Source organism: Haliotis rufescens, unplaced genomic scaffold (assembly GCF_023055435.1).
Source record: "Haliotis rufescens isolate VD_foot unplaced genomic scaffold, xgHalRufe1.0.p SCAF_1, whole genome shotgun sequence".
Classification (NCBI taxonomy): domain Eukaryota; kingdom Metazoa; phylum Mollusca; class Gastropoda; order Lepetellida; family Haliotidae; genus Haliotis; species Haliotis rufescens.
Genome location: NW_025963779.1, coordinates 80193755 through 80337933, shown reverse-complemented (window position 1 = coordinate 80337933; position 144179 = coordinate 80193755). Strand labels below are relative to the sequence as shown.

The following is a 144179-nucleotide window of genomic DNA, read 5'->3' as shown; positions in this document are numbered from 1 at the left end:
GCCGCTCGCTGGAACATGACAAGTCGGTGAGTTAGGTTGACGCCGCTTTGAACAATATTTCAGTTATACCACGGTGTGCAAGCTTTGTTGTTTAACGCCGCACTTAGCAATATTCCAGCTATATGACGGCGGTCTGTAAATAATCGAGTCTGGATAGATCAATCCAGTGATTGGTATCATGAGCATCGATCCACACGCAATTAGGATCGATGACATGCATCAACCACGTCAGCGAGCCTGACCAGCCGATCCCGTTAGTCGCCTCTTACAACAAGCATAGTCGCCTTTCACGGCAAGCATGGGTTGCTGAAGACCTATTCTACCCCGGATCTTCACGGGTCCTTGATGTGCAGGTTTAAGACGTTTACCACTTTGGTGAAAAGCACGGTATGGTTTTGACAAACCTGGAAACATTATCAACTCAAGGCGAATATGGGATTCGAACCCACGAGGTTTCTAAGGAATGCAACTCTGCACAGCGAATTGCGGCGCTTTAAAGGACAGGGAGACCCGTTCCCCTGCTGGGAATACTAGGCAATAGCAGGCAATTGTTATTGGGGCGGTCAGTTTCCCACAAAGTTTCTAAACAATCTGACCTTACACGTAGACCTTTACGTCGCCCTCTTTCATATGTTATACATAAAGCATATTTAAATACTTTAGCTCTGTTGAAACATATAATTTTTTTATCATGTTCGTAAGTTCCCCCCGAACTTTATTGTTACAAATTTATTTGCTTTCCTACAGATGTTTAAGCATTGCGCTCACCTTTCTCGCCCCATGTCTTCAGAAGTTTCCCTTCCTTGGAATATTTCATGATTCTGCTGTTGCAGTAACTGAAATAAAGCGAATTAGTGCGTGTCACCATACATAAAGCTACAACAACGTAAATGTTTCCCTGAAACCATTGAATGACTTTACATGATCTCAGGAACTGTATTTCAGATATGGCTATGTGCTTTTGCATGTTTGTGGAAATATAATACCATGGGTGTAAAGGTGCAGACAAGGTCATTAAACTTATCATGACTTAAAGACGCAGACCGATTGCGTTATCTCCCAGTACAAAATAATAGGAGAATATTTTTACTGATATATTTTATCATATTACCTTATTCATATATTGCTTTCAAAACGTAACAAGTCATGGTCTATGCATATCGTGCTATGGGGAAGGGGTCTAAGCATATCGTGTTACGGAATGGGGCAAATGGTCTGAGCATATTGTGTTACGGAATGGGGCAAATGGTCTGAGCATATTGTGTTACAGAGTAGGGCAAATGGCCTAAGCATATCGTGTTATGGAATGGGGCAAATGGTCTGAGCATATTGTGTTACGGAATGGGACAAATTGGTTTAGCATATTGTGTTACAGAATGGGGCAAATGGTCTGAGCTTATTGTGTTACAGAGCAGGGCAAATGGGAAGAGGGTATTTACACGCGAGGCCATCGGCCATGATAGACAAACCACCCTACCCGTCTGAGACGAAGAAGTCTCCATTACTGGCCACAGCGACATCTGTCGGCTTACAGAAGTGTTCGTTGTCACTTCCGGGTTCGAACTTAACCCCGAGTACCATATCCGGTTCCTTGGCACCCTTTGGGAATCTCATCACCTGGAATATACACAAGGAATGCGTCACACGAGTTTATCCGCTTACACTGACTGAATACCTTCTTAATAATAGCATAGTTAGAGGTTTTAACGTATTGTCTCGTGAAAAACAACAACTTTCCTTCCATCTAAGCTGCGATGAAAACATCTTCAGATTGTAGGGTCTGTTGTGCTTTAGGTTTTTGATATCATAAGTTGTTATGCATGTTTGTAACAGATTGGTAAGAATGTTAAATATCTCCGAGACTGATGTTATGATCGAGGAGAGTTGTTCAGTGAGTGGCAGATTGACAATCTGTATATGGCGGTTTTCACAATATCAGTTTGCTTCAAGGTATGAGAGTATCACAAGCCTCAGGGAATTTTTTCTGTGTGTGTATTTTGTACGTTCAGTTTGGACAAATATGGTTATCGTGACAGATGTGTGTATGCATGTGTGTGTATGACTGTGTGTCTCTGTATCTATGTGTGTTTATGATTGTGTGTAAGTGGGACTGTATGTGTTTTTATCAGTCCAAAGCATTAAGACACACATTCGATTGGTACTCGTTATCATTCAGTCTTTATATCTAAAGGGCATATTTCCATTTTATATTCACTACTAACTCACTCTTCTGTATGATGCGATTACATGGTCGACTTCAGGGACTCGGGACACGTATTGTACATGGATTTGTTTTAGAATCTACCGATTCGGCCAGGGTGGAAATTGGACTTTTAGAGTCAGTTAACTCTCTTGCCTCGGGAAGCTGTAAGAGCACTTGTATTAAAAGAAATATCTGTCTATTTCTATATTATGTAAATTAAAAAAAAAATCAACCAATTTTAATCGGATATAAAATGCACATGCATGGTCATTTTTTACTGTATTTTGGGCCGGAAGCCTTTCCCGGAAGAAGACAGCAAGTCTTAATACATGAGTATATTTCTGACAAAAATAATAACCCTAATCAATACCAAACACATACATAGTAGTGTTAGTCTGGTGTTGTGGTCGTCTGGTGTTGTGTACTTTGTGGACCTGATCTCAACAACATATGTTTGGGATGTTTCTGAGAACAGGCGGGGAGCTTGGTCGATATCACGTGACCTACCTGGTGAAGCGCGACGTCAGTCACCCACAGGTTGCCATGGTTATCAAGTGTCAGACCGTGTGGCATGTAGAACCTGTCGAATAGAATCACGTCCGTGTCAGAAGTAGGTTAGTTAATATGCAAACAAAGAGTGAGGTTGTTTTAATGAGCAGATGTTCACAATTCAGTGGTTTTTTGAAGTGCACTCACTTAACTACTCATTAATTATACTGAACCGCAAAAGAAACGTCACCCCAAGTAACATTGCATGAAAAGTTGTCATTTAGATATCAGCGTAAATTTTGTAAAAGTTTCTAAAATTTAACATTACCTTATCCGGAAAAATGAAATTTGATGATAAAAACAAAGCAGATGACAATAAAACCGATCGCCGAAACGCATCACGGGAACGGCCATGGTAACCCGATGCAGGTGAGTTCCGTTCAAATTGAAATGCACATCCGTTCCCCCATTTCTTGCCCTATAAAAATCCATCCAGATCGGATAACATTCATTCGTTATTGAATTGCTACCACATGCCAAGATTGACAAGAAATCAGCGACACCGAGCCCTTGGACGATTCCCCCGCCGTGATATACTGCGGGAATATTGCTAAAAGCGGCGTAAAACCAAATCCACTCACATGTGTCCGTTTGAATATCATAGTTATAAAAACTGAGTGGAGATATGAATTGAAATAGACTTGGTCGAGGCTAGGTAGCAAAGTGAAAGATTATATTCGTAAATTTTTCAGAGACTATAGTTAAACGTTCTATTATAGCAGGCATTTGGTATACATGTCAATGACTACATCTGTCGCTCCTGTATTAATTTGTTACGCTGATAATAAAGGTGGGAAAAAAATCTGTCGACAGATGCCAGGTGCGTTACATACTGTGTCCGTCTGTTTGATGGTGTATGCCACAACATGTCGCTCTGACATGGCGCACGAGTTCACACACAGAGCAATACATAGAGCAATACAGAAGGGAATTGCTAGACCAACAAATATATGAAGAGATGCATATATACCACCCCACTTTTGATAGGGATAATTATTTTATTTCCTTGAAAATTGATTTTTCATAATAATTCCTGGCAGATTTCTCACAACTCGAATTGTAACGAGGATGCATCGGACTTCGTTAACCCGAACTCCCATATTTCGAAATTTCGTTGTCTCAAACTACGGATAACTCAATACATTTCTACAGCCACCAGTACTTAGAGTTAACGACATTTCCTTGTAAGTAATGAATATCTATGCTAAATAACGACTGAGCCCACCAGAGTAACAAACACGACATTTAAATAAGGGACCGGCTGGGAATTTTGTTTGAGGCAGAATATTTGTGTTAGTCTGTGTTTAAAGACACAAATTTCTTTCATTGAAAGGAGGGTCGAAACAATATTTTTTCAGAACATCTAGCTTGTCCAAAAACGATTTTATTTTTGTTTGTTTTTATAAAAACCGAGGCCCAAACTATTATTTTGTAGTATTTTCGACTTCAGATTCATTATTTTAAAAACCCTACCAACCCCCACATAAGAATATCACGTCAGTCCCATCTATGACTGGAGGCGGTGAGGGTAAGCAGTACACAAGGTGCTACTGGGGTGAGGGTGGGGAGTACACAAGTGCTACTGACGTGTTGGCCCCCCGGGCTGCCACCTGCTTGCCGGTCCTGCCGTTCACGATGACGATGGTGTCCTCGGGGATGGGGCCCTGGTCCTTCTGAGCGTAGGTGTTGTTGGGCAGGAAAGACCTGTGAAAGACACAGGGAAACAGTGTCAATACTTAGTTACTAACACCTGTGCAGTAAATCTCCTTGGATGTTTAGTAAATAAAAGCGACAAAAACCGTTTTCATTATCATAAGAAATATCTACTCAAAGTTCTACGATTAACGCAGCAAAATCCCTCAATATAAAACAAAAAGCAACCCTCTCTCCCTCTTTCTCCCTTTCTTCCAACAAATAAAAAAGACGAAGAGACCCCCCCCCCCCCCCCCCCCCCTCTGCGCATCAGTTGGACCCCGCACTTACTCCACGGTCCAGCGCCTGCTGCCTCTGTGGAACAGGTAGACATCACCCCCGGGGCCTGCCTCCACCCCCGTCACCTGACCCAGCTTGATAGAGGAAGAGGGCCATTTGGGGTTGACCACCGGGCCCTGGGACTGCAGCTGGGCCTACAGAGCAAATAGGAGAAAGAAGATGTAGCTGTGTATGCATCTATAAATTACACAAGTCGTATTATAATGACACACTTTAATAGTTGTGCTTGCATAGGTCAACGGTTTTTAAATTATATGACAAGTTGTAAATATTTATTACAAAACGGATACTATTTGTGTCTTCAGCGGTCTACATAAATAAATTACATGAATAGCCGTATTGTAATCATGCATACACTGGATAATATTTGCTTCTGCCTTGGTCAACATGCACTAATTATCAGCTGTATTTTATCATTCCCTTCATATAACTATGGAATATATCTGTGTGCGAAACACTGCATGCAAGTTCCAAAACACAGCTATGAAGCCCGTATCAAACACATCACTATGGAATAACCATTTCTTGTTTAATTGTAGCCGCCATCAAACATGGGTGTATTCTTTCTTCTGCTAGGCAGTTTATATCCTTCACATGACAAGCCGTTAAAATAATTCATTGGGTGTACAAGTTTCATCGGTCACTGCATAGGTCAGCTTCCGGCTACACCTTTCTGTCCGCATGATGGATAACAGTTTGCATGTAACAATGACAGAAAAGCTTTAAATGACAGTCATTTTCTCTATGACAGATTGTTTACACGTCTATGCTCCCTGTGGATGTATGACACATGCTGATCCACAGAAGATAGGACACAGCACGTTACTCAGTCATCTACAAGGAAAGAATCTAAAATAACACAATCGTTGCGTTTCGCTGTTTTTAATCCGTTTTGTTTTTCGTTTTACTTATTACGCATCGAATTCACATATGTACCGATATATATGAATACATACATAATAAACGGAATACCAGAATAAATTTATGGGTGTGGTAAATATATTACGTGTATAATACGTCCTACACACTACCATATACACATACTACCAGCCCTGTGAAGATGGAGTACACTGGTGTGTGAAATATTGACATGCCTCGCGGTGTTTGAATTCTTCCTATTTGCCTGTATTACAGTCCTGTCATTGTGTGACGATAACATATGTTGTTCAATGTGCTCGTATCACAATATGTTCATAGAAAGAATAACACTTACTTGAGGTGCGTCTCTGTAGGCCAAGTATTCGTCAATTAGTTCCTCGGGCAAGTCGCGGTAGTAGGGATAAGCAGCCGAAGTGACAAATATGGCACACACACACGCTGCTAGGAACGGCGACATGGCTCGCCAAAGTCGACTGAGAGACCACACTTTCACCAAGAGAATATTCAGGCCGGACGTTGATTGTAGATAAGGACTTTGTAATCTTCTACCATACGACAACACACCGAGTCACAACACACCGACCACCGTCCAAAATGGAGCCACTACGATTATCATAATATTAGTAATTGTCAATGACGCACTGACAGTTTCCGTCGCTTAGCAACCCAAGTAATCGATTGGTTGGGAGAATCTGTGGGCGTTAAGATAATTGATCTCCAAGGGAGACAACACTGCGGCATTTTCATTCAAGACGAACAATGATGACTGATGTTTTCTGCGTCACGTGATTTATTCTAATTTGGGTTGGACGGCGGGAGATGAACGTACACATTGCGACGGTGGTCGATCGACAATTCAGCAAACTTATTTTTAACGGTTAAGGAACATCCACAAAAATGGATTGTGTGAGAAGTAAATATTATGAATTTATATATTTCAATGCATGGAGCATATGTTTTTCCTCACTCGTCTATTTCTTTTTCTCGTTGTTTCTGATTCGAGCCACGCCGTCCGAGAAACATGACGACCAGGTACGGATCCATTAATCTGGTGGGGTGGTCAAAAGTCCATCCAAAAGGTCAAAGTGCAAAGGGCCAGGCCATTCAATTTCTCCAGAAATAGCGTCATGTCCATATCACTGACAATGACTGCCTGCCTCCGTGGTCTAGTAGTAGAGCACCTGGTCGTGGGTTCGATCCCCTGCCGCGTCGTACCAAAAGACGTTAAAAGATGGTCCTTTGTGTTACCCTGCCTGCCGCTCGGCATTAAAGGGATTAAACAAGGACTGGTCGGCTCGGAGTCAGCATACTGTGTCTGAGTAGGGTATTCATGTGAAAAAATTGGGCATGGTTCCTCAATATTGTCTCACACACACACAGTTCACTTTACTATGTATGTGCGCATTAGGCTTGTTGGTAAATAAGTGTTTGTTTGCTCGTTTGTTATTTTTGCACCGCATATGCCCCCCGCTGTATGCCGCCGGCCTGTAAATGACCGAGTCGGTGATTGACATGATGAGTTACGATCAACTACGCATTCACACGCAATCAACCATGTCACCTCCAGAACCATTTGTCGCCTAGAACGACAAGCATGTGAAAAAACAAATGTAGTATGTTGTAGGCAGTAAAATAGACTGAAAGAGGATCTTGTTATTAAGAACCCCTCCTTTTTAAAAATCCTTGATCGGCCCTTGAGGTTTAATAAGTAAAACATGTAGCGAAATGTAATACCTAGCTACCTATAGAAGTTTCATCCGAATAATCCGAATATGTCAAGTGTCTTACTTAGGCCAGGGCTCAATGATCACGATATACATTTGCTAAAGCACTAACCGTTGTAAATAGTCGACATGATCTTTGAGTGCATGTGTAATTGTATGAAGCGGCCGTAAAATACGAGTAGGGCTGTTAGTTATATTCGAATCCACGATGTTTTGCAAATACGAGTTCTACACAACGATGTTCGAGTGTACTTAATATAGTGTTTACTGTAATATCACCATGGCAAAATGTCTTGTTGTTTGTGCGTACTGTGTATGAACGAATACAGTAACTAGAAATAAAACACGCGAGGCAAATTTTGTGAACCAGTGGAGATGACACAAAAACTGATTGAGTGAGTGAGTTAGTAGAGTTTTACATACCGTTCAGCAATACGTGTACGGCTAGGAGGTGATCAGCATTGGTGGCCTAAACATATACCTAATCGCATCCTCGTCCCGATGTTATAAAACTGAGTACCACTATATGCTCATATTCGGTTTGTGCTCAAATTAAAACTCAATAAACGACGGTTATAAATAAGAGTACGTTTCGTGCTCCACTTAGCATGAAATGCGTAAGATCTCAAGTATACTGAGGCGTGCGCAACGCTGAATTCGATGTCAACAATGGCAGGTCACCTGCGTTAGCCTCAGCAATCTAGGCGGAAAACCCGTGCTCCGCGGGTGTTTCGGGATCGAACAAACCTGTTTAGACTTTGATGCTCACGGAGTCTTTGAACGGTATCGTTTTAGACCAAGAACGATAATTTGTTTACTTGGTTTTCTTGATTTAATGGCGAACACAGCTCGTAATTGTGCGCTGCCACCTCTCGGTCTGCCCGTTCTGGAGACTGGATCGGTGCGTGACAGCCGCATCTTGCGGAGGTCAGCACTATGCAGTCTATTTGAAAATGGTACGATATTTTTAAGAACAATTATTTAAGAGTATTTTGCTAGTGAAATAAGTATTTATTTTATCCTATTACAAATAATGCCCAAAGAGTATCATTCCTAATCATTGGTTAAGATGCCAAATTAAAAAAAAAAAAAGTCAATGTAAATCAATACACAATTATGTTTGTATGACCTCTCATTGATTTCAAGTGACCTACACAGGGCAATTACTTTGGAATCCGAGATAAATCACTGCTTAAAATATCAGAATCCCCATTATCATGTTAAGTCATTAGCTTAGCTCAGTATACTACTTTTAATCTTTTTTCTCTTACTGGTCTCATTTTGAAATACACAATGTCATTTAGGATGAATGTATTAGTTCCAGCAGAAAGTGTTATTTCATGTGTTTTCAAGTGAGATATTGAAATTTGTTTTTTCAGATATTTCATGAATACCTCTTTATAATGATTATACTTTATGGCCCATTAAACTCATGACTAGATATCATACATTCTGAGATATATTTTTACCAGTATTCATATAAAAAGTTTTATTCTTGCAATAATAATAAATGACCTGATGTTATTATGTTCAAGGGCCGTACACTGCCCATCTTCATTTCATGTCGACGGTTCCTCTTGACGCATTTACTGAACTCCACGTATATATCATTATAACTTTGTACGTCACATTTAATCCCTAAGAGGCGTTAGTGATATGTCAAATGTTTAGAAATTTCATTTTTTAGTTAAAGTGATAAGCAGATACAGACGTCTTTCATTTTCTTGATTTAATTTCAAATTAATTTCTCTCCTCCTGGCCCCCTTCTTTCTATCTTTTCAAGTTCCTACTTTAAGCAAATTACACAGGACAAATGGTTTCATTGATAATTATGTTTGTCGAGAAGTTTCAGCATTTAGTCGTGTCACAACTTTTGACATTTTCATTACCAGTATTTTTATTTAACTTGACAACGGCTGTACCGGTCTGTGGCACAAAGCTATTTATGTAGTCAGCTCAAGCATACCTACACCGGGTTCTTATAAGCGGTGGCTGATCGTGTGGTAATGATATATTCAAAGCGGTTTTGCCTTCAGGAAACTGTTTTCTACGCAAAATAAATAATCAAGACGGCTTCCCTGCGACCAACAAGACATCCGTGACGCAGGGTTTACACCAAGTCTATTGTGTGGGATCTACTAGCATCATTACCATTAATGTATTAAGTTAAGAAATACTGTATCAATCTTAAAATTATAAAAGTTCTCTCCCTTCATTATTCTTTTTTTCTAGAACATACACAATCACTGAATATAGAATTAAGTATCAACAGTTTAATTCCCACCAACCTAAATGATAATTGATCTTGACATTTTTTGATATTTACACTGTTTGTATTCATATGCAATAACTCAAATCTCCAGTACGTACAAGAAGTAGAGATTACCAGCTAATAATGTCTGCGAGTGAGTGAGTTAAAGCCACTTTAAACAGTATTTCAGTTATGCTGGGCGTGTCAGCTTGATGTGAGAGGAAAGCCCAAATTCATGAAGGTATTCTCGGGCATGTGTATGTACTGACAAACAGTGATAATCATGGCGAACCGGGATTCGAACTCACGACTCAGAAGAAGAGGCAAGGTGAAATGAGGTTTAACGTCGCGTCCAAGATTATTGCACTTATATAGCGACGTGCATGCACGTGTGTGTTTGTGTGTGTGGCTGCTTGTACTAGTCCGGACTGATGCCGATTTATAGTGCTAGCCCACTGAGATACCATGCCGCAGTTTAACATGAATACCCCACTCAGACACAGTATACTGACTCCGAGCCCACCAGTCCTTGTTTTAGCCCCTTAATGCCGAGCGCCAGACAGGGTAACAACAAGTACCATCTTTTAACGTCTTTAGGTATGACGCGGTCGGGGAACGAACCCTGGACCTTCCGCTCTCCGGGCGGACGCTCTACCACTAGACCACGGAGGCGGTCCACTCAGAAGAAGACCCGGGTTCGATTCCCGACATGGGCACAATGTGTGAAGCCCATTTCTGGTGTCCCCCAGCCATGATATTGCTGGAGTATTGCGAAACGCGGCACAAAAACCATACTCACACACTCCACGCACACTTCCTTTCCTGGTGAGGGAGTACGTGAGTACGGCGTTTTTAGCAATAGTCCAGCAATATCGCAGCTTGGAACACCCGAAATGGGCTTCATACCTTGTTCTCGTGTGTGGGATTGATTGTTCTCAGCGTGACGAGCGAACGCTTTAGCCACTTGGCTACCCCACCTTCGATTTCTAGCACACGAAACATAACTGAGTTGAACACAAAAAAGCTGAAACATAAACAAGATACCTTTATAGCCAGTTTACTTGAAGAAAAGTCACAGATTATTCTCAAACCATGATGAAGCCAACCTCCAGAGTAGACGCTCCTTCAACCCAAAATTGTCCCAGAGGGACCTCGAAAAAGCATCACACATAATTAAAACGTCCGCAACTCACCGCCTTAGGTCGCACTTGAACAGTTCAGGTTTTACCAGTCAAATTACCCTTAATGAGATGGAGCTCGAGTACAGTAGAGCATATAACACCCAATATCATGAACAGCTCCTGTAATACCACCATCAGCACATCCAAAACGGAAATTGGTGTAGGTCAGAGAGAGGTGTGGGTTGTTGTAGCCAGTCCAACATCTTGTCAACTGACGTTATGTACACATCATTCAACTGTAAGATCTCATCCAGGAACTCTGTAAGTCCTTGTAAGCTGTCGGCAAAGTGGGTATGGAACCAGAACTGATGGATGCGGATGCCAAATGGGGCTTTGTTGCTGTTGTAATATCGCTTGAAGTTGTCCCAAAGGTAATCCTTGGTCTCAAGAACGGTCATCTGCTGAAGCGTGCAACTATCAGCGTATTTGCAGGTGGCGTTGGTCTGGTCTAGTCTGAGTGGAATGATCGGGACCTCCCACATGCCATGGTGAGGCTGTTTAGGGCAGGTTTCAATAAGGCACGGTTCACCCCAGCTATAATCGAGGGTGAAGGGCCAGAGGAGTTTCTGGTCGGAGTCAACAGTTAGAAGAGTCGAGTCATAGAATCTCTTTCTGTTCAGGATACGGAATTGTTCATCACCTTTCGGGTTCAGACCAGGACTACTCCAGCCAGAGACTTCCCCTGGATCAACTCCATACTGAGCCAGGTTGTGCAACTGGTTATCAATGTCCTGCTTTAAGAGGGAAACATTCTCGTTGTTTATTGGTTGCATCCCTGCAAGGGCAATCTCCACTCCGATACTGCTCAATGACTTGACAATGGTGTAGTTGGAATACTTATGAGACAGGAACAGTGTTCCTGATATATGACATCCATTAGGATTCCTCCTAGTTCCGTCAAATATGGACTTGATTTTAGGTTCCATATACGTGTTCACATTTCCATCCATGACGATGTATACAATTTGAGGCGTTTTTGGTCCATAAAGACCGCCTGGAATTTCGACAGATTTGCACAGGCAGTCAGGGAGGAAACAGTTGATATCCTGCTGACAGACACCATATGGAGGCTCGGTTGTGTATGAGTCGGGGGATACAGTAGGACTAGTGACTGGAGGGTTGTAGGGAACAGGAGGAAGAAGTCCGTGGTTTTGATTGGCAGTAAGAGCGTCTACTGGAGGCATTTGCTCATTCCCTGATGTGTTGATGAAAGTTAGAGAATCTACAAAGGGATCGGGACTTAGTGGTTCAGTGTGTGGTTGGCGTCCTCCAATTGGTTTTTCGACACTGACAATTTCTTGACGTTGTGGATCAGGGCTGATTGGTGCAACTGGACGCTTCTCAGTCAAATGTTGAGAGGAGAAGAATGCTGACAGTTTTTTGCTAAAGTCTCCCGATTGGTTTGGTGTTGTGTCTGTATCTAATCTACTAGGTTCTCCATGGGTACTAGGTTTGCCAAAGTTTATATTTGATAAAGATCCAATCTTCATGAATCTGTCCAACGGTGAAGCAGCTGCTGACGGCGGTTGGGTTGGTGGTGGCTGTGGTGGATTGGTCTCGCGGAAATGCAGGATGGGATCAAATGGATCTGGAGGTTGGGTTGCAAAATTGTCAGGTGGTAACTCCGGTTGATGGTTGGGAGATGGTTTTGAAGCTTTTATTTTAGACAGCATTTCTAATATTCCTCCCTGTTCACTAACTGCACCACTAACAGATGTAGTTGCTGTATCTACCAAACGAACGCCCTGTGCTGGTTCTGCTGCTTGCTGTTTCTGTTTCAACCAAGATTCCATCTTTTCCCGTTGTCTTGCTTCTTCTTCAAGATTTCTTGATGGAATATTTGCAGGGGCGGGTTTGTGATCATTTGGATTCCCAAATCTAAATACTATTTGTGGAACAGCTGGAGCAGCAGGTTGTTTGCGTTGTGATACGGGGGCCTGTACTCTCGTATCAGGTGGTGGAGGGTTATCAGTTAAATGGTCAGGAAGGAATGGAAGTTTAGATTGCGCTGGTGGCGGAGGGTAATCAGAAGGAGATGCTTGCTTCATTTCAGGCTCTAACGGCCCGAATCTAAAGGTCATCTTGTCAGCACTGAGAGAACTGTGTGTTTGAGAGGGTTCCTGTACCCTAGTGTCAGGTGGTGGAGGGTAATCAGTTAAATGGTCAGGAAGGAATGGAAGTTTAGATTGCGCTGGTGGCGGAGGGTAATCGGGAGGAGATGCTTGCTTCATTTCAGGCTCTAACGGCCCAAATCTAAAGGTCATCTTGTCAGCACTGAGAGAACTGTGTGTTTGAGAGGGTTCCTGTACTCTAGTGTCAGGTGGTGGAGGGTAATCAGTTAAATGGTCAGGAAGGAATGGAAGTTTAGAATGCGCTGGTGGCGGAGGGTAATCGGGAGGAGATGCTTGCTTCATTTCAGGCTCTAACGGCCCAAATCTAAAGGTCATCTTGTCAGCACTGAGAGAACTGTGTGTTTGAGAGGGTTCCTGCACTCTAGTGTTAGGTGGCTGTGCTGGTTGAGGAACACCAGAAACAGGAGCAAAGTTGTTTTCAGGTTCCATTGGTCCGAACCTAAAGGTCATCTTGTTAGTGTTATGGGAACTGGATGTTTGAGGAGGGTCCTGTGTCGCTGTAACACCTGGTCGTGGATGATCAACTAAATGATCAGGAAGGAATGGAAGTTCCTCCACCGGCCTTTCTGGGGGCAAGGTTGATTTGGGACTGTCATTGAATGCAGCATTAAAGTCCCTAGGCTGACCGAACCTGCTTGGATTTGACCATGGATCAACAGTCTGGCGAGCTATAGTTGTTTGTATGTTTGTATCAGAGCCTGGCACTGGGACATCTGGTCTATTGTTTTGAGATCTATCCATCACTGACATGTCATGGCTGCTTGATTTAGGAATCCGTCTTTCAGGTGTAGATTTCTTTTTCTTCATGGGTTCAAATATGAATTCTGGAATATCGGAAGGCTTTTTATGCGATGGTCGGTTGCTTTGACTTCTTTGAGGCTCGATAAAATCAAGGATATTATAGTCTTTATCCAGGCGTGCTTGATCATTGATAGAAGAGTCACGTCCCTGCCAGTCTCTTCCTGTTTCTGATGTTCGGGGCCGAGACTGATCACGACGTTTCTCACCTGGTGATGGAATGTGTCGCTTAGGTTCAACTTGTGTCTGTGGAGATGATGGTGGAATTGTTTTTGCAGGTAGAGAGCTTTGAGCATGTGAGTCATCAATATATTTAGAATGCAAACCATCCAGCTGTTCCTTAAGCCTTGCCAATTTCTCTTTCTGGGTCAGGTATTGAGCCTCTATGCTCTGTTTGAAGCTGGCAGAGCCTGGTGGCTCTTGGGATGGTCCTAGTTTGATCCCCTGCTTGTTTTGTTCTATTTGCTGAGGCACTTCCTGTGTTGATGCTGAATTAATCTTAATATTTTCAGGTACAATAGAAAGAGGTGTCTCCGGAGGAAAACCAGATGGCATACGTTCATTAATGGAAAAAAGTTTTGTATCTGATCGGATGTTCGATCTAGGGAAAGTTCTTGTTAAAGCTTGTTCTGGTGTAGGGAATCTTGACTTTGTTTTGGGTACATGAGGCTTTGGTGTAGTTGTCGGATGTTGTGGCATTTGCCTATGTTGCAAATCAGGTTCAAAAAGAACTTTCATTGCCCTCCCCTCATTGCTGACACTGGGTACACTGCCTCTTGTATCAGGCACCTTCGATCCTATTGTCCATAAAATAGACGAGTGGCTATCCATCTCAGCCTGTAAAGGTTTTGCTCGCTCTGTTCGAGGTTTAGGTGTAGGTGCATCTGCTTGTGTAGTATCACTTCTTGGCTCCACCTGTGGCTTCCTTTTGATAGTATACACAATATTACGATGTGGTTCTACAGAAGGTTTGGCTTTTGGAGCATTATCAGTATTCTGATCCACTACATTTCCTGGTTGACCTTTACGTTCAAACAACCAGCTATGACTCTGCCACCACGATGAAGAATGTGCGTTCGATCGCGTGTCTTGAGGTTTGGTATCAATTTCTTTGTTTGCTACCTGTTGCTGCTCTTGAACAGTATCACGATGCTGTTGTAACCATGGTTGAGATACTCTCCGATGAAGGTGGGGATGATGATGCACATCCTTCCGTACTGGTATGCCTTCTTGAAACATTGTTTTTCTACTGCGGGCACAACCCCAAGGGTCAAAGTACTTAATAGCATCAAGCGGAGTTGGGTTCTTAAGCCATTCAATAACTTGGCTGACAGTAAGAATGTAGACATCATCTTTCTGCGACAAAGCTTTGATAAACTGGTCCATCGCTTTCAGTCTGGTTGAATCATAAAACCAGCCAGCATGCATATTGAATCCAAGTGGGGCACGGTTACCTTCATAGTAGCGGTTGAAATTATGCCACAGCAGCTCTGAAGCAGCTGATTGGTTGCCCCATGGTATGGGACATGCATCGACATAGACACATGGTCGATCGTGAGTCATGCGCAGTTCTACAACCGGAACCTCCCAGAATCCTTTGTGAGGCTTGGTTGGGCAATCATTAATCCTACAACTGAAAGGCCAACCATAATCCAGTGTAAACGGTATAGGAAATGATTTCCCATGGCCATCCGTTTGTGCTGTAGAAAGCGTTGCATCATATTTAAATCCTAGATCAGTTAGATTCTGAAACTGGGTATTACCTTCAACTTCTAGATATGGGCTCCTCCAACCTGTGATGGACTTTTCAGGTATTCCTGCATCTACTAGTTTATCTTTTTGGCCTTGAGCTTCCTGAGCAAACGTTTCTGGTGTAAGATGATCGTGGGTTACGCTGTGAACTCCAATCTCCATTCCGTGGTCGTAAAAGTCTTTTACTTGGGAATATATTGTATCTTTATCTGACACAAACAATGTCATGGCTATAGGACAACCGTTTGGATTGTACCTATCTGGTGGAAATAATTTCTTGTAATAAGGAATAATTTGACTGGCAACAGCGTCGTCGAAGGTAAAATAGACCATTTGGGGCGTCTTCTTCCTAGGAAAGGGCATTCTATCCCCGCAACACATGCAGTCTGGAGGTTTACACATACCCCTTTTTTGACAGATTCGGCAGGATCCAGGCAGAGGGCTCCCTATAGCGTTGATCACGAGGACCAATACAAGGCACATCCAAGCTACTAAGACCTTCATGTTTCACAGAGAATGGTCAGTATGTATTCCAGATGTCTTCAAATTTGCATGTCCACGTATGTAAATCACTCCGTGTCCACCACCGATGAACGAAAATATTAACCTTTAACACAAATCCGTTGCACGAAAAGAGTATTCGAAAGCCTTTAGTGTCAAGGTCAGTCGAAAATGTTAAAGGTCACTTGAAGACTTGTAAGACCTTTGTATTAAACACGCTAGAGCTCCAAAGACCTGCCTGGTGGATGGTGGGTAGCCTCACAGTGCCAGACGCACTCATGCCATCATAACGGATCATGTGACGTTGCGTGCATGATTAACACAACCTCTGACCCGAACATGCCGTCTGTCTTAGAGATAGGCATATTCAACAGTGTCACGTTTTGGTGTCACGTTTACGAGTGTCTTTAACCATCCGAGGAGACTTTAAATGAAAAATCGTGACCCCTGCTTTGCGCTAACAGCAGGTAACTGCATCCATATACAATATTCCGTTGATGGGATTGACATCTGTGTATTTAATGGACAACATGGTAATAAATATGTAGTTTCACTGTACATTTGGTTTGAGTAATATGTCCCCTTGAAGCAGTCAGACTGTAGACAGCTTGGTTGACAGGGCATAACTGTACGTGTCACTGGGCTGGAACAACCTCTCGCTATGCTGAATAAGAGGTTGTTTTTTAAAGCTCACAGGACAATGGGTCTTAAGTCTGACAGCAATTAATTATTGCTACCGTGTGTGAAAATTATGTTTTTATTTGTATTATACAGTGGTTATCTTATTTCCTTTTAATGATAAACTGTGCGGTTAAATGTGAATTTACACACTTTTGAGAGTTCGTTCGTATAAGTGGGGTGTTTGAACAGTGTTTTAGTTACAGCACGGCATGTCAGCTTAACATGGGAGGAAAGCCCAACGATGACACGTCTTAGAAAGGTCAGTGGGTTAAGGAAAAGGTAAAAGGCGAGATAATAATTGTATTAATATTACTACTGACACGGTCTTATTGGCACTATCTTTGAAAGGTACCACTTAGTGATGCAGGTGACAGATGAGACCTATGACAAAAACATAAACTGTTGCTCAGGTCATGATGAGTTGTTGTAAAGGTACTATTATTTGAATGCACAATATTGACTGAAGATTGTTTGTTTGTTATTTAACGCGCACACAGCAATACTCCAGCTATAAGACGGCGGTCTGTAAATAATCGAGTCTGGACCAGACAATCCAGTGATTGACATCATGAGTATCGATCCACGCAATTGGCATACACTGACATGCATCAACCAAGTCAGCGAGTCTGACCAATCGATCACGTGAGTCGCCTCTTACGACAAGTATAGTCGCCTTTCATATGGGTTGCTGACGAACAATTCTACCCAGGATATTCACGTGTCATTTACAGAAGTATGAACCTTGTTCACAGAAAGTGTACATTTTAGTGTACCACTCTCTCTGGCAATAACAAATATAAATTATTTACTTCAAAATATATTTGCCAATTCAAGCGTGAAGATGAATAAACACAGATATGTAAGGAAGTCGTAAGAACTAAAAACAATTTCCCCAGGACCCAACCATAACACACGTCTAGTCGAATATTACCGCCGGTTACATTACATTGGTAGTGTTTCAAATGTAAACTATCCATACGACCGTTCAACTGCAGAATGAATCACTCTGTATGTATGAATGACCTGATAAGCATAATGAGCGACATAATGACGTAATAAGCGCTGAGGGCGCTCTCAAAATTAGAAATAGGGGGAACTTATTAGAATATTATTTAGGTAAAAAAAAAAACAGAATTGAAAAATCGTAAATTTCGTGGTTTGGCGAACACAGAAAAAGATCTTTCTCCTTATTTTACGCCTTTAGATATGTATCTCTCTTACAAATAATACTACGCACATGCTTGCACGTATTAACTAACATATCTACGTGTTAGTAAAAACAGATCGTCGATGTTATGATCCAAACGTGAAGTACCGGTAATCAGCAGGTAAAGTTGTAAAACAAAAATACAAACATGCGTGTTTGTGATTTTCAAATATTACCTTATATCACTTACCTTTATTTTTCTGAGATAATGATGCTATATTTAATGTTTATTTCCACTTTTTTGTTTCAGCTACTCACTTGTAAAATTAACTTGTGTTTTCTTAAAACGTGTTTGTTGTTGTGATGTCAGCTATGCTACTGGTCATAACAGGTCACCAGTTGAACAATTGACATATCCAGCTTTTGAATAACATAACGTCACATGACATCACTGCCACAGGCTAATTTGCATATCACGTGACCGGACTTTTCCATCGTTTAAAAATATTTTCTCACTGAAAGCTAACCGTGAGATATGTTTATCTAGGTGTGTAGACTGGTCAAAAATGAAACAGAAGAAAATATCATTGTTGTTGATGTGAATAATATAAGTTGGCGCTGTCGGGGTAGGGGGTAAAACGAGGTTAACGGAAGTATCGGAGTGCCACACAATTTCGTCAAAACATTCATGGAAGCACTATTGAATGAAATTTTGAATAAAGTTAATAAGATGGATTACAAACATAAGTCCAGACATACTATTGTACACTTAAATAGTATTACAACAGTTTAACTGCTTAATTCAATACGGATTTATTGATATTCTATATCCGATGACGGATCATGGCAGTCATATATGGACAGCCTGAAATAATACTAAAAAAGGTATGTGTGTATATACATCAGAGATATATTTTTCCAGAACTGCCTATAATTAAGGGTGCATATTATACAGTAAATACATTTTGTGTACATTGATCAATCGGAAGGGGCGCTTATTGGGATTGTTCACAGCAATATGTTAGCTTTAGCAAATATCGCCGTAGACACTTATTAGAGCGGGACGCTTATAAAGGCAGTCTTGACCAACCAACCCAGTGACTGACGTCATGAGCTGGGATATGATGACATGCCACCCGATTCCGTTAGTCGCCTCTTAAGACAAGCATGAATTGCTGAAGACCTATTCTACCCCGGATTTTCAAGGGGTAGCAGTAGTAAAGTTTAGGGACGAACGTGAGCCAACTCTTCGACAGATTTTAACAGTTTGCTCTCGAAACATTCATAAGCGGCAAATAAATTTGTAAAGAAAATATAGCATGTAAGAATATGATATTTGTCTAAGGGGAAAGCTATATGTATGGTAAAACACCCACTCAAGGGTAAAAAACACACACTGGAAGACCCCCCATTGATGGGTTTAATTCACATTCAGTAAAAGAGCAGATGATCTTCAAACTAATCAAATGAAAAGGTGATAACAACACATCTATTTTTCCACATTTTGGACACAAAATTCAAAGTTCACCTTTTCGCGAACACATGATGTCATAGTGATTCCTAAACACGTGCTTATGATATAGTCAAAATCGTACAATAGTTGAGATTTCTTATGATTATTGAAATATATTTGTCGCTCTTCTTTTGAGAATCAAAGTAAATAGTGTGTAGATTGTCTTAAGTTCTGTCTCTTTGTTAATGTGTTTACGTTTCAAACACTTCTGTTCCGGCTGTGCCTGGGCTGGAATAATGGGGCTTTACTGTAAATGCCTACAAAGGCTTCTTGTGTTCAGATATGGAAGATTTCTTCTCACAATTTGTCGTCCTCACTGTCGTATATAATCCTCCTATCGTCCCGACGCCAGAGATAGAAACTTCTGATATTTCTCCGCATCCATCTGAAGTGTTTCACGAACGTGCCAATATCCATGAGACATATGATAACCAACATGGCGGCCAGTATGAAAATCCCGAGAGCTCCGATCCCCACAGCGCTAGGTCGGTTGTCCGGGACACTCTCCGTGTCGGACTTCTTCCGGATCCACACCAGGTTGTCCACGATGTTGGATGTTGTGCCTGTGGAGAGAAGGTGCATTCTTAGTGTTGAATCTGTGATCTACTACCATAAACATCTTTAAATGTTGTTTTCATTTTCCGCCTGCAGACGTTTGTACATTTAGGAATTGCGGTGACGATTTATCAAATTAACGTTTTCTTACCTTTAAACGTCGTCCTTGAAGTAAAGGGGGCGGTTGTAGTTGTGATGGGTGTTGCAGTAGTCGGTGGCGTTTGAGTAGTTGTTGAGGTTGTGGTAGTTGTAGTGGGAGTTGTAGTAGTAGTTGTAGTGGTAGTAGTGGTTGTAGTAGTGGTAGGTGTTGTTGTGGTAGGTGTTGTCGTTGTAGTAGGAGTTGTGGTTGTAGTAGTAGTTGTGGTTGTGGTAGGTGTTGTCGTTGTAGTAGAAGTTGTGGTTGTAGTAATAGTTGTGGTTGTGGTAGGTGTTGTCGTAGTAGGAGTTGTAGTCGGGGTTGTAGTTGTAGTGGGTGTTGTAGTTGTAGTAGTTGTTGTTGTAGTTGTAGTTGCTGGAACATAAACATAAACATTTCTGTCTAATTTTCATCATCATCATCATCATCATCATCATCATCATCATCATCATCATCCGTACATCAAATTCCTATTTAAAGGCGAATGTATTTTAATCATGTACGGAACCTCTTCCATACGCCATCCTTCCTGGCCCTGCCTTTTCCCCGACCTTAGCCCTGCCTTTACCCCAACCCTGTTCTGCCTCTACCGTCATCCTGCCCCTACCCAATCATGCCCCTGCCCCATCCTCACACTGGCCATACACCTATTCTGCCTCAAACCTCACCCTGCCCTGCCCCTGCCCCTAGCCAACTCTGTCCCTACCCCCACCATGATCCTACAACTCCCGTCTTACCTGGCAGTTTCTTGCAGATGTAGTTGTGGAAGTAGTCACAGGGCTGTGTAACGAGCCTGTCTGCAGACACCGCCCCACAGTTAAAGCCGTGCTTCACCGGCATGCCAGCCCACGTGATGAGAGGCGACCCGTCTGTCCACTTGTACACCCCGTCGACCTTCTCAAGGCCCACCCAAAAATTGTTGTCCTCTTCCCTGAATAGAAGTATGTCTTAGCTCAATGTTCCTCCATCGTCTACAATGTCATCATACGTTAACTCTAGAGATTGATGGTGACCTATACATCCTATCTGCCTAACTCTATTCTGAAATCGAGATGAACAGTTGATGTCCTGTCCTATTTGCCTTACTCCCCTCTGATCGCTATGAATCATTATCTAATCTCCTGACGCCACACAGCGTAAGACACATATCTGGATTGATGCAGCGCTGGTGCCATCCATTACTTCTTTTCCTTCTCACAAAGTGGCTATCGATGGTGCATGGGCATGAGCATGGACAGGACACATAAAGTTCCGAAAGATGCGTCAGTTGAAACATTTGATTTTAACTACAAGTAAGACTTCAACCAATATAGTAGCTCTACTCAGGCCCCGCTGTGAAATGGAATAAATCCCCTTCGCTCGATTCTATGGTTTAATTTCTACACGACTGCATCAACAACGTTAGCGATCCTGACCATACGACCCCGTTAGTCGGCTCTTTCGACAAGCATGGGTTGCTGAAGACCTATTCTAACCCGGATCTTCACGGGTCTTTTAGTAGAAGTAGTAGTAGTAGTAGTAGTAGTAGTAGTAGTAGTAGTAGTCGTCGTCGTACCCACTGGCAGAAAGCGATCATTGTGCTACAGCTGTTATAAGTCTGTTTTAAGATATAGGATATAGGTTTGTTCATGGTGTATGGTTTGTGCAAGCGGGCGCTTGGACCCTGTTGCTATAAAACAATATAAGCGTTACGATAGTCGCAAGTCTATGACAGTAAGGGCGTTATGTCTTTACTGTGTGGTGGTAGCGTATTGTCGTAAGTGCGATACACAAACTAACCATAGTCGTAGAGCTACGATCACTTTGTGAAACAAGGTCCTGGTCATTTAACAACTATTTGCTTTACTATGTCACTGACGCGTTTTATAGGACACCTATTTAAAGTTTCATTTTATCAAAACACCTATTTGAAGTTTCACTTTAGCAGAACACCTATTTGAAGTGTCATTTTAACAAAACATCTATTTGAAGTTTCACTGTAGCAAAACACCTATTTGAAGTTTACGTTTAGCTGAACATCTATTTGAAGTATCATTTTATCAAAACACATATTTGAAGTTCCATATTAGCAGAACACCTTTTTGAAGTATCATTTTTTCAAAACACATATTTGAAGTTCCATATTAGCAGAACACCTTTTTGAAGTATCGTTTTATCAAAACACCTATTTAAAGTTCCATGTTTGCAGAACACCTATTTGAAGTTTCATTTTAGCAGGGCGCCCATTTGAAGTATTTCCAATGTGTTTCGCAGGACGCTGTGATGAGATTGAGGTTTACCCCGAGGCCAGTGCGATGATGAGGGTCAGCTCCTGTCTGGAGTGGACACTGGTCAGGTGGGCTCCCTCACTATTGCAACTCTGCTGGGCGTCGTAGAAGGTCTTGTAAGTGTAGTTGGTGGCGTAGCAGTAACCTCCCCTTTCAGACCACGAGCTCGAGGGGCAGGCGGCATCATTCACCCCTGATTAATGAAATGAATGGTAATTAGTAGACAATTATGTTTTAATGTCGTATTTGTTGTACGATGACTACAAACATTGCTCAATGTATAGTCACATTTGATTGGATGATTGTGGTCTGTACTGAAATGTTCGAAAATATATTACGTAAATCTTTGTCATTCTGGAAAGCTAAGTGTTCGAAATTGTTAAATATAACACATAAACGCCAGAGAATACACATTCTCGAATTTCTGCCAAAAAGGATTCCACTGAATGTAAAGGCAAGACAGTAGTGAAAATAATATGAATGGATCACTGAAAATCGGAACTCTCAAATTGATCTATGTCGACATTACTTTTACTATAAAATACTCCATTGTTGAATTCTGCAAAATTATTAATTTGATTATAGACATGTCTCTTCAAGCATTTCCTCTAAAACGTACATAGATGTATAGCCTGTACAGTGTATATATAAACTTACCTATTACAGACAGTATCAACACCAATATGAGCAGTGCCTCCATGAAATCCGATAAAGTAGGATTGTAGTGAATAAACCTACCCACCAGACTGATGTAACAGTAGACAGCGACTCAAACCTTCGCGATTTAATTGCCATGATTAATAACTTCGGGGTCTTAACGATCGATTTTGTACTTTGTCATTTATCAGTCGTGGAGCTCTGTAAACAAGATGAGACACAGAATCTGTAAATGTCAACAAATTGTGCGGCTATTTGTACGAATGTTCGCATGGTCGATCGCCAACTATCACATAAGGGACAATTACGAAGACAGAGGCTCTAATGTATGAAGCCTGTAATAGAACCATTTATTATTATTACTTATTAATAATGACCTCGAAACATAATCAGGACGAACCCGGATTCGAACCCTCGATCATAGGTTTCTAGCGTGCTCAAGGAACGCATATCTGCACTTCGAATTGCGGCGCCTTATACGACTTATACGACAACGTCAACTACATATAAAAGTTTAAACACAATATATGTAAAATATCTATCGATTTATCTCAATATTAAGCAAAACATAAACAAACTGTCTTAGTCGCTATGCGAGCCATTTATTGGAGAAGCCATCTTCTTGTGATATAGTTCATTGGGACACTGTGCTAAGGCGCAGCTTTTCGTTTCATAGAACGGCGTCCAATGTCCGTGCCAGGATCCTATGTTTTAGCCATATTATGTTCCTTATATGTTCGTTATCACCATACTCGTGCTAGTGTGTTTCACCAAAGAGTTAAACGTCAAGGATCTGCATCAGTTCGTGATTTGCTCCCACATTAATCCGTATCTCAAATACTCACTCACATCTATTTCCTTTTCAGACGTTTATAAATAATGAGTTCATTCCCGATGTCGAGATATATAGAGAGTGAGTGAGTGAGTGAGTGAATATGGTTTACTAACAGCGGCCAGTACCCGGGTCAGTGTCTTGTTTTGAGACAAGGAGGCGATTGTGAGCGTTACCTATATATTCGCTCTGTAACGTTGCTAATGTTATTCTTTCATTACTGACCTGAGCATGTACTCAATGAAGAGGGCGTAAGTGAGTATGGTTTTAAGCTGCTTTTTAGCAATATTCCAGCAATATCACGGCGGGAGACACCAGGAATGGGCTCCACACACTGTACCGTCGAGATAATAGGAAGATTCACAACATGTATTGTATCATCTCTATCCTGTGTGACAAGTGAGTGGTCATGTATGTATGGGCCGGATGGGTGGCCTTGTGGTTAAAACGTTCAGTCACGTCAAAGAATCGGGTTCGATTCTGCACAGGGGTACACTGTGTGAAGCCAATTACATGGTGTCCCACGCCGTGATAGTGCTGGAATACTGCTAAAAACGGCGTAAAACAATACTCACTCACTCAATCACGCATGGATGTATGTACAGGGACCTCGTTCTTATCGTTCCGGCGACCACCAATCTCCTGCCATCTGAATAAAATCCAATTAAAACAACTTTCCCCGCGCTAACTGACGTCATACCAATTCAGTTCAATTCAATTCAATTCAATTCAATTCAATTCAAAGTGGTTTATTTTTGTCTCACCATTTGTACATAAAGAAGATAAAGCGCAACGGAGGATAATACATAATACACAAGTGCAAACGCCACCCAAACGGGTTATGAGAGACCGTAAATTAAGAATAATTCTTGAAAAAACCCATTAAAATTACACACACATAACGTATACAATTTTTGAGTATATATACATGACTTAACGTAATATACACCACAAAGAAGGAACAAGTAATATGAATAAAATACATACAATAAATTGATGCATGAAAGAAAAAGAAAATAAATAAAAACGAAATATACAAAATAAATCATGTATGAAAGAATGTTTATTTACGTGTGAACATTTTAAAGCACATTGTATCTAATGAAGGGACTACGCCAGTTAGGTTAGGAGGAACTATACACTTGTCACACATCGACAGGACACTAGTAAACACTTCATGACATTTATTGGCAACACTCGAAACGAGCGCGAAACCCAAGCGAGCCTCCCTAGACAGGCGAACCCTTCAAGGGGAGCTAACTCTGCATTAATACATGCCAAGCAAACCTGCGTTGGCGCTAGGGTATTATCGTTAAGCAAATTGTCCAAGTTAGTGGAACAGCAATCACAGAATAAGGTCGGGAGCTCACTACGGCGGATATCATTATAAAAAGAACATTGAAGTAGGAAATGTTTTTCATCTTCAACAGCATCTGAACAGAAATTGCAAAAATCGTTGGTTTGCTGGGACTTGTGTGGTATTGTATCGGCCCGTTTCAATCTCCAACTTGAGGGAGCCACATCTCAAGGAAGGAAGGACGGATCTCTTATGGCGTGGTAGGTGAGTGTAGGGTTCAGTGTATAATTCTTACGTTAACTCTTCATAAGTTCTGAACCTACTCAACCTTGGAAAAAGCCACCGGTTAGATCTACGTCTCTTTGAAATGGTTTTGGCTGCTCCCTGGTCATTAAATGGCCATGCACACATGTAAAAGTGAAATTTATTAATTTTTATTTGTGAGTGAGTGAGTTAGTTGGGTTTAACGCCGATTTTAACAGTATTCCAGTTATACTTGGCTTGGCTTAACATGTTGAAGGTTAGGCCTTGGTACCATCATTCGGTTGGGCGTTTCTCTTCCAACGTGTTTTGAATCGTTCTACATTCCGCTTGGCCCGTCCAACATCAACTACCAAATTCGGGACGTCAATCACCACAATAAACACAACTACGGCCACCAGTACTGCAATACCAACAGAACCAAGAAATATAGCCGTTGGCCGACAGTCCATCACCGAGCCTTGTTGCCTCTCATGCAGCACAAGATTGTCTTGTCCCAAATCTGTACCAGATAGAAAAACAACAACAGCATGAACACCATAGAAAAACACCAACATGAAACAACACCTTGCCATTTCAAGCCTCCTTTTCTGTGCAACAATATGAGAGGACTGTCGTACATATGGATAGTCCAATCAGAGAAAGTTTCAAAAAATCACCATCCGTTTTCCGAAAACGTGGTCGCTGTTATGGCCACAGCAATCGCATGTCGTATTTGTGCTAATATTTTCCAAACATTAAGCGAAGACACATATTTTCGAAGAGGTTCAAAGTATTCAATCAACTCGCCAAAGTTCTTTTATATATTTCAGTTCATTTAAAAAAAAATCGAACAACTTAGCGCCTATCGCAGTGACTGAGATGCAATACTATTTATAGACGTCCCTTGTTGGGCGTCTCATGTTACCGCGATGTATAACGTTAATTGATACTGTGTAGTCTGTATTCCTGTATTATTTTAAGAGCGAAATGTGGCAGTAATAAATATTTTTTCTGTGGTAATCTGTCATTGTGTTTGTCTGTCAGGGATGAAATCTCAAATCTTTTGTTACCTGATCGACCAGGTCGTCTGCTATAGATGTACTCATATTTATTAAGCCTTTCGAAAAAACAACGCTATCTGATTGGATATCGCGTATTCGTCACAAGGGACACAACTCGTGTTCTACACGGGGAGAGCCACGAAAAGAGGGCCAGAAATGGCAAGGTCGAAAACTAGGCTTTGATATAGGCCAATGGACACGCTTGCCTTGGAAAAGTGTAAGGCTACATGCAGAAACATGCTGATCAATATATAGTTCATTAGAATTCTTCTTTATTGGATTAGATTTTATCTGCACTTAAAGTGACAGCAATGGCAGCCAGAACTACTCGTATATATAGGTCAATCATCTGAAGTACTTTCATAACCCTCATCAATATCTATTCCGAGTGTCATTTTCCTCTGTTCCTTTTCAATTAGCTGGACATTTTGGTTATGCTATAAGCAACACGGAGCAGTCATGGTTCAGTGTGGTTCAGTCATCTAAGGCGCCTCAATTCGCCGTGCAGAGTTGCGTCCATTAGGTGAACTTGGAACGTATGACCCTTGGGTTCTAAGCCAGATTCGCACTGATTATGTTTCTAGGTTTGTCAGTACTGTACACGTGAGTTTCAATTAAGTGGTAAACCTCTAAGGTCTGCATCACTTCGGGCTTTCGTCCCACATCATGCTGTCAGGTTGTGACATCACTGAAACCAGGCATTATGTACTCACCCTGTCAGCTGGACATTGAATATACTAAACCACAAATGTATTGTGTAGATGTGGGAAGAAAAGGTAGGTGGGCGTTGTCCACTTCCACTACAACAGTATCACATGGGTTTCATTACTGAACAGACAAGAGGACGTACCTGTCACAGTTTTGCAGACAAACATGTGAGAATCGTGACAGTTATGGCCCATGCTGACCGTGACCTTTCTTTGAGTGATATTAGCAATGATTGATTGATCAAAGACGACTTTGACGCAATTCCCGGTCTGCATAATTCCACCAATCCAAATTGACCAACTTCCGTTTCTGAAAGACATATATAGTCCCGTCAACAATCATTTTGGCACCTGGTTTTACCCATCATTTTCGATTAAACGCACAATAATCACGCGACAAAAATAGGTATGTACAACACACATTATGTCATGCTGTGAGACGTTAAATCGTCTGTTTTTAGTCAAGTGATCGATGGAACAGAAAATCAAGTGACACGATAGCGTCTTTAATGATTTTGTACGAACTAAAAACGATATGTTAATTTTGATTTACGTCTGACGTGTACACGTGCTTAGATTTTGCGTACAATGTAGAGGTAAGGCTAAAATATGTCGAAATGAGTTAAGAGGTTTATATTGAGCGCTTTTCTAAATTGTAACAAGAGCTGGCCAATGACCTAAGCTGATATGCAAAAAGTCAATTTAAAATTTATTAGACAATTCTTTTTCTGTGACGATTTTGTCTAGAAGTCACGAAATAAGCCTTTGTCAGCCTTTTCTTTTTGATTCTAACTACGTTTTTCATGATGTCAAAAGTCAACCACTTGCAAGTGTAAGGAAGAGGCTATTTTCCGGTCATATGATCATGTCAGATCATTTTCATAACAATGTTTCAAAGATACTTTAAAATGTGACATTTCCGACGGGGAAAGTGGGTCCTTATCATACACGCGTCTTTTCTAGTCGCTGAATGTGTTGCTGACAACACCTTTGCTGTTGAGTTCACCTTTGGCCGCCGAAATGATCCGCCAGGTACTGAAGCTCACCCGACGACACCAGCACGGCCAGGGACGAGTTGAAGGCAGAACATTGGGCGATGGCCGCGGAGAGCGGTTGTTCGCACGTACCAAATATAAGGTACTGGTTCACACCCTGCTTAGTCTGCAGGGGCTCTTCACATGCTGTAAGGTAATACATATTTTTTTCAATGATCATGCAAAACTACGTCAATTCGGAAATATATCAATCTTTACGGGTTCACATTCAAAGTTGCCGTCGGGATTATCGAGGTATCGCTCTACATTTATCGAGCTTAGCTGTTAAAATATTTTCTATATTTTGTATGATATTGCAAATTCGTTTTGTTCTAGAACGAAAGTTTTTAATAAAGGATAAAAACATAATTCCCGACTATATATATGGACTGAGGGCCCAAAGAAACTTTATCATAGTTTTAAATCACTCTTGTTTAAAAATCTCAAAATCTCAAAGAAATCAACAGTTTAAAGGATCATCATACAGCATCCGAAATATTGGCATGACAGTTGCCCAAATGGAGGTGGTGCAGCAAAAACAAGCTTTCAACGTAATGGACAAAGGTCTCTCACGTCTAAAATCGCTCAAGATCAATGACATGTCACATTAATAACATGCAGGACCACATCCTGCAAACAGACACGCAAAGACTCTCCGTCTGATGACGTCACGTGTGATCCGTCTCAATTCTTCTTGGAGGGCCTTGATCAGTTCTTGTCGGTTGGCTGGAGGATGTGGTCGTTATCGAAAACGATGTTCCCAGAGGTGTTCTATGGGGACATTCTTGGAGCGTACAGGCCACTGCAACACGTTCGCTGCAAGGAAGTTATGTACGATTCAGCCTGCATGGTGTCTGATAAAGGACACCACGTGGCAGCTATTGTAGAAATTGTTGGACATTCGGACGAACAATGTCATCCATATAACGCTGAGCTGTCACATTGTCGTTAAAGATGACCAGTGGTGTTCTCCTGCCCACAAATTCCTCCCCACACCATAACATCCCTTTCACCATACGGCACGACCTCATGAACGCAACATGCCGGTATTCGTTCTCCCCTTCGGCGGTAAAGACGCTGTCTTCCATCAGCTCTGAACAGTCAGAACCGGCTTTCATCGGTGAAGACGACCCTCCGCCAGTCACGTCGCTGCCAACGACGTACGGTCCGGGCCCATCTCAATATCTGCCGACGATATTGTGCTGTCAATAACTGTCCCCTGTATGTAAGCCCTAATTCCTTGAGTCCTGAGTCGCCTGGCCACTATCTGTCGACTAACCGTATGCAGCAAGGCATTCGTCACTAATGACGTCACTGTCGTGAATCGATTCCGGGGCATAAGTACCGGTCTTCATTGGGCGTAGTTACCATGGGTCTGCCTGCTTTTAGCCTTCCTGAAGTCTGCCCGGTCTGTTGCAGCAGGTTAGTTACAACCAAAAGTTCTAGCAATGTGGGCAGGAGTGACTCTCATCTGTATCATGCCCAGGGCCCGCTCCCGTTGTTCTGTGATGTTGTTTTTTTATCAGTGTGAGTGTCTGACATGCCGTCCCTATCATTTATACAACCTATTGCACGTGAAGTTTCGGCTGCCTAAGGGGCACATTTTTTCACTTTTTCGCATTTGCAGGAAAATAAAGACGTGCTTCACTTTCTGCATAGGACATTGTTGTGTTTGGACGATGTGTTTTGCATTGATTTAGTTTAAATGTTTGCAATTTCATATTAAAAGTGGTAAAGTTTCTTTTGGCCGTCAGTTTATTTGTATTTATCTTATAATAATCATTAGGAAACATTTGTATAATATTACCAGAAGACGTATTCGTTAATTTGCATTACTAAGTCATTTTTCAACTATATGACGCCTATTCGTGGGTAATTACCACGCGACGTGGGTAATGCAACACTGAAACTGTATTCGGGAGGTAGTATAGTTCCTTTAAAAACGTGTGATAAAACTAATAAGATCTTTTTCTTTATGGAATTTCTCAAACCTTTTTCTGACACCCGAAGACGCTTTGTCATACTTAATGCACAGTTCGTGCAGATTACGGAGAAGCGTTAAATGTAATCCTTGACACTTTTACAGCCGTAGGTGAAACGTTGTCAAACAAGACACAAAGCAACAAGCAAGGCCTGATTTTGAGCTCAACACTCTCACGGGTGCTTCGGAGGTAAGGCACAGCAACATTTTCACAACTGGTCCAGACTCATCACACCAACATTCTCACAACTGGGCCAGACGCAGCATACACCAACATTCTCACAACTGGACCAGACGCATCACACACCAACATTCTCACAACTGGGCCACTCGCATTTAACACCAACATTCTCACAACTGGGCCAGACGCATCACACACCAACATTCTCTCAACTCGGCCAGACGCATCACACACCAACATGCTCACAACTCGGCCACTCGCATTTAACACCAACATTCTCACAACTGGGCCAGACGCATCACACACCAACATTTTCACAACTGGTCCAGACTCATCACACCAACATTCTCACAACTCGGCCAGACGCATCACACACCAACATTCTCACAACTGGGCCAGACGCATCACACACCAACATTCTCACAACTCGGCCAGACGCATCACACACCAACATTCTCACAACTGGGCCAGACGCATCACACACCAACATTCTCACAACTGGGCCACTCGCATTTAACACCAACATTCTCACAACTCGGCCAGACGCATCACACACCAACATTGTCACAACTGGGCCAGACGCATCACACACCAACATTCTCACAACTGGACCAGACGCATCACAAACCAACATTCTCACAACTCGGCCAGACGCATCACAAACCAACATTCTCACAAATCGGCCAGACGCATCACACACCAACGTTCTCACAACTGGGCCAGACGCATCACACACCAACATTCTCACAACTCGGCCAGACGCATCACACACCAACATTCTCACAACTCGGCCACTCGCATTTAACACCAACATTCTCACAACTCGGCCAGACGCATCACACACCAACATTTTCACAACTGGTCCAGACTCATCACACCAACATTCTCACAACTCGGCCAGACGCATCACACACCAACATTCTCACAACTGGGCCAGACGCATCACACACCAACATTCTCACAACTCGGCCAGACGCATCACACACCAACATTCTCACAACTGGGCCAGACGCATCACACACCAACATTCTCACAACTGGGCCAGACGCATCACACACCAACATTCTCACAACTGGGCCACTTGCATTTAACACCAACATTCTCACAACTCGGCCAGACGCATCACACACCAACATTCTCACAACTGGGCCAGACGCATCACACACCAACATTCTCACAACTGGGCCAGACGCATCACACACCAACATTCTCACAACTGGGCCAGACGCATCACAAACCAACATTCTCACAACTCGGCCAGACGCATCACAAACCAACATTCTCACAAATCGGCCAGACGCATCACACACCAACGTTCTCACAACTCGGCCAGACGCATCACAAACCAACATTCTCACAACTGGGCCAGACGCATCACACACCAACATTCTCACAACTGGGCCAGACGCATCACACACCAACATTCTCACAACTCGGCCAGACGCATCACACACCAACATTCTCACAACTGGGCCAGACGCATCACACACCAACATTCTCACAACTGGGCCACTCGCATTTAACACCAACATTCTCACAACTCGGCCAGACGCATCACACACCAACATTGTCACAACTGGGCCAGACGCATCACACACCAACATTCTCACAACTGGACCAGACGCATCACAAACCAACATTCTCACAACTCGGCCAGACGCATCACAAACCAACATTCTCACAAATCGGCCAGACGCATCACACACCAACGTTCTCACAACTGGGCCAGACGCATCACACACCAACATTCTCACAACTCGGCCAGACGCATCACACACCAACATTCTCACAACTCGGCCACTCGCATTTAACACCAACATTCTCACAACTGGGCCAGACGCATCACACACCAACATTTTCACAACTGGGCCAGACGCATCACACACCAACATTCTCACAACTCGGCCAGACGCATCACACACCAACATTCTCACAACTGGGCCAGACGCATCACACACCAACATTCTCACAACTGGGCCAGACGCATCACACACCAACATTCTCACAACTGGGCCACTTGCATTTAACACCAACATTCTCACAACTCGGCCAGACGCATCACACACCAACATTCTCACAACTGGGCCAGACGCATCACACACCAACATTCTCACAACTCGGCCAGACGCATCACACACCAACATTCTCACAACTGGGCCAGACGCATCACAAACCAACATTCTCACAACTCGGCCAGACGCATCACAAACCAACATTCTCACAAATCGGCCAGACGCATCACACACCAACGTTCTCACAACTCGGCCAGACGCATCACAAACCAACATTCTCACAACTGGGCCAGACGCATCACACACCAACATTCTCACAACTGGGCCAGACGCATCACACACCAACATTCTCACAACTGGACCAGACGCATCACACACCAACATTCTCACAACTGGACCAGACGCATCACAAACCAACATTCTCACAACTCGGCCAGACGCATCACAAACCAACATTCTCACAACTCGGCCAGACGCATCACACACCAACGTTCTCACAACTGGGCCAGATGCATCACACACCAATATTCCCACAACTGGGCCAGACGCATCACACACCAATATTCCCACAACTGGGCCAGAAGCATTATCACATTGCAACACGTACACAGGTCTTGGGACAAGCTGTAGAATGCTACGGTTTCTCTCACTGCATACGATATTAGATCATTTTATTAATTCAATAAATCGTTATTAGGATGTCATTAAAAGCTAAAAGTTTCTGTGATACATTTGTATCATATTAAGTAGAAATGAAACATTTCGACGAACTTCAAAGTAGCTTTTTACTCGTTTATTTATCTTTGCGTGTGTTACCTGGATGGGATGAGGTCAATGTATCCAACGTTGTTCCTGACGGTGTCGATGGTGACGGACATGGGTGGACATCTGGAAACACAGAGTACAACAATCACGACTTATAGGGCTAACTGTTTCAGGGAACAGGTTTGAAGGTTTGGGTCGACGGTTTATTAACATGAATGACATATCATGAACTCATACTAAACAAGAGAATATTACCTGTTTTGTTGGCTTACAAGTCGTCATGCTTTACGACTTTTTCCCGTTTTGTCGTTATATATAATAACAGAAACTTTCTCAGGGAAGATATTAATACCTCATGAACCGATCGACCATACAATATCTTTAGATATTTCGGCAGCTGAACAGATTAACTTCTGCAAAATAACAAATATTGACATATAAAAGTTTCACATTTTAATACCAACGCAAATTTGAAAACATTTACAGGCTTTTAAAAAACCGTTTTTTAACTGTTTTGGTTCAAAAATAGTAAATCTGGTATTCGTTCTTGATCGCTGTTCCTGATCGTTACGTCATACCTAGCAAAGACACATTCCAACCCAAATGAACAGAAACAATTTACTGGGGATAAGACATTTCGGCAGTTGCGAACCTATCAGTCCGTGCAACGTTTCTGTCCAGGATGACATTAGCGGCGTGTCAATGAAAGGACACAGACTGGATCAGATCTCGATAGGAAATCTATTTTCCCGCACCCAGAACTGTCCTGTAATAGTAATAAGGCAAGGATCACTGCCGACGTGCCAGGCAACATGCAAACAGGAATAACGATGTGGTCTAGTGGATAATACACCAAATGGGATTTCAGAACCTCTAAAGACTACAAATATGCTCAGATTAGAGGAAAAATCAATAGATCGTATCGAAACTGATTGAACTCTCTCGGCTTCTGATTGTGTTGGGTTTTATCGACATGTAAACCACACTCCTGCTATTATCGATTTCAATTATGCGTCATCTGACACAGCGTGGCATGGTGCACCGATGGCATGAATAGGTGCTCATGCTGTCAACAACTGGTTTACCTGAGGAACACTCGAACTGTGGTGAAATGGGGTTAAACGTCAAAGATGATTGCACATATATACGTGCATGCACGTGTGTGTGCGCGGCTGCTTGTACTATTCCTGACTAATGCCGATTTATAGTGCTGGTCAACTGAGACCCCATGTCGCAGTTTAACATGAATACCCCACTCAGACACAGTATACTGATATCGAGCCGACCAGTCCTTGTTTTAGCCCCTTAATTCCGAGCGCCAGGCAGGGTAACAACAAGTACCATCTTTTATCGTCTTTTTGTTTGACGCGGCGGGGTTTGAACCCCAGACCTTCCACTCTCCAGTCAGACGCTCTACCACACTCGAACATTTACAGGTTGCCGTGACAGCTGCCACATTGCTGTTCCCGATCTCTCCTTACTCATATTATGTATTGATATACCTCGTGGGGGTACCGGGTAAGAATAGGTCCCCAGCAACCTGTGCTGGTCGTAGGAGGAGACCAAATGGATCGGGCTGGGGTACCCGGATCGTTGTTCACAATATCGATCACTGGATTGTCTTGTCCAGACTCGATTATTTACAAGCCGCGCCGTCCTATAGCTTGAATATTGCTGAATGTGCGTTAAACAATAAACTACAGAGGTGACTAAACAAACTAATAGTATGCAAAAATCAAATACAAACCAACAAAATGTAAAATATGATGTAATTTGGTACCTGTTTTATCCTCACATATCCAGCCGTGGCTGTCCTGACAGTTGGATGTAAAGTGTACGTAGCCCCTGGTTTCCTTGTCGGTGATGTTTGCAGAGTACATGGCGCATAAGTTGTCCACGTTGGGAGGCGTTGCAATGTCAGGACAGATTCCCGATACCCATACCTCCTTGTTGTTGTATCTTATACACAATGTGATTTACATTCCAACATGGCAACAATACTGATGTGTTCACGTCTTGATCTCAATATTCGCTCTCAACTCCCTAATTCATCTGGGCCAGCACTGGAAGGAAACCATGTTGGACAATCACACACACAGCTGTAGTGTGCGTTCGTCTAAAACATATTCGCCTTGTTTTGAGGCACTAAAACTGTTCAAAGTTAATCGTCATGATTACAAAATACATGCGGAGTTATCTGTCATCAAACAGATTACAGTGAACTATTGTTCTATCACTGAAATATAGAGCCTAGTACATTCTACTATCTTAACTGGTAACAGCGGAGAGTAACCTGGTCAGTTTCTTGTTTTGAGACAAGGAGGCGATTGTGAGCGTTAGCTATATATTCGCTTTGTAACGTTGCTAATGTTATTCACACATTGTACCTATGTGAGGGAATCGAACTCGGGTCTTCGGCGTGACGAGCGTACACTTTAACCACTTGGCTACCCCGCCGTCCCTACTCAATGAAGAAGGGAGGTAAGTTGAGTTTGCGAGTGTAAAACAAGATATGTTTATTTGATTTACCTGTCAATTCCTGTAAGTATTGTGTAAATAAACTTAAAATGCCACTGAAAATCATTACATGTTGTATTCAGCAGTTGTCAACAGGGATTGCAAAATGACCATGAAACGAGCCTTTATTAAAGTGTAGTAAAAGTTACTGCAAGATTGGTAAATTTCAATGATTAAAATAGTATAATGCACTCTTTAAACCAGTAGTTCTTTGAAAGATGGGTAGTAATCTCAACAAACTGATTAGTAATTTTTACAAATCAACGATAGGCCACCTGCTAGTCTAATTAGTAAAACATTACTAACTGATTCGTATAGTCTACTGACATGTTAGTTTCTGAGTGGATAGAGAAATTCACTAAGTTAGTAAGTTTTACTAACTATTTCTGTCAGAGATCACTACTCTCGTGTTGTCGGAATTATTCTAAAGTTGCGGAAGAAGCCGAGTTGATCCGAGTGAATTATAGTCGTAACAATTATCTGGTACCTCATGGGTACAAGTAACTTTAGAATGTGACAAAGCGACTTTCGTATGTGCAGGAACATCCGTATGGAGTACCATCGTATATATGTCGGGTGAAGGGAGAAGGTAAGTTCTACTGTTCTACTTACCCTAGTTTCACAACTGTTGCAGAAAAGTAGTTCATCTCTTTTGTCGTCTTAAGTCGAAGAATTTGCATCCCTGTGTTGTTACACTCATCCACGGCATCGCTGTAGGCCAGGGAGCAGTCGAAGAACATACTGTAGCTGACGTTGTCCCAGGTGAATTTGTCAGTGACGTCACACTCACTGGCGCCTAGATTCAGACAAGTGTCATGATTATGTCTCTGCTGGTTCAAGATACATGCGTGCGGACCATTTGATTTCTAACGAGGGTGGCGGTCCGTTTTGTGTTTTTAAAATAAGAAGAAGCCACAGCTCATAAATTTGTGTAAATACAAAAATCGGTCTCCATCTGTTTGAAGTTTCTTTTTTCAGCCTCTATAAAATGTATCGACCTTAATATGGCCTTCCTCATCAATACAGAGTATTTCATGAGCAAAGCCATAAATGAATCTTTGACATGATATGCACATGAGACAGTATGTCTGTAGCACCTGTTTATTAAAACTCATTTCAGTTTTTCCATTTCAAGAGACCATATCAATTAAGCCACTCTGTTGTATTAGTGGACAAAAGTATTGACTCCACTTGTCCCGCTGTGATGTGACTGAAATGTTGTTGACTGTGATTTGAAATGCCCATTGAACATCAATTACCCTTACTTGGAACGAAAATACAACCAATACGTTATATATAAATAAAAATTGTTCATTGCAAAAACCTAAATTGACGAGCCAAAAAAACGCTACTAGCCAACACTGTTTGTTCTTACAGACAGAACAGGAACAATGTTGTGTTAGATAGGTTTCTTGTCAAAAGACATGAATTAACAACATCAGCTGTGAATGAGAACAATAATGAATTTATTGTGTCCACAGTTTGAAGGATGGGGTCAATTGTTCAGTAATCGATCAGCCATCAAGACTGAAATCATTACACGAAACTACTTTTAATCCTCCAAAATGTCACAATTGTCAGTCAGTGTCGTGTCTGCTCACCACAGGCATCAATGCACGCCCATTGATGTGAAGTGTCTGATCACAAGAAATGGAATTCGACGCCATTCTTCCCGGAAGGCCAGTGCGAACTAATTCTTGTTATAAGGGCGACCTGGCCGTGCTCTAATTTGTCGGTTCTGGCGGAGCGTCTCTATGTATAGTCTCCCTGATCAAGGTGATCCCACAAGTGTTCTGTAGGTGATGTCTGGTGTTTGTGCTTGCCAAGGCAAGAAGACGTTGTATGGTGCCTTGTGTTATATTGCTGAAACTGGGCCTGCGGATTCTGTTGCAAGAACGGTAGGAAAACAGGGCATAGCGATTGGTCATTGGAAAGCTGTCCAGTGATGTTACCTTCCACAAACATCAAATATGTCCTGACGTGGCTACAGATGTCGCCCTAAACCAAATGGTTCCAAACGGTTCATTAACACAACGTGACGTTCGTTCTCCTCGACGGCGGTAGACACAACCTCTTCCATCAGCTGTAATCTACTCACTCCCGTGAACGTGACTCTTTGCGGTTCTGCTGTGCATCGATGTTCTGGTGTCAGCGTCACGTCTTCTAGTGGTCTGCATGCTCTGATATTGTACGAACACAGTCTTCTGGACACTGTCCAGCGACTGACAGGATGACTGTCTCAGCTTATGGCATCACCGTGATAATACGATTCCTCAGATGGAGGATACGTATGTAGCGTTTTCCTGGGTGATGGTGACAGGAGGTCTGCAAAGCCTGGGCCTGTCACTCGTCCACCCAGTCTGCTTATAACACACCATACGCCTGGGGACTCTCATTCGGCCACAGTCGAGACTGACATTGCGAGCTCAACAGCATTGAACTTATCTGGGCTAACTTTAAAGGGTTCGTGGCAAGACATAACACACCATTCAAACTCACACATGTCAGAGAGTTGATCAAGACAGCCTTTGCTAGAGGTATGACAAAAGGCCGAAGATCACGTTCTTGAAATATAATGTCAGTACCGCCAACGTGACGGCGTAGATATCAGCCTTGATGCATCAGTTATCATACCTTTGGGTGATAGTACACATTCAGATACGTCATCAGCTGAGTCAGATGCTAGCTTAAGATATCATCTGTAGAACAACAGATACTTCTTGATTAAAACACCCATCCTTCCAATACACACCCCATTTCATAACTTTTGAATGTTCCATCATTTTTCCAAGCAAATATAATGCAGTACATATCTTAATTGCTACCCCCGTCAATGCATATCTCAATAAAGTGCAATAACAGTAATATATATGTTGAGAACACCCCCAACTCGAGACATTTGCACCTGTGAGAATGCACGGGCCGGATGTCATCACCTTGGGACAAGAATTACGTAATTACCTCAGGCTATAGGCCGTTTTATACTTGCACACGAATATGTTCTAAGTTTATTATCATTTTACCTGTAAAAGTACCTTTTTAGGTTACTCACGGTGTCAGTAAGGATAGGCTAGATTAGGTAGATTAGCGGTATTTTTTTTCTTTTTGCGTAGACCTGGTCTCATCACTATGTGATCATGATTCATAAACACAGGCGCATGATTGGTCGGAATCGTACATCGACGCTGTTTTGGGCAGAGATTTCTTATGAATATGGAAAGGTTTTTGTTACTTTTATTTATTTGAGATATGCTATTGCTAGGGCTACGCACGGTGTTGTAAAAATGGCCTTTTACTATACAAATATCCTTTCTTATCCACCTACGTCTGTACAGTTATAATGTTTCTGTGAACAATGAGCAGATATAACACTTTTTGCAACACTGTGTTTACTTATAAGCAGAAGAATCTCGACACAGCAGACGTAATTCAAAATTATCATATCATTTTCATTAGTTTCAACAAAATCAGTAAATGCAGTATCTAGTCACTGGACTTTTTGGTTCGTTGATAACTTGATTGTCTGGTTTGTTTACTCGCCGCCGTCGCATGGTAGAAGTACTGCTGTGGGGCGTCATGTGAATGGCGGGTGCTACCGGTAGGGCAGGACATGCTTACCAGTTTCGCGAACACCTGGTGATTTTCAGCTGTCCTTTCATATAATAGTTTTCATAGCTATTTTGCCTTGACATCAAATGGAATCTATTTCGGCAGATAATCTAGACTGGTTATTCTCTTGTATTGACAATTCATGTTCCATAGGTTGCATTTGAAATGCGACGTAAAACAAATCCCAGCTCTCTTTTATGAAGAAGACAAATCCCCTAAATATGGAGAAAAAACAAACATGAAAACCGCCCACCGTCCCTAAATATCAAATGATTCGACCCTTTATATGAGCTACAATGTGTCATAATATACGGTAACCTATATTGACTGAAGATTGGCTCTAGATTCAGGCATGCAGTTAATATAACATATATAACATAACACAATTCAGTGTATACCTTTGGTAGCTCCTGAATCAGCTGTACAGTTAATATAAGATAACAAGAGTCAGTATATATCGATCGTAGTTACAGAATCAGGTGAACAGTTAATATAACATAACATAATTCAGTGTATACCTTTGGTAGTTCCTGAATCAGCTGTACAGTTAATATAAGATAACAAGAGTCAGTATATATCGATCGTAGTTACAGAATCAGCTGTACAGTTAATATAACATAACATAATTCAGTGTATACCTACGTTGTTTCCAGAATCAGTTGTACAGTTAACCATTATAAGATAACACGATTCAGGATATACTCTTATTGTTGTAACCATATAAGACCACTAATACACTCTTCACTGGTCTTTAATTAAGTTCCGAAATGTACGATTTATTATGATTTTGGTAGTTATCAAAAACTTTTATTTTTCAGATTATATTGTTAATCTCTTGAATAATTGATACGACATATCCTGCTGTAATATCACTTTGTGAATATATATCAGATTCAAGAAATATTTTCACATTTCTTTAAGCCATGACTTACCAACTATATTAAATAATTATTGTTAATCTTACCTGAATAACCAAACATTAGAAGGCAAATCAACAGCATGGTAAACACGCTGCGTCAACACTCCCGGCATAAAGGAAAATCCAGCAGCTCATTTCAGTAAAGGTGGGGCCACAGAAAACACAAGGTATAAATGACACCAGAAAACAGATGATCAGATCAGACACAAAGACATTATCTCTTCTCCCCTTGGCTGATAAATCGCAAGATTTGGGAGTCGAAAATGTATCAGATCGATTTAATTGGCGTTGTGGCTCGTCCGTCATGTCGCTAGTTCTTACCTGGAACAATTAGGAACGTTATACAGTAGTTTCTGAGAACAGATCGAAGGTTCTCGTAGCATCCAGGTATTAAGTCCAAGGAACATGCATTCAGCTTGGCATTGAAAAGGGATTAAACACTGAAGAATGTCATTTGAAGATTATGGTTCTTTCAGATGAATGTGTTGGTCGCTGTCATTAAATAAAGGTATGGGTGATAAAGAATGGTGATTATGCTACCTGTTTACCGTTTCTTAGCATATCTATTGGCAGTCTTTCTTTGTAATGCTAAATGTCGAGAATGTTGATCAGCAGCAGTTTGATTTTTATTTCTGTGTCGTGTTGAAACTATAATTTATGCCCATTCTCACGCAAAGCTAAATATCCAAGAAAAATTGAAAAAGCACGTTTGCTTAACTCAATCTTCTTATTATACGTACTATAGGTTTGTAAATTATATATGTCCTTTGACATTATCCACAAAGAGATAATGACACCCGTTACACACGTTACACAATAATACAGCAGCAATAACAGGTCATATCTTATGGTTATAAACTATTAGAAACCTGCTGTGACGTCATCTTTTGTTTTCTGGGGTTTCTTAATATTCACATAATGACGCTTTTTGGGGTTCAACTCTGCCCGCATAGTTTCATAACATGTGTCATAGCTTGTTGCTTCGTGGATAAAATCGAAAACCTTACCCGATGCCCGATACCCCCAGTTTTATACCCAACCAAAACCGAGGAAGTGTATTTCATCTTTTACCTAAACCAAATCACTGTTCCCCCGGCGATGTGTCAGTCACGGGTGTAGACAATATCTGTAAATAAAAGCGACAAAACACATTCCAATAACCATATGAAATATCTGCTAAAAGCAGTGTCTATATTACGATTCCGACTATGTCAAAAGCATGTGTTTATGAATCACTATCAAACAGTGTACCACGTATTCACGAAAAGGTGAGCGTAACCTGTCCCAGAGGCGGCACCCATCACAAACACATGCAAAGGCAAGACAATTGTTCTGAAAAAAAAACCACCGACAACATAGTATTGTACAAGTCAAACATAGGGAATTGCATCGGACATCATTTTTGTCAAATGCGTCAAATTTGGAAATATCCTCAACATGTCTACCATCAAACATTTGGAAGTTGTTACTGAGGCCCTAAATGTTGTAATCCAGATCAAACACGTTTTGAGCAAGAGTCGTAATGATGTCGCTCTTTGAAATTTCGTAGAAAGAGCATGATCGATTGTACCTCAAAAGTTGTGAAATGTAGGCACCAAAGGCTGGAGCTGCTGGAATATTGCTCGACATAAGCGTAAATTTGACTATTGGAAGGTTGAAGTTAACCCCCTTGTCGTGTACCTTCTGGTAATCGCTAACAAGTGCGACATCTCATCTACCGGAAGCGCTCGTACAAGACATGAAGAAGGTAAGCGGTTAGGGGGTTGAAAGGAACCCATCCGTAACTGATCAAAGTCAAAGGCAGTTTAGGTGGTTCCAGAGAAGGCTAAACATTTTTTACGTCTTTCGTATGTATTGTGTTCTGAATGACAGCTTCGTCGGTGGTGAGCTTTCTCCGAACATATTCCACATCCCTGTTGCAGTGACTAATTGGTCTTCCGCAACCCATGCTTGTCGTGAGAGGCGACAAACGGGATCGGGGGTCTAGCTGGCTAACTTGGTTAATGAATGTCATCGTATCCCAGTTGCGTAAATCGATGCTCATGATGCCTGGTCCAGACTCAATTATTTACAGACTGCCGTCATATAGCTGAAATATTGCTGATTGCGGCGTTCAACAACAAAGAAACAAAACCTGGACCAACATGTGATTACATTTCCCTTGGTCTTTTTACCAAACCGCCTTTGAAAAGACGTCAGATAGATACCATTAGTGTTTCATATTTCATCCAATCATCGGAAATCTCTAAACTTCTTTACTCTGTAATAGTTGCGGTAACACGTGATCTCATAATCAGTCTCAGGCAGGCCTGTAATTAAACAGGTCTGGACAAGACAAGCCGGTTTCTCATTCTAATAATGCTCCCAAGTTATTTCTAAAAGCACGTACAACACTACAGGATATCTTTGGCCACCACATAGAGTCATTTTCACAAACTTAATATGAAAATGAACGCGTTGGTCACTGCGGGCTGAATGGTTAGACGCAGGGGGTACCTCTCCCTCCTTCCTGCAGCACTGATAATCATCCCCCTGTGGGATTCCGGGGAGAGAGTACATCCCAGCTCCTTTGTTTACAGACCACAATGACACAGCTGTCGTCTAAAACATTATTCACTAAGTCATTGTTAATCGATATTTGAATGTTCTGACATAACAACTTCATAAATAGAACAGAAATTATAAAGGGCAATGCAATAGTTGTTAACACATTATTCAATAGATTAAGTTTTAGTTTTTATACCATGTACATCAAATGGAGGAGGGAAATTGTAAAGATATTATGTACATGTACGATGTTTGCTTGTGTTTACGCCTCACACAAGTATGTTCCAGCTGTATGGCGGCGTTCTGTAAATAATCGAGTCTGGACCAGTGATTGATATTATGAGCAACGTCGATAATAAATGACGTGAAGATAGTCACGTGTGTACTTCTCTGATCCGTTTGCATCGTGACATTTCAGGCATAAATACGGAGTGTGGTTTATATTATTAAGCATAGATTCCCTTTGTTCTGATTGTTCTTGTTTTGATGCAGTCAAAGTAATCCTGATATATCAGGCAGGACTGTAAGTAAACGAGTTTGGGCCAGACAAGCCGGTGATTGATAACATGGTTGGTTGGTTGGGTTGTTACTGCTTGTTATGGATGCCACTTAAAGAAGTAAACAAATGTTTGTTTATGATATATATCATATTTATATTTTGTTTGTTTGATGTTTAACGCCGCACACAGCAATATTCCGGCTATATGACGGCGGTCTGTAAATAATCGAGTCTTGACCAGACAATCCAGTGATTAATATCATGAGCATCGATTCACGCAATTGGGATTGATGACATGCATCAACCAAGTCAGCGAGCCTGACCACCCGATCCTGTTACTCGCCTCTTACGACAAGCAAAGTCGCCTTTTACGGCAAGCATGGGTTGCAGAAGACCTATTCTACCCCGGATCTTCACGGGTCTTAATATGAGAAAACGCCTTCAGGTTATGATGACACGCAGTCACCAAAGTAACCGCCCCTTACCACTAGGGTACACGGGAATAACGCGACATACACGTTAAGCTGGAATCTCAACGGGGTTCTTTATCAAACACTTAATAACAAAATTACTCCAGTAGCTGTCTATATATAGAAATTGTAAATATAAAATGTCAATGCAAGAGAATAACCAGCCTAGATTTTCTGCCGAAACAGATTCCATTGGCGGAAAGGGCAAATAGCCGTGGTAATAATATGAATGGCCCACTGACAATCAGTGATGACACCAGGTGTTCGCGAAACGGATAAGCATGCCTGCCATACCGGCAGCACCCGTCATTCATACACTTGGCATAGAAATGTAAGTATTTATTGCCTGACACCGCACAGCAGTATTCCTGCCATGCGACATCAGCCTGTAAACAAACCAGACAATCAAGTGATGAAACCCAGTCGTAAGGGGCGACTAACGGGATCGGGTGGTCAGGCTCGCTCACTTGGTTGATGCATGTCCTTGTATCCCAGGTGTGGGTGTGATTTTACGATCGCTTCGGCACTCTGTGGAGTGCAACTTTTCTCAGCTCCTTACAGCGGTAGAAGGTTCGTGGTTCTCGTAATGTTGCACTGTGCATTGTTGTACGCTGAGTTCATATTTGACATTTCTGCACGTTCTAGTCTGGTATTTGTTTATAAAGGCCTATGTGTGATGTGGCCCTGCTGCAAGGTTGTCGATGGCTTATCCCGTTTACACTGAGCTATTTTCCATCTCCCTGAACACCAACTGTCTCCAAGATGTATGGAATAAGAACCCATTTCAAAGACCCCTCATCGATGTGGTCAAGCCCGGAGGTTCTGTGGAAGGGGTAGTGCGAGTAACGGTCTCTGAAACACTACGATGCAATGGTAATCTACGGGGACATATTTTGACGGTCCCTCCCCATAGAAATTGACTATACATCATTATGATGAGAAGGTTTGAAATAAATATGGTAATGTAAGTATTAACCTTGTGGTGCCTCATAGCAGAGACCATATACAGTATTCGACGTAATAAGCGCCCCGCTCTAATAAGCGCCCACGACGATATTTGCTGATATATTGGCTGGTGTATTATATGCACCCTTAATTATGGGCAATTACATTCTGGGAAAATATGTCTGTCGTACATAAACATTTCAGGCTGTCACCATAATAATTTATCTTTCAACTCTGTTTTTTTCACCAAAATAATATTCTAATAAGAGCCCCCTATTTCTAATTTTGAGAGCGCCCTGGGCGCTTATTACGTCGAATACGGTAATAGAAATATATGGTCTCTCCTCATAGTCAGCTTGGGTTGTATACTCTCCAGGGAGTTGAGAAGGGATGAGGTAAAATAAACGTGACTGGGTTACTCGATCAAACACTAATTTGAGTGCTTCTAAAATCTTACTCGATTAAACTGTGGGTGACCATCACAGGATGGTCATTAAATTATATTTGTTCTCTACTTACAATTAGAGGGTACATATTTTATTTGCTGACCAATAACAAGTTCCTGTGGTGACCAGCTGTTACTTAGGCCTACTGTCTAGCCGAGAGCCGCGATGTAGGGTATGTCATGTCTTGACCGTAGGACTCCCATCACGGCTTTCGTCTAGACTCACACACTTTACAATTCCGGTCGACCCACAGCTTTTCGATCCTCTTCCTGTAGGTATTTTCTTTTTAGAGCTGGGTATCACAATTTGCGTGGATCGATGCTCATGATATCAATCACTGGACTGTCTGGTCAAGATTCGACTATTTACAGACTGTTGTCATGTAGATGGAATATTACTTACTATTGGAGATTTAACGTGCGCTTTCCGACATATTTGCATATTTCGCACACGGGATGGAATATTGCTGAGTGCAGCATTAACCATGGCGCGGGATAGTGATGACGCTGTTTTCTTGTTATGTATAAGATATATTTCGTCTCATAACTGTGAAGTTAGTGGCTCCCATAATCTAGCACGGTCTTACAATGCTTGCACTGAGATCGCACTATTTGGATTCAGCAAATAATGGTGATCGCTAGGGCTGAGACGGGTAACTCGGGTACCCGGGTCGGGTGGGTACTGAGTAGGACCCGGGTACCCAGAGGACTACCATGACCCGTGGTTAGTCACGTGATATATTGTTTCATGACAAAAATTCACTATATAACTAGATGGTTACACGACAATTTTAAGTCTCTAATGTTCGCATTTCTTCATGACAATGACCACGTTCCTTCTGACTTAAATGTGTTTGAACAAAGCTAAAACTTCAGTCAACTTCAGTGTATGCATGACCACATTGTTTTATATGTATATCTAAAAATATTCTGCCAGGGCTACTGTCAAACTTTTCCTATCGGACATTTTGTACCTATCTCTTGACACCAACAGCGGGTACCCGGGTAGGGTCGGGTAATAGGGATGTGGGTACCCGGGTAGTACATTTGGACTCGTCCCAGCCCTAGTGATCGTAGCTCCCATAATTTAACATAGGCTTATTATTGTTGTAGCACTAAGATAGCTTTGTGGAGCAGGGCCCTCAATATTTGGATTCACCAAATATAGGTGATCGTAGCTCCCATAATTTAACACGGTCTTACAATTGGCGCAGCACTGAGATCGCTTTGTGGAGCAGGGTTCTGAAATTTTGGATTCACCAAACACGCAACTGACAGAACTTTTGTCTGACATAGTGTGTACTGGACAAACAGTACATGTAGTTCATAGCTGGTTGTCATGTGACCTCCCTCTAAAGCAAATGAGGGACTGTACAAGAGCCCAGGATGCACCTGCCAGGCCACAGGTAAAGTGGGCCTAACAAGCCAAAGTCAGATAACCTGATACATGCATGGCGAAACTTAAGCGACATAAATCATCATAGATAGTGAACATATAGCCAAGGACATACATTCTACATGTTAAATTTATCATGGTACCATGTTATGAACTTATTGGGGAATCATGTGTTATAAGATGTAGAAATATTGTTTTTGGTGAAAACATATGTATAATTTCATTTCAGGTGCGTGCTCAAGTTTCTGGCTGTAATTGTGATCAAATCAATACAGTAATAGAAGTTTTTATTGGTGACTTGGGTGTACAATTTGGCACCACCCCTCTGCCAGTGATGACACAACCACTGCCTCAAACCTTTGTCTACGAGCAAGTTGACTTGACAGCATGTAGTGGTGGAGTACCAGAACGCCGGCCTTTACTCCCGGCTGGCTATCCTGAGAAGGGAGGAATCTCTGAGACGGGCTACCATCAGGGCCACCCGGGCGTTCCAAGACCTCCCATAATGCACCAGCCAGTCTCTCCCAGTGCTCCTGACCACCCGATCCCATAAGTCGCCTCTTACAACAAGCCCAGTCCCCTTTTACAGTAAGCATGGGTTGCTGAAGACTTATTCTACCCCGGATCTTCAGGGGTTAAATTTATATGTGATAACATAGCATGCTGTATAGTATTTAACACATTAAACAACGTTAACAGGCCTTGTTTGCTATTTATGTCAGTTCATCATATACACATTTATTATAAATGTATTTACTGGAAAAGAACATTTTATATATTTGCTAACTATTTGAATTTAGGTGTGAACCTAATTTTTGTATTTAGATGACCGTTATTGCTTTAATGTGTCTAAGTTCTGGTAAGAGGATGCATGATTTTTATGTTTTTCTACATAAATGCTCGGAGTATTAGATAGAATCTCATCATGTCCTGCTTGAGGCATTGTCATTTGTAAGTAAGTATGTAAATATAGTCTATTAGCTGAGGGAGTGTTCCGTATCAGAGACGTCCTATATCAGGAATAAGAATTGTCTTGTGAGAGCCTTTTGTGAGCGTAATAAATAGTTTTTATCCCTAATATGATATTTAAGATACAGAAGTGTGTGTGTGTGTGTGTGTGTGTGTGTGTGTGTGTGTGTGTGTGTGTGTGTGTGTGTGTGTGTGTGTGTGTGTGTGTTCCACAGTTGAAACACTGAGACAGCAACAAAGACTTCAAATAGTTGTAGTGCTCAGACCATGCAAGGAGTTCAAGGCTGCCAATTCCTTAGTTGTAGATGGAGAAAATGAGATTGTTGACTCAGTGAAATAGAAACTGTTGAAGTCCACTAGTCCTAAAAATGATAACATATAACAATACCCTTAAAAAATTGGCAAATGTCTTCTAGTCCATATGATACCTAAACTACTGGGCAGTTTGGCAAGGACTTGAGGACTAGTGCCAATTTCTAATGCTGGATTTCATTACAAGACATTACAATTTGCTCAAGAAAAGAGATACCTTTCCCCTCTAGTATGCTATACAAATGTCACCCCCTGTGTTCATTTGGTGGCTGGGACTCCATGTTGGGAAGAAGTGGATGTCTCCAGCATGAAAACTGCCTGCCTGTTGTTTTTTTAAAAGGATTTTTCTGGTACATTTTAAGTGCTCCTTTTCAATGGCACTTATGTTCTTGTAGCTCATTATTTTGTTGTGAGGCATGATGGCTAGCCCAGGGACTACGGCACCTCAAAATATAGTTATGTCCCTTAGGCATGTCAGAAAACTATTATTATGGCTTCGAATCCCAGCTCTGTCTGATGTTTGTAGATTCGTCAGCACCATACACGTGGCCTTTGGTTTCACCATAGTTGTAAACATCTAAGACCTTCACCAGTTGGAGCTTCCTCCCACATAAAACCGGCATGCCATGATATAACTGAAACACTGTTCAAGGAGGTGTTAGTCCAAACTCATATACTGATTATATTGTCATTAACAAATTTGAGATGGTCTCTTCATGGTGCAATAACAGTTTGTCGTTGTGTGTCAGATTTTATAATTATTTACAGCATGATGATTTTGGACATGTTTGTTGAATGTTAGAAATACATTCAACCAGGAAAAGAGAAAATTAGTAAATATCTAAAGTTAACAGTATCTTGTTAATATATACACAAGGAGTAGACATTGAGACATCAAGATCCCAAGGTGCTTGTCAACATGTGAGAGTCTTGCTGTATCCATGAGCTTGTTGAGTCGTCTGTGTCCTGTTTAGATTCAGACTGGTGTTCCAGACCATGAACAAATGACCATCACTGAAAGAGATACAACAACCATGCACAGGGCTGTTATATTGTGCAACATAAGTAGTTTGTTGTTTTACGCCGAGTCAGCAAAGTTCCAGCTATGACATGGTGTTCTGTTAAAAATCAAGTCTTGGCCAAAAGAACCATTGGTTTATTGTATGATCAACGTCCCCGTGCAGTCTAGGTAGGATGACACAGAATCAACCCTGTCACCAAGCCTGACCACCAGATTCATTAAGTTGTCGAGTGTAGGTTACTGGGAATTTATCCTGTCCTGGCATGCCCATGAGGAACCTAAACATATGATTATTATGGATCATACTGGATCATACAGCATCCCAGAGGGTCATACATAATCATACAACATCATACTATGTCATAAACGATCATAATGGATCATAGGGGGTGTTTGACCACATCAGGGAGTGATTTGGATGAACAATGAGTGAGTATGGTTTTATGCAGCCTTTGCCAATATTCCAGCAATATCACGGTGGGGGACACCAGAAATGGGCTTCACACATAGTACCCTTGTGGGGAATCGAACCCCGGTATTCATCGTGGCAAGCGAACGCTTTAACCACAAGGCTTCCTTACTGCCACAGATGAACAATGAGATAGTATCCTTTCTGGTAGGGCATGACTATTGTAGTGGGTAATTGGCAGATAAACATTCCGTGTTTTCAATTTACAACTAGATTACCTGAGAGAACTGACCTCACAGTGTGTGGTGTCAAATGTTAAATTTGGCACAGTTACAAAGCAACAGGTAACCTAGCTCTTCGTTGACGAAGCAGTATTTTTATGAAACTTCTAACTTGGATTCAAACCCACCATCATCAGATCCTGTGATGACGCCCGAGGATGTGTCTAAAGGTTAAAGTAAAAAGCAGGAGCTAATGCTTTAGAGACATCAACAATTAAATTGGCTTTTCATTATTTTGTCAGTTCCAGATGACGCTTTGTAAAGGAGAATAGGCCGATACAAGATATGGTTTTATGCATAATAAGAAGTTTATGTGACATTGTTATATGCATGCACCCCTCTTCTATATAGTTTATGTTGCCAAGAAATAATATATTGTTTCTGTCAACATATATGTAATACATTTGTAATATCTAAGTTTGCACAGTCGACAAGTATTATAAATAAGACCTTGCATGCAGTCCTCGGGTATGCAGAAATACTAATACACACTGATATTGTAGCTGCCTTTATTTTGTTCTCAAACATGACATTTTTGAATCCCGCATTCTGATTAGTCCGCCATAGGTATCGAATTAGGAGATAAAACCTCGTGTGTATTCAATTTAGAAGATTTAAAATATATATTCGTTACCTATAAATTTAAATCGAAACCAAACCCGAGCTATCGAATTTACAGGTATCGAATCAATGTTCGACACCTCAAAAATTTAAAACACACTAGGTTTATCTCCTAAGTATGATTGAATACTGATTACTGAGATACACACTGGTACTGTGTACATAGCTGACGAAGTTGTGTTGATTGCTGGACCCAACATTTCTAAGTTGTATTTAAGTCTTCTGGACCTGACAATACTAAGCAGTCCATGCTTGTAGCCATCCTCCAACACAACTCACCTATTAATACACATATGCATGTATGCATCACCTCCTTGTAAAACAGAAAAAGGTGAAATTGCTTATATTCTAAGCGACTAAAATGGGTTTGACTACAACAGTACTGCTTACTGTGGATGGCCACATTTTGGTGCTAACGCTGGTTAACGCGGAACAGCCAGCCCTGTTGTCTGCTTCTGATCAATAATAAATGTTTACCATTTGTCTTTTAAATGAAAGCGACAAAACTCTTTCCATATTCATCAGAAATCTCTACTAAAAGCAGAGTTGATTGTACGATTCCGACCTAAATAGTAACGATACCAGGTGTTATCGAAAAGTAATGTTATATTTTTCTCTCAATATGTAGACAAAATATGACAGCCCCTCCTCAATTTCCAACCACAGAATACTCAGCACAGCAACTACAATTCTGCAGCGAATGGAACTTTCTGCAAATTATCAGTGTATACACTCAGCACTACTTCAAACACAGGTGTATTTACTAAAAGGCCTTGGTCGTTAATAATTACTGGCGTGGGGGGTCATATTTAATAAACATCCCAAATTTACACAATATCTTCTAATCATCGCGTGTACAGTCTTTACTGTATGCCACATCTTCTCTTCGAAAGCGGCTGCCAACACGATTATTTTTCATTCAGTGTTCTGCAAACTTAACATGGTCATTGGGAAAGGTAAACGTTGAAATGATTGGCAAGAGTTATGTGTTTGTGAATAATGCCGCCAGTGGGACAGGATACGCTGACTTTTTCGCGAACTACCTTGGTATCATAACTAATTAACAGTGATTCACAAACACATGCTTTGCTGTGGTCTGAATCGTCCAACGGACTATGCTATGGTTTTGTCACTTTTCTTACGTTCGCTTCCTTGTTCATGTCGTCGGATGGGCAAGGAGACATGAGGAGATGTTTCCAATTAGTAATCTATGGTTAAAATAGTTCTATCAATCTAAGGAAGGAAGGAAGGAAGGAAGGAAGGAAGGAAGGAAGGAAGGAGGAAATCTAAAACTTTCAAATTCGGTGAATGCTTTGACACCCTGTGTTTTGCAAATGTTGATGAACATACTTGTACATGTCCAATCCCGAAACAGCCGTCATGGATTAAGATCGGGGTCTTTTTTCATCTGTATACTGTAACAACACACTTTGTCAAGGAAGAAATCCAGAAAAATGCAATGGACGACATTTTTTGTAAAAGTAAGGATTATTATTAAGTGTCGTGTCATCGGAAGGAAAATCTTGGGAAGGTTGTAAACAACTTGACAGGTTTTTAGTTGTGACACGAACGGACAGTCGCAACATTTAGAATGTGACCCCATACAGTCGTACTATTCCGTGTAGCTGCATAGTCAACCCATTCTGTAGTTATTGTCACCATACTAAAGTTATCCTTTTCCCGTATCCTCTTTACTTACCACTCATTCACTAGCCATACTTTCCACAGCACACTCCTCTTTTTCAGTATCCAAAGACCCTTTCAGAGATTCGATATTATTTCATTTTTTCCAACAACTCATTTCTTCCAGGACGAAATCTGCATTTTACTGTCACACAGTATACCAACTATGAAAGGCATGTTCCATTTGAAGATCACACTACGTCATGATGTACATTGAGATCTGTGCTTGAACAGCGACAATTTCCACAGGTTATTTCACCGTGTTGTTTGAGGTGTGCGTGAAAAGTCACAGCTGACACGTCAACATCAAATGTGCACACATTCTTCTTGATGACAGTTGTGATAGAGAATTATGACATTAAAACTAATTATAACTTGCAGTTATCATCCAGATTGTGAACTGTAAAGAAATGAATTGATAGAAAACATATAAGGCTTGGATGCCTGAATGAAAATGCCGAGTAGAATGTTCGTTTGTCAATGTTGTAAATAAATGTATGCTATAAGCTATGCATGAAACATATGGCGACTCCTTGTTGTTTAATAATTTCAAGAATGTTTTAGCAGAGGGCGTACACACACATGTATATATACATAGAGAGAAAAGATGATGACATCATAAGTAACTGTCCTCACAATAGTTTTCTTTGTAGTATAAGTATGTTTTTGAGATTTATTTATGATTAGAAGCAGATGCGATGAAAGTCAGCGAAACATTATTTAAATGTCAGAGGTGAGATGAATATTAAATATAAGGATCAACAGCGCAGCAACAGCTACTCATCCCAAGCCGATTCCTAGAAATGGGGAAAATAATGAAAGCCATGCATATCAAACACAGTCATGTAAAAGGAAAGAATGGAGGTAAAGTGGATGGAAGTAGGATTGTTCAGAAGGTAACCTGCTTTCTATGTATGTTTGGGATCGCCTTTTTTTTTGGAAATATTACTTTATGGACTCAGCATCTCAGAGGTGAAATGAATCGCACAATTTCGACTTAATATTATACTAATACCGTTAACTTGGTTATTGTGATAGAATTGTTCTTGTCAGAAATGGCCTGTGGTGAATTATGTTGCCAAAGGAAGACTGAATAGGAAAACACTGGTTATGCTGATCTGTGGCGATACTTATACAGACGAATCTACGCATATCGACGCAATTTCATCACGGGTCATTTGTCAGTGATGTAATTACTTCCCTAATCATTCGCCCGCACCTACACACATACATTGCATTGGACATAGTCCCTGGGGGCATAGAATAACACAATTCATATCAGCAATAATTCTTAAAAGGTGTTGCAAACTGGTGCTACATTAGATAATATACTTGTAATTAGTCAGTTCCGGGTGTGGACCGAATACAGGTGTATATAAGCGTCTTGTTTTCAAGTGCTAGCTATCACTGCTGTCGCCTCTCTTCACGTTTAGATCCAGTCTAATCAACACACTCTGTAAGTATCAGTTGTTTTGTGTTTTACGGGGTATTCAGGCTGTCCCTATTAACGCTGTATTTTACATTACAGTTTTATGCCTGTTAGTCAGCAGTTATTGCTGTGATAACATTTCAACACTTTTACTGATTACTATTTGTAATATTGATTATATTATTAAGAGTGTAAAATAGCGACCACAAGGTACAAAAAGTGTTTTTCTCATAGAAAACGGTACCAAGTCTAAGAAGACTTTAATAATGAATGAAAAACTCCTTTCCAGCCTTCCAAAATGATGAAAGTTATCGCCCTTGTTGCCTGTCTGGCTGTCGCTGCCTTTGCTGAGCCTGTGGGCTATGGTCTGCACGGAGGCTTCGGAAAGGGTGGTCTGTACGGAGGCTACGGAATGGGTGGTCTGTACGGAGGCTACGGAATGGGAGGTCTGTACGGAGGTTACGGATTGGGAGGACTGTACGGAGGCTACGGAATGGGTGGTCTGTACGGAGGCTACGGAATGGGTGGTCTATACGGAGGCTACGGAATCGGAGGACTGTACGGAGGAATTGGAGGTTTCGGAAAAGGTAAATGCAAATACAATCATGCCGAGAATATTGTTGACTCTCAAATATACCTTATACTTTGACAGATATTAAGTAACTTAATTACACCTAATTTATTTTTCGCTTTGATTTGCCACACGCGACATATCTATCCTATCGGTATGAGGCGATATATAAATGATTACAACATGTAAGAAATGGCTTTGCACGGAATATCTTCTTATACAAAAACCTCTTCTTTTTGTTGCAGGTATAGGATATGGCTACTACTAAGAATGTCGCTCCAGTGTCACAATTCATCGGCATCATCAATATGCACATTATTTATTGTATCCGGTTTGAAATATGTTACATAAAACACAATCATCAAAACAATGTCTTGTTTTCATTGATAGTATAGCTGGGCTTTGTACGAATAATCCAAATGAAAGAGAAACATGTATACTGGTTTACTAGTATCAGCGAATGAATGGGTGTGAGTGAGCGAGTGTTGTTTAACGCTGCATTCATCTATTGTCAAACTACAACCCGGCAGTTTCAAAACAATAGAGACACAGGTCCATGGGGCACGATGAACAAGAATCAGTCCAGTCACACACACACAGACAGACAGACACACACAGACAGACACACACACACAGACAGAGACACACACACAGACAGAGACACACACACACACAGAGACACACACACACACACACACAGACACACACACAGACACACACACACACACACACACACACACACACACACACAGAGACACACACACACACACACACACACACACACACACACACACAGAAGCATTGAGAAAAGGGCTAGATTTGAAGTGAAACAACTGAAAACTATGTTAAAATTACATTTTCATGTGCACCACTATTCTTTGGAATGTGCGAATGAGATACGATTTTATTTGCGTCCCGCATTCAACACTGTTGAGTCCCGTATACCCTCGAAATAGACCCCGAGTTCCGCGTACCAAAAGGGGTTGGCAGCCTCTATATAGCGAGAGAATGCTTTTGTATTGCGGGGGAACGCGAAAATCAGTGTGAGGGAAAGTGATGGTATCGCGAGAGAAGCTGTTGTTTTACCATGGCAGCTTGGAGCTTCCAAAGTGCATGCACTCGTACGGGCAGTTTATTTCATCATGGGTCATTCTCTGAAACAAACAAATAATCCATCAAGTAAATCAAGCTGTACATACTCGATTATTTTACAGACCGCCGTCATATAGCTGGAATATTGCTGAGTGCGGCGTTAAACAACAAACAAACAAACAAACAAACAAACAATATTGAGGAGCCTGGGATTTTTTGTTCTGGGTCTGCTGTGTCTCTATACAAATTGTTTGTTCTTCATGTCGAGCGATATTCCAGCAGCTCCAGCTTTAATTTGGTGTCTACATTTCACAACTTTTGAAGTACAATCGAGCAGACTCCTTCAACTAAGATTTCAAAGAGCGTCATACGATTCTTGCTAATAAATTGTTTGATCAGGGTTACAACATTCAAGACTTAAGTAAATCTTTCAAAACGTGTCATGGCAGAAATGTTGACATTTCCACATTTGACGCATCAGTGACAAAAATTATGTTCCTTTCGGGTGGAAAATATGTTCCCGTGTTTTATCAGGTGACGGCTGTCTGCAAATAAATGCATGGTCTTGACCAAACAATGCAGTGATTGACATCATGAGCATCGATCTACGCTATGCGGGTGTGATAACATGCATCAACCAAGTCTGCGAACCTGACTGCGAGCAAGACAAACATGGGTTTCTGAAGCTCGATTCAAAAACGGATCTTCACGGGACTTTTCTCTAAAATCTGATATCATCTCCATTATTTGATAGTGATTCTTATGATGCTTATGATATTTCCTATTGTTATGGAAAAGGTTTTGTCGTTTTTATTAAATGTTAGAATGCGTGTCACTATAAAACCGAGTATAGTATGATTATCGTTTGATATTATATCGTTTTTATTCTGAGGTAGCTGACAAGAAACGTATCGGCTGCCTGACAGCATCGCTATATGGAGACGAACTATATTCACTCTTCAAGAAAAGAAACGCACAGGTAGTACGTAGTTCATTGAACCTGACTACACAAAAATCCGGTGTATAAATTGGATATATGTTATTGGAAAATGCTGGTGGCCTGATATTAGGCAAACGGTGCGTCTACAATGTCTTAAACGGCATTGTTTTCACACTTGTTCAAAAATGCCATGGAGGAAAACAGTAGAGCAAAATGCACGTGCAAGTTATGGCATTCGTAACTCGTGGTAGTGCCAATTAAAAGGCAAGCATAAGCCAATAAGTTGTCATTCAATTGTCAACAAGCTCGAAAATGTCGAGATTCAGCGCTGCCGATCGGAACATCGCCATAGGACGTATCCAAAGAGGGGAATCGCAGTCTTCTGTTGCACACCACAGCATCATTTGCCGCGTTTGGGACCGATACGCTCTGTTCAGTTCCACTGCAGACCGTCCGAGATCCCGCCTGCAAGAACGGAGACTGCAAGACGCATCCCTGATTTGAGGAGGATATCGGACCAGACTGTCTTCGTGAGGCTTGAATCAGACCCAGAAGACCAGTTATCGTCCCTGTTTTGCAACAGATCCATCGACAGCGACGCTTGCGTTGGTGCCATACCTTACAGCCTTGAAATTTGAGAAACTTGAGACGAGTGTGGTTTAGCGATGAATCACGATTTCTTCTTCACCGGCGAGATGGAAGACAACGTGATTATCGTCTCCGAAATGAGCGTTTTACCCCACATTGTGTACGTGAATTCGATAATTTCGATCGTGTGATGGAGTGTGTGTGTGTGTGTGCGTGTGTGCGTGTGCGTGCGTGCGTGTGTGCGTGCGCGCGCGCGCGCGCGCGTGTGTGTGTGTGTGTGTGTGGCACATCCTACACCACTATATCTGACTTGGTTTTAGTTCAGGGAAATTTGACATCAAATCGCTACATGAATCAAATTCTTCAACCCCATCTTCTTTCAATCATTGACCGCCAGAGGGAGCTGTTTCAACAGGACAACGCGCCACCGCACACAGCTCGTGTCACGGTAGACTACCTTCATAATGCCAACATCAACGTCTTGCCCTGGCCGTCGAGATCTCCAGAGTTGTAACCCAATCGAACGCCTCTGGTATGAACTCTATCGACGTGTACGTCAACGTCAGAACACTCTGCAGACACTCCCACAACTGGCCAACGCGTTACAAGCAGAAAGGCGTAGAATTCCGCATGACAGAATTCGTACACTTATTCAGTGTCAGTGCCGAGGAGATGCAGAGCCGTGATTGCTGCCCAGTTCAACGCAACCTTGTGGCCTTATGTGACATGGCAATGAACAGTTGTCAATGCCTTCGTACAACGACAACATGTGACTATCTAGCTGCAAATTTTCATATTTGTATCTATGATATTTAATTAATTATATCGACTTTATTAGGTACAATAAATTTACTAAAAGTCTACCTGTGCGTTTTATTTTTTTGATGAGTGTATTCTACAGTATAATACATGACCTTCGTCAAAAACATAGACTGTGGATGTAAATCAATTTTATATTACTTGGTTGTTATCGTTTCCAGACGTACATGTACCTCGCTAACAATCAATAAGTACAGTTAACAAACACTGATCGATAACTGTTGTGTTATATCGATTTGATAAGAGCCCTCTTGGAAGGAACCTCGCACGGACGCACGAACGCAAATCCCCTGAAAATCATAGCCGCTACAATCTCAGTTACAAACAAATTTACAAACATTTAATATATATTCAGCAGTATAAAGTCATTACAGAAACCATCAATGACTCCAATAACACAATGTGGAACTCGTTATCTTTCAGACTGTATTTTATACAATATGTTACACCATTGATTCATGGATCAAATGTACACTTTCTTCATTGAATACACGGATACAAGCTGTCAACTCTCAATCAGCAGCTGGTGGAAATATCTCAATTGTTTCGTTGCATAAGGGCGACTTGGAGCGCCGACAGTCAGGTTGAGAGGGGAACAGTAGGCGACTTGGGGCGCCGACAGCCATGTTGATAGGGGGACGCTAGGCCTTGAGGTAAGTCACAGAAAGGGCATCACTTCCATTATAGGACAAACTGGTACAAGTACATCCTAATGCTACTGCTGGTGCCGATAAACTTGGCGGTCTATATAGCAAGTACATAATGGCCTTTGCTTATTGACTTTATAACTCTTTTATTTACTGACTTTACCCGTCATTGTATATACCGCTGATATATGTCATGTCACATGTACTGTTTGTTCATTAATATTGATTATGAAAATATGAAGTAAGTATGAAAACATATTGAACATATTCTAAGAAAATATTGACCATTTGACATAACAATATAGGAGGTGAGTACATTATATTGATGTAAACAGCTTGCATTCATCCATGTGTGTACTGTGTGAGGCATGTCACACGACTCTCGGTGGAGCAATGTGTGAGTTGGGTTTGACAGTAGTTTGACAGTAGTTTGACAGTAATATAACGGCGCGTCAGCTTAATGTGGGAGGAAAGCCCGAAGTGATGCAGATCTCAGTCGTTTACCGCTTCGGTGAAACCCACGAGCACGGGTATGGTGCCGACAAACCTAGAAACATAATCGGGGCGAACCGGGATTCGAACCCCACAATCATAGGTTTCTGGCGCGCCCCCCCCCCCCCCCCCCACACACACACACACACATACCTCCGGTCCCCCAGTGGAGCAGTGAGCGAGGGAGGGAGTAAATGTTGCCTTATTGATGCAGCTATCGTATATATGTAAATAATCGAATCAGGGCTAGGCAACTTAATTTTCGACAGCATGTGCAGCGGCCACGCCGTCGCGTTAGGAACCTCATTTGTGTCGGCTCTCGACTAGCATGGAGTTCAGTTGGCGTGATTAGGAATCGTGTTACTTGAACATGAAAACTATTTGGGTATACATCTCAACCTGCAGATACGGCAGACAACTGCAGAATGAGGTGGTGTGGTCGACTGCTGTGGAGAATAGAGAGGTCAAGACGAAGTCGACAACGATTTGCCGCCGTTGTCGTCGCGGGACTGGTGGCTCTGTTTATCGTGTTCCGTTCAAAGGGTACGTTGATATCTAGAACAGTCGTACATACGCTGGCTATAGTTACATTTAATGTAGGAATGTTTCAGGCACAGTGAGCAATGTATCACACATACTACTCAAAACAAGTTAAACATTCTTTCAAATGACAATACCAGTAATTAATTAAGAATCAACTCCAATTTGTTTCTTCGTTTGTACGAAGTATAAAAGTAAAAAAGCGATGTATACACTAAGCTTTTTTTGTTGTTGCATTCAGCAATATTCCAGCTATATGACGGCGGTCTGTAAATAATCGAGTCTGGACCAGACAATCAGTCTTTGACATCATGAACATCGATCCAGGCAATTGGGATCGATGACATGCATCAATCAACCAAGTTAGCGAGCCTGAACACCCGATCCCGTTAGTCGCCTCTTAACGACAAGACACTATGCACATAACTCCATTAATGGATTTACCTATTGCAGTAACTTATTATAGATAATAAAACAATAATAACTTCTCATACTGCTATTTAATGATTAACGCAAAAACAACTGTAGCCAGTACGAAATCATTAACATTATTCTGCAACACAAGCCACGCCCATTCTCTTATCCGGGTGTTCTTTAACTTCTTTTGAGCGGTATATATATACCGCCGGACTGCAAATAATCATGCCTGAGCAAGTGCCAGAACTTAAGTTATCAAACTATTCTTGGATCAAACAAGTCAGTCTTATAATTCTTATAGTTTATGCCAAAAATGCCTCTTAAATGCAAATCTGTTAATCATCCAAAACTGGCTTCCATGGCTGAGAAATTGAAATGAAACTGTAACACATTGTAACGTAGTCGGTACCATGATGTCACAATCAAATGACATCACTAATCTTTCGGCCACTGATGCTGGTTAGCTGTACTTTTACACCCAAAACACTGGTTATTAAAGTTTATAAACTGAAAAATATGGAAGACCGATTTTGTATGATAAACAGTATCTCATCCTTTCTTTTGATATCAAATTTATCAACACTTGTCGATATATTTGATATAGAAGACACTCGGGTGATATTGTCTATGTGGGCATAATGAAACTCCAGGAGATAAAGGAAAAAATTAGAGAGTCACATTTCGTATGTTAGTCAATCCGATCTATCATAGCCTTTTAAATATCACCTTAATATTAAGTAGGTTTTTACTGCTTTTTATTCTCATTACGTTGCCATTCAACGTAGTTATTTACTACATGCATTTACCTTATTTCCAGACCCGTCAACAACTCAATTTACCCGGTTGAGTAAGATGCAGATTAATCAACATAAACTGCTGTTCAAAGAACTGAAAACAAAAGAAAATATCCAGGTTTGTAAGTACTGAGAGAGTTTGATGTTCGCTGCAATAATCTAGTCATATCACGGCGGAGAATAAGAATAAGCTTTCCACCCATAAGAGTTGCAGCTTTTTATAATTTGCTTGTTTTGTTTATTGTTTAACGCCGCATATATGTGGGCAGCCTGTAAATATGTTCTAAATCAGTGACTGATATTATGATCAAGCATCGTTGGCAAAGTGCGCAAGTCTTAGACGTTGAACACAAGCATGGGTAATGTACTGGCAAACCAATAAACATTATTGAGGCGAACCGGGAATCGAAAACCACAATAGGACTATGAGGCAATCTGATGAGATTGGATTATGAGGTTAACGTATCTGGCACGCCTAAGGGACGCAACTGTGCACATGGAATTGCGCCGCATTCGACGTCATTTTGAAATTATGTGACCTTAATATACCAGTTGTTATGTAATAATTAAATACATATAATTTGTTTTTAGAGGTCCACAGAGACATCTCTATACAATGAACGTCAAGAACAGGCCCGAAGCGTCTGTGAATCACATAACACATCAAGCTCATCGTTCTCAATGGCAACGTTCGTATCCAGTTCCTGGTTTGCGGAGGAATACAAACTCTTGTATTGTTTAGTTCCAAAAGTCGGATGCACGTTCTGGAAACGAACCTTACAAGTGTTGCGGCGACACGCTCGTGGCCTGAAAACACCGTATAAACTGTTGTACGAGGAGTGTTCTAGCGGAAGAGTCGGTGCCATACAAAACATCATGGAGGCTATTGCTAAAGGTCATAACCTCACAGACATAATTTCCCAAAGATATACAAAGTTCATGTTTACAAGAGATCCATTTCAAAGATTATTTTCGGCGTACATTGATAAATTCCTTACGCCGAATATGTCATTCTGGAATATTGGGAAAGTTATTGTAGAGGACATTCGCGGGGTTCCACAGAAAAACGGTTGGTACGGACACGATGTGTCATTTTCGGAATTTATTGACTACGTTCTAACAACAGAGGATAAATACCTAGATAGTCATTTCAAACCCGCGTCCCAGATATGTGACGTTTGCAATGTCAAGTTTGACGTCATTGGGAAAATGGAGACGTTTAAAACGGATGTGTTCCACATCATCAGCACAGTGAATGCATCGAACAGGTTCGTCTTTAAAGATTTCAAATTAGAGGCAACAATTGACTCAATTCTGGATGTAACTGGAAAGACTTTTCAATACAGAGAATATCTCGAGAGATATATGCCATTTCATGACATTTTACGTAGAATATGGAGGCGATTTAAAATTGCAAATATCTTGGATTTAAAAGAACAGTTTCCTTTTTCTGAACTGGAGAGTAGAACTGTTACAATGGAGAATTTCGCAGATATGGTAGTGACATTACACAAAACGTCCTCGAAACGCAACAGAGGGAGTAGGACTGCAGCTTATATTCAGGCATATCGGCAGTTAACGGAATCTTCTCTTGACAAACTGAGAACACTGTTTAACCTCGATTTCGAATTGTTTGGCTATGACATCACGGGACCTCATCTTGACGCACTGGAGAGCGAGCTGAAGGATAGGTCTGCTTTAGATTATGATTATTATGACATTTTAAGTGGATAAATTTGTAATCATCACGATAAATAAATACATAACCTATCGATGTCTTAAGAAAGGGAAAAGGGAATGACGTTTAACCCGATCACATTCCGCCTCAGTGTGGCCAGTCATACTTCCGCTTTCTTAATATGGGATGAATCTGGTATTAAAGTCAACATTCGGCGGATCCTAGCAGTTAAGGGGGAACAACTTATCACAGCCGGTCGCGACAACTGCGACCATTGGTAAGTCGTGATATCCGGTGATACTGACATAAAAAAGACAGAAGCAATAATACCTTTCCGAGCTTTATTAATACAACAAAATGCGTATTCAAAGATAATTAAAAATAATCCAAGGGATTTGACATTAAAAACGTTGCACCACAAACAAATGTTAGCACATTGTCAACATCATTAAGGATTAAAGGTGTTCTTGAAACAGAAATTATGATAATAAATACTACTTTTGAAATAAAGGTATTGTCATACACTTTTAGGCAGTTCCTTTAATAAATAAAATGGCAAGGTCTGAATTGATTTTCTAGCGTTCATGGTTATGCTTTGACCAAGGGCATTGACTTGAATGCCAAACATATTTTGAGGGAATGTTTTAGGTATGTTTTGTCCATAAGAATTTCATCAAACTGGGCGCTAGTTATTATATGGAATGCTCGTAATGCTCATCTTCCTGAGGCAAGGGCGTTAACTGACCTTAAAAGTCCAGTTTCCACCCTTGCCGAATTAGGCTGGAATTTCCAGGCTCGATCGTAGCGCCACCAGTAACTATTCCCTTCTTTGTCCCTTCAATTGACCAATCAGATTCCATCTCTCACACCACTTGCATTTGCTTCAAAGAAAATAGCAGCGCCAGGTCAAGACGATCTGATCGATAATCAAGATGTATATTGTAATAAAACGGGTCTTACCAGGCGAAGTGCATCAAAGCACCTTGATTAAAAACATGAAAAGATTTGCAAAATACCTGTCGACGCCCAGTTGACTGTACACATGCTTTGCAAATCCTGCAGGCGGACATCTGCACGCTGAAATCCATGTTGTACACGAACCGGGTGTCTAGTTCGTTTCCAGATTTTGATAGGACTATGCATAGACTCATTAGTCCAGCCAAACTGTAACCCCGGAATTCCAGCCTAATTCGGCAAGGGTGGAAACTGGACGTTTATAGTCGGTTAACTCTCTTGCCCCGAGGATGGTAATGCTACGCAAGTTATGGTTTGATCGCGACAGGTTTTCGAATATTTTCATTTTACGTGGAACGTATTGGTAATGAGAAGCACCATAACGATCCCTAAACGTACTTTTAGTACTAAATGCAACAATGTAAAACACTTGACAGGGGGCAAGCATGTTGTTGAAACATTTTCTTCACTTGGGAGCTGGGATAAAACATTCTATGTCGTCTTTGTAAAACGCAATTGGTCTCATGAGAAGAATTCCTTCATGAATAAAACAAAACTGAACAGTAAAACACTTTGCACATTTAAAAAATCAACAAAAACATCACATGCAGTTCTCCACCTCTAGATGAAGGACAAGTGGATCTCGTCAGTATTGGCTATGGAAGATGAAGTAACTTCAATGTTCATTTACAGATAGTGGCGGTTCACCAACGAATTTCAAGCAGATCACTGGAATAAAACACTTAACAAAATACCACCAGAAAAAAATAAATCGGAACTAATCGGATCTTACCTGCAATGTGTTTCTTAACAACGAAATGTACATGAACATCCCCACTCCCATCACAGTATACAGAAAGCTCTTACTTGTTAGTGGTGTACCCATTTGATTCGTTTGTTTGTTGTTTAACACCACACTCAGCATGATTCCAGCTATATGACGGCGCTCTGTAAATATTTGAGTCGGACCAGAAAACCTAATGATTGACATCATGAACATTGATCAACACAATTGGGATACGATGACATGCACCAACCAAGTCATTTAGCCAGACAACCTGACCCTGTTAGTTGACTCATGACAAGCGTGAGTTGCTGAAACCAAGTCTAACCTGGATCTTCATATGGGGCCAAGCAATGGTTGCTGACGATCAATTCTAACCGGGATCTTCATGGATCTGTCCCAGTATTAAGCCACATTAATCCTATTAGTATAACATGGATATGGACATCTGTGTGGATGGAAACGAGCAAATGTATGAATAAAACCACAACCTGGCAACAATATTATACTGTTTAAACTGATCACTATGCCATACATAGGTCTATCAACACCAATATGGACACATGGATATTCAAAAAATACAACATGCGTTTTTCAATGTAAAGACTAATCCATTCATCAAATGAATAAAAGGACCAATACATTCTTCCTCTGTAAGTTAATGTTCAAAAACATCCTTAACAAATGGCATTAAAATGCTAATACTGGCATTCTGACAATGTCAGTGAATGTTTTGCGAAAGAAGATATTATTATACATAAGACAACATAACTGAAATAAAATCTTTGCAAGAAGTGAGAGGAAATGGGGTTTAATGAATGCTACAAAATTATTGCACTTAACAATGTGACATGCATGTGAGTTTGTGGACGCTTGGACAAGTCCGGGCTTATGCCAGGTATTATAGTGCTATCCCACTGACATTCCATGCCACAGTTTAACATTAATAACAAGGTAACAACAAGCACCATATTTTAACGTCTTTTGGTATGACGCGTTCAGGGGATCAAACCTCCGACCTTCTACTCTCCGGGCAGATGCTCTACCACTAGTACATAGAATGGGGCGCCTATGACGACTACATCACCATACCCCTCAGATGGACCTCCTCTGAAACTCTGTCAGATCATTCAAGTATCACTTAGAATGATAGCACCATAACATACATATGTATGGATCTGTTGAATATCCTTACTATACTTTTACTCATTGAGCTGAGTATTTGTTCATATGGAAAGTTTAGTTGTGAATTCATGGACACTTAATTCCAAGGAGACAGTTTAGAATCACTGGGTTTAACTTGGGTGTGAAAATATGCTTTCCTCCACTTAATATGCTGCTATACATTTTTCCATTTGATTTTGTCTGTTTTATTTGTATTTTAGAGTCAGATCTGAACTATGTTCCCTTTTTAGATGGGAAATAGTTGTATATTCGTGTTTGATTTGCTTTCAAACTCCGCTTCTTCACAGGTTCTTTTCTAATTGTGTTTTTACTTTTCTTAGCAGGCTTTCGCATAATTCCGGAAATTGTCCTTTTCCTTGCAGTTCCAGAAAGCGTCACACTCTCAACATCTGAATCAGAATCTGAATCAAGCACAATAACAGAAGTGTTAGAATTTCCATCAATGTTAGGTACAGCCTCATCCTCTGAGGTGGAATTGGTTTCTTCTGCTGCAAGAGCAAGGCAGCACCCAGGACCAGCTTCAGGAGCAGCTTCAGCTGGGTCACTGTCCAGGTCAAGTGCCAGGTCCGGGGCCGAGTCACTGCTTCTCACTACCATTACATCATCACTGGCTGCACTTCGGGGGTTGGACTCAGGATCCTCTAGCCCCACTGGCATGGGTTTCAAGTGCTGTCTTGCCCCATTGCTCAGAGTGCCACCACTGTCAGAGTCTTGACTATCACTTACAATAATGACCACTTCTTCCCCTTCAACATCATCATTATCAGAGAACAGATCCTCAGATATCAAGGAATGACACTCATCTTCATCCCTGGAATGTTCTTTAGATGATAGACAAGAGCTGCTGACCACTTCAGCGGATTCTTTTCGTCCAATACTTTTGGACCTTTGTTTGTTATCTCTACTGTCTTGTGAGTCATTTGAATTTCCCTTGGAAATATCCCCTTCCTCAGTGTCTTGCTGGAAAGATGTTACTTCACCATCTACAGCTGTTTGACTAGACACCTGCCTCTGTTGTTGATCGCCATCTACAGCTGCTTGACTAGACACCTGCCTCTGTTGTTGATCGTCATCTACAGCTGTTTGACTAGACACCTGCCTCTGTTGTTGATCGTCATCTACAGCTGTTTGACTGGACACCTGCCTCTGTTGTTGATCGTCATCTACAGCTGTTTGACTAGACACCTGCCTCTGTTGTTGATCGTCATCTACAGCTGTTTGACTAGACACCTGGCTCTGTTGTTGATCGTCATCTACAGCTGTTTGACTGGACACCTGCCTCTGTTGTTGATCGTCATCTACAGCTGCTTGACTAGACACCTGCCTCTGTTGTTGATCGTCATCTACAGCTGTTTGACTGGACACCTGCCTCTGTTGTTGATCGTCATCTACAGCTGTTTGACTGGACACCTGCCCCTGTTGTTGATCGTCATCTACAGCTGTTTGACTAGACACCTGGCTCTGTTGTTGATCGTCATCTACAGCTGTTTGACTGGACACCTGCCTCTGTTGTTGAGATGATGAGTCCCGTTTTTTCTTCTGAATAGGCTGTGATGTCAATCTTGTTGTATCAAAGTCAATTTTCTTCTTGCACTTGTTGACATTTTCCTTCTGCCAACTGTAACCAGGTTTCAAAGGAGTGTCTTCATTTAGTCTTTCATCTTCGGATTTCTTCCTTAGGGGTCCTGGCGTCAACAGCATATCTCTGATACTTGACTGGTTGCCAGGAGTTACAGGAACCTTCTTCTTAGCTTTACAAACAAAATAAACATATGAATGGTAATAATACATAGTGTGTAATCATAGCAGAGTTCTGTTTTGCCTTGTCACAGAGTCCTACTCATATTGAGAATACATGATGTTGTGTTGTCTTTTGATTCTGTTAATTTCAATACCAAGAGAGCAATGTACACCTTATATCGTTTCAAGGATATTAGTTCTCTAAGCGAGGCCAGGTCTAAGTATAATATGAAACTCAGTCACTGATTATGAGTAAGAAAAACTTATAGCACCAACAGCTTGTTGCCATGGTTACTCTACACACCTAATTCCTCCTCAAAACGTGAGACAAGTTCTGGGCATCTTGTCTGGAACAGGTTCTCTTCCACATCAATAGTGTAGAACTCTCCTGTGGTCCAGCGGTCATCATCTACCAGACATGGACATGAGGTTGACATGATATTGTCATGACATTGTTAAGAAAGGATACAACATGGATAATCTGCATGGTTATCTAAAATCCAGTATGTACAAGCATCAAATCTGGCCACTGCTTTGATTAGTAAGACAACAGCCATTTGCAACTAGTCCCATCCTGAAGCTACAACGGTTACACAATCAACATCTGTCAACCAAAACCTTGAGGAACCGCTTGAGAGCAGCAGGAAAGACGTCCTAGAGTTATCAAACACCTCCTAGGGGCAGACTACCTTCAGCGTTCTGTTTGACATGGTGTTTAGCACAACGGGCACGTTATCTGACAGCCTGGTGGAAAATCAATTGTTGGATGAAAGAGGGGCCCCTGCTCCATGTCACAGATGGACGACTGAGGTTTTGGAAGACTGCATCTCCTCACTAAAAGGGACATTGGTTTGGGGTGAAGACATCAGTGGTGGCTGAACTACAATATACTGGTTTCTTTTTGTCAGAGGGTTGTTCTTACAGATCACGTACATTTATCCGTGCTCAGCAATTTCTTTCCAGCACTTGTTTCATTTGTCATTGAAAATATCCTGGGGGTGCTTAACTTTTCTCAAGGTGTATATAAGGCTGTCAACTCTTTACATCCAAGCTTACCTAACTTTGACCAAACTGTCTGATAGCAATCCACAAAGTTCCTCTGACAAGCCTTCTGTATGCTGAAATATTCAACAATGAGAACTAATAAATGATGAATGTTGGATGTTTCAGAGAAAAATTATTTATATCCATGAATATACAAACATGTACCAGAACATTAATGCACAAAATGATGGACACAACCTATTCAGATTTCAACAGTTACTAGAAAGACATAAGAACACAACATGGCCATACCTGATGTTTCTTGTTTTAGCATTATTCACAGATAAGCTTGCCCAATAGTTGTAAAGAAGTAAATTATATTATAATCCTGTACTTCATGGCAGTTTATTATAAATATTATATTGTTTGTATTTATGTTATTTTACTTCAAGAGTCAAATCAACATTGACCATGCTTTGTGTGATCTATATATTGCCTCCAGCATCTGGGCACACAAATCTTGGAATCTGTAAAAAACCCAAACCACTTTTGTCGGTCTTTAGTTCATCTCTTACCTGATTGGCTTAAATCCTGACCAATCAAATTCCTCCCTCAGCTGCATATATGCCAACACTGGGATCATTGTTGTGATCACCTTGGTGCTATCCATGTGAAGTAAGTTCTTCAATGATTGGCATAACTTTTCCAAACACAGACGCTGCTGGTTAACGGACGTTGTCATCATCATCCTCCGCTCCTGGCTGACTTCAGTGAACTCCCTCACAACCTGAACACAGAGAACATAGCTGCCAATGACCCTGTCAGGGAATCATTCCAAACTCGATAGCACACCACGAATAAATCTCCGAACCATACCTTCCGCCTTCCTCCGAATCCACTGCTCCTCATCTCCCAAAAGCAGCATACATTATGTTCTGCACTTCTCCTCATCTCCCAAAAGCAGCATACATTATGTTCTGCACTTCTCCTCATCTTCCAAATAGACCATATGTACTGCACTTCTACTCCTCTAAATGCAGCATATGTTCAGCACTGATCCTACTCGTCCAAATGCAGCATATGTTGTGCACTCTCTCCTCATCCTCCATATGCAGCATATGTTCTGCACTTCAACTCCTCCAAACGCAGCATGTTTTGCATTTCTCCTCAACATCCATATGCAGCATATGTTCTGCACTTATCCTACTCCTCCAAATGCAGCATATGTTCTGCATTTCTCCTCATCCTCCATATGCAGCACATGTTCTGCACTTATCCTCATCCTCCATACACAGCATATGTTCTGCACTTCTACTCCTCCAAACGCAGCATATGTTCTGCACTTATCCTATCCCTCCATATGCAGCATATGTTCTGCACTTATCCTACTCCTCCAAATGCAGCATATGTTCTGCACTTGTTATCAACTTCCAAACCAAGGTGGTTTACATTTATAAGTGTTCTTTGCTTCTTGTTATCCCTGATTTGTTGTACTTCTTACCAAGTACAGAACATACATATATATATACGCCAGGGCTTATGGATATCTAAACAAGTAGGAGTTGAACAAGGGCATCCTCATTCACAACTACATGACGCAAATTTAACATAGTGATACCAATTAGGATTTTAAAGTAAAACTCTCCAAAGTAAAACTGTAAAACCAACCAAAAATGACACCTCTTAACCTTTGGCTGCTAGGACCTTCACTCTATAAACTAGACACTGATGTTTTGACACCTACTTTTTCACTGAGTTCTGTAAATGTTGTGTCCTCCAGGGCCTTGTCTCGCACTCTCAGTTCCTCTCCATATGGAGTTATCTCCCTTTGTTGGTGGTGCCACGTGCAGTCACATGGCACTCCGCTATCAGGCTGGCACTCACACTCTGTCTGGCACACTTCACATCCTTTACTCTGGTGAATTGTCACTGTTCCTGAATAAACATAAACCCATTTCAGTGAAATTGTCTGCCACGAATTTTTTTTCTCAAGATGTTTCTAAAATAAATCATATTTAGACTTATATTTTTAATTAACAAAATTTCTGGTTTTGTTGCTGGAGCTGAAAAAATATAAGTCTCCAAACATAATCCCAGCCCGTATAGTCAGGTGTTTCCTTTACCTCACCTGTGTGACGACACCTGGAGCAGTGGGTCTCTATCTTGGTACAGTCAGGTGTTTCCTTTACCTCACCTGTGTGACGACACCTGGAGCAGTGGGTCTCTATCTTGGTACAGTCAGGTGTTTCCTTTACCTCACCTGTATGACAACACCTGGAGCAGTGGGTCTCTCTCTTGGTACAGTCAGGTGCTTTCTTCAACTCACCTGTATGACAACACCTTGAGCAGTGGGTCTCTCTCTTGGTACAGTCAGGTGCTTTCTTGAACTCACCTGTATGACAACACCTTGAGCAGTGGGTCTCTCTCTTGGTACAGTCAGGTGTTTTCTTCAACTCACCTGTGTGACAACACCTTGAGCAGTGGGTCTCTCTCTTGGTACAGTCAGGTGCTTTCTTGAACTCACCTGTATGACAACACCTTGAGCAGTGGGTCTCTCTCTTGGTACAGTCAGGTGTTTTCTTCAACTCACCTGTATGACGACACCTTGAGCAGTGGGTCTCTCTCTTGGTACAGTCAGGTGTTTTCTTTACCTCACCTGTGTGACAACACCTGGAGCAGTGGGTCTCTCTCTTGGTACAGTCAGGTGTTTTCTTCAACTCACCTGTGTGACAACACCTGGAGCAGTGGGTCTCTCTCTTGGTACAGTCAGGTGTTTTCTTCAACTCACCTGTGTGACAACACCTGGAGCAGTGGGTCTCTCTCTCTTGGTACAGTCAGGTGTTTTCTTCAACTCACCTGTATGACAACACCTGGAGCAGTGGGTCTCTCTCTTGGTACAGTCAGGTGTTTTCTTCAACTCACCTGTGTGACAACACCTGGAGCAGTGGGTCTCTCTCTCTTGGTACAGTCAGGTGTTTTCTTCAACTCACCTGTATGACAACACCTTGAGCAGTGGGTCTCTCTCTTGGTACAGTCAGGTGTTTTCTTCAACTCACCTGTATGACAACACCTGGAGCAGTGGGTCTCTCTCTTGGAACAGTCAAGTGTTTTCTTCATCTCAGCAAGATCTAGTAGACTACGGTTGTCTTTCCATCCAAGGATTCTGGAACAGATTCACAGTCCAATGAAGCAGATGTAAAAAAAATAAAAACGTCTAAAATTTCTTGGGCGGGGGATAAAAATTAACCCAACTCAAGTCTAGAATGATTTGGCAAGTCTAGACTGCCTCAGCACTGAAATTAAGCATTGTTCTTGGCTCCATTTGGATTTTTTTTATTTTGTAGATATATATTCATAAATAGGATAACTTAATTACTGGGACTAAATGTTGGTCTAGATCCTGTCATGCACAGCCAGTTTGAGCAGCCCAGACAATAGGGCCACTTGCTCTCCACAGAACCTATGACAACATGGACTGCTGGCAGATCAGTCTTACAAACCACCGACCAGGTAGCTTAATGTGTACAAGGGTAAAAAAGTCACACTTCATATTTTCTTTCCCTTTTAAACTTTAGTACATTGCTATTGGTTCAAGAAAGTAACATTTCACACCAACTTATCAAAGTACAAACAAATTGTTGGCAGATCTGAATTCAAAATTTAATTTAAAATCATTGGAAAGCCGATGAAGTCCATCTTCATCCCAATGAAACATCAGAACACTTGAAATCTTCCACAAAGAGTGAGTGAATGAGTTGGGTTTAGCGCCGCTTCTAACAGTATTCCAGTTATATCACAGCGTGTCAGCTTAATGTGGGAGGAAAGCCTGAAGTGATGCAGGTCTCAGACATTTACAACTTCAGTGAAACCCACGAGCACGGGTATGGTGCTGACAAACCTAGAAACATAATCGGGGCGAACCGGGATTTGAACCCACAATCATAGGTTTCTGGCGTGCCCAAGGGACGCAACTCTGCACAGCAAATTGCGGCGCCTTAGACGACTGGGCCACCCGTGCCCCCTCCACAAAGAGAGTCAATCCAACATTATGAATAAGAACATATGACCACTGTAACTACTGTTGTTGAGTATAAGTGTCACGTTCCTGGTGAGAACATGTGCTGGTCATAAGAGGCGACCAAATGGATTGGGTGGTCAGACTGGGTGACTTGATTGCTTGCGTGATATCTTACCCCAATATTATGGATAGTTGCTCACGATATCAAGGCGACTCAGCTTTTCGTAAGAGGCGACTAAAGGGATCGGGTAGTCGGGATCGCTGACTTGGTTGATGCATGTCATCATATTCCAATTATGTGGGTCGATGCTCATGATGTCAATCACTGGATTGTCCTGTTCAGACTTGATTATTTACAGACCGCCGTCATATAACTGGTATATTGCTGAGTGCGGCATTAAACAACAAACAAACATGATATCAATAACTTAACTTTTTTGGTCCAGACTCGATTATTTAGTCTGCCATCGTACTGCAGGAATGTTGCTCAAAGTGGTGTTAAACCACTCACAGTGGCATAAAGCAACATAGTGTGAGAGTGAGTGATGAGTGAACTGGGTGTAATGCTTCCAGTTACATCCTGTCACCAGAGAAGCAGGTCCCACAGGCTACTACTTGCTGAAACCAGTGAGGACGTGTATCACCTGGCGTATGGCACAGAAGAGAGCAAAACAAGTACACTTTTCTGCTAATTTTATTATACTGGTTCCAGTTCATTATTCTTTCATCAATCCCATAGAAGATTCTTGTTTATCATCCAAAACTGACTCCCACAGGAGATATAGCTTGGGTGAGATAGATAGATATATATCGCTGTAAAGAAATTATATCACAATGCTTTGCAGACCGTTGTGACATCATTGGTTACCATGATGTCACAATCAAATGACATCACTAATGACTCTGCTACTGAAGCTGTTAGCAGTACTTTTTACACTTAAGACACTGCTTATTACTGTCTGCAAACTGAAAAAGTTGGAAGAATGATGTTGGATGATAAATAAAATCTCTATTTATTGTTCAAAATCATTCAGCAATACTCCTGCTGTATGAAGGCAGTCTGTAACTATTGAGTCTGGACCAGACAATCCAGTGATTGATATTATGAGAAACAATTCATGCCACTGGGGTATAAACTCCATCACTCAACTGTGTCATTGAGCCTGGCCGCCCAATCTATTCAGTCACCTCTTATGACCAACACAGTTTGCTTGGGGACATTTCTAACCCGGAGTCCCCAAGGGGCTGTAATAGAAGATGAGTGAGTGAGTGAGTAAGTATGGTTTTACGCTGCTTTTAGCAATATTCCAGCAATATCACGGCGAGGGACACCAGAAATGGGCTTCACACATTGTACCCATGTCGGGAATCGAGCCCGGGTCTTCGGCGTGACGAGCGAACACTTTAACCACTAGGCTACCTGACCGCCCCTAATAGAAGATGAGGTAACAGAAACACATGGTAATTGTCACACCATTGTTATAACACCTAACCAAAAGAACAAATAGCTATGCAAAGTGATATGCTGTTACCATGGTTACCTAACAAACTGGACAACACACCTGTGGAGTATGTCTTCGTCTTCAGTGCAGTGCCGCCTCATCTCATCGAACAATGTCCTGATCTGTTCCGGCCCCACCCCCTTCACCCCACCCTCATTGTAGTCACACCCAGACAACAGGGCGAAGCCAATCAGGCTCCTCCTTGTGTGGCCGCGCTCCCCTTCAATATCAGCCATGCTCACTCTCACAGCTGAAGTGTCCTGGGAAACAGATTGTGAATGAGTGGATGTTATCTTATGTTCCAGTCAGTAATAGTTTTGCTATATCAGGTTTGCATATATTTTCATTGGAACTATAACATTTTTAATGACATTTTCATTGGGTGTCACTTTAGTCTTTGCCAGAAAAAACCCTTTAAAACCCCTTGGTTTGTAATTTTAAGTGGTTAAATTCTTTTCATGGCCATTAATTATGTACTGTTTTAAATAAGTGAGTTTTACGGTATATAATACCATTAAAAACAACAGAACTCCCGACATTAAATTCACAAATTAATGGTATTTTAACTCCTTGAATTTGGTGTTTTAATAATGTTAAAAAGTAATTTTAATGGTTATGTTTCAGGGTATTATGCCCTTAAATTTGCTTCGCATTAAGTAGATTTTAAGGGTATTTTAATAGTATTTTATGTGGCATTTCAATGGTACCAGTCAATGGTAGGTTAATGGCGTTTTCATGACTTGACAAGTTGACTATTGTAATACACCTATTAAGAATCTTGATTTGTTAATCAATAGGCCTATCATGTGGAGAAACAATATATTTGAATGCTGTAACAATAGAAAATGGACCAAAAAAAGTTTGGTCAGATCACATGACTGACACTGACCTCAAATATAGACTCGTCACAATGTCAATACCATTAACCTGCCACATCATCAATATTGACTTCTATCCCTGAATGGGTTGGATTGTTATTGGATAATATCAGATGTCATGTAGTGTGTCAAGTGTCTGTGCTTTAAGGTTAAAGCATATCAAGTTAGCAAACTTACTGATTTATCAAATTTCCTCATGATGACCCCTGCCCCGTACAAGAAGGCATCACCATCATCAGTCAATACAGCATCAGCCCGCTGGACAATCAGGGAAATACAATATCACAACACAATACAAAAAAGGACAAACAAAACAAAATGCAACTGGACAATTAGTAAGTTTAAAATCTAAAAAATGTCAGAAATTTCTGAAATGATTATTTGCTTTTGCAGTTTACAAATGAGCCAAAAGCAAAATCAAGAGTCTTGTAGACAAAAAACAACACATTCATCTTAACTTCACTTTCTGGTGTATTCATGAATAAATATTTCATCTGAAACTGCATATTGAGATTATTGAACATGTTGAAGGTGAGGTGAGGTGAAATGGGGTTTAACGTCGCGTCCAAGATTATTGCACTTATATAGCGACGTGCATGCACGTGTATGTGTGTGTGTGTGGCTGCTTGTACTAGTCCGACTGATGCCTATTTATAGTTTGCTAGCACTATAAATAGGCATCAGTCCGGACTAGTACAAGCAGCCACACACACACACATGCCGCAGTTTAACATGAATACCCCACTCCGAGCCGACCAGTCCTTGTTTTGGCCCCTTAATGCCGAGCGCCAGACAGGGTAACAACAAGTACCATCTTTTATTGTCTTTTGGTATGACGCAGCTGGGGCTCGAACCCCGGACCTTCCGCTCTCCGGGCGAACGCTCTACCATAAGACCACGGAGGCGGTCTGAACATGTTGAAGAAGACAGAGTGAGCTACTGAACCTGTGTAGAGTTGAGAAAGGCACACATCTTCTCTGCTTCCCCTGGACTGTGGATGACTGGCAGACCGAGACTCTCTAGCAGCTCCACTACCTGGAAATCATTGCAGACAGAGAGTTTCAAGCAGCTGAACTATTTGGAAATCATTGCAGACCGAGAGTTTCAAGCAGCTGAACTATTTGGAAATCATTGCAGACCGAGAGTTTCAAGCAGCTGAACTATTTGGAAATCATTGCAGACCGAGAGTTTCAAGCAGCTGAACTATTTGGAAATCATTGCAGACCGAGAGTTTCAAGCAGCTGAACTATTTGGAAATCATTGCAGACAGAGAGTTTCAAGCAGCTGAACTATTTGGAAATCATTGCAGACCGAGAGTTTCAAGCAGCTGAACTATTTGGAAATCATTGCAGACCGAGAGTTTCAAGCAGCTGAACTATTTGGAAATCATTTCAGACCAAGCCTTTCAATATCAGGCGGGGGACACCAGAAATGGGCTTCACACATTGTACCCATGTCGGGAAATGAACCCGGGTCTTCTGCGTGATGAGCGAACGCTTTACCTCTAGGCTACCCGACTGCCCCTTATTCAAATAGAAATATAGTCAGCAATCTCTTCCAACACCACCCCCTAATAGGCGTAATAATCAGAACCAGACGACGGAGCAAGTTGCTCCATGTTACCCAGCGTTAGCACAGAGAAATGGCCATCCACGGTGAGCAGTAAATTGACTGTTGTTGTCATACCACTTTAGTCGTCTCCTTGTAGTGTGACCTGTCCGAGGAAGTTCCGGCTTTGGTTGCTCTTGACAACCCGCGCACAGTTTGGCGTTTGTGAAGACACACCTGCTTGAGCCTGGGAACCTCACCATCCAGCACAAACACCAGCTTCACCCCGTACTTCAATAGCTCAATTGTCCGGTAGAAGATGGTTCTATTCATAAAATGAAAATCTTTTTTTAAGAAAATGTTGGGTTTACATAAAATTATATCCAAAGAAATAGTGTTGAAATAATAGCTCAAACACAAACCGGAAAGTCTGAACCTGTCATTCAGCCTCTTTTTCAACATATTACTCACTCTTAATCTTTAGATTGCAGAATTTCGTGCACGCTGTGACTTCTCAGCCAGCCTGCTGAATTGCCTCCAGCACAAAGAGATGCAACCACGACAATATAATTTCAAATGTAGGACATGTATAAAGGCTAACCAGCCAATCAGAAAGTTGACTATTCTCAGCTTTGGGGGCTAGTGCATAAAGGCACAGATTGGACACCTGAAGCAGATTGTCCATGAAAAGTACAATGTGAACACATCCTACCTGATCATGAAGAAGCGTGGAGACTGTTTGACTGCAGTGCTAGCAGACCTGGCCTGACATATCCATGCACTGAGGTCTACTGCAAGGGTCATCCCTGCTGACTTGGACAGAGACTGCCCGGTTCCCAATCCGGACAAAAATGGCCACAGTCCTGTTACGCCCATCTTTCTGGATCAGCTGGGCACAATGTAAATAAAAAAGATAATCATGATATATATCTGATCCTGCTAAGGAGAAACATTTTCTTCTGACTGAACTATCAATTGTCATAATAGGGAGCAAGGCCATATTACCCTTAGGGAAATACAGATTCTCATACTTTTTTGGGTTTAGTCCCGTTCGAATCCTGGATGGGATTCAACCCAACAAAGTACGAGAATCTGTACTTTACTGAGAAAGTGTTATCCCAAATATAACATTTGTTACATTTGGCCACTTTCTAAAATGACAGTGTGTATTTACACTTGTCAGAGGGGTACTCAAAGTACGTGATCTAGACTGCCAGTTGTTGGACTTTCATTTATATGGAAGCCTCAGTGGCTGAGTGGGTTAGATCGCTGACTTTGTGTGCTGGCGATTAGGTGCCTCACTCTGGCAAGTGTGGGTTCGAATCCTGGATGGGACTCAACCCCAAAAAGCACGAGAATCTGTACTTTACTGAGAAAGTGTTATCCCAGATATAACATTTGTTATAAGTTCCTATACATGGCATGTTATACATGCAATGATACATTAATACATCTAATAAGCGCCCACTGCGATATTTGCTAATATATTGGCTAGAGAACAATCCCAATTAGCACAGCTTCCGATTGATCAATGTACACAAGGCTTATTTATTGGCTTATAATACGCACTCGTGTGTTATATGCACCCTTAATTATGGGCAATTAAGTTCTGGAAAAATATATCTATCGTATATAAACATTTCAGGCTGTCTGCACAAACCTCAAAAATTTTCCTTCAACTCTGTTTTTTTCACCAAAATAATATTCTAATAAGAGCCCCCTATTTCTAATTTTGAGAGCGTCCTGTGCGCTTATTACGTCGAATACAGTATGTGTTTTTATGGGTAGGTTTTGTTGTAGGATTGCTACAGGGTAGGATTGGCAAGTAATGTAACGTCCAGGTCAGTGCCGTGATGAGGTCCAGAGACCAACATTCTATACTTCGTCAGCTACAGTATCAGTGTGTACCTCTGGAATCAGTGTTCCTGCACACTCTCTTTTTCACGTAGATTCTACAACATAAACTGAGGAATATATGCGGCTTTGAATATAGTTGTCGACTGTGCAAACGTAGACTGTACAAATGTGATTGATTTATGTGTTACTTCTTTGCGATATTTACAAACTCTATACAACAGGGATGCATGTCTAACATTTTATTATTGCCACAGCTAGGTTACCATGATAACTGAAAAATATCACTTTCGCAGTTTTTGTCAAACTTGCAAGAACTACTGTTGCATAAATCATCATACAAACATTTCCTAGTGCAAAAGAATTATAAATACCTGCAGTCCCCGATTTCTGGTACACAGTGCTCTATACACTTATTATTAGTCATAAAACAATATCTTGTATCGGCATAGTTTTCCGCATGCTGAAGCGTCAGCTGTGACGTAAGCTCCCTTCCGCGACCTGTTTGGGTGAATCTTACATGTTAGACAGAGCACGCGCTGTATTGAGCTCGATGGAATGAGACTTCCGTGTAAACAAGTCTGCAAAGGGACGGAATGCATCTCAGGGAAAGAAAGCACTCGTAAAATATCAACAGGAACTGACAATATAATTAAATGTTTATTTATTGATGTCTATAAAGCATCAATACTGCTTTTAACTTGTCTACAGACAGTCATGTCCTCGGGCGTCGTTACTGGATCTGATGATGGTGGGTTAGACTCTGGACTGCATTCTCCCTGATTATGACCCTTGGTGTGTCAGCACATGATACCCATCCCATCCTCACTGGTTTCATTGAACATACTGTGCAGTTCATGAAGAGCTAAGTTGCTTGTTGATTTGTAACTGTGCTAAAATCAATATTTGACACCTCCTGCTCTTCAGTCAGTACGTGCTACGATTAACCTAGCTGTAAATTTAAAACAGTAAGTTCATCTCTCAAGTAACTCACAACAATAGTCATGCCCTACCAGATGGGATAATATTTCATTGTTCATACAGCTCACTCACCAAGGTGGTCAAACACCCCATGTGATCCAGTATGACTGTTTTTTACACAGTATGATACACTATGATCCAGTGTGACCCAGTAAAATTCTGTATGATCCAGTGTGATGCTGTATGATCCAGTGTGACACAGTATCATTCTGAATGATCCTGTATGAACTTGTATGATCCAGTGTGACCCAGTATGATGCTGTCTGATCCAGTATGATTTCGCATGATCCAGTGATGCTGATTCTGAATGATTCAGTATGAGTCTGTATGACCCTGTATGACCCAGTCTGATCCAGTATGACACAGGACAAGCAGATGTTTAGAATCCTCATGGGCATCCCAGGAGAGACCATCTTCCCAGTAACCTACACTTGTCAACTAACATGAATTGGGTGGTCAGACTTGGTGACAGGGTTGATTCTGTTTGGCCCAGTCTTGACATTCACAGACCGCGGTAACAGAGCTGGAATTTTGCTGACTCTGTGTAAAACAACAAACTACTCATGTTGCACAATATGACAGCCCTGTGCATGGTTGTTGTATCTCTTTCAGTGATGGTCATTTGTTCATGGTCTGGAACACCAGTCTGAATCTAAACAGGACAGACGACCCAACAAGCTCAGGGATACAGCAAGACTCTCACATGTTGACAAACACCTTGGCATCTGGACAAGGGAACATTTATTCAATGTCGACTTCTTCTGTACATAATGACAAGACACTGTTAACTTCAAATATTTATTCATTTTCACTTTTTCTGGTTGAATACATGGTAATATTTCTAATATTTAACAAACATATCTGAAAGCATGCTGTGAATATTACTAAGATATAGTACACAACAATGTCGAACTATTATTGCACAGTAAGGAGAGCATCTCAATTCTATTCATGACAACAACATAATCAGTATATATATATATATATATATATATATATATATATATATATATATATATGAGTGAATGAGTTTGGATTAACACCCTTTGAACAGTGTTTCACTTATTTCATGGCATGCTGGCTTGATGTGGGAGGAAGCTCGAACTCGTGAACATCTCAGATGTTTACCACTTTGGTGAAACCAAGGGCCATGGGTTTGGTGCTGATGAACCTTCAAACATCAGGGAGAATTGGGATTCAAACCCCTGATAATGGGTGTCTGCCTAAGGGACTTAACTCTGTAGAGAAAATTGTGTCACCATGGTCAGCTGGGCCACCCATGCCATACAAAAAAAATAATGAGCTGCAAGAAAATTAACTGCCATTTATAAGGAGCACATAAAATGTATCAGAAAAATTCATAAAACAGAGAAAAGGACGTCAGTCTTCAGGCTGGAGATACCCCCCTCCTTCCCACCCCCCTAATGAACACAAAGGTGTGACATTTGTATACCATACTTGAGGGGTATGGTACCCTTTTCTTGAGCAATTTGTTATGATTTGTAACGATGAGAAATCTACAGATGGTCATTTAAATATGACAGTTCTATTGTCCCCCCCAAAAAAGTTATAGATTTGAACTTTGTATAGGGCATGGTCTTTATTATAGAAAAAAATTATAGTTTTTTTTCTAAATTTCTATTTTACTGATGATACTGATCAAAGAATGTTTTATCAACAATCTCATTTTCTCCATCCACAGCTAAGGAATTGGCAGCCTTGAACTCCTTGCACTGTCTGAGCACTTCAACTATTGTAAGTCTATGTTAAGGAATAGGAGTTACAACTATTTCAGCGTTTCAACTGTGGAAGACACACACACACACACACACACAATCACATAGCTCACTCAAAGGTTGGATTCATATGCATTTTCTAAAATTACTTCATTGAGTGAAATTACTTCTTGAATATTGAATATTTTAAGAATGATTTTATATAATGAACAGATTATTACCCTTGTGTGTTTCTGTATCTTAAATATCACATTAGGAATAAAAACTATTTACTACGCCCACAAAAGGCTCTCACAAGACAATACTTATTCCTGATATAGGACGTCTCTGATACGGAACACTCACTCAGCTTATAGCCTGTACTAACAAATGACATAGACAACGCCTCAAGCAGGACATGCTGACCTGGAAATATATCACATGATGAGATTCTAACTAATACTCCAAGCATTCATGTAAAACACAGCAAATATTCATTTTAAACAAACATAAAAAACATGTACCCTCCTTTCATGTCCTACAGAACTCAGACACATTCATTCAATAACAGTTAAATTTGGTTCACACCTAAATTCAAATGGTTTGCAATCTGGAATATAAAATGTTCTTTTCCAGTAAATACACTCAAAATAAATGAGTATTTGATTAAATGACATAAATGGCAAACAAGGACAGATCTTTAATGTGTTAAATGTTTAAAGCATGCTATACTATCACATACAATTATGATTAATATCACAAATACATATTATTATATCAAATAAACAAATATAGTGTCCCCTCTTAATGATTTTAGCAGACACATTTAAATGAATTTGTACACAATTAAAACCAGATTATTATCAAATCGTAAATTAATGCCACGAAACATCGTTTGGTAATATTAAGAGGCCAGCTATGAACAACAAAACACCAAACTAGTTCTGCTTATCACAAACTGAACTAACAGAAACACAAAGAACTGCAGATCTCACAATGTACAAAACAAACTCATCAGATCAGTGTGATATAGTACATCAGTACACAGGATTCATAGTGCCATACAAAATATTACAAATATACAATACCATGAACTACCAGAGATCTGGTCGCTGATACATCAATAAAGTGAGTGAGTGAGTGAGTATGGTTTTACGCTGCTTTTAGCAATATTCCAGCAATATCACGGCGGGGGACACCAGAAATGGGCTTCACACATTGTACCCATGTCGGGAATCGAACCAGGGTCTTCGGCGTAAGGAGCGAACGCTTTAACCACTAGGCTACCCGACCGCCCCACATTAATAAAGAAGTGCCACTCTTAACTCACATCACTAGTGACACAATTGTAGATGAATGTACTTGTACACTCCCAAGGTCCTCCATATGATGTAAACATGTCTTAAACATCCTCCATATGATGTAAACATGTCTTAAACATCCTCCATATGATGTAAACATGTCTTAAACATCCTCCATATGATGTAAACATGTCTTAAACATCCTCCATATGATGTAAACATGTCTTACACATCCTCCATATGATGTAAACATGTCTTACCAGCTTACAGGACTCTATATGATGTAAACATGTCTTACAGGACTCTATATGATGTAAACATGTCTTACAGGACTCTATATGATGTAAACATGTCTTACACATCCTCCATATGATGTAAACATGTCTTAAACATCCTCCATATGATGTAAACATGTCTTACACATCCTCCATATGATGTAAACATGTCTTAAACATCCTCCATATGATGTAAACATGTCTTACACATCCTCCATATGATGTAAACATGTCTTACCAGCTTACAGGACTCTATATGATGTAAACATGTCTTACAGGACTCCATATGATGTAAACATGTCTTACACATCCTCCATATGATGTAAACATGTCTTAAACATCCTCCATATGATGTAAACATGTCTTAAACATCCTCCATATGATGTAAACATGTCTTAAACATCCTCCATATGATGTAAACATGTCTTACAGGACTCTATACTATGTAAACATGTCTTACACATCCTCCATATGATGTAAACATGTCTTACACATCCTCCATATGATGTAAACATGTCTTAAACATCCTCCATATGATGTAAACATGTCTTACACATCCTCCATATGATGTAAACATGTCTTACCAGCTTACAGGACTCTATATGATGTAAACATGTCTTACAGGACTCTATATGATGTAAACATGTCTTACAGGACTCTATATGATGTAAACATGTCTTACACATCCTCCATATGATGTAAACATGTCTTACCAGCTTACAGGACTCTATATGATGTAAACATGTCTTAAACATGCTCCATATGATGTAAACATGTCTTACCAGCTTACAGGACTCTATATGATGTAAACATGTCTTAAACATGCTCCATATGATGTAAACATGTCTTACCAGCTTACAGGACTCTATATGATGTAAACATGTCTTAAACATGCTCCATATGATGTAAACATGTCTTACCAGCTTACAGGACTCTATATGATGTAAACATGTCTTAAACATGCTCCATATGATGTAAACATGTCTTACACATCCTCCATATGATGTAAACATGTCTTAAACATCCTCCATATGATGTAAACATGTCTTAAACATCCTCCATATGATGTAAACATGTCTTACACATCCTCCATATGATGTAAACATGTCTTAAACATCCTCCATATGATGTAAACATGTCTTAAACATCCTCCATATGATGTAAACATGTCTTAAACATCCTCCATATGATGTAAACATGTCTTACACATCCTCCATATGATGTAAACATGTCTTAAACATCCTCCATATGATGTAAACATGTCTTACACATCCTCCATATGATGTAAACATGTCTTACAGGACTCTATATGATGTAAACATGTCTTACAGGACTCTATATGATGTAAACATGTCTTACACATCCTGCATATGATGTAAACATGTCTTACACATCCTCCATATGATGTAAACATGTCTTACACATCCTCCATATGATGTAAACATGTCTTACCAGCTTACAGGACTCTATATGATGTAAACATGTCTTACAGGACTCTATATGATGTAAACATGTCTTACAGGACTCTATATGATGTAAACATGTCTTACAGGACTCTATACTATGTAAACATGTCTTACACATCCTCCATATGATGTAAACATGTCTTACACATCCTCCATATGATGTAAACATGTCTTACCAGCTTACAGGACTCTATATGATGTAAACATGTCTTACAGGACTCTATATGATGTAAACATGTCTTACAGGACTCTATACTATGTAAACATGTCTTACACATCCTCCATATGATGTAAACATGTCTTACACATCCTCCATATGATGTAAACATGTCTTACAGGACTCCATATGATGTAAACATGTCTTACACATCCTCCATATGATGTAAACATGTCTTACAGGACTCTATATGATGTAAACATGTCTTACAGGCCCTCTTTGAAGTAACTTTCCGAGGCAAAAACATTGTAGCTAAAAATAGTATCATATGCTGATAATAAAAGTATCAAATTTCAGAAACAATTGTTGAAATAACAAAGGGGCTAATAAAAAAACAACAGCTTCCCCACAAAACAACAAAGTGAGTGAGGTAAAATGGCAGTTCATAAAATACTGCAGCATTGTGCTGGTTGAGAACACCATGTGTGACCTCCATACCAGTGTGTGACAGACATACCACACAACACTTCACACTACATGTATAGGAACACACAATGCCATTTCAGACAGTGGTCCAGTGTAACAAATGTCAAATGATAAAGTGTTATCCCAAATATAACATTTGTTACATTTGACCACTTCCTAAAATAGCATTGTGTCTTCATAGCTTTCGGTCTTCGGTGCCATGCCAGAGGGGTACACAAAGTATGTCATCTAGACTACCAGTTGTCGGACTTTCATTTTTGTGGAAGCCTTGGTGGCTGAGTGGGTTAGATCACTGACTTTGTGTGCTGGTGATCAGGTGCCTCACTCTGGCAGTTAGGGTTTAGGTCCCGGATGGAACTCAACCCCAAAAAGTACTAGAATCTGTACTTTACTGAGAGTGTTATCCCAAATATAACTATTGTTACATGTATAGGGGTAAATATTGGGGGCATTATTTCTGTTGCAACATTACTGCAATGTACAAAAAACACTATTGCAATATTAGGGGAATAGTGGCCTGATGGCAGGGGTATTGTGAAAGCATGGCAAGAACCATTCGTCACCACTCGCCCCTTTCTGTAACCTGCAAGAAGACTCGTCCCCCTATCGATGAATGGTATGTGCCAAAATATGACAAACCAATCAGAATGCACGTATGACTTAAAGTACAAAATTCGGCTTATACGCGGTCATATATGGTATGTCAAAGAATCCCCCAGGAATAATTTTTGATTTTACACACATTAATGTCTAGCATCTAAGAATATACCCAACATACAGCTAAATGTGTTTAATCATACTGTATAAATACCGTAAGTCCCGATGTGTTTTAAATAGCATCTGATATACAAATGACATGGTGGAAATATATGTGAATCATTACGCAACGAGTTGACAATTCTTTTAAAACTATGCCCGTTAATTTAAATTTGCGCTTGGATGGAATAACGCAAGTTGGTCACGAATGGGTAAGTGAGTGAGTGAGTGTGGTTTTACGCCGCTTTTAGCAATATTCCCGCAATATCACAGTGGGGGACACCTGAAATGGGCTTCACACATTGTACCCATGTTGGCTACCCGACCGGCCCACGATTGGGTAAGAACGCCTCCTTTAATTTCCTTTATTGGACATGAGCCCAAAGCTAAAAATACCCACCATGCCTTGGGTTCAGATGTTAGGGAGCTTAGGGAGTGTCCTCCAATGAAGACTCTTCATGTATGTTAGAATAAAAGTAATGGAAATATATAATGACTATATTTTTAAAGTATTTAATTCACATCCATCAACAACATCAGTATTGTAGCATGACATTGATGATTATGAACTATTGATGTTTTGAATGTGTCATTGATGTATTGACGCAATGAAGCGAAAGTTTGATCAATGGTTACATCCATAACAAGCACTAAAGAAAAACAGGTGATTTTGCACAGACATAATTTATCAAAATAGCATTTTATCAAAATGATTGAAAGACTTGAATATTTGACGTAACACCATTATTTGAAGAATGTATACCTCAGTTCACATGACAATCTAATCAGGATTTCCAAAAAACAAAGGTATTTCTTATTTCTGTATTCATATAAAAATATGAGCTCCCTAGAGTCCCCTTCTAAATCCCCGGGACCTGTCACTGAAGCTTGTAACAAGTGCCGTGAAGACTCTTTTGACTTAATACCAGAAGTCCAACTCAAGACTCTTCTGACCCATCAGTCCAGCAGATGTATTCATACTTTCTTACATTCAGGGGTCTCTTAACATTGCATCTTAACATTGCATCTTAACATTTACAATCAAGAATGTAAAACTCAGCATTAAAGCCTCTTTGTCTTTCTTGGTCCTGATATTACTGCTATACAAGTTGATCCGACAAAACTATTACATTATATATAACTATACTACTCAAAACACCCATAATTGGAAGGCTGCATGATGCAATAGCCATGACGGATTAACTATAGTCACAATAAAAACTTGGGTGCTCTTAAACTTCATTTTCAGTGGTATATTTTAACATGACTTGGGAACCTTTCAATAGTATTTTTCGGAATTTTTACTGACATTTGCTTAAGAGTGAAGACATTTGCTTTGCACAGGTCTAAATAAATCCCTGAAGACAGGGACAAATAGCGGCCTCTGATCAGGTCCAGATAAATCCCTGAAGACATAAATACCGGCTTCTGAGCAGGTCTAAATAAATTCATGAAGACTTAGGGATAAACAAAGGCCTTAGGAATAAATACCTGCCACTGCCCAGGTCTAGATAAATCCATGAAGACTTAGGAATAAATACCTGCCACTGCCCAGTCTAGATAAATCCATGAAGACTTAGGAATAAATACCTGCCACTGCCCAGGTCTAGATAAATCCATGCAGACTTAGGAATAAATACCTGCCACTGCCCAGGTCTAGATAAATCCATGCAGACTTAGGAATAAATACCTGCCACTGCCCAGGTCTAGATAAATCCATGAAGACTTAGGAATAAATACCTGCCACTGCCCAGGTCTAGATAAATCCATGAAGACTTAGGAATAAATACCTGCCACTGCCCAGGTCTAGATAAATCCATGAAGACTTAGGAATAAATACCTGCCACTGCCCAGGTCTAGATAAATCCATGAAGACTTAGGAATAAATACCTGCCACTCCCCAGGTCTACATATATCCATGAAGACTTAGGAATAAATACCTCCCACTGCCCAGGTCTAGATAAATCCATGAAGACTTAGGAATAAATACCTGCCACTGCCCAGGTCTAGATAAATCCATGAAGACTTAGGAATAAATACCGGCCTCTGCCCATGTCTACATAAATCCATGAAGACTTAGGAATAAATACCGGCCTCTGCCCATGTCTACATAAATCCATGAAGACTTAGGAATAAATACCGGCCTCTGCCCAGGTCTACATAAATCCATGAAGACTTAGGAATAAATACCGGCCTCTGCCCAGGTCTAGGTAAATACAAGAAGACTTAGGGATAAACACCGCCCACTGCCCAGGTCTGTGTAAGTCCATGTTGTATGTTCTACTTCATCATGAGTATTTCCATTGGTCCTCTGCAGGTTGGTGGTAGGGGTAGCTCTGTGCTGGTGGTGGGTAGGGAGCAGCTGCATCCTGCGGGAATCCTGCAGGGCGACCTGCGGGGGGTGCCGATGGGGCCCCAGGTCCAGACAGCACAGACATTTGGATACATTCAGAGTAGCTCGGAGGTGCTGGGAACAAAGGTATGAAGTTATAAACAAAATATTCCTTCTATTTAACACACATTGAATACTCACATCCAAAAAAACCAAAACATTTGATACTGTTATCTACACCTGTTATTGAATTTACCCAACGTTTGTGACCCTGTATTTTTTCATCACTGCTAGCATGGCTGATCATTTGTCCAGATTGAACTACGTTTGTTGTATTATGGGGTTTGTATAAATTCATTGCTTCAAAGGAGTCAAAAACTGTAAATTTCTGATTATCTATCCAATTTATGTCCATTCTATAATGATAAGTACACTGGACCAAGTTGCTGCCACAGCTTTGTTTTATACCTGATTACAGCGACACAATGCTTAAAATAGCTATCCAATCAAATCACATCCATGACCAAGGAAATTCTGTGCTCAGTACACAGTGATAAAACTGATGGAGGTGGAGATGTCACTTTCAAAACCATTCTTTGGTGGTCCAGATTGTCATCATTAATCACACATATCACTTAACAAAATAATCACTACATGCATAAGACATCCAAAAAAGGTCTGCAGAAAAAGGAAAACATATTTCACAAATAACCTTCGCTGTGACCTTGACCTAAAACATGTAGGTCACTCACATTTACACCTTGTGGTCCCCACCCAAAGGATGAAAGGTAATAACTTTCATTGACATATAGTAAATGATTCTTGATATGTAATGTAAAAACAATCTTTTCTTAAAGCTATGACCTTGATGATGACCTTGTCCCTTGACATGAGTGGTCATGGTGTCAACACAATGTCCAGGGCTATATATGACACAAATCACTTAACAAAATAATCACTACATGCATAAGACATCCAAAAAAGGTCTGCAGAAAAAGGAAAACATATTTCACAAATAACCTTCGCTGTGACCTTGACCTAAAACATGTAGGTCACTCACATTTACACCTTGTGGTCCCCACCCAAAGGATGAAAGGTAATAACTTTCATTGACATATAGTAAATGATTCTTGATATGTAATGTAAAAACAATCTTTTCTTAAAGCTATGACCTTGATGATGACCTTGTCCCTTGACATGAGTGGTCATGGTGTCAACACAATGTCCAGGGCTATATATGACACAAATCACTTAACAAAATAATCACTTCATGCATAAGACGTCCAAAAAAGGTCTGCAGAAAAAGGAAAACATATTTCACAAATAATCTTCGCTGTGTCCTTGACCTAAAACTTTTTAAAACCATATGTGTTATCCTGGATGTAAATGTTTTTGTTAAGACCTTGGAGAAAGATGATGATGTTATTCTTGCGTTCCTACTTGTTGGATGTCCAATACAATGTATTATGGAACTAGAAAGATATGTGTGGGCAGAAGTAATAATTAATGTAAGCCGCTTTATAAGGAAATGGCAATACCTGCTAAAATATTTGTATGTTTATGAACATGTGTAAATATACCCCCAATTCACGTTAAACATGTAACATAATTATATCTGCATATTGTAATCTTCATTCAATTGGAAGAAATAAAGAATATCTATCTATCATACATGACATCTCTGGGACGTTCAAGCACCACATGGTTTCAAAAACAAGGTGCTGCCAAAACCTTAAAGCCTTCCCATCCACATCAAAAAGTTTGGTAAATTCAATCAAGTCAATATATCTAAGAAGTTCTGTGTACAAATTAGGACAAAAGAGGTGATAATGAATAAAAAGGAAATTTGTGTTATCTTACGTGGTTGATCATCAACAGGTGGCGCAGTGGGAGGGACTGGCTGGTGCATTATGGGAGGTCTTGGAACGCCAGGGTAGCCCTGATGGTAGCCCGTCTCAGAGATTCCTCCCTTCTCAGGATAGCCAGCCGGGAGTAAAGGCCGGCGTTCTGGTACTCCACCACTACATGCTGTTAAGTCAACTTGCTCGTAGACAAAGGTTTGAGGCAGTGGTTGTGTCATCACTGGCAGAGGACCAGTGGCAAATGGCATGCCGGTGTCACCAATAAAAATCTCTGTTGATGTACTGACTTGATCACAATTGCAGCCAGAGACTTCAGCTTGCATCTAAAATGACATGTACATGTCACTGTATATTCACAAACATTTCTACATCTTATTCCCCAATTGGTTCATAAAATGGTCCGAATTAATTATTTCATAACATATTATAATATGTTTTTATTTAAGAACAGAGCGTCAACAGGGTTGACTTTAGCAATATTGAAATATTTATTAATATACCGTATTTTCTTGAGCATAGTGCGCACTTTTTTTCCCAAAAAACACAGCTGTGTAGAAGGGGGTGCGCATTAGTGAGTTTTGATGGTTTTTCCCCCATGGAAAGACATTACCGTGAGCACGTAACACCGGATCAACAAATCCACACTGAAGTTCGCAAATTATTCATGTAATTACACTGTCTGGCTATAAAAAGTGTTCTTTGTATATCTGGACTTATGTTTGTAACTTATTTCATTAATTCTATTCAAAATTCCTTTTAATATTGTTTTAATTAATTTCGTGTGCGAAGCGATCGGAAGATTGCACAACTCACCGCTATTAACAGCAACCACGGTCAGATTACTGCTATTGACCCCTTGAAACGAACTTTAGTTGACAGAGAATGGATACATATATCATAAATGCAATACTTTGATTCCTTAAAAGTCATATTTGTTTTTGTTGGACGATTCTATGTCAACATGTAATTTTCGCAATCACGCGATCACGTGCATGGGAGCCTTGACGGTGACTGGTCAGACTGGTTCCATGTAAAAAATAATACCTGGCAATAGCGATCAGCTGCTTCGCTTAGGGTTATTATTATTTTAAATATGTTTAGTAAAAGCTGCATGTAAATTATTGGAATATATATTATTCCTGATAAAAAAATAGTTTCAGATACAACTTTTGCCGATCCTTGCATTTAAATACTGTAAAGTTATATCATTGGGTGTGTCTTGACCGAATCACCGGTAGATTCCAAGAAAACGTGTGTACAGCTGACTGCTGTGTCCGGCTTAGTTAACGAGAAAATACACAAGGTAATCTTAATCCCTGGACATAAAACAATGCCTAGCTGAACAAAATATACAATTTAAACGGTAAATCAACATGTCTGGTGATTTTTTATCTCAAATTTCGAATTTGTACTGACGAAGTTTCTCATCACCCGTTCGTTTGCCGAACTTCGCTGAAGGGGTACGGTGTAATTTTTTTCTGCGCATAATATTCAGATTTCTTTGTTTCCAAAATATTGAACCCGCTAGAGGCGGTTGCGCATTATACATGGGTGCGCACTATACTCAAGAAAATACGGTACCCAGAATGAATTAATGATCAGATTTTCATAACACCACAAAACAGCCTGCTTCATATAACCTTGACCCTCTACCTACACACAAAGATAATCTCCTTGTTTCTAATTTTCTTACTTATTCCTTAACATACCATCCTTTTGTATATGTGACAGTCGATGTCTATAATCAGGCAATATGTATATAGACTGAAAATTTCACTCAGGCAATGCACATTTTGCTTGAAAGATGAGACTGGATTTTAGACGCCAACACTCATACCAAATAAGCACACGCACGCATGCATTACAATCATAATCATGCTTTTGTTTGTTTGTTTTTAACGCCGCACTCACCAATATTCCAGCTATATGACGACGGTCTGTAAATAATCAAGTCTGGACCAGACAATCCAGTGATTGACATCATGAACATCGACACAAGAGCTAGTCGCCTTTTACGGCAAGCATGGGTTGCTGAAGACCTATTCTACCCCGGATCTTCATGGGTCTAATAATGATGTAAACATTATACACACAACAAACCAAATGACCCCCCACCCCCTACACACAGAAGTGCATTCATCCTCACAGACACCTAATATACACAACACATATGTATGATATAAGTCACAAGCAGAGATGCTATTTTCCCCAAGTATTCTAACATACATCTGACTTTGGCTTGTACAGGCCATTTTCCCTGTGGTCTGGCAAGTGTATACTGGACTTATTTGCTGTAGAAGCAGATCACATGACAACTAGCTCTAAACTACATGTGCTGTAGGGCTGGGACGAGTCCATATTTACTACCCAGGTACCCGACCCCCTATTACCTGACCCTACCCAGGCATCCACTGTAGGTCTCAAGAGTTGGGAACAAAATGTATAATTGGGAATAGATTAACTGTAGCCATGGCAAAAACTGTTCAGATACATGTATGAAACCAGAGATCATGTAGATAAATGGTCTCTTATGAAACGATCAAATCATGCATACACTGAAGTTGACTAAAGCTTTATCTTTACTCAAACATATACAAGTCAAAAGGAATGTGAAAGAAGATCAGAAAGAAATGTGAACATTAGCGACTTGTAGTGTAACCACTGAGCTATAGTGAGTTTTTGTCATTAAACAATATGTCACATGACTAACCACGGGTCCGGGTAGTACTGTGGGTACCCAGGTCGTACATCTGACCCACCTGACCCGAGCCCCCGAGTTTCCCGTCCCAGCTCTAATGTGCTGTGTGTCCAGTACACACCATGTTGGACAAAATTTCTGTATTCAGCTTCACGTTTGGTGAACCCAAATATTTCAGGGCCCTGTTCCACAAAGTGATCTCAGTGCCACGAGGATTGTACGCCTATGTTAAACAATGGGAGCTACGATCACCTTAATTTGGTGAATGCAAATATTCAGGGCCCTGTTCCACAAAGTGATCTCAGTGCCACGAGGATTGTACGCCTATGTTAAACAATGGGAGCTACGATCACCTTAATTTGGTGAATGCAAATATTCAGGACCCTGTTCCACAAAGTGATCTCAGTGCCACGAGGATTGTACGCCTATGTTAAACAATGGGAGCTACGATCACCTTAATTTGGTGAATGCAAATATTCAGGATCCAGTTCCACAAAGTGATCTCAGTGCCACAAGGATTTTACGCCTATGTTAAACAATGGGAGCTACGATCACCTTAATTTGGTGAATGCAAATACAAATGTATTCAGGACCCTGTTCCACAAAGTGATCTCAGTGCCACGAGGATTGTAGGCCTATGTTAAACAATGGGAGCTATGATCACCTTAATTTGGTGAATGCAAAAAATCAGGATCCAGTTCCCCAAAGAGATCTTAGTGCTATGACAATTGGAAGCCTTTATTAAACTATGGAAACTAAGACGACCCCAAATATTTCAGGGCCCTGTTCCACAAAGTGATCTCAGTGCCACGAGGATTGTACGCCTATGTTAAACAATGGGAGCTACGATCACCTTAATTTGGTGAATGCAAATATTCAGGACCCTGTTCCACAAAGTGATCTCAGTGCCACGAGGATTGTACGCCTATGTTAAACAATGGGAGCTACGATCACCTTAATTTGGTGAATGCAAATATTCAGGACCCTGTTCCACAAAGTGATCTCAGTGCCACGAGGATTGTACGCCTATGTTAAACAATGGGAGCTACGATCACCTTAATTTGGTGAATGCAAAAAATCAGGACCCAGTTCCCCAAAGAGATCTTAGTGCTATGACAATTGGAAGCCTTTATTAAACTATGGAAACTAAGACGACATACTGGGTGAAATGGCGTCGCTGTGGACATGGTGGAGGGAGAGCAACAGTAGATGTTTGGTTTGACTGGAGTATGTTACTATACAAATGACCCTGTAAGCAACAGTAGATGTTTGGTTTGACTGGAGTATGTTACTATACAAATGACCCTGTAAGCAACAGTAGATGTTTGGTTTGACTGGAGTATGTTACTATACAAATGACCCTGTAAGCAACAGTAGATGTTTGGTTTGACTGGAGTATGTTACTATACAAATGACCCTGTAAGCAACAGTAGATGTTTGGTTTGACTGGAGTATGTTACTATACAAATGACCCTGTAAGCAACAGTAGATGTTTGGTTTGACTGGAGTATGTTACTATACAAATGACCCTGTAAGCAACAGTAGATGTTTGGTTTGACTGGAGTATGTTACTATACAAATGACCCTGTAAGCAACAGAAGGTGTGATTATGTAATGTTTCAAGGATCATTCCTGTGGCAAGGGACACAGTGGTTTGTGGATGTTTCGGATAAGCCAACACCAGATTTTGTCCCAGGGTATAATATTCCGTAACCTCACAAGTTTCACCGTTAAAAGACAGGAAATTGATGTGGATGTGCCATCTTGATTGACAAAAAGGATAGAACAATGTTACCGAAGATATGTTAGATCATGAAAGTGGGGGAGGTAGTCTGAAAACTTCATGTCAGCCCATTATGACATAACTCAAAAAGGGTAAAGTACTGTTGGTGCCAGACATATTGATCTATTAGTGAAGCATCTTAAAATATATTTTACAGTACTATGCTGGTGCCCAAGACTGATACCGGGTTCAACAACAGACAAAGGAGCAAATACTTACATGCAGTTTATAAATGACCCTGATACATGTATTAAGGGATGGTAGGAGTCTTGACGGCAGGAGTTGGTCTCCAAGTGTAATGTCTGGTCTCCAGACGTCATCCATCCCCGCCTCCACCTTGCGGTGGTATTCGTTCAGTTTCACAGACTCCTCTTCCCAGGTATGTCCCCCAACAGCATATTCAACTTTCTAAAATAAAAAGAATTGAAAATTTCACAATAAATTGTATACTTATCCTTATTCACACTATGAACGCTTCATCAAAGCTTTCAATCATGCCTGGGGAATTGATGTGTGCTAAGACGAGGAGAAGTACCGATCGACAACATCCACAAGAGGATCTCCAAACTGATACTGAGACATGACGTGCTCGAAGCAGAGGTGAGCAGGTAAGGGTTTGGGACACAGCCGAAACGGACGCACCTTGTGGTGACTTCAGTGTTGAAGACCTGAGCCTCTACAGATGAGCTGCTTCACCCTCCCATGGGTACTCAGTCTGGGAACCCGCCTTGTAATAAAGGTAAACAAAGGAGTGACGTTCCTATGTCGATACAGTATGGACAGGATACAGGGTACAGTAAACTACGGTTATAGCGAAATCAAAGGGACCACTAATTTTGGTTCGTTATGACCATCATTCATTATAAACATATATACAGCATATATACAGCCAAAAACCAGTTCGTTATATCCGCCAGTTCGTTACAAGCGTAATTTAGTGTACTGTGCTGCTGAAGAGGGTACACAATATCGTTATCTGTGCTGCTGTCAACTGTTGTGTCAGGACCAAAGGACCAAACTGGTGAAGGCCCTGGACATCGGTAACTGAGATGTCATGTAGACAGTAGGAAGCAAAGACTGTGTCAGACTTCCAAAAACAACCTTCCATAAAGGCGGATAACGTGCAGTTGCTGTGTAGGGACATAATGCAGGCGACAGGAGGCAATCCAGTGAAGGTATAGGATGAAGTATCACAGAACCAGAAGGAGACCGTGGTACAGATGACTTCAGTGGTGGTCGCCATGGATAGTGGACTGAAGAGTCTGTTCCGGAAGCGTTGTAGCGTCTCAGAAGCCTTGAGATAAATATGGAGAGATCTCACCGGACCCGAGAAGATATCTTCATGGTCATCAGGGTTTAAGATGGATGCCAAAGAAGGGATGTGAACAGCCGATCTGGTTGACAAGGTAGACACAATTTTATGGATAACAGCTTCTTTAATACTGTAAAAAGCGATGTTTCGGTATAGATCCTTATACCGTTGTCAAGCAAGACTGAATGAGGGACATAGTACAGAATATATATAGTAGGTGGAGGATTAACAGTAACAACAGATGCATACATGAGTGGGATAACATAGGTAGGTGTTGACAACAAAGGGACAATACTTTCACAACAGGATGGACAGAGAACACATAGGTGGAAGCCAATGGGACATGAAAGCCAATTAAACAGGATAAGTGATTATTGCTTGATGAGTTCATAGTAGGCGGATGGGATGAAATAGCCTTGATCTCTGTTGATTGATGGCTTGTGGCGGCGAATGTGGACTGCTTTTGTTAGTTTTCTTTTAGTGAAATCATGGAGGTTGTTGGATGTAAAAGTTTAAGACCAACAAATGGATATGCACAACACAATTAATTTGATTGAGGTTTGAGAACAGGTGAGTGGAAAGAACAACAAAACACACACTTACCTTACTGAACTTAATCTGAGCAAGAACACTGGATTGCGTGTTGTTCGTTATCTCAATCACTGGTTGGATTGTTTCTCTCCTTTCATACCCTTTCTTCGGTAAAGAAATCTTAAAACTGTAAAATCCGTCTTTGCAACACAAGCAGCAGTTGGAGTCTTCACATGTTTCCTCATATGGAACCTGAAGCAAAAAAATATAAATAAACCAAAGGGCTATTGACAACATACTTCGACTTGTCATGCTGATCATCTCACAGAACTTTTGACAGAAGAACAAGAAAAGGTGACAAATAAACACGATAAATGAAGAACATAAAAGTAATTTGTTGAGGACATCATAGATGGGACTTAATTATGAATGACCTTAATATTGTATGGTAGGTCGAAGAGTTTTTCGCTATCAATTATTGGTAGCTTATATCCAATAGATAAATACAGGAATGTCACAGCTGAACAGACAAATAGCCCTAAAAAACCCATGATAAAGCATGCTGTTGTATACCCTTGAGCATAAAGTATGCATTTATTTCATCATGTGTGACAAAGTTCTGACTGAGCGACTGCCCCCTTGTATGTTTATTGCTTATTAAATGTTAAATCCCCTCGGGTATTCAGTTTTAGGCAGTATCCAAATAACCACTTGGGCCTGTATTGTATACAAGACATCTTCATAAAGTGCAAACACTGCATCCTTTCATGATGGCCTTATTGGCTTTGTTAGATAAAATCTGTAGTATCTGTAGTATCGGACTAAATATTGTTAACAAACACATTTAATTGCCTTGGCTCGTTCTTTGGAGTGAATCTAGCCAAGCACGTGTTTATCTAGTTAGACTGGTGTCGTGACAATTTATACCTGTGTAGATTTAATACCCTCTGCGCATTTAAATCGGGTCAGTTGCATACTGGTGCTGACTAGTGTACTATCAGTGATGCTAACTTGTGTATATTTGGCTGTGAGACATATTTCTGTTAGAGTTCAACTCGTAATTACCTACTTGAAGCAGGCTCGATTTAAAGAACTTGATTCAATTTGCACCAAATGCATGTTAACATGAAAACCTACTTGCACCAGACAGAACCAGGTTACACAGAGAGAGAGAGAGAGAGAGAGAGAGAGAGAGAGAGAGAGAGAGAGAGAGAGAGAGAATAATGTTTAATATAGTGTCACATGTTATATTCACTTCATACTAAAACATGTACACGAACAGTAAAATATAACATCCAACCAGGTATGGCCTTCGAGACACTTAGACATAAAAGAAAATTATAACGTCATGATCTGAGTAAGGTAAAATAAGACATATACTAACACAATGTTTAAATTTAAGGTTAGGTTATGAACACGCACGCTTGCACACACACGCCAAATTCCTTATAAAGTCACGCACACAATCATACACAAACACTTGGGTACCCACACACCCACCCCACACCATACCATGCACACACACACGCACAAGTACACACGCACACAAACACACATACCATACGTACATTATACCATACACACGCACGCACACACCATACGTACATTATACCCCCCCCACACACACACACACACACACATACCACATACACACACTCACGCACTCATACATGTTACAATCAATTAAGAAGTGGACCTCAGTCTCTACTGAGTTAAAACAAAAAGGGCAAGTTCTATCCTTAAGGGGGACAGGGGGACGACTGTACCTCATTTTTTCAATGTTAATGGGGAGGCTGCCACTGCGTAAAAGTGCCAAATATTTTCTGGTGTTTCTATGGATATAATTTGAAAAGACATAGGGCTCAGGCGCTAGATCCTTCTTAAGCAATCTATAGGTCCTCAGCTTATTACCATTAGGGTTATTAGAATAATTCCACAGCTCTGAAAACCAAGCAGTTTCATCCACTTGAAATACTTTTTGCTTTATGAGAGTGAACTGGCCACGTGTCATCGAATGGACATCGATCAAGTCGACGACGTTTAAGTTTCTAGCTAGCTTGTAACCTCCTTTTCCCATGAGCGCCCTCTTTTACTTGACCAAGCATGAATGACACGGGTCAATCTTGTAATTACCATACTGTTAAGGCGGAAGAATAAACGAAATACTTCTATGCGTTGCTTAGTGACACATGATTTCCAACCCATGTCTCCCCTGGCGGCGATATTTGACGCATTACGTCTAAGGCTGAGAAAAAATTTACATGCTTTGTTTTGCAGAGTGTTTAACTTTTTATGTTCATACAAGCCCCAGATGGAAGCACCATATTGCATAATAGGCTGAACCAAGGATTCATACAATTTAGTGTAAATTGCATAAGTAAAACCACGAGCATCAAAATATTTTGTACATAAAACACCAAAAGCTCGGCTTGCCGATTTAGCCAGTTCATTAATTGTGAACTTAAAGTCCATGTGTTTGTTGAGCCACAAACCAAGATATTTATAATTGTTACTAAACTTCAAAAGAGTTTCTCCAATTGAAAAGTTGGTTGTGGAGCACCTCAGAACCATTAATTTATCTAAATTTAGTAAAATATAAATATTTTTTACATTTGTATACTAATCCTGCATTACTCCTTAATGCATTTACTGCTTACCTTACGATAAAGGAGACAGCACCTAGCGATGATTCAGGGTGAAAAAAAGAAAAAGCTGTTTCCATCTCAAGCCTGCTTTTTGTAGGACCATTGTCGCTGTCATGTGGCTGGATGTGACATCACATCAAATCATGCTTACAGTATACATTTGGTACTGGTGAGCTAGAAAGCTTGGCCTTTATCATGTTTATAGGCATTTTAGGAATATGATAAGTGTTTTATCCTAAAGTATGAATTGTAATTACCAAGGCCATCTCATCATGATTCAAGTCAAAGAAGCCGTGTATGTTGAAATCTTTCCGACATTTGATGTCATTTCCATATGGCCTCTGGTCTATAGAGGCCTCTATCCAGTAGGCGATGAAGCCATGTTCACCTCGGAAGGAGGAAGGCATTGCAGTGGAGATTTCAAATTTGAAAGGAAGTTGATGCTCTCCTGGAAGCAGAATTCCTTGTTCTCTACAATCTGAAATAAATGACAAACAAACATATAAGTCCTGAAGTCCTTATTCCAGTCCTGTGAGATCCCCCACGATTCAAACTGATTCACGCAATCCTGGGGAATGTCGACTTGCTACACTTACCGAGGTGCCACCATGACATATACAGTGCTGTGGCTACAACCAGGGGGTTGATACTGTAAATCTGGAAACCTTTGACAATTTTGTCAAACACTGACCTCAACTGAATCTGGAAACATTGGCCAATTTTGTCAAACACTGACCTCAACTGAATCTTGAAACCTTTGACAATTTTGTCAAACACTGACCTCAACTGAATCTGGAAACCTTTGCCAATTTTGTCAAACACTGACCTCAACTGCATCTGGAAACTTAATTTGGCCAATTTTGTCAAACACTGACCTCAACTGAATCTGGAAAGTTTTGGAACCCTGTGGATGAGATCACTAAGGATCAAAGCTACTTCTGCATGTGTTATTAATGATAAGTAGCAAGCATGTTATACCGGGAAACATGGATGACAAGGGAGTGGCAATCGTATTATCCATGCAATCCGAAGTCCGAAAATTCTTTCACTGCAGGGATACTTTTTTTTATTAAACCAAAACCATCAGGGGTATTACCAAATAACGACATCTGATGAGCTGCCACCTTGTCTGTTTTAGGTTGAAGATTTTAATTAACATGCACCCTTTGTAATATCAAAATCATCATAGATCACGGGTAACCAATCAATGTTCAGAAATGTGTATAGATATTGCCTCAAAGTTTATTTAATTTGTCCTTACAGACGGTAGCCCAGTCTCTTGTCATAAGTACCAAGCAGTATGATGAAATGGCAACTCAGTGTCAGTCATCATGGTCAGTGGTTTTTAAAGTACAGATGCATGTGTTGTAGTTGACAAGGGATGTAGCGTGTTATCTGATGGTATAAACTGGCTGGTGTATGTCTGGACTACTCAGTGTTATGTAAGCAACTTGATGAGATGTGGCAGATTAGTTGTTTGTTTGTTGTTTAACGCCACACTCAGCAATATTCCAGCTATTTGACGGCGGTCTGTAAATAATCAAGTCTGGACCAGGCACTCCAGTGATTGATATCATGAGCATCGATCCACGCAATTGGGATAAGATGACATGCATCAACCAGGTCAGCGAGCCTGACCAGATTAGTGAACATTCCTGATTGGACTACTGACACTGAGTGACACTGTGCCATTACAGAATCAGGATGTGAGGGATTAGTTTAATCATAGAACTGGCTGGTTGACAATGAGCATGATGATGAGTGGAAGCATACAAGAGAAATATGCCTCCTTACATTTTAGTCTGTTGTTGATCTACAGTAAAAACTGCACCATGAACCTACTGCAAGTGTCACTCGCAGTTTTCGCAACACTTTCTGCTTGAAAACTTTCCAGATTTACAACTTATTAAGCCTATGATTATGATGAGCAATGCACTATGTTGTTTGGGTACAATGACATACAATCAACAAAGGCACCAAGCCTGACCATGACAGTCACCTTGTTTTTAGCATAGGCTATTAATATGGTTACTAGGGACTTTCTACTATCTTTCTTCCTATCTTTGTAGTTTAACCAAGCACTCAGCAATATTCCAGCTATATGATGGCGGTCTTTGAATAATTGAGTCTGGGCCAGAAAATCCAGTGATTCACATGGGGGCATCTTAGGGGGAGCTGAGGAGAGGTAAAGTTATTGCCAAAGGCCTCTATCATACTATTGTTTGTCTGTTGTTTAACACCACTCTCAGCAATATTCCAGCTATCAGACAGAGTTCTGATAATAATCAGGACTGGGCCAGACAATCCAGTGACTGACTTCATGAGCATCGATCTACATAATGGTAATTGTAATCACCACCTGATTCTGTTAGTTGCCTGAGCATGAGTTGCTGAAGACCAATTCTAACCAGGATCATCGCAGGGCCTCTATCATACATGATCATAATCATAATGAATAATAATCACCTAACAGTTGAAGTTTCGGCAATACCATTAAGTCCCTTTCCTCATGGTGGTCATAGGTCTTCATTTTTTCCTGGACTCCTTGAAAAGTATCTTCTACGAGCAGGAACAGATTTTCAGCATCGAAATGCCCTTCACAAACACACATGAGTCCTCTTGCAGACAGAAATATCCCTGCAAGAAGAAACAGATTGAACAACAGTCATTAGTTCTTGAAACAGTCTAATTTCTCATTAAAGCAGTTCAATTATAATGAGTGAGTGAGTTGGGTTTAACGCCGCTTTTAACATTATTCCAGTTACATCACAGCGTGTCAGCTTAATGTGTGAGGAAAGCCCGAAGTGATGCAGGTCTCAGTTGTTTAACATTATTCCAGTTACATCACGGCGTGTCAGCTTAATGTGGGAGGAAAGCCGGGAGTGATGCAGGTCTCAGTTGTTTACCACTTCAGTGAAACCCACAAGCACGGGTATGGTGCTGACAAACCTAGAAACATAATCGGGGCGAACCGGGATTCAAATCATAGGTTTCTGGCATGCCCAAGGGATGCAACTCTGCACAGTGAATCGCGGTGCCTTAGACGACTGGGCCACCCATGCCCCCTCAATTATAACTATGTTGATAACCAGGTTATTGACTTCAAAGAGATTTTTCAGAAGATATAATACATGTTTCATCTTATTTATACTACCATTGCATAATCATCCGCAGGACGAAGACAGCCTCTATGGACTAGTGGTAGAGCGTCCGCATGGAGAGTGGAAGGTCGGGTGTTCAATACCAAAGGGTGTGTAATACCAAAAGACGTTAAAACATGGTACTTGTTGTTACCCTGTAACATCTGTAGCTCGGCATTAAAGGGCTAAAACAATGACAGGTCAGCTTGGAGTCAGTATACTGTGTCTGAGTGGGGTATTCATGTTTAACTGCAGCATGGTATCTCAGTGGGCTAGCACTATAAATCGGCATCAGTCCGGACTAGTACAAGCAGCTCTACACACATGTGCATGCACGTTGCTATATAAGCATGATAAGTGCAAAATTCTTGAACGCAATGTTAAATACCATTTCACCCACCACTGACATACCTGTCAGCAAATCCGAACTGAAGTACGCAATTCAATACCATTATCATACTATCTTGTTATTAAAACGTGTTCATGGTATATCTGGACTTGTGTTTGTAATATATTTTAATAGTTTAGTTCAAAATTTCATTTAATATTGTTTTCATTAAGTTAGGTGAAATCGTGTGTGAAGAGATACAGCAACCACGGTCAGATTACCGCTTTTGATGCATTGAAACGAACTTTAGTTGCTAGAGAATGGATACATATATTAAAAATGCCATACTTTGACTCATTAAAAGTCATATTTGTTGCAATTTGGCTATTATATGTCAACATAACATTTTCGCAATCAAAATACATGTAACACGGGAAGTCCCTAGGGTCATGAGGGTGACTGGTCAAATTGTTCCATGCGTAAAAATATCCTGCAACAGCAATCACCAGTACCAAAATGCTACACTTGTGGTTCTTATAATTTTAAATATATATATAGTAAAAGCTGCAACTAAGGTAACACGATATTGGAATGTATTATTCCTGATAAAACAATAATTTCAGATACAATTTCTTCGACCATTGCATGAAAATTCTTTGACGTTGTATCACTGGTGGAGCACATTAATTATTTTCTGGTGTTTGAACTTTGAATTGTTTTTAAGGAAAGTTAGAGAAAGTTCCACTTTGAAGCTGAACAACTTCAACAGTCTTGTTATTATAAAATAATTTTGACTGCTCCAAAATCATGAAAGGTTCAATCTTGAAATGCTTTAACTCTTGTTTTTTTATCATTGCGTATCGAGATACGTATCGTATCGTGACCAGAATATCGATATGCGTATCGTATCGTGAACTTCCTGTATCGTTGCAGCCCTAATAATAAGGTCACTGAATCAGTATGCTCTCGAAAGTCATTCTCAGCTCCCTGGGGAGAATACAACACAAGGCGCCTCTTAGGCACTAGAAGGTTAAAGTGACAGTACGTTCACAGATCTGTGTGTTTTTAAATCATGCGTGAAATAATTTTTCGAGTGTGATGTCACATGCCCCAAGCCAAACCAATAGAGCTCTTCTCAGTGCAGCCGACAATGCAAGCGCTGTGCAGAGTAAACTGGCTTAACTTCAGATGGGTGGTCACAAAATACTAATTGCCAGCTTGATAAGATCAGAAGCGAGTGTTTCTCAAAGCCTAGATTTTACAATATAATTATGCCTCGGCCATATGAGTGAGTGAGTGAGGTTTTACACCGCTTTTAGCAATATTCCAGCAATATCACGGCGGGGGACACCAGAAGTGGGCTTTACACATTGTACCCAGTCGGGAATCGAACACGGATCTTCGGCATGACGAGCTAACGCTTTAACCACTAGGCTACCCGACCGCCCCTCGGCCATATGAAGGCGAATAACTCTCTTTGTCCCACCCAGAGTTCCTTCGGCCAACCTAGAAAGCTAGCAATATGGTCACTTTGATGCGTAAAGCTATATTGTCATGCACCTCACTGTCGCAATTGTAGTAGTATGTCTATATAATTATGCAACACCATATGTAAAACACACTGAACAGCTGAATGACTTAGACATGTTAGACTTGTCTCTTCATATTTCAGAATAAGTGTGTTTGTTTAAAAGCAAGAGAAAAGTCTGGTTACAGAACATTCTGTTGCGAAATAAGGCGACCAGAGACGAGTAAGCTCGGGGTCATCGGCTACTGTTTACAGACAAAGCTTCAGTATGGTCGACGTCCAGTCTCTTTAACAGTCACATTACCATAATATCCTACCAGGTAACATTTGTTGCTGGGTGAACAGAGGCTAATTCAGAAAAAGTCATTTACCTAAGAAACATGTATCATGTGTTTCAGAGCACAGAATCACTTTGCTTTCGAAGCATCTGTGCTACTCACTTTCAATGTCTCTCATATGCAATAGTATAATGTTGGTTTGGTTCCAAATTTAGTTTCACATGGCAAAATGTATATGTAAACCAGCTCCACCAAGAAATAACCATTACAGTCAGGGAATCGTTGTGCTGTGTGAGGCCAGCCGAAAGCAAGGATGGGGTCCTACGGTAAGACGAAAGCAGGGATGGGGTCCTACGGTCAAGACGAAAGCAGGGATAGGGTCCTACGGTCAAGACATGACCCAACATCGGGGGTCCCAGTTTGGGAGTGGTTTTGTCATGACGCAGTAACAGCTGGTCACCCACAGTTTAATCGAGTAAGATTTAAGAAGCACGCAAGTTAGTGTTTGATCCTGTCAAGCTTATTTCATCCCCTTCTCATCATAATGTTGGATATACAATTTCTATGGGGAGGGACCGGCAAAATATGTCCCCGTAGATTACCATTGCATCGTAGTGTTTCAGAGACCGTTACTCGCACTACCCCTTCCACAGAACCTCCGGGCTTGACCACATCGATGAGGGGTCTTTGAAATGGGTTCGTATTCCATACATCTTGGAGACAGTCGGTGTTCAGGGTGATGTGAAAATGATCTGGGTGAACTGTATAAGCCATCGTCACAAATTCAACAGGACCGCATCGCACATATCAACAAAACAGAGAACATGTCAGATATGAACTCCGCGTATGGTTCAAGCTCCACACAGCGATATCCCGTGTGTCTACCGCTGCAAGGAGCTTGGAAATGTTGCAATCACAAGATATCGGCACTTTCCGTGATCATTCGGAAATGCCCAAGCAGGCAGGACCGTACTTACCCCCTTAGGACTCACCCCATTTGTCAGATACCTAATTCACAAATCCCACGGTTGGATTCTCGCACTATCCAAAGCTTGTTACCTAAGTGGTAAAATGGATTAGTCCTAATCATACTCCATTTGTCAGATTCCTGAGAATATGAGACTAATAATAATTGTCACTGTCTAAAACATGCTCTTCTCTTGTATTAATATGAAAATAGGTTTAATTTCTGCCTTTCAGCATCATTAATAACATATTAAATCATAATCATTTTCGTTATGCTCCTCATTTTGGATGTTACTAGTACAAAGTTCATTTGGCTTTAAACGCATTTTTGTTTGTTTATTATAAAACAAAACACTTTAAAAAATCTGTAAATTATAAAATGTGTGACGTATTCACCTTGTTCAACCCCTTGGTAATCAATGTGTATATAAATAACGCTCTATGTTAGCCAGCTTTACATAACCAGACGGCAACTTACAACAGAAGTAACTCTGAGATTAATTCTGACAAATTAAGATATATGTGGTAATGGTATTTGATGTTGATTTCGTATGTTTTCACTTTTTATATAAATTCCTATAGTGCAAACTCTGCTGCTGAGTATTTTTTTATATACGTTGATTAACATAGGCAACAATACTTATGCCAAAACAAATAAATGTATTGATGAAAACAAGTTTCACTATTGCTACCTTTGGTAGAATCACCCAATCTTCTTCTTGCTGAAGAACACATGTAACTCAGTCAGCTTTCTGCAAAGCTGCCATGTTTGTGACAAATCAGATATCCCTGTCCGTGCACGCATAATTTAGTATTAAAACATCTAAGCATATTAATTAAATTTATACGGTTAGAAAATAAAACAATATATAAACCTACTGTTACAGAGTAGATGAATTACTTACCCATCACCTTCCTATGAACACACTATGCCTTTTAGAAAGTGGTCAAATGTAACAAATGTTATATTGGGGATAAATCTTTCATGGTAAAGTACAAATCCTTGTACCTTTTTGGGTTGGGTCTCATCTATACAGAGGATTATGTCTATTTAGGACCAGTGAAAATGTACCATATGTTTAGGACCATCTCTACCCCACTGTCCAATTGGGCAACCGTATATATATGTCTCTCTCTCTCTCTCTCTCTCTCTCTTTCTCTCTCTCTCTCTCTCTGGACGAAGCGTTCTAAAATCACCCATCGTGTACGGCAGACTTTCTCTCCACAACGGAAGTTAAAGCTGGGGCAAGTTTGCAAAATTCGTTTCAGTGTAGCATTTTCCTATATTTTTCAAGTTCATAGCATTTGTACCAAAACTTTTCAATGGTGTAAAAGTATAGATATAAAGTCAGGCACTTTTCAATGCTGTAAAAGAATAGGTATAAAGTCAGGCACTTTTCAATGCTGTAAAAGTTTAGGTATAAAGTCAGGCTCTTTTCAATGCTGTAAAAGAATAGGTATAAAGTCAGGCACTTTTCAATGCTGTAAAAGTTTAGGTATAAAGTCAGGCTCTTTTCAATGCTGTAAAAGTATAGGTATAAAGTCAGGCACTTTTCAATGCTGTAAAAGTATAGGTATAAAGTCAGGCACTTTTCAATGCTGTAAAAGTATAGGTATAAAGTCAGGCACTTTTCAATGCTGTAAAAGTATAGGTATAAAATCAGGCACTTTTCAATGCTATAAAAGTATAGGTATAAAGTCAGGCACTTTTCAATGCTGTAAAAGTATAGGTATAAAGTCAGGCACACGCAAACATGTTGGTTCCATCGGGGGCTAAAAACGAAATTATTTTCATGTAATGGCAGATGACTGTCGCTTTTAAAATGTCAGCGGATTTAATATTCCCCGAACGTCAGTTGCAGTTTTGTGTTATGATTAAATATAAACATTACTCACCCATCTTCAAATCTTAAACAAATACTGTTAAAACAATAAATGTTTCTGAAACAGGTGCTGAAAGGTTCTGCTAGTTCAGCCATTACATGTCGCAATTCAAAATTCATAACATCGTAAAATATAGAACATATGAGTTAGGTCCCGCTACAACAACACCAATGCAAATATGGACATATTTTGAGTAAAAAACACTTTGGAGAGGATTGATAGCCATTAATGAGTTTCTAGATGTGGCTGCTCTTGTGGTCATCGGATCGGAATTCTGTGAGTTATTTGAGAGACATTACAACTAGAATCATTCCTACATTCAGCTTAAAAATGTCTGAATCCATTCTTTTTCATAGGTCACGTAAACCCACAAACACAGGTTTAGTTGTCGACATACAACAACGAAAACTCAAGGCAAATCAGTGGCTAAGGGATGCCATTCATATGGCACCAACAAACCTAAAACACTGATTCATTTGGTTAGCCATAGTAGTCAATGGTTGTTTGTATTAAGCTTTTGAATAAACTGAATTTGGCTCAAATCTATCAAATTCCAAAACTGTCGAAGAATATATGTTTTAACAACTGACTCGAACAATAATGAGTGAGTGAGTGAGTGAGTTGGGTTTAACGCCGCTTTTAACAGTATTACAGTTATATCGCGGCGTGTCAGCTTAATGTGGGAGGAAAGCCCGAAGTGCTGCAGGTCTGAGACGTTTACCACTTCGGTGAAACCCACGAGCACGGGTATGGTGCTGACTCGAACAATAATGACATCATTGAATTTGAGATCTCACATGACAATCTTGAATTAAGAATTTAATCCTTAAACTAAGTTGTTTGTTTGTTTGTTAATTAACGCTGCATTCAGCATTATTCCATCTATATGACGGCGGTCTGTAAATAATCGAGTCTGGACCAGACAATCCAGTGAGCCTGACCACCCGATCCCGTTAGTCGCATAGTCGCCTGTTACGGCAAGCATGGGTTGCTGAAGACCTATTCTAACCCGGATTTTCACGGGTCCTATAAATCGAAAGGCGACTACGCTTGTCGTAATAGTCGACTAACGGGATCGGGTGGTCAGACTCGCTGACTTGGCTGATGCATGTCATCGTATCTCAATTTCGTGGATCGATGCTCATGTCAAGCACTGGATTGTCTGGTCCAGACTCGATTATTTACAGACCGCCGTCATATAGATGGAATATCTAAAAACCAAACCAAAACCAAAAACGGTTTTATAGAGATGTTTACCACTATGGTGAAATACACAGTCAGACACAAACTGATCCGTTACTAATGTACAGTTATTTAGTGCATTGTCAGTGTCCCGAGTGGAATAAACCTCTATCGTATCAACCAAGAAATGTACTCCCCTTACCTGCTCATTACAAGGACAGTGAAAGTCCACCAAAGCAAAGTTCTATACATATACATGGACGTTTTCGCAGTATTAGACTTCTAAATGTATCACAAGACACAATATTCACAGTCTAAGAAGCTACACTTAACAAGTAGATTCTCGGAAAGCCTTCACCGGCTTTCTCCTTTGACACAGGAAGTCATACAACTTCTGTATTTTATCATCAAAACTGGCTCTCACAGGAGATATCGCTTGGATGAGATCAAGCGATATCTACACTGTAGATATCGCTGCAATGAAATTACATCACAATGCTTTGCAGACCATTGTGACGTCACTGGTTACCATGACGTCACAATCAAATGACATCACTAATGGCTCTGCTACTGAAGCAGTTTGCAGTACTTTTTACACTGAAGACACTGTTAATTACTGTCTACAAATTGAAAAAGTTGAAAGAATGATGTTGGATGATAAATAAAATCTCACCCTTGTTTCTTTTGATATCAAATATATCAACACTCGTTGATAAAAGTGGCAAAAATCCTCGGCAAGCCTCGGAATTTTTCCACTTTCATCAACTCGTGTTGATATATTTGATATCAAAAGACACTCGGGTGAGATTCTCTATATCTCATCTTCCCGAGTCAAGGGCGTTAACTGACTATGAAACTCCAGTTTCCACCCTCGCCGAACTAGGCTGGAACTCCGGAGTTACATTTTGGCTGGACTTACTATGCATGGTCCCATGAACATCGTGTAATGAACTAGACTTCTGGTTCGTAAGCAATATCGATTTCAACATGCAGATTTCTGTCGACTGCAGGATATGCAAAGCATGTGTACCGCCAACTGGGCGTCGACTGATATTTTGCAAAACTTTTCATGTTTTTAATCACAGTGCTCAAGTGATTTGGGGAGCACGGGTGGCCCAGTCGTCTAAGGCGCCGCGATTCGCTGTGTGGAGTTGCGTCCCTTGGGCACGCCAGAAACCTATGATTGTGGGTCCGAATCCCGGTTCGCCCCGATTATGTTTCTAGGTTTGTCAGCACCATACCCGTGCTCGTGGGTTTCACCGAAGTGGTAAACGCCTGAGACCTGCATCATTTCAGGTTTTCCTCCAACAGTAAGCTGACACGCCGTGATGTAACTGGAATACTGTTAAAAGCGTCGTTAAACCCAACTCACTCACTCACTCAAGTTATTTGATGCACTTCGCGAGGTAAGACTCATTTAATAACAATTTAGACTTTGATTATCGATCAGTTCGCCCTTACTGGTCGCCGCCATTTTGTTTGAAGCAAATGCAAGTGATGTGAGGGATGGAATCTGATTGGTCATTTGGAGGGACATAGAAGGGACATAACCCGTAATAGCTACTGGTGGCGCTTAGATCGAGCCTGGAATTTCTAACCCAGTTCTGCAAGGGTTGAAACTGGATTTTTGTAGTCAGTTAACGCCCTTGCCTAGGGAAGATGTTATTCTCCATACACTGCCAAAATCCACTGAGAAAGAGGAAGCTGCAAGAAACCATCCGCATCAGACGAATCAAACACCGCGTGTCCAGTTGTGAATATTTAGAGTGAGTGAGTGAGTTTGGTTTAACGCCGCTGTGAACAGTATTGCAGTTATATCAAGGCGTATCAACATTGATTTGTGAGGAAATCCCGAAAAGATGCAGGCCTTAGACGTTTACCACTTTAGTGCTGACAAACCTAGAAACATAACCAGGGCGCATCTGGCATTCGAACCCAAGATCTAAGGTTTCTGGTACGCCTGATACTACTATTCGACACAGACCACGAATCCCACGAATTGATAAATTTTAGGATTCGTAGTTGAATCGTAATCAGTTCGTGAAATTCTTAACTGATTCGCATATATTCGTAGTTAGTTCTTACAATTCTTGAGCTATCGGGAATTCGTGGCAAAAGTTTTGAGCTGTTCAAAGTTTTGGCCTCGAACTCCCGATTCAAAAATATCGTAGTTAATTCGTACCAAATTCGTAATGCATTCTTAGGCATCGTAACTGAATCGTAATCGATTCGTAGGTATTCTTAACTCATTCGGGGATTCGTGAATTCGTGGCTTTACGACGAATCGGCTACGAATCTATCACGAATCCCACGACTACACGCCGAAGCAGGTACGAAGCTCACGATCCAATCACGAATCAGCTACGATTGCCGGCAAATTGGGTATATAAGGAAATTAACATTGATTTCAGGTCATTAGCTGCTGACGATTGTGCCATTATAACACGAAATTCACGATTCAGCAAGATGCCATCCATTTTGGAGCTGATGCCCAAGGATGGGTGGGGGCCTTTTTATAGCTATCTTGAGGGAAAACCCCCCAAATTGTCAAGATTAGTCACGAATTCATTTTTATTCGTACCTGATTCGTACACGCATTCGGCGCATTCTTAACTGATTCGTAACTGATTCCTAACTTTCGTGCAGTATTCGTAATAGCTTCTTGTAAATCGTAGTGAATTCTTGACAATATTCATGCGAATCCAGCCGAATCCCACGAATATTCGTAACTCTTTCGTACCTGTATCGTAACTAGATCGTAGAGCGTCACGAATTGAACCAGAATATTTGCTAAATGCCACGAATCCTCACGAATCCTAAAATTTACAAATCGTGGCGATTCGTGAGATTCGTGCTCTGTGTGGAATAGTAGCATAAGGGACGCAACCTGCAGAGCGATTCGCAGCGCCGTAAACGACTGGGCCACCCGTGCTCGACAGAATGTGTTGCAACATACCTCGACTTTATGAATATCAGTTATGTCCTCACCTGGCAATGCTTACTGCAAGAGGAACTATACGTAGGTGTGGTTTTGGTCGTATAAATAACCATGTAGCGACCGGTTGTCTGATATTGACATTTATTTTCCAGCGACTCACTCATGTATTGTATGCGGTGCATATGGTTTTTTTCTGTATCTAGAATATCGATCATGTTCATTGACTGTTATTTGAAGGAATCTAAAATAACATATTAACAAGATTATTTTGATGAATGCATCGAACATTTTGGTGAGGTGAAAATCGAGGATCTGTATTTCATAACCTGTGTTTAATGTGTTTAACATATGGCGGTCTCTAAAACATCGAGTCTGGACCAGGTAATCGATTGATTGATATAATGAGGGGACATTGACCGTGTGCGTGCGTGCGTGCGTGCGTGCGTGCGTGCGTGCGTGCGAAACCCCTACCTTCGAATCTACAGTCTCGTTAGCTGAAACAGTTTCTTGTAAAGTTAAAGACCAAAGAAACTTCACACTCAGGGAAAGCTCTGATCCTTGTTACTGTAGCGCCGACCCGTGAAGATCGTGAAGAGTGGAATAGGTCTTCAGTAACGCATTGCCGTGAAGGCGACTATGCTTGTCGTAAGAGGCGATTAACGATATCGGGTGGTCAGGCTCGCTGACTTGGTTGATGCTTGTCATCGTATTCCAATTGTGTGGATCGATGCTCAATATCAATCACTGGACCGCCGTCATATACCTGGAATATTGCTGAGTGCGGCGTTAAACAAAAAACTCAACAACAAACAAACAACAAAAGACAATATTGTAGCGCAGTTTTATCATCGTTATAATAAATCTGGCCATATAAGTATAGGCACACCCAGGCAATTATTATTATTCTATATAATAAATAACATATTTGAAACAAATGGGCATCTTCATAAATGCATGACTCATAGCGAAAGTGTATCATCTGGGCCTCCTGAATTAAGTTGCAACGTCTCAAACTCAAGTGTAGGAGCTGACGAACGTGTTACAAATAAGCAAATCGCCGACACTAATGGGATCAGTTTGGGTTGAGTACAAATGATCTTATCTGACACACTGAACAAACTGTCCGCAAGATGGCACCAGACCAGAAGCTGACCTGGCAGCACATACATCCTTTTGACCATTTATCAGCAGAATCCTGAACTGTAACCGTGGATGAGGGCCGGGACTTAAAACAGTGCATGGAAACATGGGGCCTCACTCAAACCAAAGTACAATTGGGTGGCGTAAGTTGGCAAAATCATGGCTTCCGTTTTCTGGGATGGTAAGGTGATACTCATGATTGACCACATGCAACGAGGTTTTGTTTATTTGTTGTTTAACGCCGCAATATTACAACTATATGACGGCGGTCTGTAAATCATAGAGTGTGGACCAGACAATCCAGTGATTGACATCATGAGCATCGATCCACGCAATTGGGATACGATGACATGCATCAACCACGTCAGCGAGCTTGACCACCCGATCCCGTTAGTCTCGTACGACAAGCATAGTCGCCTTTTACGGCAGGCATGGGTTGCTGAAGACCTATTCTACCCTGGATCTTCACGGGACACATGCAACGAGATGAGATTACTGATGGACAATACTATGTCACAGAACTACGTCGCCTAAGATAGAGGGACGACATCGAGGAAAGCTCCGACGTCACAAGTGGCAGTGGTTGCAGCTGCAGATTGTAGCTTGAATAACTTCCCCATGCCCCTTACCCCCCTGACCTAGCACCCTCGGACATTTAGCTCTCCCCTAAACTCACGTCAGCTCTGTGCAGGTGTGCTGCTGCTGTAGGACAAGGTGCCTGTGTACACGTCACAAGTGACAATAGTTGCAGCTGCAGATTGTAGTTTAAATAACTTCCCCATGCCCCTTACTCCCCTGGGACGTTTATCTCTTCCTCTTACTCAGAATACACCTGAGTGGTCGAGTTGTTACCAGTAACGACGACACTGGACGAGGTGGAAAGCCGCCATCAAGGCCTCTTTGGGGAACGAAGATGAAGGTGAGGTGAGGTGAAATTGGGTTTAACATCGCGTCCAAGATTATTGCACTTATATATAGCGACGTGCGTGCGTGCGTGCGTGTGTGTGGGTGTGTGTGTGTGGCTGCTTGTACTAGTCCGGACTGAGGCCGGTTTATATATATTACCATGCCACAGTTCAACATGAATACCCCATTCAGACACAGTCTACTGACTCCGAGCCGACCAGTCCTCGTTTTAGCCCCTTAATGCCGAGCGCCAGACAGAGTAACAACAAGTACCATCTTTTAACGTCGTATGGTATGACGCGGCCGGGGATCGAACCCCGGACCTTCCACTCTCCGGGCGGACGCTCTACCACTAGGGAACTAAGATGACGCCTACTAAGATGAAGACCAACACTGCTACATAAAACAGCTTTATTTTCATATTGTGTCTCACAAAATATGACGAACACGTACAATTATTATAACCATTTCTAATATTAGAACCACGATTTAAACACTGTTACATCAAATGCTATTCAAGTTGAACAAACACCTCCCAGGTGGTCTTAGTAATGGTTACTTATTTCACCCATAACAAAACAATAATATCATTTATAACTCTGATAATGTATGCGTTTATACATGTTGGAGATGACCCGCGTCTCTGCAGCACGCCTGATTGTTAAACGATTTTCAATAAGACAATGCACAAACAGGACATGTACTGTATCCGGCATGCAGAGACCACACACCTGCACCAAATATAAGCACATGTAGACATGTCGGACACGGATTGTATTTCACAACACACGATTACAGGGATCATCTAAACAAAGTGCCGAAGACCGGGTTCGATTCCCCACATGCGTTAACTTATGAAGTCCATTTCTGGTGTTCCCCGCCGTGATATTGCTGGAATATTGCTAAAAGCAGGGTTAACAGTACTCACTCACTTGTATTATTGAGGCTCGTTGACATTTTTACTCCTTAATCTGGCAAATCTCATAGATCATGTGTCAATACCTATGCACCGATACCCAGCCAATCATTTTTGAGATTTAGAAGAGTAAAGCTTGAAGATGCAAGTTTATATCGATGAATTTCCAGAAAATAAAACATGTCTGACGCCGTCGACAGGGCCCCTTGTACAATAGTTTTCAAATTTGTTTTTCACGCCGGTCAAACACTTTCATTCCAAAACTTAGCGACCTATCCAAACCTAAAATGTCTTCATTTCCAAACATATATACAGGGTTAATATGGGCATTTTACAGACTGTCCTCGAATAATCCAAGCAATACATATCCGTGCAATCGAACTTCAATGCAATCCAAGTCCAAACCACATCTGATAATATTACTAAACTGTTATTAACAACTAACATTTTTGGGTGTCATCATGCATAAGCACATGTCTACGATATAGCCGGAATTGAACAACAGGCCCTGCTTTCAGTAGAGATTTCTTATGAATAAGGAAAGGGTTCGGTAGCTTGTATTCACACACTCAGTCTGACTGTCAATACCAAGGTCTAGTCCAGGCAACACACATATGACTGTCAAGACCAAGGTCTTGTCCCGGCAACACACGTAGGACTGTCAAGACCAAGGTCTAGTCCAGGCAACACACATATGACTGTCAATACCAAGGTCTTGTCCCGGCAACACACGTAGGACTGTCAATACCAAGGTCTACTCCCGGCAACACACGTAGGTCTGTCAAGACCAATGTCTAGTCCCGGCAACACACGTAGGACTGTCAAGACCAAGGTCTAGTCCCGGCAACAAACATATGACTGTCAAGACCAATGTCTAGTCCCGGCAACACACGTAGGACTGTCAATACCAAGGTCTACTCCCGGCAACACACGTAGGACTGTCAAGACCAAGGTCTTGTCCCGGCAACACACATATGACTGTCAATACCAAGGTCTAGTCCCGGCAACACACGTAGGTCTGTCAATACTAAGGTCTACTCCCGGCAACACACGTAGGTCTGTCAAGACCAATGTCTAGTCCAGGCAACACACGTAGGACTGTCAAGACCAAGGTCTAGTCCCGACAACACACGTAGTACTGTCAATACCAATGTCTAGTCCCGGCAACACACGTAGGACTGTCAATACCAAGGTCTACTCCCGGCAACACACGTAGGTCTGTCAAGACCAATGTCTAGTCCCGGCAACACACGTAGGACTGTCAAGACCAAGGTCTAGTCCCGGCAACACACGTAGGACTGTCAATATCAACGTCTAGTCCCGGCAACACACGTAGGACTGTCAAGACCAATGTCTAGTCCAGGCAACACACGTAGGACTGTCAAGACCAAGGTCTAGTCCCGGCAACACACGTAGGACTGTCAAGACCAAGGTCTAGTCCCGGCAACACACGTAGGACTGTCAAGACCAAGGTCTAGTCCCGGCAACACACGTAGGTCTGTCAAGACCAAGGTCTAGTCCAGGCAACACACGTAGGACTGTCAAGACCAAGATCTAGTCCCGGCATCACACGTAGGACTGTCAAGACCAAGGTCTTGTCCCGGCAACACACGTAGGACTGTCAAGACCAAGGTCTAGTCCAGGCAACACACGTAGGACTGTCAAGACCAAGGTCTAGTCCCGGCAACACACATATGACTGTCAATACCAAGGTCTAGTCCAGGCAACACACGTAGGTCTGTCAAGACCAAGGTCTACTCCCGGCAACACACGTATGACTGTCAAGACCAAGGTCTTGTCCCGGCAACACACATATGACTGTCAATACCAAGGTCTAGTCCCGGCAACACACGTAGGTCTGTCAATACCAAGGTCTAGTCCCGGCAACACACGTAGGACTGTCAAGACCAAGGTCTACTCCCGGCAACACACGTAGGACTGTCAAGACCAAGGTCTAGTCCAGGCAACACACATATGACTGTCAATACCAAGGTCTTGTCCCGGCAACACACGTAGGACTGTCAATACCAAGGTCTTGTCCCGGCAACACACGTAGGACTGTCAAGACCAAGGTCTAGTCCCGGCAACACACGTAGGACTGTCAAGACCAAGGTCTAGTCCCGGCAACACACGTAGGACTGTCAAGACCAAGGTCTAGTCCCGGCAACACACGTAGGACTGTCAATACCAAGGTCTACTCCCGGCAACACACGTAGGTCTGTCAAGACCAAGGTCTTGTCCAGGCAACACACGTAGGACTGTCAAGACAAAGTTCTAGTCCCGGCAACACACGTAGGACTGTCAAGACCACGGACTAGTCCCGGCAACACGTAGGACTGTCAAGACCAAGGTCTAGTCCAGGCAACACACGTAGGACTGTCAAGACCAATGTCTAGTCCCGGCAACACACATATGACTGTCAAGACCAAGGTCTAGTCCCGGCAACACACGTAGGACTGTCAAGACCACGGTCTAGTCCAGGCAACACACGTAGGACTGTCAATACCAAGGTCTAGTCCCGGCAACACACGTAGGACTGTCAATACCAAGGTCTAGTCCCGGCAACACACGTAGGACTGTCAAGACCACGGTCTAGTCCAGGCAACACACGTAGGTCTGTCAAGACCAAGGTCTAGTCCCGGCAACACACGTAGGACTGTCAAGACCAAGTTCTAGTCCCGGCAACACACGTAGGACTGTCAAGACCAAGGTCTACTCCCGGCAACACACATACAAACCAATGATAGAAAGCATGGGCATTGGGGCACGGTGACACGCAAGTCACAGTATGGCCACTCGATCCTGTTTAAGTCAGATCTAACGACAATCAGGTACAGGGTTTCCCCTGTCGCAGAAAACATGCGTATTTGAGCAATCTAAGAAGAAGTATGCAACATTTTTTTCTCAATTGCCTCGGTTGTGACACATCATTCAGTCTGTCAAAATAGTAACATATCTGCACTTAATCTGTCACACAGACCATGAAACAAATATATCCAATACAGGCCATGCAAGTCTATAATATTTGGCAAGTCTATATTACTGCAGTTTCGGACTGAAGAAAGTATCTTGGCTACCTTTATTATAATATTTCAAAGACAATTTAACAACTGTTTTTTTCTGTCGCATATGTTAATTCTCGATACAAGATGTCAGTCTAATCTGCACTATAGTGTCGGAATATTAAAATCTGAAAAAGACATATCCCTTGACAATAAAATCGAATGATATCAGCCTTGTTTAATGCTGTAAACCACAATGGCAAGCTATAAGTGGCAGCTTATCAGGATTAAGTTTCAACACTTGCCTTGTGAGTGCTTGTGATGTTACAGCTATAGTAACAGAGGCACTCTAATGAACAGTTACATTTTTGTCATTCTATGTCCCATGGAATTCCCACATCTAGCCAACCAAGAAAATATACGTCACAAACTTTCAAGTGTCAAGCTTTCATCAAGTATCGCTTCCCGTTTAATGATAATTAATTTTAGAAGTTTTCCATGACACAATAATAACTATTACATTGCCAAAATCTGGTTCTGATTTTAAACCGAAACGTCATAGATTCCATTGGACAATGAATCATAATACATGCATCTCAAAGTGCGAGACAGGCTGACAACTTTTGATGTTTGCAAGTCAGCTGAATTCGTTATTTGTCCCAGATCATGCTTTGTGGTTAAACAATATCACCAGATAATTTACTGTGTACAGTTCTGACAATCTTAGTGTGGCGAGTCACGCGCGAAGAGTTATATTCTTATATAGCAGTTGCTGATTGAGTCTATATCAATCTACAAAATTTAAAACAAGTGTTGGACATTACGATTTAATTAGATTAACTACTGCGTAGATAGTAGATAAATACCTAACATTTTTAAACAGGATTACAAGAAAAAATACTTTTTAGAGTGACTAAAATTATGAAACCGCGCATCAATTAATATTTTGTAAAAATGACACTCTTACAAAAGACCAATGACTCCCTTTAGTTGAGCTAGGGAGTCATAACGACCCTCAGCTTTAAGAGGCTAGGGCACACCCTCGAAGGGACGAGGGTGTAGCAATACTACCACCTCGCTTGATCGTCTTGTTAACCATTGGGGCGGTTGGGTAGCCCTGTCATGAAAGCGTTCGCTCGTTACGCCGAAGGCACAGGTTCGCTTCCCCACATTGTGTGAAGCCCACCTCTTGTGTCCCCTGTCATGATATTGCTAAAAGCGGCGTAAAACCAAACTCACTCTTGTTAATTATGCCTTGAGCATCAATGAGGTCCTCACGACAAGTACACCCCAGAATAGTTTAGAAATACGATGTTTTACGGAGACCTCCTCTGTGTTGTCTCAATTTGGAAAACCGTGAAGTCTTTACATGGAGTCTTTACGAGTTTCATCACAGGCGTACTCAGTCCGAGTCTGACGCCGTGTCCCCGGCGTCACAGGCCGCTAGTCATCTCCCCCGGGCCCTCAGGATGCTGGAGTTGGTGTTGGCCCGGGGGCGCGGCGGGGTGTAGGCTGGCGGGATGGTCAGGTAGTCGTCCTGATGGTGGTTGATGGAGGAGGACCGGGTGTCCACAGCACCAGGGGACGACGGCAGATGACCCGGGGACTGTGACCGATACAACGTCATCTCGTATGTCGGCGGTGCTGCAATGTAATTGTTGCTTTATAAACGGCCTTTTCATAGTGGGAGGAGATATAATGTGATTGGTCAGTGACTTCAACGCTCACCACCTACCCCGAATTTTGAAGTTTGAAGTTACTCCTCAGGAGGAGACGAGATTATATTTATCACGGTCAAAATATTTGAGGAGAAAAATAGCCACATTTCAATAGTTCTTGTCCATTAATTGGTAAAACATATAAGTTAAAAAAAATCTTTGTCCAAAGGTACAGCTTAGGGGCCACTAAGATCCCACTGCTAAATAATCGGTGTGAACACTGTGTTTTAGGAGGAACTCCGAGTGCAACTGAAGTATAAGTTTCGTTAAATAGAGTGGACAACGGCGGGATGTGACGCGTTGATCGTGGAATTCATGCTCGCCTTGTGTGGACTGGTGCGCCAAGGTGTACAAAGCGACCTCAGCGCTAAGGTGATCGTAACTCCCATACCTTAACATAGACTTGCGAGTCCGACTTGAGACAGTCGTAGTGCTAAGGTTGTGTTTAACGGCACCCAGGTCGACAGGAACACTGTCGCCCACGGGCAAACCTTCCAGCCCTGCTGCTGTTATCTAACTCCACGGGTTAGGCAGGTCCGTGGAACCAATGTGTAAGATCGTGATTTTTCTAAAGTTTGTTTAGCAGTGTGAATCAACGAAAGCCTATGTTAGTGGTACCTCGAAATTTGACGCATCTGTGACCAAAATGATGTCCGATTTCAATTCCTTAATTTGACTTGTACCACATGTTCCCGTGTTGATTCTGGTGAATAGACCCCTGAAGATCCGGGGTAGAAAAGGTCTTCAGCAACCCACGCTTGCCGTAAAAGGCGATTATGCTTGTCGGAAGAGGCAACTAATGGGATCGGGTGGTCAGGCTCGCTGACTTGGTTGATGCATGTCATCGTATCCCATTTGCGTGGATCGATGCTCATGATGTCAATCACTGGATTGTCTGAGGCAGACTCGATAATTTACAGACCGCCATATAGCTGGAATATTGCTGAGTGCGGCGTTAAACAACATGAAACAAACATAAGGTGAATACTTGACTTGCCTTTGCATTTGTTAGTAATTGGTACCACCGGTTGGGCAGGATACGCTCACCTTTCGAGTACACCTGAGTTCATGCCTATTTAATAGTGATCCATAAACACATGCTTTTGCTTCAAACAGATCACAAGTTATTTCAGCATTACAGTTTGTGTTTTTGTCATTCGAAAGATGTTTTTTGTAATACGCACAGATGTTACAGACATGATTATTTCATATCATCGTTGCATTTTTAAAGTAAAGTGGCCATAAACTTTTACAAAAGTCAATCAAAGCTTATTCTACTGTAGGAGGTCTACTGTCTAGGAGGTCAGGTACTGCATTGCCCTGTACTTTCATGTAGTGGGTGCCGTTGTACAAAACAACATTAGCGCTACGACTATATACGCAAGTCTATGTTAATGTATGGGAGTAACGATCACTTATGCGCTAAGAATGCTTTGTACAACGACACCCTATTCTGTGGGTCAGTATGTGTTGACTGCCGTTATTTCTTGAGCTGGCCACCTTGTAAATACAGGAAAGAAATGTGTCTCTACTTACAGGGGGTTGTCCAGTCAGGGTCGGAGGTACCCGGCAGTTCAGGGGGGATGTGCTGTAGCCCCACCACCCCGCTGTCAAGTCCAGAGGAGAGTGACCCTTGTCTTAACGGCACTGTCCCCACAATCAGCTCTATAGGGATCTTCATTTGCTTGAAGGATAGAGCCGATGGTTTCACCTTCAGCTGGGAAATATAAACATATTCAGATAAGAACGTCTCATCATCGATGATCAAGAGTATTATGTCTCCATTATATGTTGGTAAATAGCCGAGACCAATTCGTTTAGAGTTTGAATGGCACCAGTTATAACCGTTCATGCAAAGTTAGAGGTGGAGTAAGTGAGTGAGTTAGTTGGGTTTAACGCCGCTTTGAAAAGTCTTCCAGTTATATCAATGGCGTAATGTTGGAGGAAAGCCCGAAGTGATGCATGTCTCAGACGTTAACCCCTTTCGTAAAACCCACGAGCACAGGTATGGTGCGGACATAATCTAGAAACATAATCGGGGCGAACCGGGATTCGAATCCACAATCACAGGTTTTGGCGTGACCAAGCTACGCAACTCTGCATAGGGAATCGCGGCGCTTTAGACGACTGGGCCACCCTTGCCCCCATGTGGAGATGGAAGTACTGCATGACGCCACTTCCGAATCTGCCCGGAGAGCAGAAGGTCAGTGATTAATTAAAAGGAGCAAAGACACTTTCTTCATTTCATTATACTGCAGTAATCTAGACTTGAAAAATGTTAAGACTTGCATGGGCTTTATTGGATATACTTGTTTCATGGTCTGTGTGACAGACTGTGATTACTTGGCTCCTAAAGTTACAGACAGCCTTCGTGGTCGAGTGGTTGAGCGTCCGCCCGGAGAGTTGAAGGTCCGGGGTTCGTCCCCCGCCCGCGTCATACGTTTAAAAATTGTGCTTGTTGTTACTCGGCATTAAGGGGCTAAAACAAGGCCTGGTCGGATCGGTGTAAGTACACTGAGTGTGTATACGTGGGGTATCCATGTTAAACTACGGCATGGTATCTCAGTGGACTAGAGCTTTAAAACAGGTCAAGAACAAACAACCACACGTCGCATGCACGTCGCTATATAAGTGCAATTATCTTGAACGCGACGTTAAACCCCATTTCATCTCACCTCGTTGCGATGTGCCTGCATAGCCGTCGGCTCTTAGTTCAGAAATAGCTTAGTACAATATCAGGTTTTGATCGCTTGACATTATTCTGCCGAAGAGTTCATGCCCGGCACGATTTCGACTCCTTATCGATTTAAACAACTTGGGGATATTATTTCTGTCAAGCTTTATCTGCAAAAAGTCATTTAAACGCTACAAATATTTCATTTCTGAAATGCTTTTTTTCTACGAAATCTGAAATTTAAATATTTTTGCACATTGGGGATGTGTAAATAGAACTATGCGTCATGAGTGTAATAATCTTGAACGTAACATTAAAATCCATTTCACCTCACATCACTGATAGCAGGCGCAGTGATGTAGCCCATTGGGTAATGTGTCCGCTCATTACGCCAAACGCTCGGGTTCGATTCCACACATTTGTACAAGACCGCCTCCGTGGTCAAGTGGTAGAGCGTCTTGCCGAAGAGCGGAAGGTCCGGGGCTCGATCCTCGGCCGCGTCATACCAAAAGACGTTAAAAGATGGTACTTGTTGTTACCCTGTCTGGCGCTCGGCATTAAGGGGCTAAAACAAGGACTGGTCGGCTCGGAGTCAGTATACTGTGTCTGAGGGGGTATTCATGTTAAACTGCGGCATGGTATCTCAGTGAGCTAGCACTTAAAATCGGCATCAGTCCGGACTAGTACAAGCAGCCACGCAAACACACACACGTACATGCACGTCGCTATATAAGTGCAATAATCTTGGACGCGACGTTAAACCCCATTTCACCTCACCTCACTTTTGTACAATATAGGTAAAATGGAGTCCCACGACGTGATATTGCTAAAAATGGCGAAGAACAGTACACGTTCACTCACTCACTCTGTGACAAACTCTCACCATCACTTTCTGGTAGGAGTGTATGAGACCACACCCACGCAGGTTCCCCGGGGGGCAGAGAGGGAGGCGCAGCTTGTTTTCCCTCTTCTCATATGTGGCACGGGCTGGTATCCGACCAAACTTCAGCTTCGCCATAACTCGTTCTGTTCTCTTGTCCTGGCTCCTCGCCTTGTAGTCTGTGATCTGACGCAGTTCCACAGACACTCGGTGGACATCACGTGCTGTGTCATTCCGGATCGAGAACTTTAGAGGGATTATCTCCCCTGGAACGAAACCTTTCCGGTTTAGACGCAAGGCGGCGTTACAGACCCCTGACGGTGAGAATAACGCCGAGACTTTCATGCTGTCAGCCACTTCAACGAACTCCTGCAAGATCAAGGTAACAGTAAAAGATTGCAATATGACGACATTACAAACACGGTGGTCAAATCGTCTAAGCGCCGCAATTCGATGTGAAGAGTGGCGTCTCTTGTGAGTACCACCAACACACGAATTGGACTTCGACTCCCAGATTCACCATGGTTTGTCAGCACCATATTCGTGCTCGTGGGTGTTCGAAAAAGGTTTGCTCCATCTATGGTTAAAATATATAGATCGCTAAATGACACACTATTGTTCTCCGTGTCATGAATTTCCCTCCTGGAAATAATTAGTTTGATTTTACGCCGCTTTTAGCAATATTCCAGCAATATCACGGCGGGGTACACCAGAAATGGGCTTCACACATTGTACCCATGTCGGGAATCGAACCCGGGTCTTCGGCGTGAAGAGCGAACGCTTAAACCACTAGGCTACCCAACCGCCCTTTCTGGAAATAACAATTTGCATGATTTATACCTATTAACGTCCCAAAACTCCATTATGGTTAGAATTTGAAATATGAACTAAAACGCGAATCAACAGGCCAAAAATAGCAAACTTATACGCTTAAGCATGAATCTAAACCTGGATCCAGACAATACATAAAGGAGACAAGGCGATGATGGTAAACTAGGTAACGCATTAAGGAAGTAGTCTGTTGGGGTTGTGCAGTTCAAACGGCTACTTTAGAAACATTACCACTTTATCTTTGAGATCTCTTGATTTCATTGTGCAATAAAACCGTCGCAAAACGGTAATTGTACGTACGTTGGCGTCTGGTATTTCATTAAGATCTACTTTAGCCAGAACAGTGAAGAGCTTCGTGTTTGTGTCAGTCCGCCAGGAGCGGTCAATAAACACCTTGAGCCAGTAGCGAATGTAGCCAAACTCGCCATCGAATGAACTCGGTACTCCCTCGGGAATATGGAACTGGAACTGAAGGTTATGGGAGCCGCGAGGAAGTTGCCCCGACCCTGAAGATAAAGGACATAATGGAGTAGAAGCAATTTATGTAGGCGATGCATATTCCTGTATGTCATTTGTATACATGGAGTTAGATGTTCTAGATTTAGATCTACGCGGGATTTGTTTTGTTATAAGGATATTCAGTTGTGGTTTAATCCAGTCTGTCGATATTAGCTGACTGTAAACACTGTGTTTTATGACGTGTTTAAGCAGAAATATAACGCCGGTTCCATGCAATTCAGACAGAATGGCTTTCTTTCAGCACAAGCCAGAGACTGGCTACTGGTAATTATTGTCGGTTTTTGAGTGTGTGAGTGTGTGAGTTGAGTTTTAACATTATTCGCGGCGTGTCAGCTTAATGTGGGAGGAAAGCCCGAAGTGATGCAGGTCTCAGACGTTTAACACTTCGGTGAAACCCACGAGTACGGATATGGTGCTGACAAACCTAGAAACATAATGGGGGCGAACCGGGATTCGAACCCACAATCATAGGTTTCTGGCGTGCCCAAGGGACGCAACTCTGCACAGCGAATCGCGGCGCTTTAGACGACTGGGACACCCATGACCCCTTGTGGTTTTTTTACTTGCGTGGGATTAGGTAATGCCTTGTTGAATGACGGTCGGTTACTGTATACGGAGCTCTCTCGCAGTGTGTGTGTGTGTGTGTGTGTGTGTGTGTGTGTGTGTGTGTGTGTGTGTGTGTGTGTGTGAACGTCTCTGCGTTTCAAGAAGGATTCGATTTACACTGATTTGATGACAGTTCAAAATATACCAACCGAAAAAATTGTATTATTTAGAATTAACATGGTATGCACAATTCGATATAATTACAAGCTTACACAATTTCTTGCTGACTGATAGGTACTCCTCCTCGGCCGTGTGCTGGTCAGCGTAGCCGGGGTTCTGAGGTTCTGACATAGAACTGGAACTGTCCTCCCAAAACACCCGTGCCTGACCACGACACTCGATCCGGATATCTGTTACATAGAGAAAAATGAGTTATAACCTTGTATATCACATATATCCTTTTACCAAAGCGGTGTGTTAAGAGGCATGGGACCTACAGCATGCAGACCAGGAGTAGGAGTAACTATATACTCCTCGGTCCATGTAGGTCACACGTGTCGTCTCTGAAGACATTCAATACCACAAAAAGAATGGCTGCATCATACCTGCGGAGTGGTGACATCGGATGTTTCATTTAACTGTACCGACAATGTTTGGAACAGAATATTAATTCAGTTAGCACCTTTAAATACACACCTTTATTTCACAACATCCAATTTGTACACTGACTAATTTTTGTTGTTGGTTTAAACCTGGGAAACCAAATAAGCTTTTCTGCATCCTCTAGGACATCACCACATCCAAACTTCACAGTATCCCACATCACACTGTCCAGACTAACACTATCCAACATCCCACTATCCAGCCTAACACTATCCAACATCCCACTATCCAGCCTAACACTATCCAACATCCCACTATCCAGCCTAACACTATCCAACATCACACTATCCAGCCTAACACTATCCAACATCACACTATCCAGCCTGACACTATCCAACATCACACTATCCAGCCTGACACTATCCAACATCACACTATCCAGCCTGACACTATCCAACATCACACTATCCAGCCTAACACTATCCAACATCACACTATCCAGCCTAACACTATCCAACATCACATTCCCCAGACTAACACTATCCAACATCATACTATCTGACATCACACTATCTATCTTCACTCTATTAAACATCACACTATCCAACTTCACACTATATAACATCAGACTGTCCATTTTCACGCTATCCAACTTCACACTATCGGATTTCACACTATCCAAACTAAAACTATCCAACATCACACTATCCATTTTCCAACAGAGGAACACTTGTCTTTCATGAGAATGGCGATATTCAAATATGAAGCTAAGCATATAATGTTGACATGCACACATTTACTATAACTCGACTATGCTTGTCGTAAGAGGCGAATAACGGGATCAGGTGGTCAGGCTCGCTGACTTGATTGATGCATGTCATCGTATCCCAGTTGCGTGGATCGATGATCATGGTGTCAATCACTGGATTGTCTGGTCTTAACAGACTGGAATATTACTGAGTGTGTGTTAAACAACAAACAAACACACAAACTAAACAACATTTATTCTGGGGCAGATTGCTGTGGCTGACTGTGTTGGCATGACCAGCTTACGTGGGTCGATGCTCATGCTATCAACCACTGGTTTGCCTGGTCAAGACTCGAATTCGTTAAAGCCGCCGTAAAATATCTGGAATGTCATTCTAATGAAATTATATCTGCTGAAATGAGATAACGTAACTACAATTGCCCCAACATAATCTCATCAAATATCAAAACAATCGTATCAATTGTCATTATCATAATCATGTGTCAATGATTATCCAAGATTATGTTGCCCCGTGAACAGTGACATGTAATATTATGAAATACTGATGCACTGTACTACTATGAAAAAGTGATGACCACATGGCACCATAGGAGTCACAGAAGAGACGACTGGTACGGTTGTGGAGAGCTGAAAATCCGGGGTTAAGTGCAATAATCTTGTACGTGAAGTTAAATCTCATTGCACCTCACCTAGAACCGCTTGTTACAAGACGGCTGACCAATAATAATGATACGAGCCAATCACCGTTGCAAATTACTGCAATTGCTGGCAATCCATGGGGGGGGGGGGGGGGGGGGGGTTGAACAGGGGAAATAATAACAGCTCAGGGCAATATCTGCTGTTGCACGATCTCTGAGCTGAATATGTTGGAATGTCAATAACACACGTGTTCATATGGCGTGACGAAAGAACGGACTGATGAGCCATGCGTTTGTCGTATTTGGCCGAGTTGTACCAAATCCAAAGATGAGCCACAAAACATTGAACAGAAAAGATCACCCCCCACCTCCCCCCCACCTCCCCCTCCCGGGTTCGATTCCCGACATGGGTACAATGTGTGAAGCCCATGTCTGGTGTCCCCCGCCGTGATATTGCTGGAATATTGCTAAAAGCGGCGTAAAACCATATTCACTCACTTTGTCACCCCTAATGGGAGGTCCATGATAAGTTAACAGAAGGTAAATACACAAGCGATGAAGATAAAGTGATCGGGCGGTTGCTACTGAATGTCTAGTGGAGGTTCATGACATCGTGTGTACAGCTTTGCAATGGACCATCAGCTCGAAGAGGTTTAATAACCACGTCATAGTGATAATGCGTTTAGGTGCTTGTCCAAGGGGGCTGAAATGATCTTTATTTGGTCGTGTGACTCCTGATGTGTTGGGGTATATACAGCTTTTGAGGCGAATATGAGACACATACAGACCCATGCACGGTTCAAGTGGGAAAGGTATACATGTTCACGCCATCTCTGTTTCATTTGTCTTGCCCAGATCATGGAAAGGACAATACGAGTCAATACGCTAGAGACGTCGTACACCCCTGCAGTTACCTAGGACGGACAATTACCACTATAGACGTTTGACAAGACATTGCTCTCCAAGTAAGCACTAGGTCACAGCTACTTAGTGTACAGAGCTGAGATCCAAAGGTCACGCCAAGCAATATTAATATCATCAAATGAAATGGTCAGTGTTTTCCCCACAAATGCAAAGACCATCTAACAGAATCTCACACTTGTGTATGTTATATAACACGCTGTGCATCAGTAAAGTGAAGTAAAGTAAAGGTCATCAGGATAAGAGACGTCGACTGTGTGACGTCAACAGTAACGTCATTCATCACTACTTGCCTCCTTTCCGCATCCTTCAAGAAGACTCGACCCTCTATCTATCAAGGTTATGTACGAAAATACGACAAATCAGAATTCGCGTAAGGATTCGGGTAGATTGATAAAAATGATACAGAGTGCTTGAATCAATTATGAAAATGAGTGATGAATCAAAACATCGTGATATTTGTGTAACGTCATACACAGAACTGTATTATATGAATCATAGTTGTTGATAGAAATAGAGTTATCGTTCTTGTTGAAAGTAGTTCTCTTACTAGAAGGGTAAGAGTCGCCATTCGGCTTGTCCCAGAATGGCAAAGGACTGGTCGTGAATACACTGATAATGTCATATTGAACTGTAACGTTTCAAAAAGTTGCCATGACCTTAGCTACTGGAACTGATGCTATACGTCACTGCGTGGTCCATCCCCATTCCACACCACGCTAATATCCCCGGGGCGGACCTACATATTGCTAATTTTATATTCCTCAACAAGCCTATTATTTCTCTGAGAGTTTCTTAAAGCTGTCGTATTGTCAGGTGATGAAATCAACACCCAGATCTTCTAGTCACAATTGGCTTTGATGGTGAGCATTGGCATTTACTTGTTGGTGGCGTTCCCAGAATCTCAGCAGGAGAGGGAAGGCCTGTGTCAATTAGATAGAGTACGAGGCTCCGGGCGATACTCCATGGCCGGCGCTCTCGGCCCCGTTAATCCTGTCAACGACCTTGAAGGCGTCGAGACCGCCTCGGTCTCAAGTAAATGCTTCATTAGATCAACAGTTCAACTCAACTGTTCGGAAGCAATGTTATCGATTTGAAATGTCCCCTTGAATTCTAAAACCGACTCCATTTACAAGAACCGATTGAAATTCTGTTCTAAGCGAACGCTTTCGAGTTTTCCTTGACGTTTTGGGCCCCGACGGGTGAGCTGTCATGAAAAGTAAAGCTTTAAGCACAAAGAACGTATCTTGAAGGGAGTAGAGCCACATCCTTGGTTTGACATGACATTAAGATACACAAGCAATGTCGTGACCTCACACCTGAACATGACATGCTCGACTATCAGCACACTGATCACACTGAACCAGGACGAGGCACTGAGCATGCCGCGCGTCCACGACAACACCAAGTGTGTGTGTGTGTGTGTGTGTGTGTGTGTGTGTGTGTGTGTGTGTGTGTGTGTGTGTGTGTGTGTGTGTGTGTGTGTGTGTGTGTGTGTGTGTTTGTCTATTTATAACACGTTCTGAATGGTTGTTCTGACTGTTAATAATAAAACTCTAAATCACTATCTGGAAATGGATCTAACAGAAGAGTATTCACTATCCATTCCAGAGGACATGAATCTAACAGTAAAGTATTCACAACTCGTTACAGAGGACATAAATCAAACAGTAGAGTATTCACTATCCATTTCAGAGGACATGAATCTAACAGTAGAGTATTCACTATCCATTTCAGAGGAGATGAATCTAACAGTAGAGTATTCACAATTCGTGACAGAGGACATAAATCTAACAGTAGAGTATTCACTATCCGTTACAGAGGACATAAATCTAACAGTAGAGTATTCACAATTCGTTTCAGAGGACATAAATCTAACAGTAGAGTATTCACTATCCGTTACAGAGGACATAAATCTTACAGTAGAGTATTCACAATCCGTAACAGAGGACATGAATCTAACAGTAGAGTATTCACAATCCGTTACAGAGGACACGGATGTCACAGTAGAGTATTCACAATCCGTTACAGAGGACACGGATGTCACAGTAGAGTATTCACAATCCGTTCCAGAGGACATGAATCTAACAGTAGAGTATTCACAATTCGTTTCAGAGGACATAAATATCTAACAGTAGAGTATCCACTATCCGTTCCAGAGGACACGAATCTCACAGTAGAGTATTCACTATCCGTTCCAGAGGACACGAATCTCACAGTAGAGTATTCACTATCCGTTCCAGAGGACACGAATCTCACAGTAGAGTATTCACTACCCGTTCCAGAGGACACGAATCTCACAGTAGAGTATTCACTATCCGTTCCAGGGGACACGAATCTCACAGTAGAGTATTCACTATCCGTTCCAGGGGACACGAATCTCACAGTAGAGTATTCACTATCCGTTCAAGAGGACACGAATCTCAATGGGGTTTAACGTTGTACTCAAGACTATTGCATTTACATAGCGACGTGCATGCACGTGTGTGTATTTTTGTACTAGTCCGGATTAATGCCAGTCTTATTGTGCTAGGCCACTGTCGCAGTTTAACATGGATTCTCTGAGCCAATCAGTCCATGTTTATCCCCTTTATGCCGAACGCCAGGCAGGGTAACAACAAGTAACACCTTTTAACGTCTGTTAAAAATACTGCTCCCTTAGTGTGAATTTCGCTTGATACGGAAGATATAATAAATTTTGTTCGAGACAATTGTTTCGCCCTTTTTCACCACCTACTTACAATGGCCTTTAGCCACCAGAATGGCAGAAATGTTTCTTGATCAATGATCCAATTAGAAAGTGTTAGATTTTGCGCGTTATATCTACTTAGTTAACAAAACTTGAAAAACTTAAACGCAATTCCTTCGTGTTAGCACCAATTTGTCCAATTTGAATGGGTTGTCGACCTGAATTAAGGAAACATCGATTGCGTTTAAACGAGATCGTGGGCTGTTTCTGCTCAAAGAATACTTTTTTTAATCAAACCAGATATTCAAAGTATATAGCACTATCACGAAGCGGGCTCCTCTAACGTTCGACGGCTGATTGACATGTTTTGAACCTCACATAGAAAGACTTGAGTTAAAGATATTAATATGATTTATGTTTTAACACAATCCCCTTTCACATTGATACACTTTTGCCAGAGATGTTGAAGAGATTTCATCCCAGTTTGGTAGGAGTCCTTCTCATGGCTGTCCAAAATGTCCTCAACAGTTGCAATGACATCATCGGGCGAGTCGCAGTGGGTCGCCGGCTAGATCTTCCCTAATGTTTGGGAACTTAAAGATGTCTGATCCAACTCGATCAGGAGAGTAAGGTGCTGAAGTAGTCCGAAGCCACCCTCGTGGATTATAGCCATTGCAATGACTGATTTGTGCTCTGGCGCATTGTCTCAGCTTCATAGTTTCATCCAGTAATTGCCTGAAAAGTACAGCATTATAGGCTCCGTTTATTGGCTGGCCTTTTGGGCAATAGTCCACCATGATGACACCCTCGGCACCCAAGAACACAGAGGCCATAACCTTTCCAGCTGATGTGACAGTTTCTGTCTTCTTTGGTGGTGGTGATGTCAAATGATTCCACTGTTTACATTGTCGTGGTGAAGCTAGATTTCACCCATAGTCACAAATCATTGCAAGAACCCTTCTGGCTCAGCTTCGAACAGAACTATGATATCATCGTGGTACATCGTGTGCCTGGTGAGTTTTTAATCAGTTGTCAGAAGCTTTGGAACCCAACGAGCTAATACTTTCTTCATTGGCGGAGATTCTGCGATGTTGGAATTGACTCTCTCTCCAGAAATGTCAACAGTTACTGATTTAGCAACATGACGCGGATTCGGAGCATTCTCTGGATAATTTCTGATGTTGTTGACATGATAGGCCTTCCAGGACGGGGTCGTCTTAAGGCTCCACCTGCCACACTTAAACTCTGCTGTCCATCTCTTTTCGGTGACATAGGAAGGGGCATGATTCCCTAGTGTACTCATATCTTTATGGATGGCTTTTGGTGTTTAGCCAAAGTTTGTTTGTTTTCCAAAGGTCACAGGCGCCTGCTTATTTTAGTGACTAGTCACAGCGAACTAATTAGCTCAACGTTCCTTGTGAGGTTCAGCACTTTTCAATCAACGCCCGTTAATTTATCTAGAGAATGTATATGTGACGTATAGAATAACGCAAAATTTCAAGCTCTCTGTTGTCTCTATTACTTGAAGTACACCCTCTTAATCAAAGCCTATAATGTTTTGGTACAAAGTGTATTGCTACACATTCCAAAACATTGCACGTGTTACCCAGCTCGGCATCAAGGAGATGAAACAAGGACTGTTCGGCTTGGAGTCAGTTTATTGTGATTGATGGTTTCGATGTTACACTGCGACATCTCACATAAACTGCTATCAACATATAATAAATGACATTCTTATTTCAAAATACCTTCCGAAAATGAGAGAATAAAGAACTTTACTATAAATATTGACTTATGTGGTGATGCGGCCGTCAAGTCAGCTATTTCAATCAGAAGTGTTTTATGTGATTTGGAAAAAATATTTTTGACCAATCAGAATAGAGCCTTTTTAAATTTCAGGTAGAATCCCGGTTACGTCTGGCAATGTGTGTGTTCAGGATTACATATTATGTACATGTTATAACAAAATCAGCTTCGTACATCATGTTGTATCTCTAACAAACGTTGAGTAGCATAATATAGCTGGGGTGTTATATGATCGGACCTACTTGACTTAACGTGTGTGAGATAGTTGCAGCAGCCTCCTCACCACACAAGGGGCTGTATGTGTATTTGTGTGATTGTATGCGTGTGATTGTATGTATGTATGTATGTATGTATGTATGTATGTATGTATGTATGTATGTATGTATGTATGTATGTATGTATGTGTGTGTATGTATGAATGTATGTATGTGTGTATGTATGAATGTATGTATGTGTGTGTGTGGTTGTATGTGTGTAAGTATGTATGTGTGTGTATGTATGTGTGTATGTGTGTGTGTGATTGTATGTGTGTAAGTTTGTATGTATGTGTATGAATGTATGTATGTATGTATGTATATGTGTGTGTGTGTGTGTGTGTGTGTGTGTGTGTGTGTGTGTGTGTGTGTGTGTGAATGTATGTATGTGTGTTGTACATAATACCTACATGTAGTTGAGATAGTTGCAGCAGACTCCTCACCACACAAGGGACTGTATGTGTGTGATTGTGTGTGTTAGTGTGTGTGATGGCGTGTGTGTGATGGTGTGTGTATGAGTGTGTTTGTATGTGTGTGTATGTGTATGTGTGTGTGTATGTGTGTGTGTATGTGTGTGTAAGTGTATGTGAGATAGTTGCAGCAGACTCCTCACCACACAAGGGACTGTTTGTGTGTGTGTATGTATGCATGTGTGTATGTATGTATATGTGTGCTTGTGTGTATGTTTGTGTGGTTGTTATTGTGTGTATGTATGTGATGGTGTGTGTATGTGTGATTGTGTGTATGTATGTGTGAGTGTGTGTGTATGTGTGTAGTACATTATACCTAGTTGAGGTAGTTGCAGCAGACTTACCACACAAGGGACTGTATGTGTGTGTGTGTGTGTGTGTGTGTGTGTGTGTGTGTGTGTGTGTGTGTGTGTGTGTGTTTTGTGTGTTTTGTGTGTGTGTGTGTGTTTTGTGTGTGTGTGTGTTGTGTGTGTTGTACATTATACCTAATTGAGGTATACTAACGTTTGTCGTCTGCCTAGGTCATGATATATACCTTCTTCATTGTACTACATTATATCCAGTTGAGGCTCCATGCGTCATCTTCTTGAAACACACAATGGTATTGATCGAGCTCTGTATTCTATTTACATGTTCTCTGCTTTTATATACAGTAGTGCTATTCCAGCTCCATTTCACTGTATTTGCAATAAGCAATCATATATGATGGATAATAGAGGAACGCCGTCCATTCGGGGGATTCAAATACAGTTAACTACGGTTATAACGAACTCAAATGGGCCACACTAATTTGAGTTCGTTATAAGCATATGTACGGCATATACGCAGTAAATGGTCGGAACCAAACAAGTAAGTTCGTCATATCCGTCTGTTCGTTATAAGCATGTTCGTTATGAACTTGGTTTACTGTACATGGAAATCAGCACATAGCTTTGTTGGTCCATTTTGTTGTTCATGTAAATCATCAAAGGAACATTTCTGTTCAGTTAATACTAATCTACAAGACACCATTAAATTCATACATGGTTATGCGAAGCAAACTGGTAATTGGGATGGGGACGGTAATCGATAAGCTCCCTTTAACTGTTTCAGCCTATGGAATTGGCTTTTGGTGTGGTAAATTGCTGGTCGGTTAATGTGGTGTTTCGGTGTTCGTGAACACAGCTACTTAGGTCACGTTGCTGCCCCTCTAGCTGAAACACATTCAACGAAAAGGAATCAGTTAAAGCTTACAGTATCGACCGATTCAAACTTGCTCGCAGGATATTAGGTTTGATTGAGACCAGATTTCACCGGTAAATGTTAACGTTTTTATCAGCTTTGCTGTTTCCGGATGTCATACATCTTCTCGAGCCCTGTGTTAAACCTGAACTTAAATAATCAAGCGTTTGGTGATAACAGTGTGTGTGTTGTTTTACACCGCACATAACATTGTTCCAAGAGAACGATGACTGTGTGCTATTGAGCCCGTACCACACAACCTGTGGTTCAGGTCATGAGAAGCATCCTATTTCGATGACTCTAAACAATGAAACAGCTGTCTGCCACATATTGTATGGGTGCTATTGTTTACGTCGTAATATGATATTCAAACATCTGGTTCAAATGGTTCATAGAATGATAAACGAACTCTCTGGGTACGATCTCATATAAACAACACAGTTTCAGGGCCTCACAACCCGATCCCCATTGTAGTTGTTTTTTACCAGGTCATGAGATACTGGGGGTTAATTTGGTGTCCGTCTCATAGAATAATGAACTATCACTGGATTGCCTTGTCCAGATTCAATTAATTACAGACCGCCGTCATATGGCTGGAATATTGCTGAGTGGGGCGTTAAGCAACAAACAGACAAAACAGACCCCGGTCTTCAGCGATGTCAACGATGGTTTACAGTGCCCTTTTACAGGAAAGCAATGCATCTACAAATACATCCACGGTCACCATCACAAGGTACATAGATGAACGACGTGTCGCCTTCTTCTTGATGATGATAAATGGCGTTAACAACAAACAAACAAACAAACAAAATCGACGAGGGAAATGGCATAACGAATAATTACGGTATGCAATGGTTGACATTGTTTGTGACGGGTGCTACGGGGAGGCAGGATACACTCAACCGTTCGCGAATACGTGGCACATCACTATTTCATAGTGATTCATAAACACACGTTTATGATAACAGTCGGAATCGTAAAATCGGGATTGCGTATGAATATGGAAAAGGTTCTGTTGCTTTTATATACAATTATACAAATATAGTAAAAGAGATTCCGTGGCATTTGTTTGGTAATCAATAAACCGTCTGCGTTTATGTTTTCATTAACCGACAAAGACATAGGCCACTAACAGACTATTGTTTCCTGTTTGGCTGTTAATGGAATGGGTGCTGCATTGAACAATGTCACTGATTCCGATTTAATATTTATTTGTAAGAATTGATTTCAATATCTGTTTTCCGTGTGAAGAGTTTCAAAACGTAAAAAGCGGTGTGCATCCTTTTGTGAACAGTTTAAATATCGATTCAGCCTAAAAAATGTAATTTAAAAATTCTGCATTATATATGATTCGTATTTACTGAAGCATGCTAAGTGAGTCAGATAGATTTAACCGTGGTCTCCACAAAATGTCGGTACACGGTACCGAAACGAATGTTATTCATCTGTGACAACAAGGTGTACTTAAATTAAGACTGCATTATTATGGCAAATAGTCTGTATGTTAGATTCAAGGGCTAAATCGATGCATAACATGTTATTTGAGCGCCGTGTAAGTAACTGGAATACTGTGATATAACGGCACGTAGACTGTATATGTTAGACACCCGTGAGGATTTCGGGTAAGAATTAGGTTAAAAATATAGTAAGAATATAGGTTCCCGACAACCTCTGTTTGTCGTAAGAAGCGACTAAATGGATCGGGTGCTCAGAATCGGAGACTAGGTTGGTGCATGTCGTATCCCACTTGTGTGGATCAATGCTCACGATGTCAATCACTGGATTGTATGGTCCAGACGCGGTTAGTTACGGACTGCTGCTATATACGGGTAGTTTTGACGGTGCGCTGAGTCACATACCCAAGCAAACTGTATATTAGAGTGTAGCAGATTATCACATCTAGCATCACAACACTAACACTGAGTGTCCATTCCCAATGACTTTGTAAATATGTTATTTTTAATACCAAGTCCTTGATTCCAGGTCCCAAGGTCATTCTTACTACTTCTCAAAGAGAAGTACGGACGACTTGCTCCTTGAAACTGCCTGTCTTTGTAATCACGAATCAAATGTACAAAAACCCATTATGACATCAGCTATCGTAATTTTTATACATTTTCTTAAACGATATCAACAAATTACAATCGTCTCTATAACGAAAACAACTCGTTATACAGCTTACCTTTGGTATCCAGGATTTGAGACGCCTCCAAAGCAACCCGCCCCTTTAATATGCCTCCTGGATGGCAAACTCCACTGGAATTGGTAACACAAATATCAAAGGTCTGCAGCTTCCCCATCATTTAAAGTATGAAACAGCAGCTGTGACTTGAAGCAACATCAGTTCATCTGCGACCACAGTCGGCGGTGAACTCGGCTGTCCCCGCAACACGGCACTGCGCGTCAGTCTGACCGCCTCATGTTTATAACTGTCTAATGCTGCGGCGCTGTCACGTATTATAACTTTCTCCAGGCTACGTGTGATAGCAGTGATGGTTCCTGTGTGTTGACATTAAACATGTTTACGTAACAAGATGTTTTAAGATGGAGATGACTCTATGGCTGGTATATCATTCTATGGGTTAATATTATTGGAAAATCTTCTCTGTGGGTATATCTTCGATAAGAATGTTCGTGTACGGAGTGGAATATGCATTAGTGCATTACTCTGGGGAATATGTCCATTTTAAAAGTATGGTAACATCTATCAGTCAGGATTTCCGGTTTATACAGATAACCCCAAGCCGTTATACTGGAAACCCCACGCCGTTATACCGAAAACCCCACGTCTTTATACCAGAAACCCCACGCCTTTATACCACAAACCCCATGCCTTTATACCGGAAACCCCACACCGTTATACCGGAATCCCCTACGCCTTTTTATTAGAAACCCCACGCCTTTATATCGGAAACCCAAAGCCTTTATACTAGAAACCCCAAGCCTTTATACCGGAAACCCCACGACATTATACCGGAAGTCCCACATCATTATATCGGAAACCATGTGATTTACCAGAAACCCCACGACGTCATACTGAAACCCCTCGCCATTCGGTCAATCTTAATGGGAACGTCTATATCTGTACAAACGGTTGTAACTATTATATTAATCCGTATCCCCAAGTCGTTCAACCAAACAATTTCACTGATTACGCAATCATCCGGATTGACGGTGTTTCTTCGTATGTTACTGCGGTACAATTGATGATGGATTTGAAAATGAAGCAGATATAAATATGAGTGAGTGAGATGGGTTTCAACCCCGGTTACAATAGGTTAATAACACCTCGTGTGTGTCATTACTGACAGCTAACATAGGAACCAGGTGGTCAGGCTCTGTGACTCTCTCTGTGGCTTGACTGATTGCATGTCCTCGTTTCACAACGGCCTGGGTTGTTGTTCATGCTGTCAATCACTGGTTTTACTCGTTAGTATTATTAAGTGAATATTATTATAGGTCGTAGCTGGAATAGTACTGGCTGTGGAATTAAACAACCCTCGCTCACCCATACACACGTTGCATATAATGTTCCAGCACAGGAAAATGGCTTATTGTTATATTTTTTTTATTACAACCTTTTATATATTGGTATATTTCCATTTTTTTTTGTATTATACATTTCCTATGTAATTATCATTGAAATATTAAAAGCAAACAAGGAAGGGTATTCAACTGGATGAGAACAACAAAAGAATACATCCAAGTGAGTTCATTCTCTGTGGGTAAAGTGATTGATTTATGCCACGGTCGGGCGTGTTGTGGACATAGCTCGTCACATTTGATAGCTAAGAGACATGTATCTTACATAGCTATGTACATTTGATAGCTGAGAGACATGTATCTGACATAGCTATGTACATTTGATAGCTGAGAGGCATGTATCTGACATAGCTATGTACATTTGATAGCTGAGAGACATGTATCTGACATAGCTATGTACATTTGATAGCTGAGAGACATGTATCTGACATAGCTATGTACATTTGATAGCTGAGAGGCATGTATCTGACATAGCTATGTACATTTGATAGCTGAGAGACTTGTATCTGACATAGCTATGTACATTTGATAGCTGAGAGGCATGTATCTGACAGAGCTATGTACATTTGATAGCTGAGAGACATATGTAACTGACATAGCTATTTACATTTGATAGCTGAGAGACATGTATCTCACATAGCTATTCACATTTCATAGCTGAGAGACATGTATCTAACATAGCTATTCACATTTCATAGCTGAGAGACATGTATCTGACATACCTGTGTACATTTCATAGCTGAGAGACATGTATCTTACATAGCTATATACATTTGATAGCTGAGAGACATGTATTTGACATAGCTATGTACATTTGATAGCTTAGAGACATGTATCTGACATAGCCGTTCATATGTAACAACTGAGAGACGTGCATCTGACATAGCTGTTCACATTTCACAACTGAGAGACATGTATCTGACATAGCTATTCACATTGTATAGCTGAGAGACATGTATCTCACATAGCTATTCACATTTCATAGCTGAGAGACATGTATCTAACATAGCTATATACATTTGATAGCTGAGAGACATGTATCTAACATAGCTATGTACATTTGATAGCTGAGAGACATGTATCTAACATAGCTATATACATTTGATAGCTGAGAGACATGTATCTAACATAGCTATGTACATTTGATAGCTGAGAGACATGTATCTAACATAGCTATGTACATTTGATAGCTGAGAGACATGTATCTGACATAGCTATGTACATTTGATAGCTGAGAGACATGTATCTAACATAGCTATGTACATTTGATAGCTGAGAGACGTGTATCTAACATAGCTATGAACATTTGATAGCTGAGAGGCATGTATCTGACATAGCTATGTACATTTGATAGCTGAGAGGCATGTGTCTGACATAGCTATGTACATTTGATAGCTGAGAGACATATGTAACGGACATAGCTATGTACATTTGATAGCTGAGAGACATGTATCTGACATAGCTGTTCATATTTCACAACTGAGAGACATTGATCTGACATAGCTGTTCACATTTCACAACTGAAAGACATGTATCTGACATAGCCGTTCACATTTCACAACTGAGAGACATGTATCTGACATAGCTGTTCACATTTCACAACTGAAAGACGTGTATCTGACATAGCCGTTCACATTTCACAAATGAGAGACATGTATCTGACATAGCTGTTCATATGTTACAACTGAGAGACGTGTATCTGACATAGCTGTTCACATTTCACAACTGAGAGACACGTTTCACAACGGCCTGGGTTGTTGTTCATGCTGTCAATCACTGGTTTTACTCGTTAGTATTATTAAGTGAATATTATTATAGGTCGTAGCAGGAATAGTACTGGCTGTGGAATTAAACAACCCTCGCTCACCCATACACACGTTGCATATAATGTTCCAGCACAGGAAAATGGCTTATTGTTATATGTTTTTTTATTACAACCTTTTATATATTGGTATTTTTCCAATTATTTTTGTATTATCATTTCCTATGTAATTATCATTGAAATATTAAAAGCAAACAAGGAAGGGTATTCAACTGGAAGAGAACAACAAAAGGATACATCCAAGTGAGTTCATTCTCTGTGGGTAAAGTGATTGATTTATGCCACGGTCGGGCGTGTTGTGGACTACAAAAGCTAATAAAGCGTTGCTGTAATTGAAATTGACGACCCATGTTCAGCGTCTGGGTCATCTGTGATCCGACCATCCACTGCATGGCCACTATATCACCCAGCATCACAGATCTCAGCAGACCCTAGATCACAGAGCTTCAAGGAACGTTTAGTCAGTAGCAACCGTGTCAATCATTGCGCTGCATTATGCATCCCATTAAGCTCTGCGCAAGTCCCAAGTGGCAAGATGTTACATTAACATTTTCAGAATATTTCAAATATGATAACCCATTTATGTGATAAAATTATATCAATCTATATTTTCCTCTTTAATTCATACATCTTTAATATTCCCATTTCAGGAGCATATTGCCACGGCCTATTGTACCAAGTGGTCCATTATGAGACATGGCTGGACATAGTTTTATAAACATCTGAATATTCGAATGAAGAGTTGTATAAATAGAGTCTTACACAACACAGAGTGACGTCCCTTATTCGTGATAGGATTCGATGATCGCGGGTTTCAATCCGAGGTTCGCCCTGATCATGATACTCTGTTTGTGAACAGGACAGTCGTTCTCGTGAGTGTCACAAAGTAAACGTCAATGCAATCACGTATCCCTGCACCCACCACCCCCACCCCCCACCCACACCCCCACACACATTAAGCATACATTCCGTCACATGCTGTTCAAGTCGGCGTGGTACCCATCATTCACTCACTCACTCTCCGCGCTATCCGCTTCACTTTCAAATACATGAGTCAATTGCTGGTTTAATAATTGGGCTGTATAATGTATGTCAGGTTACAACTGACCATTTGTTCGACATACTTGTAAATAGATATAGGGGCGGTGGGGTAGCCTAGTGGTTAAAGCGTTCGCTTGTCACGCCGAAGGCCTGGGTTCGATTCCCCACATGGGTACAATGTGTGAAGCCTATTTTATATGTCCTCCGCCGTGATGTTGCTGGAATATTGATAAAAGCGGCGTAATCATACTCACCCACTTAATCACTCACTGTAAATAGATAAAAGGGATATCTTATTGGGATATCGCCGGATATCCGGGCGGACGCTCTACCACTAGACCACTCGCATTTTGAAGGTGGCTAAATACGAAGCAAACAAGAAATTAATATTCTATTGAGATGTATTTGATACGGATATGTTTTGGTGTTTCGGCAACTGTTTTCAGCCTAGTAACGTTATGGTATTTTTTGGTCAAATCCAATTTTCAAATGTATACTTTCTTTTACCCGGCAGTGTATTTGCATAAACTGGAATGTTTGATTGTGTTACTTCTCCGATCTTTTGATGTGTGTTTCGGGTTACAAATCAAACGTGAAGTAAAGCTAAGAGGAATCCCAAAGAGATGGATGTACAGAACACGACAATGCAGCCACTGGGTCGCACCTTGGGATAAGCGTATTACCCAAATCAATATTCGACTCCCTGGACAGTTCGTTGCAATTTACAAAAATGTGAGGAAAATCGTTCTATTTCTCAGAGGACATATATGTCTATGTAAATATTCCATTAAAAACCGCATGTTCCGAAACATCATTACACATGAGAATGTTTCTGTCAGACGTTTTAGATCGGCGGAATCCAGCATTCTGTGAAGGTCTCAAAAAGGAAAAAAGGATGTTGGAGTGTCGTTTTATTAGATGGTATAAAACCATAAAATTATTAAACCCCGTGAAGTGTCCTTGGAAGGTTAACAAGAGAGCGAACGTCTGTTTCAGAACCCAAATGCTTTCTTCTCTGCATTGTCATGTCCGACATCGGACATACGTCGTCCACATGTCACTCGGGAGAGACATTTAACAGATGGACTCCGTTCACAAAGCTTTTGAGTACTCAGACCGCTTCTTGTGGGCTGAGTGTATGAGTTGCATGTAGATATTTTGTACGCACAGATGCAAACTGAGAGACATATATCTGACATAGCTCGTCACATTTGATAGCTGAGAGACATGTATCTTACATAGCTATGTACATTTGATAGCTGAGAGACATGTATCTGACATAGCTCGTCACATTTCATAGCTGAGAGACATGTATCTGACATAGCTATGTACATTTGATAGCTGAGAGACATGTATCTGACATAGCTATGTACATTTGATAGCTGAGAGACATGTATCTGACATAGCTATGTACATTTGATAGCTGAGAGACATGTATCTGACATAGCTATGTACATTTGATAGCTGAGCGACATGTATCTGACATAGCTATGTACATTTGATAACTGAGAGACATGTATCTGACATAGCTATGTACATTTGATAGCTGAGAGACATGTATCTGACATAGCTATGTACATTTGATAGCTGAGAGACATGTATCTGACATAGCTATGTACATTTGATAGCTGAGCGACATGTATCTGACATAGCTATGTACATTTGATAGCTGAGAGACATGTATCTGACATAGCTATCTACATTTGATAGCTGAGAGACATGTATCTGACATAGCTATGTACATTTGATAGCTGAGAGACATGTATCTGACATAGCTATGTACATTTGATAGCTGAGCGACATGTATCTGACATAGCTATGTACATTTGATAGCTGAGAGGCATGTATCTAACATAGCTATGTACATTTGATAGCTGAGAGACATGTATCTAACATAGCTATGTACATTTGATAGCTGAGAGACATGTATCTGACATAGCTATGTACATTTGATAGCTGAGAGACATGTATCTGACATAGCTATGTACATTTGATAGCTGAGAGACATGTATCTGACATAGCTATGTACATTTGATAGCTGAGAGGCATGTATCTAACATAGCTATGTACATTTGATAGCTGAGAGACATGTATCTAACATAGCTATGTACATTTGATAGCTGAGAGACATGTATCTGACATAGCTATGTACATTTGATAGCTGAGAGACATGTATCTGACATAGCTATATACATTTGATAGCTGAGAGACATGTATCTGACATAGCTATGTACATTTGATAGCTGAGAGACATGTATCTAGCATAGCTGTGTACATTTGATAGCTGAGAGACATGTATCTGACATAGCTATGTACATTTGATAGCTGAGAAACATGTATCTGACATAGTTATGTACATTTGATAGCTGAGAGACATGTATCTGACATAGCTATGTACATTTGATAGCTGAGAGACATGTATCTGACATAGTTATGTACATTTGATAGCTGAGAGACATGTATCTGACACAGCTATGTACATTTGATAGCTGAGAGACATGTTTCTAACATAGCTATGTACATTTGATAGCTGAGAGACATGTATCTGACATAGCTATGTACATTTGATAGCTGAGAGACATGTATCTGACATACCTTTCTACATTTGATAGCTGAGAGACATGTATCTGACATAGCTATGTACATTTGATAGCTGAGAGACATGTATCTAGCATAGCTGTGTACATTTGATAGCTGAGAGACATGTATCTGACATAGCTATGTACATTTGATAGCTGAGAGACATGTATCTTACATAGTTATGTACATTTGATAGCTGAGAGACATGTATCTGACATAGCTATCTACATTTGATAGCTGAGAGACATGTATCTAACATAGCTATGTACATTTGATAGCTGAGAGACATGTATCTAACATAGCTATGTACATTTGATAGCTGAGACACATATGTATCTGACACAGATATTTACATTTTACAACTGAGAGACATGTATCTGACAGCCGTTCACATTTCACAACTGAGAGACATGTATCTGACATAGCTGTTCACATTTCACAACTGAGAGACATGTATCTGACATAGCTGTTCACATTTCACAACTGAGAGACATGTATCTGACATAGCTGTTCATATGTCACAACTGAGAGACATGTATCTGACATAGCTATGTACATTTGATAGCTGAGCGACATGTATCTGACATAGCTATGTACATTTGATAGCTGAGAGACATGTATCTGACATAGCTATGTACATTTGATAGCTGAGAGACATGTATCTAACATAGCTATGTACATTTGATAGCTGAGAGACATGTATCTGACATAGCTATGTACATTTGATAGCTGAGCGACATGTATCTGACATAGCTATGTACATTTGATAGCTGAGAGACATGTATCTGACATAGCTATGTACATTTGATAGCTGAGAGACATGTATCTGACATAGCTATGTACATTTGATAGCTGAGAGACATGTATCTGACATAGCTATGTACATTTGATAGCTGAGAGACATGTATCTAACATAGCTATGTACATTTGATAGCTGAGAGACATGTATCTGACATAGCTATGTACATTTGATAGCTGAGAGACATGTATCTGACATAGCTATGTACATTTGATAGCTGAGAGACATGTATCTAACATAGCTATGTACATTTGATAGCTGAGAGGCATGTATCTAACATAGCTATGTACATTTGATAGCTGAGAGACATGTATCTGACATAGCTATGTACATTTGATAGCTGAGAGACATGTATCTGACACAGCTATGTACATTTGATAGCTGAGAGACATGTTTCTAACATAGCTATGTACATTTGATAGCTGAGAGACATGTATCTGACATAGCTATGTACATTTGATAGCTGAGAGACATGTATCTGACATAGCTATCTACATTTGATAGCTGAGAGACATGTATCTGACATAGCTATGTAAATTTGATAGCTGAGAGACATGTATCTAGCATAGCTGTGTACATTTGATAGCTGAGAGACATGTATCTGACATAGCTATGTACATTTGATAGCTGAGAGACATGTATCTTACATAGTTATGTACATTTGATAGCTGAGAGACATGTATCTGACATAGCTATGTACATTTGATAGCTGAGAGACATGTATCTAACATAGCTATGTACATTTGATAGCTGAGAGACATGTATCTAACATAGCTATGTACATTTGATAGCTGAGACACATATGTATCTGACACAGATATTTACATTTTACAACTGAGAGACATGTATCTGACAGCCGTTCACATTTCACAACTGAGAGACATGTATCTGACATAGCTGTTCACATTTCACAACTGAGAGACATGTATCTGACATAGCTGTTCACATTTCACAACTGAGAGACATGTATCTGACATAGCTGTTCATATGTCACAACTGAGAGACGTGTATCTGACATAGCTGTTCATATGTCACAACTGAGAGACGTGTATCTGACATAGCTGTTCGTATGTCACAACTGAGCTCGAGAGACATGTAATTGACATAGCCGTTCACATTTCACAAATGAGAGACATGTATCTGACATAGCTGTTCATTTGTTACAACTGAGAGACATGTATCTGACATAGCTGTTCATATGTCACAACTGAGAGACATGTATCTGACATAGGCGTTCACATTTCACAACTGAGAGACATGTATCTGACATAGCCGTTCACAAATGAGAGACATGTATCTGACATAGCTGTTCATTTGTCACAACTGAGAGACATGTATCTGACATAGCTGTTCATATGTCACAACTGAGAGACATGTATCTGACATAGGCGTTCACATTTCACAACTGAGAGACATGTATCTGACATAGCTGTTCACATTTCACAACTGAAAGACATGTATCTGACATAGCTGTTCACATTTCACAACTGAAAGACATGTATCTGACATAGCTGTTCACATTTCACAACTGAAAGACGTGTATCTGACATAGCTGTTCACATTTCACAACTGAAAGACACGTATCTGACACCGCTATTCACATCTGTCCTTTCTATTATTTACAGGCCGCCCTGGTATTGCTGTAATGTCGCTGACTACACCGTACTTCAAATGCCGGGTGAATGCAACGCAAGTGCATAAATCGTGACCCAGATCCCGGTGACCAGCGAAGATCCGGATTAGAACTGGTCTTCAGCAACCCATACTTGTGGTAAGAGACGACTAACGGTATCTGGTGGTCGAGCTCGCTGTCTTGGTTGATGCAAGTCATCGTATCCCATTTGCGTAGATCGATGTTCATGATGTCAATCACTGGTTCGCTCGTCCAGATTCGATTATTTACAGACCGCCGTCATATGGCTGGAATACTGCTGAGTGGGGCGTTAACAACAAAAGAAACCAACCAAAAAACAGACCCCGGTCGTCAGCGAGGTCTACGATGGTTTACAGTGCCCTTTTACAGGAGAGCGATGCATCTACAAGTACATCTACGGTCACCATCACAAGGTACATAGATGAACGACGTGTTGCCTTCTTCTTGATGATGATAAATGGCATAGCGCGATATAAGCGTTTAGTCTGTCACACCCGAGCAATAATTGATTCAGATGGACCAGGTTCCGACTAGTAAGTCGTATATTGCCTTAAACTGCTGTACT

General features: G+C 41.1%; 8 protein-coding genes across 14 annotated transcripts in view; 2 read left to right on the top strand and 6 right to left on the bottom strand.

Moving 5' to 3' along the window:
* LOC124143750 (peptidyl-alpha-hydroxyglycine alpha-amidating lyase 2-like) overlaps positions 1-6271 on the bottom strand; it is a 12618-nt gene extending 6347 nt beyond the window's left edge. The window contains exons 1-7 of the mRNA XM_046512819.2: positions 5958-6271; positions 4736-4878; positions 4340-4456; positions 2711-2783; positions 1478-1617; positions 769-836; positions 1-8 (exon numbers count right to left, since the gene is read on the bottom strand). The exon at positions 1-8 is cut by the window's left edge and continues 92 nt beyond it. Coding sequence (XP_046368775.1) covers positions 1-8; positions 769-836; positions 1478-1617; positions 2711-2783; positions 4340-4456; positions 4736-4878; positions 5958-6080 — 672 coding nt within the window. The 5' untranslated portion in view covers positions 6081-6271. The remainder of the gene's footprint in view (positions 9-768; positions 837-1477; positions 1618-2710; positions 2784-4339; positions 4457-4735; positions 4879-5957) is intronic.
* A 4359-nt stretch (positions 6272-10630) lies between these two features.
* Positions 10631-16243, bottom strand: LOC124143751. 2 transcript variants are annotated; one of them, XM_048401932.1, is made up of 2 exons: positions 13227-16243; positions 10631-13043 (listed from the first exon to the last, which is right to left on the bottom strand). In XM_048401932.1, the coding sequence occupies exons 1-2, from the start codon at positions 15963-15965 to the stop codon at positions 10914-10916; spliced, it is 4869 nt and encodes a 1622-aa protein (XP_048257889.1). In that variant the 5' UTR covers positions 15966-16243; the 3' UTR covers positions 10631-10913. The 2 variants fall into 2 exon arrangements, with proteins under 2 accessions (XP_048257889.1, XP_046368776.2); XM_046512820.2 differs by having other exon boundaries at positions 10631-16243.
* Positions 16244-31126: 14883 nt separating this feature from the next.
* Positions 31127-32578, bottom strand: LOC125372144 (cysteine-rich, acidic integral membrane protein-like). Its single transcript, XM_048381228.1, has one exon. It carries the CDS (start codon positions 32576-32578, stop codon positions 31127-31129), a length of 1452 nt encoding a protein of 483 aa, XP_048237185.1.
* A 20466-nt stretch (positions 32579-53044) lies between these two features.
* LOC124143824 (neuropeptide-like protein 31) lies at positions 53045-54041 on the top strand. Its single transcript, XM_046512944.2, has 3 exons — positions 53045-53130; positions 53393-53690; positions 53920-54041. Exons 2-3 carry the CDS (start codon positions 53402-53404, stop codon positions 53940-53942), a joined length of 312 nt encoding a protein of 103 aa, XP_046368900.2. The 5' UTR covers positions 53045-53130; positions 53393-53401; the 3' UTR covers positions 53943-54041.
* A 3584-nt stretch (positions 54042-57625) lies between these two features.
* LOC124143752 (carbohydrate sulfotransferase 13-like) lies at positions 57626-62014 on the top strand. 2 transcript variants are annotated; one of them, XM_046512821.2, is made up of 4 exons: positions 57626-57766; positions 58658-58795; positions 60027-60121; positions 60595-62014. In XM_046512821.2, exons 2-4 carry the CDS (start codon positions 58678-58680, stop codon positions 61735-61737), a joined length of 1356 nt encoding a protein of 451 aa, XP_046368777.2. In that variant the 5' UTR covers positions 57626-57766; positions 58658-58677; the 3' UTR covers positions 61738-62014. The 2 variants fall into 2 exon arrangements, with proteins under 2 accessions (XP_046368777.2, XP_048257873.1); XM_048401916.1 differs by lacking the exon at positions 57626-57766 and having other exon boundaries at positions 58537-58795.
* Positions 62015-63710: 1696 nt separating this feature from the next.
* On the bottom strand, positions 63711-77638 carry LOC124143753. Of its 4 annotated transcripts, none has more exons than XM_048401896.1 (13): positions 77503-77638; positions 77183-77226; positions 75987-76163; positions 75413-75599; positions 74672-74761; positions 73904-73984; positions 72909-73108; positions 70385-70491; positions 69073-69263; positions 67904-68115; positions 67401-67462; positions 66649-66753; positions 63711-66355 (listed from the first exon to the last, which is right to left on the bottom strand). In XM_048401896.1, the coding sequence occupies exons 3-13, from the start codon at positions 76148-76150 to the stop codon at positions 64818-64820; spliced, it is 2937 nt and encodes a 978-aa protein (XP_048257853.1). In that variant the 5' UTR covers positions 76151-76163; positions 77183-77226; positions 77503-77638; the 3' UTR covers positions 63711-64817. The 4 variants fall into 4 exon arrangements, with proteins under 4 accessions (XP_048257853.1, XP_048257862.1, XP_048257855.1 ...); XM_048401905.1 differs by having other exon boundaries at positions 63711-66014; positions 66105-66355; positions 77183-77619; XM_048401898.1 differs by having other exon boundaries at positions 77183-77238; positions 77503-77619.
* A 5495-nt stretch (positions 77639-83133) lies between these two features.
* Positions 83134-103563, bottom strand: LOC124143755 (arrestin domain-containing protein 3-like). 2 transcript variants are annotated; one of them, XR_007222785.1, is made up of 8 exons: positions 103305-103563; positions 99895-100065; positions 97686-97906; positions 94856-95035; positions 93160-93348; positions 88458-88782; positions 84279-86732; positions 83134-84081 (listed from the first exon to the last, which is right to left on the bottom strand). XR_007222785.1 is itself a non-coding variant. In XM_046512825.2 (7 exons), the coding sequence occupies exons 1-7, from the start codon at positions 103474-103476 to the stop codon at positions 86554-86556; spliced, it is 1437 nt and encodes a 478-aa protein (XP_046368781.1). In that variant the 5' UTR covers positions 103477-103563; the 3' UTR covers positions 83134-86553. The 2 variants fall into 2 exon arrangements, 1 of the variants encoding a protein (XP_046368781.1); XM_046512825.2 differs by having other exon boundaries at positions 83134-86732.
* Positions 103564-116013: 12450 nt separating this feature from the next.
* On the bottom strand, positions 116014-134572 carry LOC124143756 (arrestin domain-containing protein 17-like). Its single transcript, XM_046512826.2, has 6 exons — positions 134358-134572; positions 123077-123214; positions 122040-122245; positions 120912-121277; positions 118891-119071; positions 116014-117280 (listed from the first exon to the last, which is right to left on the bottom strand). The coding sequence occupies exons 1-6, from the start codon at positions 134476-134478 to the stop codon at positions 117084-117086; spliced, it is 1209 nt and encodes a 402-aa protein (XP_046368782.2). The 5' UTR covers positions 134479-134572; the 3' UTR covers positions 116014-117083.
* Between the last annotated feature and the right edge of the window lie 9607 nt (positions 134573-144179).

Excerpts from the sequence above, each read along its gene's own strand:
- LOC124143753 (XM_048401896.1), bottom strand. The coding sequence starts at position 76,150 with ATGGGCGTAACAGGACTGTGGCCATTTTTGTCCGGATTGGGAACCGGG. Across the intron at positions 73,985-74,671 it reads CCTTTCTCAACTCTACACAG|CGGGCTGATGCTGTATTGAC; the intron begins GTTCAGTAGCTC and ends CTGATTGTCCAG. Across the intron at positions 70,492-72,908 it reads GACGAAGACATACTCCACAG|AATCCTTGGATGGAAAGACA; the intron begins GTGTGTTGTCCA and ends AATCTGTTCCAG.
- LOC124143751 (XM_046512820.2), bottom strand. The coding sequence starts at position 15,965 with ATGAAGGTCTTAGTAGCTTGGATGTGCCTTGTATTGGTCCTCGTGATC.
- LOC124143756 (XM_046512826.2), bottom strand. The coding sequence starts at position 134,478 with ATGATGGGGAAGCTGCAGACCTTTGATATTTGTGTTACCAATTCCAGT. Across the intron at positions 122,246-123,076 it reads ATCAGTCAGCAAGAAATTGT|GGTCGGGGCAACTTCCTCGC; the intron begins GTAAGCTTGTAA and ends CTTTATCTTCAG. Across the intron at positions 117,281-118,890 it reads CCCTGACTGGACAACCCCCT|CACCGCCGACATACGAGATG; the intron begins GTAAGTAGAGAC and ends ATTACATTGCAG.
- LOC125372144 (XM_048381228.1), bottom strand. The coding sequence starts at position 32,578 with ATGTTGGTGTGTGATGCGTCTGGCCCAGTTGTGAGAATGTTGGTTTGT.
- LOC124143824 (XM_046512944.2), top strand. The coding sequence starts at position 53,402 with ATGATGAAAGTTATCGCCCTTGTTGCCTGTCTGGCTGTCGCTGCCTTT. Across the intron at positions 53,691-53,919 it reads AATTGGAGGTTTCGGAAAAG|GTATAGGATATGGCTACTAC; the intron begins GTAAATGCAAAT and ends TTTTTGTTGCAG.
- LOC124143752 (XM_046512821.2), top strand. The coding sequence starts at position 58,678 with ATGAGGTGGTGTGGTCGACTGCTGTGGAGAATAGAGAGGTCAAGACGA. Across the intron at positions 58,796-60,026 it reads TATCGTGTTCCGTTCAAAGG|ACCCGTCAACAACTCAATTT; the intron begins GTACGTTGATAT and ends CCTTATTTCCAG. Across the intron at positions 60,122-60,594 it reads AAACAAAAGAAAATATCCAG|AGGTCCACAGAGACATCTCT; the intron begins GTTTGTAAGTAC and ends ATTTGTTTTTAG.
- LOC124143755 (XM_046512825.2), bottom strand. The coding sequence starts at position 103,476 with ATGGCTTATACAGTTCACCCAGATCATTTTCACATCACCCTGAACACC. Across the intron at positions 97,907-99,894 it reads GCCGAAACTTCAACTGTTAG|ATTGTAGAGAACAAGGAATT; the intron begins GTGATTATTATT and ends CATTTATTTCAG. Across the intron at positions 93,349-94,855 it reads CTCAGATTAAGTTCAGTAAG|AAAGTTGAATATGCTGTTGG; the intron begins GTAAGTGTGTGT and ends TTTTTATTTTAG.